Consider the following 124100-nt stretch of genomic DNA (forward strand, 5'->3'; position numbering starts at 1 on the left):
TTTAGTGACAGGCTCCATTTTAGAAAGCCAGAGATCCCAGCTTCTGTGCAAAGTTCTCCAGGCTATTTAACTTTGTGCAACATTGGAGCAACAGCTGATAAGGCAAATTGATATGAAAGTAATATAATTAATTCCAGTGTAAATAATGCAACAAATCCTCACAGATTATTTAACTAAGCATGATACTGACAGTTGGCAAGAAGCATTGCTGACCAGGATAGAAATAAACTTTTGTTTGGAAAGCGTTTTAATGATCTGTATTTTTAACAGGGAATAAATGTTCATGAGATCTACTGTGTCAATAACTTATAATTTCCTCCAGAAATGGCTGCATCTGAGGCAGGAGCTGAGCAAGCTACCCTGCTAATGAGCCCAAGCCCTGTTTTGAAAGAAAAGCAGTGACAGAAGGTCGATAAAACTCTGACGGATGGGAAAGGAGGGGGCTGCATGAGCAACCAACCGTGGTCACTTTTCAAGGCAGAGGAGCACCTGGCCTCTAGGGCAATCTCATGCGTTGGTGTAAGCAAACACCTGCCATCAAAGGGTCTCTGGTGCTCCAGGAGCCCATGGCCCAGGAGCTGCTCCACCATTTCTATACAAGGAGCACACCAGATGACACCAACATTTACACTCTCTGATGTTTGCAAGATACTAGAAGGAAAAAAATACCTAAGTTGAGTAATGTAGCTCCTCCTGTGGAGGGAGTTCAGCTGTGAGAGGTGAGGTGCAATGCAAGAAAGGTTTGGAAAGCAGGAGCCCCACAGTCCCTCAGCTGTGTGCTGTGTGGCTGCACCTTAGGGGCTGAGGGCTCCCTGGGGAAGGCCACCTGTGTGGTGACACAAGCATGGGTTCTTCAGGGCATCTAGCCCCAGCTCCATCTGGAAGCTGCACTGGGGCTTACCATACACATGGACAGTGTGCCACCCCCCTTTCCAGGTGCAACACCCAGCTGGCACACACAGACAAGCCATGCAACAAAGAGGCTTTTGGACACAGCCAATGAGAATCAGTATCACTTATCAACTTTTTCTTTTTATTTTTGTTTTACTTTGTGAAGACAAAATCAATAAGCTTGGAGAGAGAGAAAAAAAATCAATGAGTAGATGTTCTTTTCCTCCTCTTCTTCCCTGCCTAGTGAAACCTCCCATTGTTTAACAGTGGGAGCTGATGCCACATGAGGAAGAATTGCCCTGAGATGCTTTGGAGCCATGGTGGGAGATGGTCATACAGTGCCGCCGATAGCGTCCTAATCAGATTGTTCTCAAGCGGGGAAGCACGACAGTACTCAATATGAGTGATCAAGCTTCACTTTATTGTTGCACACACAGAGTTTATATATGATTCTAATACACACGTGTTCACCTACTATTGGAGCACAAGGTGGGCGTCTAGGTGGGCTGCCTAGCTTCAACCAATGCTCAGCCAGCATTCACACCTGCCACTGAGCTCATCCGCTCATCGGCCCCCCACATATCCACAGAGCACAGCTGCGGATGTAGGCCTGCTGTTTATGGTCTGCTGTTTACAGGCTGCCCAAGGATGTTGTGTCTCCTATCTTAACTCCTAATGCTTTCTCGTGAGAATGCACCCTGTGCTGCCGCACTAGTTATACTCGTACGCAGCCTCATGTCCGCCCTGCTCTCACAGCCATTCCCCAACAATACATTTATACACAGCTCTGCTTTTCCCAGAGTAGAAAAAAAAAGAGTATTATAGTTCAGGTTCAGAAGAACAAATATTTTCCATGGTGTTCTTATACAAATTTCAGTTTTCAATACAATGAGTTCTTTGGGGCTTTTTTACACTAATTAATTCTGGAAAGGTTTATTTCTTTTACCTTAACAATACTTTCAGAAGTGGCATTTTTTTCTGAGATAACCTAAGGACTTTAAAAGGAGTGTATCAAACCAATAAGCACTCCAATCACTCTTTGCAGTGTGATGAATTTTTTATACTGTAAATATTTTCGAAAGCCTTTTCTACATTTATATTACTTTCAGTAATAGTGTTTTGTTTGTTTGTTTGCTTGTTTTTTTGTGATAACCTACAAATCTGAACAGTCAATTAGGAAATTCATGCCCTCTGAAGTGATTTCTCTTTTAATTTGTTTTTATTTCATGGATAATTTATATAATGGTTCTTAGTATATACAATAAATAAAAAGACAATATTGATAATGCATTTGTTTACTGCAGGGAAACATAATTATACTGCAAACAGTAGAGCTTTACATGTAACAAAAAAACAGACTAGCCAATGAACATAAAATGACCACAAAGTTATCACAAATAAATGGTTAAAATAAACTCCCCTCAAGTGCACGTATTATAATGTTTCCTCAGGCAGTTTGGACTGAAGAAGAGCACCTGCTGGGACGTGTTAAGAATAAAAGCAATTAACACAAATAACAGCTGACTATTCTCAAGACCTGATCTCTCTCTTTTTAAAAACAACTGAAAGATTCCCCATTATGTAACAACACGGGATGAAACCTTTAATTTTTCTATCACCTTTCTGCAGTGTTATGTGGGTGTGGTGTCACTTCACCAGCATTAGAGATCATAAAGTGAAAAATTACATGGGTAAGTTCTCTTTGTGTTCACATTACCTTTTTTACAAGCTTTAAACATGATTTTGTGGATCAGGCCTAATGTTCTCATTAGTATTTCTGACTTTCTTTAATAAGCATGAGATATTAAGGCAAAATTATTGTAGAATGTTCTAAATTCATTTTCACAATCACTCTATAATTCAGCAATATTGCTTTCTGGTAAGCTTTTTTTTTTTTTTTTTTCCCAGAAATATTAGCTGAAATGCGCAACATGATTGTTCTTATACATGCATGATGAAAAAAATATTGGAGGTCATGCGCAGAGGTGGGACAGATTTATTAAAACACTTTCTGTAATGTCTCATAAAACCTTAATATCTCCAAAATTAACTTCAATTGGAATAGCAATAACATAATTGTACAGGTGGAAACTATCTGAATAGCCATAAATATACATTAATTATAAATACCAATGTTTTGATTTGTGGTCAAAAGTGTTAAAAAGACTGGGAGTAGATCAAGTTTTGTTTAAAATTTCCTTGACAGATCTGGAATGTAGAGGGAGAATATGATGGCAACATAAAGAAATTTGAGAAATAAGAATATTTAGGGAATTTAGGAATGCAATGCTGAAAAGAGGTACTGAAGGAAATACAGTCTCATACCTTGGAGTAAGACTGATGTAGATCAAAAGTTGGAAGAAGGAGAAACCAGGAAAGCTATCACATCAGAGATGGTCAGGCTGATGGCAATTTCCTGCAGCTACATGCTGGCATTGGCTCCTGCCAGGCTGCCATCACCATCATTTTCTGAACTAATCCAAGGCTGCATCTGCCCAGATATACAGAGGATGGGCGTAGTGTCCAAAGAACCTCAGAAAATGCAGTTCTCCTTGGCTATCTCAGCTTTTATCCTCTTTTCTGAAAGACATGGGTTTTGTCATTTTGGTTCCTATCAGCCTTTATCCTGTTAACTAACTCTGGTAAGAAAGAAGTCATGATGATCTCTATATACTTTGCACTTTACAGAAAGATAATAGCAACTCATTTTGATCCCCAGAAACCATCAGTAACTCTAAAAATAAAAGTAAAAGTCAATGCAAGAAAAGACAGACTTATTAATCTTATTTTTGTTATGTTTCTCCCAGATAATTTCCTTTTTATCCTTCATATTGGGATTTTGTCATTTCTGTATCACAAGCTCAAGTCTTGGCAGGTTTAGAGGCCCTAAACCATAACAAGCAGGTACAGCTTGTTAATTGAATGAATGCAAATACATTTCAAAACAAATATATATATATATGCTAAAGTGAATAAATGAGTATTCAGCACTGTCAAAGGATTGGAGGGAACAACCAGGCAACCAGTGCGTTCAGGAGGCAGTGACACTTGTGCTCTGCATGACCCCGCAAGGGCCTCCCACTGCCCTTTGTGAGCTCATTTACAGGAAGGCTAAGCCATCCCTTAGGACTACACTGTTGTGTTCTCTATGTTAAATAGTCTGATCTTGCAATTGGCATAATGCCTTTAACTTTTCAAATATCCCATGAAATAGATGAGCAAGGTTGTATAGCAAGTGTTATGCTGAACTCAATGAAGCCACACAAAGTTCACAAAGTTAAGAAGCGACAGTTGAGCTGAGTGGCTGCTACCATTATTTTCACACTATGTACAGCTCTCTTTCAGACTCCTACAACTCTGGTTAATGCCAGTCTACATCTCAGGGTATTTAGCCATCTGTCCACGTGTCCTCATTCTTTAAAGCGTTAGGCTCCCAGCAGCTGTGGGCAGCCATGTAGCTGATTGTGCTGCAGAGCCACACCCAGGGCAGAGCCGTTTGAATGATACAGCAGGCTGCAGTACAAAAGTTCCTGAGTTTCTTGTCAGTGGAGCCTGCTTTATATCTAAAGAGGTGTTTCTGCCTACTCTTCATCTATTTCCGCAAGACATCAGCAGGATGTCCACCCCAGGGCAGTGACTTACCAGGTTTTGCTCCCCTCACATCTCCTGAGAAGTGCAGTTGGACAGCTGCACCTGTATGTGATGTAGCTGCTATGTGATGAAAGTCTGCAAAAAATCTATCTCTGTATGGATTTCTGAGCCATCCTGAGGAAGAGAAAGGCCATTCATAAAAAGGAATAGCAGTACTTCCAACTTCGTGATTTTCTGAGAGGACATTTGGTTTTAAAACAGCTGTCAGGGGTTTTAATGCTGTGGTAGGAACAGGACTGAGCAAGATTTACATCACCGACCATATCCTGTAGTGCATCAAGCATGACATTGCTAGCTGGGGGAAGTGATTGCCCTGATCTACACTGCGCTAGTGGAGACTCACCTTGAGTACTGTGTGCAGTTTTGGCCACCACAGTACAAAAAAGACGTAAAGCTTTCAGAGAGTGTATAAAGGAGGGCTAGAAAGATGGTGAAGGATCTAGGGGGGGAGACATATAAGAAGCAGCTGAGGTCCCCTGGTTTGTTCTGCCCAGAGAAGAGAAAGGAGAACTCATGGTGGACTACAGCTCCTCATGAGGAGAGTAGAGCAGTGCTGGCCTCTTCTCCTCAGAGGCCACTGATAGAAACCAACGGAAGCAGTGACAGTATCAGCCTGGATATCAGGAAAAGGTTCTTCTCCAGAGGGTGATCAGGCACTGGAACAGGCTGCCAGGGCAGTGGTCATGGCACCAACCTGACGGAGTTCAAGAAGAGTCTGGAAAAAGCTCTCAGACATATGATCTGGTTTTTGGGTGGTCCTGTGTGGAGCCAGTAGTTGGACTCAATGATTCATGTGGGTCCCTTGTAACTTGGGATATTCTGTGATTCTATCCAGCTGACAACATACAGTATATGAGTATGTTTTATGCTTTTGTTTAGATGTACAGAAGCCATTAAGAAGTCTTCGTGCTACTAAACAGCCTCTGTGCTCATCTACTCTTTGTTTCAAAGCAGGCTGCTTGAATTAGAGCAAATATCTCTCGAAAGTGGCTACGGCAAAAAGGCAGGGATTTGCATCACCTGAGCTGCCACTTTTGATGGTACCAGAGCTCATCAGAACGTGCTGCTGCTTGCTTCAGGGGCGCTGGCTGCATACCCCAGCGTGGCATATCGTGCTACAGATCAGCTCCTGGAGTTGCTGTGAACAGCAGCATGAATATTAGCAGAATAATTTGCAGAGGCACTCTCAGTCCAAGAATGCCATCTTGTGGTCTGTGGTTGCTGATGGAAAATTCAAACTGGGTTTGCTTTCAGTGATGTAGATTTTGTGTTACATCTATTGCACTAAAAATAAAAATAAAAATAAAATTAAAGACTATTTTAAAATCTTTAAGAGAAAAGTAAGGATGTTGAATATTTCTGAAACAATCAGACAAACTGCAGTTTACAAAGAAATTAATATTATCTAATAATAACTATTTTACAGCTGCACTGTTTTACAGTTACAGGGAGCCGTTTTATGTGTAAGAATTATCAATTTAATTTTATGGTTTATAAATTCAGATATAGAAGTTAGATTAAATATTTTAGAGAGTATCTTGGTAAAGAAATCTGCTCTCCCAAGAGACATTAACAAGTAAAGCAGCTTTAATACAGGAGAACTGCTCTCCTCTTGAGTTACATGGTAAGTTGCCCAGGTTTCTTTGAAGATATCAGTGGGCATTAAATATTTTATTTACTCAACATTTTCCTCTAAACAATTTGAATATAGCTACATCCTAGTTAAATAATTTTGGAGAGGTGATTTGAGTATATGTATGCACAAAAATTGGTGTAGTAAGAGAAAAAATTAATCATTATCTGGATTAGAGAGTATCCAGTAGGATGCAGCATTGAATATGTAGGATGCAGCATTGAATATGTCTGATACACTTGATTTTGCCATTGCCACACTTTTTCAAACAGCCTGCTTTGTAAGCAGTCCGTCCTCCAGTTGCCTGATTGCTGGGCTTGGAAATCTGAGGCAATCAGATGCTCCCAACAGCAGGGCACATCTGGAGAATGCAAGTTCATTATGGAGAGCGATGAGCCCTGCTCCCTGCTCTGTCATCTGCTATCAAGGAGGCTATTTCATCCAAAGATAAAAGCTAAGAGCATTGTTTTATGTTTTCCAAGGCCTTGCAGAGCGTGCAGCTCCTTCTTTGTACTGTTACTGTATAACTTACTATGAGCCCTCAGAATGCTAAATGCATTTCAGAACCCAATTGAACATATGATGAAAGGGCCCCTTGGTCAGTATCAACAATAAATTGGGGACATATGATTCAGAAGGTATAACACATCATTATTAAAGGCATTACATTTTTGTCTAAATTTATAGCATTTTTTCCAGAGATGCGGTGAAAAATATTATATTTGAAATCGAATAATACAGTAAGTAAGTATCCAGTAATAATCAGTCATTAGCATCCACCTGAACTAAGTTTCTCTTTCAGGTTCATTGTCTTAAATGGTAACTTTCCTTTAATATTTTATAATGTGTTACAGTTTGTTCTGGGTTAAATTTATAACATCAGCTGGCTAACTGTAAGAGAGTTCTGATGTAAGCTTATTTGTACCATTTTATATAAGTTATTTGCTCTGAGTTAACTTTTTCTCTTATATATTACTCCGTTATTTATTTTGTTTATTAATACCTAGAGCTGATTCTAAGTTACACTCACAGAAATTGAAAAAGAAGATGAAAAATGCAAATAGATGAATTTTTAACAATGAGCATTAATTTTGGCTTTCCATGATGAAATTCTTCATATCTGATTGTCAGAAACTCTTAACTTTGTACTGTTTAAATGAAACAAAAATAAAAGTTGCACCTCTCTTAAAAAAAATAATCAGGTTTCAGTACAGAAATCACAGAGATCCGCTCAGCAGTTGTTGAACCTGTAATCAGAGAGTAATGGATATGCCATAGACAGAACTAACAGAACTAACAGGAAAGCAACATCCAATTCTAGTGTTTGCTGCTGTAAGTTTTCAGTTTTACTATTTTACCTTTTGTTCTTTGACTTTCCAACTTTTCATGTTATTCAATTTCTCATATGAAGTATGAGAGCAGAACCAGATATTTTCAGACACAACAATAACAACTATACATCCTTTCATGTGACATATTTTGACATTTACATTATCATCTTTCTGTTAGATCACTGTCACATCAGATGTCACACCAAACTTCATAAAAAGGAAAATTGTACCTATATAGACTGACTGGACTTGAGTGGCTCAAGAGTACATCTGCTCTCTAATATCCCCGAACATATCAGCTGCCAAAATCTAAAGTTCTGAAAGGAAGTTCTGACTATAATGACAACAACCACTCAGACTAATCCAGCACCAATTGCCTTTATATCAAAATGCTTTAGTCCATGAAAGAAAAAAAAAAAAAAAACAAATAACACAAACTCCTAAAATAAGGCTATCAATATGTGGTTTGTATTTTACGTTGCCTGTGAAACTGGTGGCCCTTCTATCAGGTGCTGCAAAGAGAAAAGATGTGAGGAATTCTGCTGTGGGCCTCATGTAATAATTCCTCAATTGAATTTGTAGGAAAAAGAAGGCAGAATTCTGGTTTGTACAAATGAAAAATAAACTGTAAATGTCAAAAGTTTCATCTATTACTAGAAAACAATTTATTTGGATTTTAGTCCTCTGGAAAAGATCAAACATCTATGGACATGCTTATAGATCTGTATGTCTTGGTCATCAATAGCATATACCCGTAGTGTTTTACCTTTCAAGAAAGAGCTAAACTTTTCTATGCTGAAGCCAACAAAAGTAACGCAAAGGCCATGCACATCAACAGTTACAGCTTTCCAGAGCTGGCACATTTTATTACTGAATGTTGTGTGTTATTTTTTTTGTTTGTTTTAACGTCTGATTTTAGCATGCATTAGATCCTTATGCTCCCTGGGAATCATTTTCATCGATCAAAATAGTGGGGATTTCTTGGGAATTTTTGTATGCATATGTTAATTATCTGCTGATCCATATGTTTGCTACAGACAAGTGCTGAAAATCACTTTAAAATTTCCTTTGATTAAGAAAAATCACAGCCATTGCTCAGAACTCCGTTTTTCTGGAAGAACAAGCTTGATCTTCTACATGCAATTTAACAGAGTTTCAGTATTTACAAAGACTATGAACCATCATCATGCCAACAGAGCAAAATATCTTTTAAACCATCTTTGAATTTCAGTGGGTTTAGAACAGGCTTGAAATGAATTTCTGTACAGGAATACAGGTTTTAAAGAGCCAAATGCCATGATCTATTCAGCATGCCTATAAGGGAACACATTTCAGTTTGTCTGTTGTATTGAAAACTAACCTTAGACATATTTGCATCCACATGTACCTGTGTGAGTAGATAACCTTGGTGGAATGATGGATATCGTTTAAAGCAATGCCACAAAATTAGCCTTGTCATTATTACCCACAGGTGTGCTTCGTTATGATAATTCTTTGTGACTCAAAAATACATCAATCCAGTGTAACAATATGTATTCTTTGTACTTTGTTACTATCCATTTTTATGACTCAGCTGCTGGATTCTTCTGCGTGAAAATTCTGAGCCATTCTCAGTTGCTCACTTCATGGAGAAAAGCAGCTCAGGCAGAGGGTGTTATTTTCCACCCTCCTTTTTGGGCCATTAGCGTGAGCAAGTTGACCAGTGCACTAAGGCAAGTGATTTATTTCACAGCAGTAGTATCAGTTGTGTTCCCACAATCAACCAGCATAAGAGACCTTGATCTGCTCTCACTATTTCTGGTGAAGTGAGCAGCTGAAAGATGAAGTGCTACAGTGTCTGTGAATCATAGAATCATAGAATCATAGAATCATAGAATCATAGAATCATAGAAACATAGAATGGCCTGGTTGAAAAGGACCACAATGACCATCTAGTTTCAGTGCTATGTGTAGGGTCGCCAACCACTAGACCAGGCTGTCCAGAAGCAAGGTGTGATTGCAGCACACCATCCAGCAGCAAAACATGTGAACTCCATTGGTTTGTCACTAAGTAACCCAAGTTCTGTCCTCAGAACTTTGTATTATTTTTTTCAAAGGAAGGGAAACTAATCTTGAGGTTCCAAGCAAATGATCTGTGAAAGGAGGATGGTGGCTTGGTTTGCATCCAAAGAACCCATAGTTAAATCATGTAAATATTTCAAACAAACACTTTCAAAGATCTCGGAGAAGTACTGACTACCTGTCAAGAATAAGTAGAAATCCCTCCAGACCTTGTTTTGGACAGGAGGCTGTGTTAACCACCTGTCTCTACATATGTCTGTAGAGACATGTGGGACCAGATCAATATGACCTCCATGTTCTTTTAGATTTATTTTAACAGGCAATATGTTATGCTAAAACAAAGTGGTCCCTGTGGCATCATCCATCAAAGAGAATACCTGCAGCATAAAGAATAGGTCTTCATGGGGGAAAACACATGTTTCTTTTCCAAGTTGTCAATGTTTTTGAGTTTTTGCTACAATAACATTTGGAGTTTTCTCTGGGTGAAAGTTGGGTGCAATTAGAAAGAATGTGTTCATTAAAAGGATTAAAACAGGATTTGGATGTGAAGTTTAATCAAGACTGGCATGGAAAGAAAATTAGAAATGGTTACATTGTTCTCATTTCTGGTACCAGACTTAAGAATCTTCTAGTTCTAGATTTCTTATCATACCTTATGAACAAAGAGACTTACTAAGGTTTTGGTGACATCTAAACTAGGTTTGTATGACATTTTGGGTCTCCTTTATCTGTGTCTTTCAGGGCACAATCTGTATCACGGTACCATGTTAGCATAAAAGGATTTACAGCTCAGCCAGACACAACTTGCCTCTACAGAGCACTCTAATGAGAGTTCAGATGCTAGCAAACCCATGCTAATGAACCAATTTTTTATTACAATTATAACCAAGTGCACCATACAATGTTATTGTAGAATAAATATGTTCTTAAAGGTTCAACTGCTCTACTATTTTCAAAGTTAACTCTAATACTGATAATATTATTCTAATACTACTACTGTCAAGTACTTTGTCATCCAAAGACTAAGAATGCAATAATGCTCATTGTAAATACGTGCGGTAACAGTGCTAATGTGGATAACATTAGACATATACAACAGTTGTTCAAATTAAATGTGTTAATTTTTAGCAGGTCAGTCAGAGCATATGGAGCATGAATAAGTGCAGTTTTAACATACTAATTTACTTTTGCTGTTTTCATTTTGCCAGCAGAAAAAAAAAAACTAAATCCTACAAAAAATAAGAAAATTACTTACTTGGATAACTCTCCTCTGATTACAGAAATGTTGGTGATAATTTCATCTCATAAAGATTGTTTACCTTTTTTTTTTTTGGCCAACAAAAATATTTATAAATTTGGAGTTTTAAATTTCATCCAGAACTTTTCAAAAGCTTTCAGCTGTTTTTAATATGTGCCATTTCAGTTTTCCACTTTGAAACATTTTACTTCAGGAGCTACTTAAACTTCGTTTTAGCTCTGTACATCCAGGGAAAAGTAAGTATTTTTCATATCAGATGATCTTCACAGAAGAAGAGGAGTGAAGTATTATTATACAAAAAGAAAGGAAAGCTATCTGTCCAAAATAGTTTAATTAATTCCTGAGTTAAGATAGTAACTTGTAAAAAAATCAGCTTTCACATATTCACATATGTATATATTTCAAAATTCAAATACATCTCACAGCAAAGAAAGCTCGAAGTCAGACCTACCATGGAATTCTTATGGGTGCTAGAAATCTCACAAAATCCCCCAAAAATGTAAAGTGGCAAAAGTGTAAAGATATGAAGAAAGAGTCAAATACTAGGGGGAAAAAAAAAAATAGGCTAAATTTTGACCCATTCTACAGCTGAGCAGACATATCCAACTCATCAGCTGCCAACTCTTGTGAATATTCTGTCTTTTAGGAGTTCCAATTAAAATTAAAAGGAATAATTTTGAACCTTTAGAAAAATCCAAATTTCAATTTAAAAAAAGGATCATTTCACTTTGAAAAAAAATCCTAGATTTTGTTCCTAAAAAAAAAGACTTTAAAGTTTTGCTTTCACAGAATTTCTCAGTGGAGAAATGAAGGAAAATTCACAATTATTATTTCTTTTTACTCTCACCATTTTTGAATGTTTGTGATCATTCTTCCCATTCATAACATTTTCACTCTTCTTAAATTTCCCTATAGGATTCTGACATTGCAATGGCTATATGGCTGCATTTGTTTTCTATTGCATCTTTCTTATTGAATTATAGAGTAGAAAGGACATTGAGAACTCATCTCTTCCATTTCTCCACCCCCAATTTATTACCTTGAACATAAATCCTTCATTACAAATTTTATTATGCCTGTTAAATCTCTAATAACTAAAACTCACACATTTCTTACTGTTGGGGGCCTTTTTCCCCTAAAACACCTTGACTGCAATTAAATCTTTTATTTCTTTTTCTGTATAAAGTTGTAGAAGAAAAACATTTATTTCTGGTTAGCATTTACATGCTGAAGACTCAGTCTTACCATCTTGGAACTAATCACTACTAGATAGCAATGAAACAGTCTTCACTGCCAGTTGACAAATGAAATCTGTCCTGTTGTTTGAAAAAAAATAAACACGTAAGCTCCACACTGTATGAAACCTCCAGAAAGATGAGTATGGTAGAACTCATGCTGCTTTGTCTTTCCTGATCCTTCTTTCCTGAGCAGGAAAAGAACAGGAATAAAATGACTGGATGAGTAATATCATGAGAAGAAAACAGTTCTTTTACGCTTCCAAGTCCAAGTGTTTCTCACCCACTTATTACTAAAAATGTAGGTGTTTAGCATACATGGCTTTCTTTGGTAAATCTTATTTATATGGGCCTGAATTCTGCAGTCAGATTTCTCATGTAACCATACAGGAGTATGACAATGGCCATCGTCTATACTAGCAGCATCAGAAACTTGCAAAAATTCTCAGGTTTATGCAAAACTCTTGGTAGAGTATGAAGTGCTTAAAATATTCTTTGATAGCTTTATGTGTATCTATGTTTTAATGAACACTGCAGTGTAGAAGGAAGAACAGTGTCTGTCCTCATTCAAGAGTTTTGGGACATGGCTAGAGATTGCCTGAATCACTTCTCGGCTGTGTTAAACTTAGAGGCCTGTGCAGCATAAAAGGTACTTAGAATGAACAATCCCTATGTGAACTGGATTACATTATATAAGTTCGCCTATACAGCTGTGCATACACAGAAAAGCTGAATATACAGGTGGAGTTATCAGAACATTCCTTGCTATTGATTAGATACAGCTTCCTATTCCTAAACCAAGATGAACTGCCTTAATTCTTTGCTCCAAACTCAAATCAACTTCAGGGCTGCAAATAATTTCAAAAGGTTATATGGCATAGATTTTTTTTTTGGTATACATTCTCAAGATACCTGAAATTGCATGTTCCTTTGAGGTTGGAATCATTTTTATACTATCTATTTCTATAGCCTTGAGTCTCCAGATGCTTATGCAGATACGAAAGAAAAGTTGTACTTTTTAAATCATGAAGCTAAAGTTGTCATTTTAGCCCTTGAGGCTTGTTGCCACTTTAAAGCCTGTGTTAACAGTAGAAGAACAGCTGTTTTAAAATACCCACTTCAGCATCAGCTTCCTCCCAGTTGTACTGTGTTGATTTCATATACTCTAAGCTGATGGATTTGCAACTCATTAGCCCCACAAATACCAATTCAATGGAAAGTTTCTATACATTTTGGAAGAAACTCTGACTAATGCATTTTGATATGTTGGGCATATAGAGATGAATCACCATGTAGAAACAGCAGCTTAATGAGCAGGAACCAGGGAAAGTGAAAAGTAAGTTCTACCTCAGATTTTGGGCACAGAGAAATAACAGCACTCTAGAAATGGTCTAAACAAAAGGTAATTGGTTAAAAAAAAAAAAAAAAAAGGAAAAAAATGAACAAAGAAGCAAAACAGAAGAAAAAAGAAACATGTCAATAAATGTTATCTCCAAACTATGGTATTTCTGCAAGTGGAGTGATCCAGCAGGCATGAAAAGTCTATCATAGCACAACGTGAAGCTAATTGCCTATACATTAAAGGTGTAACATCACAGGGAACTGGACTGCTTTTATAGGTATATAACTGAATATAACTTGTATTGCAGAAATAATGACGTTTGGGAAGTAAACAAGATTTTGAAATAAATAAATCCAGTTATTTCAGAAGCAAGAAGATTCAAATCTTTAATGTGAGATAAAATGCCTTTTAGTTATTTACTCCAAGACTCTGAAAAACATGAGAGAGATGAAAACAGTGTCAAAATCTGCATTGCATGTTTGATTTTGCTTTTCACTTGATGTCCCTAAAAATCTATGAAGTTAATTGCTTTCCTGAGGCCAATTTCACTCTGGGAGTCCTCACAAGGCATGTAGAAAGACCTGTCCATTCTTGGTATGCATTATGCCTTCTGGTGCACAGTAGATCACACAAGAATAAAGTCAGAAAGACAGCAGTGAACATCCCTTGCCAGCTGAGCAGAAGGTCCTTCTGGGTCAGAACTGATGCCTCATTTCAAAGCAAAGTCACACAGATAAGCTTAAATCATCACGGTTAATTAATTTGCCTATAGTAATGAAATTTTTTCTCACTGCTGATGAAGTTATTCCACTTTAACTAAGCAGCTAGATCTCAGTGAAGGAGTCAGTGAAGGAGTTTCAATCCACGTATCTTATTTCTCATGTTTGTTCCATGACCCATGGAGAGGATATTTGCAGAAATAGCTTAAAATTTGCCACCAGAAAAATAAAAAACAAAACCATTTGATTGTGCTGTAAACATGAAGACAGCAGTAAAGACAGCGGTGTTAGATGCAGCGTAACCAGGTTCACATTCCTTAGCAAACTCAAGCAAGGCACAGCACTGATCCCACCTGTCCATACACACAGTTACTGCCAATCCAGAAGGCACTGATAGGTGCTTCCTTGATGGGCTGACTGAAACATAATCTTGGGACACAAAACACTCATTTACAAAACTGAAATTTCTCTATTTAGTGGAAGTTTGGAGTTCAGCAAACTGATATTTTTGATAAAATAAACTTTTAAATGGAAATGTTGCTTAACGGTTATGACATAGAGATCCATCCTTTTCCAGCATATCTTCCCTGGAGAAAAAGTCAGGATTTAATACTGCCACATTCTAGGGTGTCCCGTGATTTTCTAAACAGTTCACTTCCATAATTCATCCTTAGAAAATTATCAGCTCTATCTGCCAAAGGTATGTTACCGTTGGTATTTTCTATATGATCCTTTGACATCATTAGCAGCAAATCCACGCTGTGACTTCTGTTAAAGCTGCAGGACATTGCAAACTATCGCTAATTTCTAGACTGCATAAATTAAACCATTCTAATTAGTTATAAATTGTGTGAAAAGCAATTGACATTATATATCATAATGTATTCCATGCAAGTGTTACATAATCCAAACAGAGATGTTAATCTGAAATGCATTAATTTACAAGTACAAATTGAACACAAATCTATCCTACTTAGTAGAATGCAGGAGTATTTACTGAGTGATAAATATTGTAATTACCTTCACATTACTATATATACTGTTTTTTGTTTGAGCTTTTAATTGTGGCATATTTTCTGGTAATGAGTATCTTTCCAGACTCATATTTGTCTATAATATATAATATTTTTTTTAGAAGTGCATAGAAGTTCAATCAAAATGCTACTTTAAAACTTTGTATTTGACCTATATGTTCCTGCAGTTGTAAATCTCCTAGTGCTAGTTTTAAATAGCAAGAGCATTTACTTCAGCAGACAAGTTACGGTGAACAGAGCATGGTCTAAATAAACTGTGTTTGATGTACCTTCTTGATCTTTGTTTTACTGTAAGCTGGTGTTAATGGCAAAGCTATCCCACAAGAAAAATCATGTTATCATCATTCTCCTAAATCTCTGTAAAATATCTGTACTACGTGAATGCTCCGTCCATTGGGATGAAGGACTCAAATCCCTTAAAGATCATTGTGCAAATTTAGTGTTATGATTTGCTTAATATCCCATGTGTTCACTTTTCCAAAATAAGGGAACATAGTCTTTTTTAAAAAAATTTCTTTCATTTTACTATTTTAAAATACATTTTTGGAACTGGAGTTAACAATTGTCACCACTTTGCTTCGAGTCCCAGCAATATGAAGTGTACTGATATATAGAAATTTAAAACATTCATATTTTAATTAGCAGATCTGGAAATGGAAATATGGTTCCTAAAGGAACAAGCAGAAAGAGATTGGTAAAAACTTAAACACATTAGAGCTGAATTTAAAACTCCTAAACTATATGTAGGAATTATTTGCTTTGGTAGCCCTCAAATGCTCTCCCAAGAAACATAGTAGAATTTCTACTTATTTCAATCTCATCATAATATACCTGTGTAGGCTGTACAATGGCAATAGCTAAAAACAGCAGTCAGCATAGCAATTAATAGAAATTACCTAACATTTGCTTTATTAAGAATATTTCACATTATGCCTTGCATCTTCAGCAGAGAGAAGAGACTAGGCAGAGTCAAGAGGTAATATGAACTGCAGTCTGTCCCCAGAACTATTTTTAGAAAGACAGGTAGTAAAACAGATCTGTTTAGTTCATTAACTACACCTAACTCTAGAACTGATTGAATACATCACTGTCAGCTTTAGTAACCTTGGACACAGAAGATACTGTCACACTAACTAAGATTAATGAAAATACTGAACGTTAAATGTGAAACAAACCAGAGTTTTCAAAACCAAAACTTTTTATTGCTGAGGTGTTAAAATGCTAATAGTTTATTTTTATGCAAATAGCTTTTAAGAAGCATGCAAGATTTGATAGACACTTTGAGCAATTGAAATAATAAGACAGCAGCATGAGCAGGATCTCTGGCACCATGGCATATGCAGCTGTGAGGAAATGTTACGCTATTATCCACTGCTGCAATTGTCTTTGACCTTATTTATTTTTTATTCTGACTTTAAATTGAGAACTCTCTGCCCTCATTTTCCAGACAACTGCATATTTCTTGCGTGGAAATTAGAACTTTAAAAATAAATAAATTAATTAACCACTTGTTTCAGTGTTGTCAAATTACATTTTATTTGGCTGTTTTAAAGTGTTAAAACACATTTCTAAACTCTGCACAATGAAGAATGAGATGATCTTTGCTTTCAAGAAGAAGGTACGCTGGGCTGTACTGGGCAGTTGCCAGCGGATGAATGGAGCTGATCCTTCCCCTCTACTTAGCTTAATAATAAGCCCACAAGTGGAATGCTGTATCCAGTTGTGACCTCCCCCACCAAGTACCCAGTACAAGGAGACATGGGCAATAATGTAAAGAGTCCAAAAAAGGGCCACAACCGTGGGTAAGGGACTGGAGCAGCTTTCCCATGAAGAAAGGCTGAAGGAGCTGGGGATGTTCTGCCTGGAGATGGCTGAGGGGGAATCTCATCAGTGCATATAAAATACCTGAAGGGAGAGTGCAAAGAGGATGGAGCCAGGCTCTTTTCAGTGATGACCAGTTATGGGACAAGAGGCAACAGATACAAATAGGAGGACAGGAGTTTGCCTCTGAACATGAGGAAGAACTCCTGTGCTGTGTGGGTGGCAGTACACTGGCACAGACTGCCCAGAGATTGTGGATCTCCTCTTTGGAGACCTTCAGACCCAGACATGAGCCTGGACGCCCTGCTCTGGGTGTCCTATCTTGGGCAAGGGTTGGGTGAAGCGAACCTTCTCTTGGCCATTCTGTGACCCTGTGACACCACCATCATGTTCTAAGTTTTCAGCAGTTCAATATGATCCTCCATTCGCCATACCTAAAGCTCTCAGAATCAAGAAAAAACACAGCTCAGTGTCCAAGAAACAGGGCTAATCTCATGCAGAGAAAAATGTAATACCCAAAATAAACATATTCAAGAAAACAATACTTAAAATGTATATGTACTTTTCTTCCTCCAGTCAGTTGTTATAAAAAAACACTGTCTATTTACACTGCTGAAACCCCCATTCAGAGATTAACATTTCCATTAAAAGTTAGGATCATTTTCTAACTCAACCAACAATGCAACCAAAACCCGTATTTTTTTTCACTAGGGAACACCTGCTGACAAATGCTGTTTGCCAATATTTTTGGAAGAAATAAGTATTTGTAGGAAGACATAAACAACATGAAGCAAATTAGGTTATCTGATAAAGTTGATCTGAAAAGTTCATCTTTAAGCTTCATCAGCATCCTAACTGCATCCAATATACTCACTCCATAATCATCACGCAAAAGAAGTGCCGTGGAGTAACTTTAATTTCACTTTCTTCTGGAATGTGTACATTATGGACTACGCGGTTTCATCACTGCAAATATGGAAGTCATAGAGAAAGCTGAAAATTTAGATTGCTAGTGATGTTCTTGTGCAATCCATCTGTAGTTTTACCTTTTTTTCTGCATAAATTTACTCATTACTGTAATGGTTGTTTTTTTGTTGGTGATTTCTTTTGGCTGGGGGCAAAGGTAACAGCTTTCACTGAGAAAGAAAAAAAAAAGTACCAGAAGCAACAGAAAAAAACACCTCTCTCTTAACACAGGTCTTAATTTTACTTTCTAAATGAACTGCTGCCACAATGCATCATCTTCTCTTGGTTTGGACGCACAGAATCTCTTTAATTCCAATTCCTCCTGTGCAGGTATTTAAACATCAGATTTTAAGGCTTCATGGAAGTCTACATGCCAGTCTGTGGACAAACTAATCCTAGGGCATCCACAGCATAGATAGAAAAGCCACACCAATTATGAAGTGAAGTATTAGTCTAAGAACTACTACTGCAAAATAAAAAAATAAAAAAAGTTCAGAAAAAAAGAGATGCAGATACACACACACTGATCTGGACTAGTATTTAAGACTTTTTTTTCCAGAAAATGGGAAAATGTTTTGCCCTCTCCCTGCCCATTTCAGATGTTTGTTTTCTATCTAAGCATTACCCGTTGCAATTTATTTCACCATACCCTTGCAGAGGCTTTACCTGTTCTTCACAGCAGAAACATCAGAACATAAAAATGAGCTCTAGCTTATACAGACTGCAAAATGAACAAGCTGAGCCAATAGAAAAGCAGTCTGGCCAAAGTCTGGTTTTTAGAGGTGTGATCACACCTCTTTCGTTTTTAAATATATCTATAAGTATCTAACCCCTTCTGTCGATGTAGAAAGTAGAATGGGATGACCAAAGTCAATGCATCACTGGATTTTTAATTATATAGAAACAAACCATGAGAAAAAATCTTGAATAACCCTGAAGAACAGCTTGCATTTTCCTCCATTATCAACAGAGATTCTAATGAAAGAAAATCAGGGCTCTCCAGCCTGCCCAGGTCTTGCTACTAGGCAGCACAGTCTTCTGCTGTGTGAGCCACTCCTTTATATCGTCAGCAAACTTGCTGAGGGTGGACTCTTAACCCTTCATCCGTGTCACTGATGAAGATGCTGAACAAGCCCAGACCCAGTACTGACACCTGGCGAACACTGGTTCTTACAGGCCTCCAACCAGGCTGTGCCACGGTTGACAGCACTCTGCCAGTCAGACAGTTCTCAATCCACCTCTCTGCTCAACTTCCTAAGCTTATGCTCAAAGATGTTAGGGAAGGCACTGTCAAAAGCCATGCTGAAGTCAAGGCACACAGCACCCACTGCTGTCTCCTCATCTACCCAGCCAGCCATAGCATCATAGAAGGCTACCAGGCCGGTCAAGCACGATTTCCTCTTGGTGAATCCATACTGAATGTTCCTGATAACCTTGTTCTCTACCAGTTTCTTGGAGATGACATCCAGAACAATCTGTTCCATCAATTTTCCAGGTAAAGACATGAGGCTGACTGGCGTGCAGTTTCCAGACTCCTTATGTCCCTTTTTGAAGACTGGAATGACACTGGCTTTTCTCTTGTTCTCAGGCACCTCTCCCGTTCTCCATGACCTGTCAAAGATGATAGTGTGTGGTTTGGCAGTCACTTCTGCCAGCTCCTTTGAGATGGCTCACCTTCTAGCTCAACGTTATGGGAGATAGATAAGCAACATTTGTCACTATGCTGGTCGGCTGGCTTATTCCCATCAGTCACAATGGCATAAGCATGGTCATTTTGGACCCCATCCCCTTCAGTTTAAAGCACACCTCACTAGGTTGGACAGCCTGCTGCCAGAGATTGCCCTGCCTCTCCTAGACAGGGGGGATCCCATCCCTCCCTAACAGGTTATAATCTTTATAGAAAGTCCCATTGTCATAAAATCCAAAACCCTTGAGCCAGCACCAGCCATGAAGTCAGGAATTGATGAGCTTTATGTACCTATTCCTGGTTTCCCTCCTTTCTTATACTGCCAAAATTGAAGAGAAGAAAAGTTGGGCACCAGTGTTCTTCACTTGTGCTCCTGGGGCTCTATAGTCTTTTTTGATTCTGCCCTTATTCCACCTTCCATTGTCAGTCCTGTCCACATTAATTTTATTATTTATTATAAATGATTGTTATACAAAAATGTACACAAGGAAACTGAAAAATGTTAAGCACAATGTGGACAGTAAATACTTCCTGCATTTCACTTCTGTATGTATTACACACATAATTATTTTACTGTTAAAAAACAACCACCTTCACCAATGCAATCACACATAAGAGCTTTCATTTAACCCAATCCCCTGTGAATATCCACAATACAGCCTTCCTTTATCAGCCTACAGGGCAGAATAAGTGCATAATCTTTCACCTCCAAACTTGAATATTTTTGTTGGTAACTGCTGCGTGCTCAGCTTCCACGATGTCACCAGCACAGCAAGCAGCTCCAGGTAATGGTCTGTTTATAATGCTCGAGAATGAACCCGGAGCAGAACCCTCTGAGCAGGAATTAACAGCTAAGTAAACTGTGAAAAGGGAACGAGGTAACATGCCTGTCACATAAGATAGAAAGCCAGAGTCGGGAGTTGATGCTCTACATATCAGCTCTTTGGTGAAAAATAAACATTCCCAAACTTGCAGCAAGACCTGAGAAATCTATTTGTAATGGATTACAAAAAGTAGAAGCAGAAAAACTGTTTAACAGCAAGAAGTTTTAATAGCAGCATTTTAAAAAGAAAATATTAAATATTTTTGTGAATGTTGATGGTCTGTGTGTATTGCTCCCTCTAGTGTAAAAATACAAAAATCACAACAAACATTGGAAAATCCACTGCATTTGGTAACAAATACAAACTTTTTTTTTTTTTTTTTAAAAGAAAGTCATTACACCCCTTTTTTCCCTAAATATTTATAACATGATTTCTCACATTTTAATACAAGAGAGGACAAATTAACTTTGTTTCAGCTTCTGATCCGGGATTCTCACTCTTTATTAGCTGGGGATGATCACACCAGAATTGACAAGTGAATATGCAAATCCACACCCTGCTTTTACTGCTGTGATGCTCCATGAGAAAACAGTAGGATACTGTTCTATACAAACTTTATGATGTTCCCTTCTTTTTCCTCCACTAGAATACTAATTTCTACTCTATGATTACTTCAGTTACTAATGGTCAAGAGCAAGGTCTGAAACATAGCAAAACACATCCTCAGATACATATGTATTTATCTGACTATTGGGATAGGCCATAAAATTAGGAAATAAAGCAAATTTGGGGATCAATCTTCCTTTACTAAGTAAGCATGCATTTCCTTAAAACACATCACTGACGAGCAACAAGTCTGAGAAATCATTTTACATTTGAAACCAACCTGAAGAACCACTGGATAATAGTTTACTTTGGCATAGTGTAGGAAAAGCTGTAGCCACTGCTGCAACCTGAGTTCTGGGACAGTTTCCACCACATGCACAGAAGGAAAAAAAAAAAAAAAAAAAAAAAAATCACAGCCTTCCATGCCCATTTACTCCATTCACAGAGTAGTTTGTATAGGTATTCTCTCAAAATCAATAAAAAGTTACCTCCTCCAAGAACTGTCAGGAGATGCCTGCGTGTATAACTTATTAAGTGGGAATTTATACTTCAGAGGTATCAAAGTTCTACCCATATGAAATTATCATCTTCCTACTCTGAACTTCAATTTATTTTCCAAGGTCTGAAAGACCCTCAGAACACATCTTCTCTTCCTGCCAATCATTATTCAGTTTCACACACACTGATTTGGTGGCCCACATCTGAAGCACGACCTGGCACAGGCTATCTTTGAAGGTTCCCTTAATAAGCAACCCTAGAAGATCACAAGAGGTCTACTGTCTCAATATTGTGCAAGTTAAGTTCAATTCCCATCAAAAATAAATGACAGCTCCTCAAAATCATTACACAAAAGTACTAATTAAAGCAAATGAGCAAATTTTCATTTTAGTTTTCTACCTGATGTGTCAATCGTTTCTGTCACAGCAGAACACCTGCCATCACTATTTCCCCTAAAGCAAAGTTCACTGTCAAGACTGGGAGAACTGTTTGCTCGATCATTTGTGAAAGTTATCCAACTTTGCAATTACCGTAGTCCATTACAGGCAATTGCTCTCAGCCAGTAGGGCATAACTAGAACACCTAGCAAACGGAGCGCTCAGTAAGGAGGCACTGCATGCTGCAGCAAGAAAACAAGGTTCTGGAACTAGCACCTCTTTAACAACTCAGTCATGGATTAAGAGAATGGGCGCTACAGCAAAATTTCAGGGGCCAAATTCAGGACAAAATTAACAGTTGAGAAAGAAATTTTATTTCAAGCTTCTAAGGGGGTATTACAAACAATAGAGAATAAAAACATTAAAAACTATTTATAAAGTAACTGTCCCTTTAAAATAAAGACTCAAGCAGGTTTAACAATGAAGTATGCTATCCATGAAGTTTTAAAAAAAGGTTTAAAAAGTATTGGTTTTGCTGTATTTGCTAATCCTTTATAAAAAAAAAGCTGGGCATAAATACTTCGTGCATTCATATGCATTATTTGGTGTTTCATATTATATAACTTGGTACAGTATTTAAGATATCACTGCAAAAGAGTTCAAACAGTGCATTTATAAATAATGGAGTCATTATAAATCACATTGCAAACATACCTTGCCATTTTCATTGTTACAAATTCTGTATTCTCAGTGAAGGTAGGAATAAAGTAGCTACAACAATCAATATCTTGACTTTATTATTTTTTTTTTAATATAAAAATGCAATTCTGGAAACCCCCCTCCTTCTTCCCCCTGCCCAAACATAATGCTTTACTTCTTAAAAATAAAAATAAAGTACTAATTCTATATACATCACATGTACCATACAAAAATGTATCCAAAGTTTCTATTGCTACCAAAGTGTTCTAAATTAAAAGTTACATAAATCCCCTCCGTGGAAACAGAAGATTACAAGTTACAAAAAAATCAAATTACACACAAACCATCAAGTTATTTTATACAATTTCCAATACATTTTTTCTCCCAAAGCAAGTTGTCTTCTCATGTGCCTGTATAAAAATGCATATCAATATATTTGTCAATTTTATTTTTCATTATAAAGCAAATTAATACATTTTCTACAATAAATAAAACACAGGGAGGCACATATATCAATAAAATAAAATCAATGGGAGATAAATGGGATATGGTTTTGAAAGAAATAATGTGCTTGCAGGCTTTAAGCCAGATTTGTTTAAAACAAAAACAATCTTAAGCTATTTGGGGCAACTATGGAGTGTTTTTGGTGATTTGCAAGTGATGTACATAGTAAATTTTTTTTCCTTGATGCCTTTCTCACAAAGTACCCTCCAAAATAATGCAACTTCCTTTCTTAAAATACATATTTGTAATTGTAAATTTACATCAATCTTAAAATATGTGGTACTTTGTGCAAAGAGCAATGATTTACACAAACATTCAGAAGTCTTTTTCAGAAGCTACAGACCAAGGAAGAAATGATACAAGCAGCACCATATCGTATATGATTTAGGCAAACATATATTTGATGTAATTTTGATATTAGGCTTTACAATTCACTAAACACCTTAAGCTGGAAGATGGTGCTTAGGTAACTTAAAACTTAGAAAGAAAGAAGAAAAATGGAAACAAAAATCAACTCCCTCCCCAGCAAAATTATAAAAGAAATTAAGGAGCTATCTAAAATCAGAATAAGTTAAGTGTTGAATATACAGTTATGTACAATTATGCACACTATGAACAAGATGTTTTAACATGTTTAGTGGAAAATCCTCCAAACTATAATACGATAAAATCGTTTATCAATATGGCAATGGTGATTTAGAAGAACTGCTCAACAATTTCAAGTTTGCAGAATTGAGCCACTGAATCAACAATTAAGGGGTTGTATCTTCAATACATTCTTTCAGACAAAGAGGTTTGTAAGTAGAGTTCAAGTCTGTGTGGTACGTTTCATGCCTTGGTAGAATCTGTTAGTCAATATCACTGAAGTCACTGACTGGTTCTCCATGTACTCTACTCAGGTGGTTCATAGCACGATCAAAAGCAATCCTTACTGCTTTTCGAATGCTTGAGTTGCGACCTTCCATCATTTTTAACTTGTCTATGGTCTCATCTATCCCAAGGGGAACCATTTTGGATTTGGGAAGCCACTGCCTGTAAGAAAGGGAAAAACAAATAAGTTAAATATAAAATAACATCATAAAGTTTGTATAGAACTGTAAAGCCTGCCATATCATGTTTCCCATTTAGTGGGTCAGATTTGCCATCTTAAATAAAGTAATAAAATTCCTTTTATGTTATTACTTGCTTTAAATATTTTTTAAAATACAAAATATTAAGAAATCTCCCATGAAACAAAGAATACATTCTAATTTAACAGATAACGTATTATTTAGTGACAAGTATCAACTGACTGAAATTAGCATGAAATATTTATGCAATTTAATTTAGAATCATACAATCACAGTATATCCCGAGCTGAAAGGGAACAACAAGGATCATGGAGTCCAGCTCCTGGCTCTACACAGGACCACCCGAAAATAAAACGTTACGTCTGAAATTATTGTCCAAATGCTTCTTGAACTCTCACAGCCTGGGACGATGAGCACCGCCCTAGGGAGCCTGTTGCAGCGCCCAATCACACTCTTGTGAAGAGCCTTTTCTTAATATCTAACCTGACCCTCCCCTGTTGCAGCTCCATGCTCAGGTCCTGCTGCTGTCACCAGAAATCAGAGATGAGTGCTGTCTTTTCGCTCTCCTTGTGACGAAGCTGTAGGCCACCATGAGGCCTCCTCTCAGTCTCCTTTTTTCTCTGGGTTGAAAAAACCAAGGGAGTGCAACTGCTCCTCCTACGTTCTGCCCTCTAGATCCTTCATCTTCACAGCTCTCCTTTGAATGCTCCCTAATAGTTGTGACCTTACATCGTGGAGCCCAAAATTGCAAAGACTGCACAAGCATAGTGCAGAGCAGGACAATCCCCAAGCCCTGCTGACTTGGTACATTCCTGGGTTCAATATCAGCACCAGCTTGTAGATCAAACCAAAAGACTATTTAACAGTTTATATTATTACCTTTCAAATAGACACAAAAAAGTACCCTTCAGTACAATATGTCTTAGTCCAAGAACAGACTTAAACATGAAATTTCAACATTACAGTTGTTATAATCATGGGGAAAAATATCTTTAAGACAGCATCTTAATCATTTCTTAGATTTAAGCTATAGAGTTAAAATTTTAAGTCACTGCATCAAGAAAAACATTTCAATAACATACCAACTTCTTTTATTGTCAAAAAACAGTACTAAGAATAGTTTCTCATCTGATTTGGTCTGCATTTGTTCTCCAATCTTCAGTACATCCAAAGGTGGCACTGGTATAGTAACACCATTGTGATGACCAGCAACACGAGGCATTTTAGGGTCAATAATCTGTAAAAGAGAAGAAAAGAGATTTCCTAATTTTTATATGCACAAAAGAAAAAATAAACCCAACCTGTATAACGCATTCCAGTATGAATATTTGTTTCTGCAAAGAACAAGTTAGACACTCAAAATCCGAACCAAGAACAGCTTTAAACAAGGGGGAAAAAAAAAACAACAAAAAACAAAACAGAAAAAAAGCAGGAAAAAAAATGTAACTTTCAAATACTTTGCATAAGCTGTTTGATTATCAGAAAAGGCAACTCATTTTTCAGTGAACTGTATCGTGAAAATCACAAATGAAACTCCTTTGTAAGTAATGTACAGCATTATCAATTGCTCAGCTGCCACCAAAAATTGTCTGTTCCATCCACCTCCTGTCCAACAACTCCTATTATTTTTCCAGCTTCTGCATTAGTATCTACCTTAATTTACAATAAGCTGGTAATGAAAGTCAACAGAAAACTAATACTGTAGAGAATTCATGGAAATCACAAGAACCTTCTTCTCTTGACTGAGGTTAAAACATCAATCAACTAATCACACAGAGAACTATCAGTGTTTACAAAAAGGAGGGAAGAGAAAAGGAGCCTTTTGGCACCTCCTACTTATGATCAGTTTAAATCTAACAACAAAGTGCACCATTCAAGAGGCAATCAATCACAATATAAACATCTGATCCAGATGTGCTTGGGCCACTCACTGATGGGTGAATGGAAATTCATGCTCAGAACCTCCTCTCCACTAGCTTTAACATGACTGCATAACTACAGTACCTCATCTCTCCAGTACATATATGTCATAGCAACCATATGATCATCTAATTTATTATATCAATAAGAACAGGTTGGACTGCTGGCCTGAGGCCAATGGGATGAAGCTCAACAAGACCAAGTGCTGGGTCCCAAACTTTGGCCACAACAACTCCAGGAAACACTACAGGCTTGGGGTAGAGTGGCATTAAGACTGCGTGGAAGAAATGGACCTGGGAGGTGTTGGTCGACTCTCAGCTAAACGTGAGCCAGCCAAGGCATCCTTGCTTGTATCAGAAATAGTGTAGCCAGCAGCAGCAGGGTAGTAATTATGCCTCTGTACTCAGCTCGAGTACCACACCTCGAATACTGGGGAGTGTCTAAAGAAACTGTGACTCTTCAATCTGAAAAAGAGAAAGCTCAGGAAAGACCTTATGGCTTTCTACAACTACCTGAAAGGAGGCTGGAGAAAGGTTCTCCCATTTAACTAGCGATAGGAGTAGATGGAATGGCCTTAAGTTGTGCCTGCAGAGGTTCAGGTTGGATATTAGGAAAAATTTATTCTCTGAAAGAGTGGTCAGGTGCTGGAACAGGCTGCCTGGGGAGGTGGTTGAATCACCATCCCTGGAGATGTTCAAGATACCTTTAGATGTTGTAATAAGGGACATGTTTTAGAGGGGAAATATTGGTGGTAGGATGGTCTAGGTGATCTTGGAGGTCCTTTCCAACCTTGGCGATGCTATGAAAGTAATGAAAACACAGACTATTTCTTTAGCACCAAATGCCCAAAGCCATTCAGATACTTCATAAACAATATTTTCTCTACAAGCTGTTGATTTAAGCAGAAGTGCATGTATTTCTCCTAAAAACACAGACAACAGCTTTAAGTGTATGCATACAATTCACTGAATAAAATCATTCAATTTAAACTATCAAATATTTTGTTTCTTTAATAAGCTTCAGAAACAAACAGAATATTTTATACTCATTTTGCAGCAGAAAATATCTCTAATTCTAACACTACCAAGATGCCTGTCAAATGTTTATTCAGCTGATCCTTTAAACAATAATGTATATTCCAGTAACAAAAGCCTAGTGAAATCCATACAGTAATAGATACCAGTGGCTCAATATCTGCCTGGTATTGTAATAATTTTACAAATAGAATTCATGGAAAAGCTATAAAGAGGGGCAAATTGATCCACTTTTATTCATGGTAATTCATAACTTCCCTTTCAGGCTGAGCTTATGGATCAAGATTTTCAAACCATAAACAGTTCTGCTATTCGTATCAGTATGCACTGATGGAAACCTGTGCACTCACCAGAGCTGGGTAAGAAGGATATCCACTGCATTTGGCCCATACTACTTTCAGAGGCTCAAGAACAGATGTTGCAGCATCAGTTGAAATCCACATACTGCTATGACCAACTTCTGAAAACAAAAAATAATTACATGTAAGATTAATATTTTAAAGAATGAAGCCTCAGACAAATCTTCTGCAGTTGTTTTCTAATCACGATAATTAGAAAACAAATGTATGCCAATGACACTTTCTATATAAAAAACAGCATTTCTACCAGCTCTTTATATCTCAGTTGCACAGTATTTAGAAGGAAGACATTGCTTGACGGAAATAGCTTTCCAAGTGCCAGAATAAAATTTATTCCTAAATTCTTTCTAATCTGCTCCTATTTAAAATAAGCAGTGCTTATTATGACATCTGACGTGCAAATATACATTTTAACATTGAGAAAAGCCCTAAAAGAAAATGGCTTCAAAACCTGCAGAAGAAGCAGTAGTGGGGGAAAGATTCTTGAGCTGATCACTAAACAAAGAGGTCAGACATTCTCCACAGCACATTCTAGGTCAATTCTCAAACACAGGCTTTCCATTCAATTACAGTTTATTTCAAATAATAATAGTATCAGCATCCCAAGAAAATACTGTACTGGGAAGTTTAACCTTAGAGATTCACTGTCCAGTAACAAAAGTTATCAAAATGCAATAATTCATAGTAACCTGCCACCACAACTTAAACAAGATGTTAGATATTTCGGAAGCTAAAAATTGTTACAGGTTATATTGCAGACAAATACAAGAACCAAACACAATTTTCTACAGCATTTAAGACCTCAAACAAGTATTCAAAAGAACACGGGGACGTTTGTTATCAATTCCAGCAGGCATGCTCCACTGATGAAACTTTTAATCAGTAGATGCCATTATATACAACCATGGAAATGACTTATTTCTACTGTTTTTTGTGCTTTTATTTTTATTTTTTATTTTTTATTTTAGTTTACTGAACTACGTAGCCTTGGAAGAAATGATACTAGATCTATTTACTGGCTTGTTTACTTGTTCCTTTCTACATATTTTTATAGAGATTTTTTCAGGATTTTCTTTATTTTCTCAGTAAAAGCCACAATATTCTCAGATATATAAAAACATAAAATAAAGTGAATACATAAGAATACATAAAGACATTCTTATCCTCCTACAGCTGAATATATTAAATATATGGAAACACACATCACTACCAGAACGGTTTAGCAGGATTTATCTTAAAACAATTGATCAAAGTAATTTCTAATACCATGAAGAAAGTTATTTAAGCAATTTTGTATCTGTGCTTTATTAATATTGTTAAGCATTCACATGGAAGCTAGACACAGTTCTGTTTAAATTCATATCTGTATCTGTTACTTAAAAACAGTGCAGGCCCTCTTTTCTGGGACAGCTAATAGAAGAAACCAAAGAAACCTACATTATTCTTAGCTGCAAAATTGATATAAAATGAAGAAATGATATTTTAATGCAGTGTAGAAGGTGATACATAATCTAAATGCATGCAGCAAAGCTCCTTCAGAGACTTCTCAGGTGTAAGAATAGGGAATAATCTCAGAATATTTTCCTAGTAAGAATTTATTTCAAACGATTTTAGGGGTTAAGTTTAGTATGCTAGCATATATGGTTAGTACTTTTCTTTTATGCCATACAAATCATTTATTTCCTCAATCTATAAGAGAGAATGCATTTAAATTTGCAGTCATGACAATTTAAATAACAGTACTCCCAGTGTGAAAACTGACAGTAACGAAATACCAAACACCAGACTTCAGAAACAATATAAACCAGTTCAAAGACAAGAATGTCTCATTAAACATTTCCTCCCCTTACATACTTTCTACTTCTTACAACATTTCAAAAACAACTGATAAGTTGGGTTTTTTCCATGAACATTCTCACAAAGAAGTTCACAGGTTGAACTTTTTAAGGGTAGGTTGAGCGAAACACCCATTAGGTGTCAGCATCACAAGCTTCAAAAACATACTTTTTCCTCCAAAAACTGAGCTAAGAATTTCAAAACTCAGTATCTGTGCAGCTTTCAGAAAGGACAGAGTTTTTTTCTGTATGGCAGTAACTAATGAATTTTGTTTTAAACCAGAAACTCCAACCTCAAATAAGAAAGCCTTTTTTGACTGAAATACAACAGTAGTAGTTAAGAGTGCACAGTGCTGTAAGGTTGTTTTTTTTTTCCTCCCAAATTACTTAGAGGCAAGTTTGATGTTAACATTTAAATCTGCAGATGAATCCACAGACACAGAGCATATTTAAGCTCCAAAATGCTGCTAAGACAGTTGTGATTGCTCCAGAGCAGACAGATCACTCTTAAGCACAAATGATATATTGGGGAGCTTCCCTTTTATTGTCTTTTAGCTGAGCAAAGTGTTCTCTGCTGTCAATGACTTACCAACTGAAAAGAAGACCACGCAAAAGATAAAGTGATTTGAATAAAATGCCATGAAATGTTCCCCTACAATATGTTTCTCTACAACCTGCTCCCTTCCCCACTCCTGCTCACCAGAATGAAATGACTGAAGGGAGAAACAGCATCTAGACAATGATGAAAAAATAGTTACCAAGTAAAGAAAAAAAGTCTGACAAGGTGGAGAGACTGACTGGTAAACTGTGAGACAAAGAATTTACAAGCTGAGACAACAAGACAGAGAGAGACAGAAGCTAAGAACAAGAGAGGTAGATGAGAAGCTTGGATAAGTGAACAAGAAACACCTAGACAAAAGGGCCAGGCAAGATTCAGAAGACAGGCAGAAGAATGCTCTGCCACTTTGGCCCCACAAATTCCCAATCCTGCAAAGGCAACCAGAACATAGAAATCTCAGCACAGCCCTGTATACTGCAACTGTTTATTAAAACCTCTCATGGCACACATCTCTAGTGCGCATGTATTACAGCGACTGCATCCATCAATCAGTACAAAACTTCATCTTGTCATAATTGTACTATTACAGCATACCATACCAGTGGTTGAGAGACAGCATCTTGTAAATAAAACCAAAATACGCTTTGGACCTTGGAACAGTGCAACTGAAAGCACTGTGTTTGGTCCTAAAGCATGGACACTCCTGTCAAGCAGAATTCTTCGAGATAGTTTGCAAAGAACAGGCAACCCTTATTTTAGTTGTTTTGTAAAATCTAGGAGTTTACTAATCTAAGAAAGTCATGGCAAAGTTCTAGTTATGCACAGAACAGAAGCAGTACATTTCACTTCACTCCTGCTTGTTTATTCCTCTTTATCTGCCAGTGCAGACAGCGAAGGACTCAAATTAGACAGAATATCTATTAATATACAAAATAATGCTATTTCTCCTCCTTTTAAGCAGATGTATGGTATATCTGAGAACAGAGAAAGAACTAAGATCAAGGAGAGTTCTGAAAAAGCATGTACAAAAAGCAGAAAGCAATAAATGCAAGGCTCCCCAGGACAGAATAAGAAAAGCAAATGGAAAAAAACAAGGCTTGTATAATAGGTTACCATACAAATAATAAAGATACTAAACCTGAGAGTAATGGATCAGTTAGCTGAAAACAGATCAGCTGCAAGAAGGACAACAAAATACATCATATTGGAAGGAAAGAACACAGTAAGACAAACAAAGAGACAGATACAAGCACTGGAAAGACCTGAAAAAGTCCTGGTTAAGTGGAAAAGAGCTGCAAGGACAGAAACTAAGGACAGGCTTGCTAGACACAGCAAGCCTGATCCCCAGCATCAGTGTAGGAACACTGTATTCTACAAACACAGCTCTACTTACAGATGAGACAACTTATATCTTGCAGTGCAATAAAAAATACACACACAAAAAAGGAAGATATATTATCAAAACAACACATTCTCTAAGATCTGGTTATTATACAGTACACTCCTAAAAATTTCCACTTTTTTCCAACTTTTTTTTTTCCTGAATCAAAGCAAACCATGTCTTACTCATCTGTCAATACAGAATAGCATGGAGGAGTAAGCTCTAAAACAAAAAAGTTTAGGAAAAATGCTAACAGACCCACAAACAGTACTGCAGTTCAAGTTTTGTTTGTACTACTGGAGTAACCTAAATCACTTCAAATATCACTTACTGATCAAAAGCAACATCTCTTTTAAGTTCTTAAAAAGTTGAAAGTAAAGTCTAGTATTTTCTGCTGTGCTATCAATATCACTTTCAGAACTCTTAGATGTTTTTCTGCAGAGAAAATCATATTAGAATCAGTTAAACTAACAGACAAAATGTGGTTATAGAGCATGATAAAAAATACAATCTTTTATAGTTACCAGCTGCAATTCTTGCTGCTTTGGCATAGTTTCCATTTTCAATGCAAGATATCAATTCACTTCGATCCTCCAATGTGTGTCTTCGTATAAGTGCTGGTTTACCTTTACCACACTTTGGTAGGCTGAAACTGTAAAAGTATTAATACTATTACTCAATGAATTAACATAGCTCACTACAAATGAAGATAATGAACAAGAACTTAAAATTCTACAAGGGAAAAAAAATATCCTACCAGCAAGCTAGTGAATTTCATGCGATAAAAATTAAACAACATAAAAACTAAAATTGAAAAATACTTTTACACGCATAACCTACTAGTTATCAGCAAAAGATAAACAGTATTCAATTGCATCTTAACTTTTGAGCATGTATGGCCTGCGCCATGTAGGAGCAGCTGCTTCGCCTCCAGAGTTACAAAGGATACTGGCCAAATGGAAACCTCTACTCCAACAGTCCCACTAAACCAAAATTACTATTTTCTTACTCTTTTCATTACATTGTGAGAGCAATGTCTATGCACAAAGTGAGGAAGCTATGCTGAAGAGTTTTTATTGCACATCTGAGTTTTCTAGAGGAGATTGAAGAATGTGAAGAGCAACCAGAAACAAGTTGTATCCTCAATATATCACTCACAAGAGATGCAATACTAAATTCTCTTTGTTTCTGAAAAACCTGTTTGACACAAATGCATTAAAACCACTCCCTTGAGCAATTTAATACAAAACATGAACAGATCTGTCTTTTAAAAACAAAAAAAGACAACACATGAGAAACTCCAAAAAACAGTTTTATCCTATACAACTCTACATCCTGTCCTACTGTAACAAATTCATTTCTTCTATTACATACTTTCAAACTTGTTCACTTCTCTCATCATTGACAACTTAAATAAGTTTACTGACAACTGAAAAAGGTTTACTATCACCTACCACATTCCTAGGCTAAGGGAGCACATATTAGCTACTGTTATCCCATGGATTCTAACAAACCCACCCAGTTCCACTACCAACACTCCACTGCCACGTTACTTCCTTCCTACTCTCATAAGCCCCAAACTAGAGACATTTAAAAGGGCTGCTCTGAAAGAAATGCCTCCTATTTTATTACACTGATCCACAACATCAGAGGTAGATGTTGTGGTATGGCAGTAGAGATTGAACCTTCCTGACAATATTCCATTACATTTTATTGCTGTGTGACATATGGCAGAAGAGGGGCAGTCTGACATGGAAGCGTACATGAAGTTGTCATCAAATTCTTCCATGTGAAAAAAAAAATAGATGCTTTCTTAATATTTATGGAAACCAAACAGTGGATGTGAGCTCAGTGAGGTGGTAGATGGCGCATTTCAGCAGTGGTGATACTGGGACACTTCTGCTGGTGCAGGTTTTTATGAGAGTGGCATGCAGGCTCATCACTGGTAAAAATGCATAGCTAATAGTGGTGACTTTGTTGAAATAGGAGGTGTTATATTTGTGCATTTTTGGAAGATGGTGCACCATAAGTGATGGAGAAGTACACATCACTGGTGACAGTGGTGACCATCCTGACAGCCTTATATTTTGCAAAAGACTGCACAAGGAGACAACGAATGCTTGGTATATAGGTACTATAATCACTGCAGAAACTAACCAGTGACCTGAGTCACAGATCAATAGTCTACAGTTTCACAACTGTTTAATTTGCCTTCCCTGTGCAGAAACTCAGCTATGTAGATTGCTCCTTCTCATCATCCCTACAAACTAAATATTTGCATTTTTGAGTTCAGGACTGTGAAGATAATTAAAACAAAATTCTACACATGTAAACTTGTGCATGCATCTATCTGTATGTATTTATACTGAGCTGAAAAACAAGATCTTAGATCTTGTTCTTAGATCTGCAATAACCCAAGTAGAATAATGGAATACCAATAATCCTAGAAAGCACATCAGGTTTGACACACAACTGAGAAAACTGAAACTTTTCTTTTGTAAAATGTATGCAATTCTTCAACGTGGACCACAAGCAGCAGAAAAAAATTGACAAATTCAACCTCAAATTTATAGTTGAGATTTAGTTTTACCTGGTGTTACACAAAAGACTGTTACTAGATGAAATACTAGATTCTGATGCACAGCGGCGACGAGGTTCAACTTTTCTCCCTGCAGAATCATCTAATGCTCTCTCTTTACTGCTGTCTCCAAAACCATTCGAGAGACCTACAGAACAACACAAAAATAAACTGCATCAAGCTGAAAACCACATTGTTTTCATGAACGATTTTATATACACAAACATTGTGTCATTACTGTTCTTAATTAACTCTTTCGTATTTTGATGTGATGAAAAAGAAAGAACAAAATAAAACAAAATACTCAAAAGACAAAAGTATTATAAATAGTAGGATCTTGTCATCCGGTTTTAAAAGTTAGGATGGAAATTCAGATAACACAAAAACGGTGAAGATCACAATATGAAAAATGTCAAATGGAATATCAAAATTAGTCTCTGTTTGCAGTGTTTCCAACATATAGTTTACTAAAACAGCCTGCAGAAGCTGGATAGAAAAGCCAAGGAAAAAAAAATATTACACATCAGTCAGATTTACCAACAAAAGACTCATTTGAATACAGAGTTACAAACAGCAATCAAGAACTACTGAAAATTATTTTCAAATACATCAAGAGCAGTAGGGATTCTCTCCTGAAGTTATCTAGTTCTTCCTGAAAGCCTTCTAGTAAATTCAAACTGACATCATAACGTCCATTTTCTGAGATCGAAACTTATTATGCATATGATTTTATTTTTACTATCTTTCCCCAACACAAGTTTAGATACAGCATTTTTACTTCACAATTTTAATGAAATTTTAACAATGAAAATTTAATGAAAATTTAACAAAGAACTCTTGATTTGATGGATTGTCATTAATCCTACTCTGGCTTGCCAATTCAGAAAACGCTTAGAGCTCTTTAAGCTATTCGATTAAACAGATCACTGAAAAGGTTTGAAGTAGCTTTCATAAGAATTTTGTTTTCTTTTTTATCATAGAATCCAACATCAATTCCAAAATATCAACAGAAAAAAAAAATGGCTGAAGACAACAGAACTAGTTTGCAAACAGCTACTGCAAGCTGCAGATCTCAAAGAGAACAGAGTTTTAACATGAACTCAATTCTGACTACAGTTATTTTTTGACAATAATTAAAGCTTTCACTTAATATTTATGACCAGCATACTTCTCATAATGCAAGAACGAACCCTTTATCGCAGCCATCCTATTATTGGTCTTAAAAGTTATCATGATTTTTGTTCATGGTTAATTATCTGATGCATCTTCACATGCATCTGTCTAAGGCATTGAACTAAAAGAAAATTAAGACAAAATTCCTTTTGTTTTTCTTCAGTTTTTTTCTACTACAAAGGCTTCTGTAAAGAAGGATGACAACTAATAAGCTGAGCAAGTTACTTCATATTATACAGTTATTTCAGTGTGTTCCCATTTAGTAAACTCAATCCCCCAAAGACAAATAGATTTAGATTAACAATAGTTTTAATATTTAAGAGTTTATTCAGTAGTCTGTAATATTTAAATATGAGCATTCTTTTTCATTGCTATTTAGTTTACATTACAGAATATTTAAGACTATTTCTGAACTCCTATATTTGCCTTAACTCCCTATATGAGAAAAAAAAAAAAGTAGGACTTTAGTCCTAGACTATGTGAAAAGACCTGTTGAAACAGAGCATGCTTTATGAGATAGACTAAACACCCCTGTAAAACTATCATTGTACGCTTTATATACTGTCCAAAATGAAAAACTGAACAACTATTCTATGAAGATTAAAAAAAAAAAAAATCTCTCAGGTCTTTTACAAATAGCTTTTCTATTCCCCAGTACATCAGGCCTATTTTTCAAGTGAGTTGCAAAAACTCACTCTTTGTTTTCACCCTGCCACAAGCCAGGCACACAATACTTATCATGCAGGCATCTAGTTAATGTACATCAGCTATCAGAAGAAACAAGTTAGATCACAGATTACATTTTAACTCCATGACAGATCAAGTAAACATTGCTATCAGAGCCAGAGCAGCGTTCAGGTTCTCAATGGGTAAGAAAGTTAAAGGAAATATATTCAACGTTTTAAGAGTACTTAAGTGTTAAACTACACGTATTCCAAATACAACTTACACCAGTGCTATATATGTACATAAGTAGGACAAAAAAGTGTCAGAGGTGGCTTCCCATTTTGATTGCTTCAGTAAGTTTATGATCATGCTGCTACTTCCATGGACAGTTCATCACCCTCCGTTCCTTGCAACAGTTTCTTCTCATCTGCACCTCCTCAAGAGCAAGAAATCTAACTCTGTGATTAACTACTTCGCAGGCACACAGTGGAAAAAGTAACCATGTGATTTCAGGACTGCTGATGTTGAGAAACAAGGAAAGCAACAGAACACACAACTACAGCAACAGAGACAGCTCTCTGCAGACACAGTCCAGTTTAAACAGACTGCATCAGGAATATAAAAACTGATTTTACAGTCAAGTTCTTCTAATCTACAGAATGCTTGGCAACACTGGGGGGGAAGCCTGTTTTTTCTGACAGTCTTTCTCCCCTCCCCAGACACATTTCTCTCTTGCATAGGGAAGTATGAAAAGCAAAGAACATGAGGCCATCTGAAGGAACAGTTTTCCTCAACATCAAGCCTTTAATGACATCAGCTTACACTGACCATGAGGCTCAGTCTGTGTAATGTGCTCTTAAAATATTGCCTACTTCTTACAATTTCTTTAGAATGGAACACCTCAACACTTCATTCAAGCAAAACACTCCTATCTTCTCACAGATGCAGAAGTTCCCAAGTGACCACAGAGAAATCCAGACAGCAACATTTTTGTACTTTATGATATAACCAATGTGCAAAAAATGAACAAATATACTATGTAGGTCACTCCAAAAGTAATGCCTCCTATTTATTGCCATGGATACAACACCACATACAAAGAGCACAATAACACTGATAGAACAAATTCTACACTACAAAACTCTTCTTTGATACAGTCACCACCATTAGCTATGCATTTTTGACAGCAACAAACAAGAGCCTGGAAAAAATCTACACCCACTGTTGCTGTCACCACTGCTGAAACGCACCACCACCACCTCACTGTGCTCGCATCTGCTGAGCAGTCTCCACTGTTGTTCAGCAAATGTCAATAAATGCCAGTGGGTGCCATTCTTTTGTATGGAGGAATTCAACAACATACCTTTGCTTCATATGAACTTCCATTCATGTCAGACGCCATTTCGACAAACTGCTGCCATCTGTTACATGGCAACAAAATGCAACAGAATACTGGGGGATGGCTCAACCTCTACTGCCGTACCACCAACATCCACCTCTGACATGCTGGGCCAACACAATAAAATAGGAGAAGCTACTGTCAGAGAAGATCATTCTCTATGTATTCTGTAACCAGGAATTCGTCAAAGGCCTTGAAGGTAGTCCAGGTAGATGACATCCATTGCCCTTCCCCCGTCCACTGAAGCCGTCACTCCATCACAGAAGTCACCAGATTGGTCAGGCAAGATCTGTCCTTGGTGAAGCCATGCTAGCTGTCTCAAATCACCCCTTTATCGTGTATGTGCCTTAACATAGCTTCTAAGAGGATCTGCTCCATGATCTTCCCAGGCACTGAGGTGAGGTTCACTGGCCTGTAGTTTCCCAGGTCATCCTTTCTCCTTTTCTGGAAAATGAGAGTAATGTTTCCCTTTTTCCAGCCACTGGGGACTTCACTGTAAAGCCATGATTTTTCAAATATGATAGAGAGCGGCTCGGCAACCACATCAGTCAACTCTTTCAGAACCCTAGGATGGATATCATCTGGCCCCATGGACTTAGATACGTTCAGTTTCACGAGGAGGACTTGGACTTGTTTCACTAGTACAGTGGGACAAGAAACCACTACTCACACTCTCACGTAGAGACTCACGGTCCTGGCAGACATGGGAAGCCTGATCACACATGAAGACTGAGGCAAAGCACATACTGAGTACCTCAGTTCTTTCTATGTTTGAGGAACCAGCTCCCCATTACCTTTCATCAGAGGGGGAACACTCTCCTTGGCCTGTCTCCTCCTGCCTATGTACCTGTAGAACTCCTTGTTATCTTTCACATCCCTTGCCAAGTTCAGCTCCATCTGCACCCTGGCTTTCCTAATCCTATCTCTACACACACGGACAACAACCCCGTATTCCTCCCAGGCTATACCACCCTGCTTCCACTTTCTGTATATTTTCCTCTTTTCTCTCAGTTTAAGCTACAGGTCCTTGCACAGACACAATGGTTGCTTGCCTCCCTGCTCGACTTCTTCTGCTGGGGGATGGAGAGCCATTGTGCTCAGAAGGGTGTCCTTAAAGAGCTGCCAGCTTTGTTCTGTTCCCGTAAGGACAGTTTCCCAAGGGATCCCACTCAGCAGTTCCTTGAGCAACCAGAAGTTTGCTCTCCAAAGCACAGGGTCCTAGCTCTGCTTTTTGTCAGGCCCGCATTCTTCAACATCACAAACTCCAAAGGCATGGTCACTACAGCCCAGGCTGCCTCCAATCTTAAACCTCTCTAATACTCTCCTCTGCATTAGTGAGCAACAGGTCCAGTATGGCTTCGCTTCACCTCGGGTTGGTCCATTTATTACCTGGACCAGGAAGTTGTCCTTGACAGACACCAGGAATCTCCTGGATTGTCTGCTACCTGCCATGCTGCTATCCCAGCAGATATCCGAGTGGTTGAAGTCCCGCATCAGGACAAGAGCCTGCGGGCGTGTCACCTCCTGCAGTTGAAGCAAGAAGGCCTCCTCCTGATCAGGTGGCCTGTAACAGACCCCAACCACCAGATGCCCTTTACTGGACTGATCCTTGATTTTTACCCACAAGCTCTCGACCTTATCATGGCTGTTCCTCAGACACAGCTCTTCGCAATTTATTCACTGCCTAACACAGAGGCCAACTCCACCACCCCTCCTACCCTATCTCTTCTGAAAAGCCTGTAGTCCTCAGTCAGGGTATACTAATCGTGGGACTCATCCCACCATGTTTCCATGATAGCAATAAGTTCATACTTCCCCAATTGTGCCATGATTTCTAGCTCCTCCTGTTTATTTCCCATGCTGCACACAATGATACAGAGGCACTTGTTGCCTTCCTGGACAAGCCCTCCCTAGCTCCTTACCACCTCCCAAAGTTCCCACGAGCTTCTCTGTCACTCAGAACACCCCCTTCCCACATATCTAGTTTAAAGCCCTGCTAACCAGCCCCGTTATTCACACACCCTGACTCCTCTCCATCCCTAAGGCTTTTTCTAGGCAGGGGACGTGGATGCAGAGCTTGCTAGGCAACTAGCAGGTTGTCCTTAAAGTGAAGTTAAGACAGACAGACTGCTTACATCAAGCAACTTAGAATCTTCTTATCTTTCCACATTAATTGAAGCAGGAAAAGGTAACTCCACAAAGATGGTATAAATTCGGAAAAATGAAAAGAGGAACAAAACCCAAGATAATCCAAGGAGCAGCATGATGAACAAACATACAAAATGCTACCACAGAATACATAACTATGCATTTTAGATTGCAACCTCAGTTTATAGTTCTGCTGCAACAAATTAAATAAGTAGAACTTGTATAAAATTATTATAAAGCAATTAGAACTTCATTATGTTTGTCTTTACATCAGGCTATATGTATCAAAAAAATGACATAGTGTGCTATACAGCTGAAGAGCCGAGAACTGAAAAAACAGTTACATAATTTCAACCACCCCCAAAAAGCGGGAACATTCAAAAATGCACTTACATAACACTATTTTGATTTTACCAAGCCAGGACTAATCAAGTCCTGACTTGTACACTTACCCAGAATGACCAACAGTCTTCAGTGATATATATATATATCTATATCTATATATATAGATATATATATATATATAAAGAAAAAGATGCATAAACACACAAAATAAGTAGAACATTCTACTGCACAATTTAGCTCTCCTTAGGAAGATTTGACTGGGTTTTTGGGCAGGAAAAAAGATAAAGATGGAATATTCTTAACTAATCCGCTCTCACTGAGCATGTTCAGGGAAAAAGAACACTGGGACTGGTAAAAATCTGCGACTAATTTGAGTCACATATACTACAACATGTACAACTTTATAACTTACGGAAATGGGGCAATATATTGAATGAAGAGCATAGTTTCATATATGTCAAAGACTTCCTCCAACAGTGTTTTTTTGTTTTGTTTTGTTTTAAGGATGGCTGGTGTCTCCAACATGATCCAAAATAATTATTTCAAATGTAATAGCCTTTCTGCGTTCCAAAATGATCATTTAATTGAATTCCATTCCATGTTGAGGATAACAGAAAATAATTAGGATCCAAAGAGATAAATACTCAGCATATTAGTTAATATGAGAACCTGGAAGACAGTGAAAAAGCCATTAAGTCTCTCTGAAAGGTAACAGACCTCTTAAATAAATAAGCCATCCTTACAGCAGTATCCAGAGACAGTGAGAATGATGTAAGTGTTCCACGTATTCTAATATTCTAATACTCAGTTTTAGTTTCCAAAGGAGGAAACTAGATTGAAAGGCTTCACTTATTTTCTTTTTCAACAAAAAGGACTGAATCAAAGTCAGTGAATGCATACAATACAATCTCCAAGTGTATGATATGCATCAAGAGCAACTTTGAAATGGATCTAAAAATCCCCATAACAAGAATTAGAAGGAGGAGATGATCCTATTTTAAGTGTATGTAGGTATGCAGAGACAGGGGATAAAGGGATACTTTAAGTCAATAAATAATCAGAAGATATTGTACTCAGTAAGATCCTGAAGACAAGTATTGTAGCAACAGGAAGACATCCAGAAAGTTTGTAAAAGTGAACTTCATAGATGACAAAGTTTGGGGTGAAGTGTCCCCCTTGGAAATGAAGGTTTTAAAACTGAAGTTATTTAAAATTAGGATATGGCCAACCACTCCAAGACATAAAAAATCCTGAATGTGAGCCCGATGTGGCACCTATATGATGTACAGCAGATTTCAAGATCCAAAACAGGAAAAAAAATCACTTTTGTTGGTTTAGGTAATGAATACAGTTTGGTAGCTCATAGAGGACTCAGTTTGATATGTTTCAAAAGAATGCTTAAGAATTCATCCTCTCTCTACTGTTTTGGTTTCAAAACTGGGAGTAAGAACTACATATCTGATAGAACAGCTGAATAAGAACTGCACAACAGAAAGGAAAACTAATCAATATTTAATAATTGCAACTTCCACAATACAAGAATTGTCTGTTGCACGTCTAACTGCAATAATGAGATTACTGTATTGCAGGATGATTAAGACAATTTAAAATACACAGTTGAGAGGCAACACTAGTGGAAGAGTTTTTAAACATTCCAGCAAGAAATAAATAAATAAATAAATAAATAAATAAATAAATAATTAGCTGAGAGTACACAAGTGAAAATCTCTCTTTAAAAATGTTATAAAACTTTTTCCAGAGAGTATCAGCTCCTTTGATGGCACAGGAAAAGACTGATCAGTGGTAGTAGTAGTAGTCAGTATCAGCAAATGCAAGCACAAACCTAAGGAATTTAAGACTAAGATTTCAAATTTAAAACTTGAATTTTTTAGTCAGCTTTTGTTGATATGCTTTATGATATGCAAAATACAGAAACAACTGCAAAATACAAGACCTAAGTGTGTATTTATAAACAGATAAATGACAAGTCATCCAGGACACAAGAAATGTAATGACCACAGAAAGTCATTAATACTTAGGACAATTTATCTTTGCAAACTTTATGAAGTCTTAAGATCAGATTTCTATGTTCACAGTCATAAAATCCTGATATAAATAAAACAAAAAAAGAAAGAAAAATCGAAAGGTCACTGTTAAAGCTTAAGTTTAAAAATATTATTTTTGTTCTCAATATATAATGTGAAACAACATGAGAATTACCTGTCAACTGATCTTACATAAAAAACCCAGTGCCCAGCAGTCTTTCACGGCTGTCCAGCAGGACCTACAAATGCAGACTAAGAACTTACTTTTCTTAAATTATCATCTTAAGGGTTTTATGTGGAGATCTCATCCTTTTTTTTTAATTCTTTGAAGGTTAATGGTTCCCTTTAATTGAGGGAACACAATTAGTGGTCATGATATCCAAAAGAAAAAAAACAACACATGGACAAGTGAACTTCAGTGCTATCTTATATAAGCACTTCCAACAATTGTGACTTATTAAAAAAAGCATGCCATTTACAATTTATTTGCCTCTCACAGGTGTTTAAAAAGTGAATTCTTAATTTCTTTTTCATTCCAGAAGTGTGAATAGAAAGTGCAGTTTGCCCTATGCACACTTAAGAAACTACGTCTGATTACTGCACAGGAAACACGAAACAGTTATCACTTAAAAATTTCCCGAAACATTTTTACCTCCAAGACTAAGGGCTCCTCGACCATATGTGCTCCTTAATTTCATTTTCATTTGTGAAGCCTTAGAAACGCTATCAGAAAAATCAATGAAAAATCAAATAAGAATCAAGTCCCTGAATTAGCATGATGTTCCTGCAGTTGTTGTTTTTACAGAGTAACAAAAAGATAACAAGAAGAAAGTACAGCTGACTTTCTGCAAAAAGAATATTGGTCTCCATCAACAGTTTTGTTGACATTAAAAACCTACCTGTATTCTTAAAATTACAGGACTGCACATACATACAAGATAATGACTGGAACTTAGATTTTATGTACAGTACGCTGATGTACTGAGTCTGGGTAGCATGCAGTTAACTTCCCCAGCAGAAGTCCATACACTGCTGTGCTCTGCAGCTGTGGCTAGAAGAGCGGCAAAAACACTCAAACGTTTTGGCTACTGCTGAGCAGTGACAGCAAGGCAACAAAGCTGGCTCTCAGGACAAGCAGGCAAGAGTGGGCAAGATGTGGAGAGGGAACAAGGTGACTCCAAGTGATCAAAGGAATATTCCATACCCTATGATGTCACGCTTAACAATATAACCTAGGAAAAATGAAAAAGTGGCAGGAACATTTGCTACAAAGGCATTTGTCTTCTGAAGCAACCACTTTATGTACCAAGGCCCTGCTTCCCACGAAGTGGGTCGACACTACCTGCTGATAAGGAGTAATTTATTTTTTCTTTTTCTTCTATGTATGGCCTATGTTGTTGTTGTTTTTTTTTCCTTTGTCATTTAAGTGCACTTAACATGAGTTTTTTTCTCATTATATTTTCTCTCTATCCTTTTGAGGAGGCAGAGTGAGAGAGCGGCAGCACAGGTGACTGTCAACCCACCGCAACTGACTGCATTACACTGACAGAATATTATTTTCTCAGCAGTCAACCTTAGTTTCAAAGAAGTTCACTAGGCTTGTTTTTGTCAACAATCAGAGTTCAGTGAGTCTTCAAATTAGCATTCGTACTTGAAGCACATATACTGCGTGCCTTGATAAAGAAATCTGTGAATTTTACCATCTCTAATGGGGTCTTAGTGAAATAAAAAGCTGAAAACCAGTTACCAAAGAAATGTAACTCAACAATACTGGGTACTGATATGCTGCTCAAGTTCTGAAAGATAAAGTAGTTATTATTTCTACCTCCTTATGCTGCCTGACAAGTAGGTCAAGCTAACACTGATTAATATTGGAGATGTTTTTATGGTCTTCAGCAACTACCAAGAATAAAGCAAACAGAAAAAAAAAACAACAACCAAGTATTTACAGTATAAGGTGTCTTTTCAGAGAAATCACTGCTTTTACTCCTTTTCCCTGAAAGATTAAGTAATTTATAGCAACAGTTCCTACTGTGATCTAGCCACAAGAAAAACTTCAAAGAAAAAACTGAAGAATTGCTACATGTAGGGAAGACAGGGAGCTAATCAGCCAAGAATATCTTCTGCGTATTTTCCCCAGATTTACAGTATTAACTTAGCTGTCTTTTGCTAAATCAGCTGGAGATACTGCTGCTACTTAGAAGATAATACTATAATTTCATGAACGTGATGATTTCAGAGGGGACTGTGAGCATCAGAGAAAAAAATATAAAGGTAATTTTAGTTTAAGATTAACATCATATTTTCCCATAGCATGGAGCATCAGTGCCAGTTGCCAATCACTGTATCTGTAGAAATGTTTACACATTTTTTTCCATTTTAAAAGTATACACAAACATAAATTCACAATTCAAGTACTGTATCATTTCTTCAATTTCGTTCTATTTTATTTCTACTTGGCTCAAAGAATCCCTATTTCCTAGTTGGCATTTCGAAGTGAAAAGAAAAAAATCTTGCCTGAGGTCTGACTTGAAAGGCTGAAGTCAAACTCTTTTTAGGAGCTTTTGATGAATTCACTTAACAACTCTGAGAGGATATCATGTAACTGCCACTAACAATTTCCTAAACAAATTTTTCTTCACAGAAAGAGCCTTCAAACACGAGTTTCCTTTTACTTCCAATTCTTATTTCTGCTTACGGTACTGCCACAGCAGAAACTAATCACTCATCTTCCCTTTGCACCTCTATTTTGTAGAGTATTTAAGTCAGCACTCCACAGTGACAGGGTGCCATCCAAGTCATTGTAGAGGACTGTTAGTTTAGAAAAACATATGGGCACAGAAAAACTGTGTAATAAAGGGAATGACTGAAGGCTGATAAAACACTAAGATGCTCCTGAACACTGAAGTTTGCTCTATCAGAACAGAAAAGGCTAGAAATGTATCAAGATGGAGAATTCATAATTTATGAGTTCAGTATTTATTTTTTTTGTTTTCTACTTCAGGTGAATATAAACCATTGTGCTGGAAAAAGAAAAAAAAAAGAGCAGTAACACATAACCAACTGATTTAAAAACCAAACTAGACATAAAAGTACATCTCAGCAGGGACAGATTCAGAGGGCATATATGATACAGTAAGAGAGTACATAATGCCAAATTCCATAATCCCTCTTTATGGAAAGCATCTCTTTATGCACATAACCATACAATTTTGTCATCCCCAAAGGACATGAAGGAAGCAAAAAACAATACAGGTGTGTGTGGGGGAAGAGAGGGACAGGGAACGAGAGAGAGATTTTCATATTACAGTCAAACATTTTATGTCATATTATGGGAACCTTCTCTCCAGTCATACTAGAACAAGCCTTAAGGCACACGTATTTCTCCCTTACATGTTCACTGTCTGAAGTTAGTGTTGGAGGCACTGTATTCATTTTTATGATTGTTCATTTCATCTCTTAATCCAGACCTGCAGGCAAGTATGTCCAAAAAGGGTCAAAGATAAGGCTCATCTCTGAGATGCTAATTTGATGAACTCCAGTACCGCACATTCCCAGTACAAAGATCTTCATAATATCAAAGTCTGAAATTTTAAGGAAGGTCATTTACACAGAGCACCACCACCAAGGCAAGTGTTATGCTTAATTTATAAGCATAAAATGGATCTCCACTTTTTATTATTATTATTATTATTTTACTTTTTTTTTTTTAATATATTCAACAGACTTCACAGTTCTTATCTCATTGTTTGCAACACACAGAAAAAAAAATGAATTAGTGTTATATGCCACAGATGAAGCACACAGGGGGCTCTTACATTTCATCTTTTAAAAGGCAAAGCCTAGGAGAAGAAATGAGCTAAGCAGTCCAAAAAAAGTGAAACACAGAAAAACTCTCCCATAATTTCAACAGCATCAAGAAAAAACAGAAGAGCATTTAGAATTTATTTTTTTTTTTACTACTATTACAGAAAATTCAGTTATACTAATCTTAGAAAACAATTGTGAGTTGGGTGCTAATAATTAGTATATTTAAAATAATCCAAAAGATAGTGCTTTCAAGGAGAATGATGAGTCTTAAACCCAAATAAATCTTCTTAACTGCACACTTTAACTCACTTCACCGATACAGAACGTTTATCCAGTTGTTCATCAAGTCTCACTGCTCTTGACTACAATGCTCATAAACTATTCGAAGAGGAAGTTTAATCAACACATAAGCAAACAGTTTTTCATTGTGAGGAATTTAATAAGGATCTTAAAGTGCCATCAGTCAAAAGGAGAATTTATTCTTTTAAATGTTCATGCAATTCTTAACAGGTTTAAGTAGTCTGCATTCCTTCTCTCCTGACTTACAAACTTTCTTCGTCGTATGTGTATTAAAAATACTATCCTATTTCTTAAAAATTTTCAAGAAATTAAATTAACAAAAGATTCAGTAGGACTGTCAGAATTCTTCTCTAACGCTTTAGTGGATGTAAGACATGTTAAGACATAAACACTCTTCACCCTCCCCCAAAGCCCCCTTTAAGAAATACACATTTTCCCCAATAATTTTGGTAGTATTTTAGTCCAATTTAGCTTTCTCAGCCTGCTTGGTACTTACACGTTGCTGTGCATAATTCTATCCTGACATCTAAGCAGTTGAGCTCCTGTAGTTTGTACACTGATAAACTTAACAGGAAAGGGGATAATTCCTTCCAAGCTTACACAGTCCTCGAACTGGAATATGTTTCTTCGAACATATACCTTAAAAAGCCTGACACTTTCAGCAGGCAGTTGAAGATTTTGGACATCACTAAATGTTTAAATATCTAAGTTTCAGATTTTACAGGAAGCAATCTGTATGCATTTAAAGAAAAAAAAAGTAGGCATAATTCAATGCATAAGAGGATTAAAATTACTCACATCTAGACAAGTTACTGACTTTTACTCTTCAAGACAAGAATGACAGTGTGTATGTTAACTAGACTTCAACAGTTCTGTTATCTGATCTATTTTTTTTTTTTTTTTTCCACCAAGCCATCTCTAGCTTAGAATGTTGTTTAAAGTTTCAGTTAAGTTCTTAGATATGCATTAGTTTTATTATTTTCTCCCATTTACAGAATGGTGATAGAATTCTACACAGAAGAAGACTGACTCGTAACCCAGTTGACTTGTGTTCCAGAGTCAAAGATATAACAGAAATATGTTGAAGAATCCAAGAAATAACCTGCGTTCTGATTTACTCCAAACATAATCTGTCCTTATTACATAAAAAAAAATTGAGTAACAATGCTCATCGCTACAATTAAAAAAAAAATGTATCAAGTACAAGTGGAATTCAAATACAGGTTACTTCAAGACAATTCTTATCTGCTAAAGAGCATTTTTTAATGACCAGGCAGAAACGAAGGTCAACACTTGCTAGCAGATTTAATAGGCGTAATCATGTTTGCTGTATACTGACAACTACATGCAAAGTACATACTGCAAAATGACAGTTTCCCCATTCAATTTCGAATCTGTGCTTTTTGCTGCATTCATACTTGAATTCATGCTTGTGTTTGTTTCAATGTCCTGAGAAAATCTGTGTAGTGGCGAGTGTGAAGAATACTGAGTAACTGAACTTACACTAAAATACCGTATTACTGTTATCTAGTTAAGAAATACCAGAAAATTACTGTACTGAACTATAATAGTCATTATTTGCAACCTTAAATCTGTGATAACTTCAAGTGATGGTTTTACAATGGTAAATTTTGCATAGTCTGCTTCTGCTTAAAAAAAAAAAAAAAAAGAGGGTGAAAACAGTAAGTATAAATTAGTATAAATTATTACCCTACATTTATGAAAGTTGACTGATTAAACCAAGACCAACTTGAAAATTTAATCTGAACTTGATTTACCATTTTATAATTAAAACGTATCTTGGAACAGTTAATGTTTCAGTTTATCAGAATTACATTCATTAATTGATAACTGATAAAAGCAAACTTTCAAGTGGTTAATAAAGCTATTATTTTCCAATCAATTTTCGGATGCTAACCCAACCTGTTGAAAAGGATTCAGCTTTACAACAAAATATATGGCACGTATGATGTAAGTACTTCATAAAGGTCATTTAATTTGCAGTTAAGATTTGACATGTCTGAACTTCAAGAATTACAGTGATCTCCAGTGTGACCAAAATTTCCTAAGTAAAACTTCTCTTTTTGACATTGTTAGATACTATACAAAGCAATAAGAAGATGCCTCAAGCATATATCAAACATTTTAAAATACATTTCCTTGTTACGTAATTTTCAATTTCCACATAGCAGCTATGAAAAAAGATGCATTACATATCCATGGGATAATGCCCTAGAAGAAAACTACTGTTTAATGTTTTTTTTTTAAAATGATTCATATAAAAAAGAAGGTCAGAATATTAAAGACAGCCTTTGGTCCTTCTAGAAGGATTAAGTAATGCTGTGCAATAACCAGTTATTTCTGACAAATGCTAGAAATAAAGCTAGAGTAGAAACAGATCCGTATTTTTCTTTCTTTAAACTAACCAGCAAGTAGACCAGCCTCAACTGTACTTCTGGAGAGAACAGTAAATGGCAGTTTATGAGAATATGGCCGTATCAGACAAAGTAGGCATGGTTTCACCTATCTAGGCAAGCTTTGGAGGCTTGTTCTGAACCTCATGCAAGAAAACTTAAGAGTGACATAAAAGGAGGGCTCCTGAATACAAGGAGAGTGACAAAAAAAGGCATCCCTAAATAATGTGCAGGGAGTAGGGAAGAGAGCAAAACAATCCACCATATCAGAAACGAAGGACAGAGAAAGTAAATCTGATATGCACCCAGCAGCTTGGGTGCAGCATTTGGTCAGTTATTGTTTCTAGAGATCAGTGTTTCAAAGCCTTGTATATTCAGTTCTTATGGATATTTAACATTCATACCAGTAAACTACACAGTGCAATAATAACTGAAGTTACAGTGATTGCTCATGAAGGTACCAACTGCAAGAATGTGCATAAGGAGCCTGAAGTAAGCCTTATCTGTTATGCCATGTCCTTGAAAGGAAAAGAGTCATTTCATGCTGAATTCTTTCAAAGAATAACATTCTTTACAGTAGTAATAAATTAGAATTCAGTGAAAAAAAATAAATAAAAAAAGAGAGGTTGTATTACTGTATACTTCATCTTATTTCTTTTGAATCTTACCAGAACACAGACATCTGCATAAATCTACAACAGCTTGCATACGCAAAAATAAAATAATTAACTAATATTATATCTTAAAAAGCAGATAAGATTTATGCTGATTTTTTGCTAAACTGTAGCTCAAAATAATTGTCAATTGCAAATTGCACAACTTACTATGAAGGTATGTTTGAAAATAATGCAAGGAGAAAAATCTATGATGGAAAAGCAAAATTTTTGGTTCCAAATGAAAAAAGCAGCACATGAACAAGATTTAACAAGTTGGCACATTTGAAGGAACAGCGTATACTTCAAAGAAAACATGTACTTTTAAAGAAAACTAAAATACTTTCAGGTGAAAATAACTTCCATGCATATTTGCATTACTTTCAGGAAGATTCTACAGATTTTTTTTTTAAATAGTAAAATAAAAAAAACCCACCTTTTTGGATTTTATTCCTATCACTGATCTATATATTACAATTAAAAAAAAAAAAAAAAATCAAGAAAACTGAAAAACAGACAACCAAACAACAGCCTGGAAATTCTGAAATGGAAAGTGTAATAAAATTAGGAGGATATACCAAAAAAAACGACGACAACAACAACAAAATTTTTGGATTTTTTTTTTTAAAACATAATTAAAAGCATATTTGTCCTACATATATGTACTCCACAGAGAGAAAAAGAACATGATAGATTTTAAATGCAGTCAAGCAGACTGATTTACTTATTTAAAGAATGAAGTCAGTCTTCCTTAAAAAAACTCACTTAAAAATGCTTAAAATAAAAGTTTCAAGCTTAGGACTAGCTCCTTGCATGATCTAACATAAAATGATTCACTGTGCAGGTGATAAAATACAATCCGTAGAAAGATATATAATATTAGTGTCTCAGATCAAAGAGTAGCAAATTTGAATATTTGGAAATCAAAGCTTTTTGCATCATTAACAATGTTTTATACACTTATCTTATTGCCCTGCCTACACGCAATTCCTTCTTCAGAACTGAAGTCTGGATCAGACCTATAGGCTCTTTCCAAGCTTTCAAAGAAAGGAATGCAAGCAAAGATTTTCCAATGAGGGAAAATAAACAAAAATATAAGCTTAACACCACTGTATCACATCTTATTATTTTCACATTCTATTTTTCTAGCATTTGAATATTTTCCCTTCTTGTTTGATCATTAAGAACAAAAACTTGCATCTTCACAACAGAAGTTCTTAGTACATTCCTATGTCTTTCATTCAAAGCCAGAAAAATTGCATGCTCTTCTCATATCTACATATGGCCTTTTCAATCTAACAATAGAACACAGTGCTCATTTCAGAACATAGTATAAAAGCCATCAGAAGTGCCATGTATAGCATTAAGGAAATACACTTATGTAATTTCCTTATGTTGCTGTTCCTCCTCGAATAAGGCTTTATTCAAGTACCTACAACATACAGGCTAGGTTTTCTGAGTCACAATTAATTGCACTGCACAACCAAAATAGCTTTGTTATACAAAGGTTGTTTAGATAAGTCTTGTTAGGAGTACAATGTTGCATTTATTCTTTATCTATTTGAAGTGCACAGACTTCAAAAGTGAAGCACAGGAAAAATCATTATCATTTGGGATTTTAACACTTCCATAAAATACATGGTTGTACAAAGCACTTCATACTCTATCATCAGTTTCCCACTGTGAAAATGTGCTCAGAGTAACACAGCAAAATGAAGTCATATATGGAACACACATCTTCCATGTTCCTTGTAAAAACCCTAGTTTTGACATCACATGAAATTTCCTTTTAAGAGGGAATTAAAAAAATAAAAACAAAAACAAACAAAAACAACAGCTGATTCATATTTCCCATTGGATGCAACAAAAGGGAATCAGAATAAAAGTAAAAAACATCACCCACACAGACATGTAAACTTAAAAGATACCATTGCCAAAATGAAAACTGTGAAAAAGGAAAACTTGGTTCACTAAGTCCAAATGCTAACATAAAAATTATTCATTAATTTTCTGAACTACAGCTACATCTGATTACTCAACTGTGAGGGAAATACTTGTGCTAGAATCTGAAGATTAACAATTACAGGTATGTTAACTTTTGAGATGCATCCATTCAAAGAAGTTTTGTAACATTTACCTGTATCCAAGCGCTTTACAGGGGACTCATCATCAACCTCAGAATCTCCACAAGCACTCCTTGATCTTTTCCTTGGGTGCAGAAGTGTCTCCAACCTTGGAAGGACTACAGACAAAAAGGTTTTGGTCCCTAGCTGTGGAGAAGTTGGCTGGGTTTCAGTGTTCTTTGCAGACTTTTGGGGGCTTATACTTTTCGATTTGCAGAAGAGAATGGATGTACGTCTGTTTACATCAGTTGATGACTCAGCTACAGCAGAAACAGTCGACTCATTGAGATTACTGTCAAGTAAGTGTTCTGGAGTGTGTCCATTTATTTCTTTCTGAATGCAAGTGCTATATAATTCATTATCAAATTTTACTCTTTTGTAAAGCTTACTCTGCTCTGGATTGAGTTCTACTGGTTTGAGGGTTGGTGGTTCTGAATTAGTCTCCAAGTTTGAAGGAAGAGGTAATGCATCTGATGGTTCAAGTTTAGGGGGAGATTTATCTCCTGAAAAAATTATAAATAGAGTGTGATTTTTGAAAACTTGTAGTTATAAAGTCTATTATAAAACTCACTATAAATGTGCAGCCCACCAAATAAATTGTTGTTTGGAAACAAAGCATAACATTTTAAAAACAATTCTTGACTAACAACAATCTGTCCTAGTTAGTAGTTCCTACTTTTATACTGGGTATGTAACACGGATAGAAAAGTAGGTATTTATAGTTGGTGTTAACAATTTACGCTTGGTACTTCTTACTTCTCATGCAGTTATGTTAGTTTCATTAACTAAGAAAACTTGTTTTTTTTTTTTTTAATAGAAAGTTGGGGTGGTGGATGATTATGTTAAAATGCACTTACACTGCCATTCAAGTAAAATATTTGATAAAATACATTATACAATTTTTTTTATATACACCTTACCTGCCTATGACAAATTTTAATCAGCTAATTGTTTAAAAAATTGTACCTGTAACCTGATCTACCAGAGTGGCAATACAAGGGCAATACAAAATTTACGAAAGGCAATTTCTGCAAAGCTGCTTTACAGTTTTGACTAATAGTTTTATTTACAAAAAAAAAAAAAGCCCCAAAAAACCAAAACCCTCAAAAAAAAAAAAAAAAGCCCCCAAACAAAGAAAATGCCCCACTCCCAAAGTCTTGCAGCTTTACTAGACACTAGCTGGCAAATACAGACGTTACAGTGTAGACCTGATGCAAAACAGAAAAGACATCCTCTACTAATTTTCTTTCATCCCTTCCCCTTTTTTCCCATTATCCTTTCCCAGTTTATTTAAATAATTTTACACTGAGAGAAAACAATGGAGAGACATAAATGTGAGCATATAGAACAAGTTTCAATTTCTCATCTCAAATGATGGGAAAGAAAATAAGCATTCTATTGTTGTTGTAACATTCCTAAATAAAAGCAAGAGGACTACCCAACCTGCTGAAACAGAGACCTTAAAATCTTTATAGTTCCCACAATGATCTTTTAAGAACTGAAATAAGACAAAAGATGATGCTTATTCTGTAAGAACAACTATGTGACACCAATGTAATGTTTACACTGTCAAATGAAATTTTAAAATTTAATTAATTTTGTGTCACCTGATGAAAGATGACATAGCAAGATGTAACAACAAGGGTTTAAATCCTCTATATGTAGAGGATTAAATATTACTTTTTTGTGCTTTGGTTTAGCAATGCTTACTCTAAACAACTCTAGGGGTGGAAGTGCCACATCATTTAAGGTACATCTGTACAATAGCACAGTTCATATTAAAAATATAGTGCTTAACAAATAGTGCGACTACACTCTCATCCTTTGAAAGTGTACAAGTATTACAACTGGTAAAAAACATTCAGAATTAAATTTAGTGTTGAATTATGTTACTTAATGAAGTGCTAATTTAAAAAAGCCCATGGTTTAGAATATTCAATGTCACTGTCATTTTTGAACAAATTCTAATTTTCTCACAATTATAGTTAAGAGAAGATTCTCAGAAAGATTTACGCACTGAAGAAAAAAAAAAGACTATTCAGACATGAAAAAATAAATTTCACTGGATTATTCTGCTACCAGGTTTCTCACATAATCAGAAACTGAAAACAGAATTGTAAAATGACAGATAATTCACAGCATTTCTAAAGTCAGCTCCCATAAAGATCCTGGGCAGAGGATTCTAATGGTCCCTCTCTCTTTTTTTTAGAAATTTGTTCTCTTTCCTCTTTCCACTTCAAAACTGCAGCTTGAACTGATAGCTAACTACTCTTCACTGTAACTGTAAAAGCAATGTCAATCAACTCTGGATCATGCCTTTTTATATACATATATATATATATATATATATCCATTATAAAATACAAAAACAGTTACTGCTCACTTTTAGGACTAGTATTTGCACATTAGCTGCAGAAGTTAAGGGCTGTGTAATGAAAATGTTAAGCTAGAAGTTAGCGTACTTCTATGACAAAGTACATTAAATTCCTAAATCACTATATTCAGAGGCAACATTGCTTGAAAGAGGCTAAAATAAATAAAATACCACAGAACATCCTAAGAATTTCTAACAGCTTCAGAACAGGATAAGTCATATGTTGATTCAGCTACAATTAATTTTTTTTTTTTAATTGCTGTCACTCAAATCTCAAGCGAATGATATATCTGAAAATCATTCTTAACCACAGCAAGAAACAAACACTAAGTTATTGTTTGAATGGCAGTTAAGGACAGTCTTTTTATTCGCTTTACCTCTCAAATATGCTGACAGCATTAATCTGCACCAGACTGTTTTGTTTGTTTTTTTTTTTTACTAAACACACTTGCACTTTCCCTTTCGCTCTTTCCTCCCCCCACTCAATACTGTTATTCAAAATGAAATACATCTATAATGATCCTAAATAAAAATAGGTTAGCTTTTCAAAGAAGAGCTGACCAAGAAACAAAAACTCAAAACTTCAATTTATTTTGCAAACTGGATTTGATTGCATCCTTTTAACTCTGTAACTTAGGTTAAAATAGAAGAATCGAATACAACAGTGAATTGTAATACATGGTTAGGTGTTTCTAGCAAGCTGTTCTTAATGAAATCAGTGGGGCCTAGCAAAGAGCTGATATAGTTCTGAAACCATTGTTTTGAGGAGGAAGAAAGGCACAAGGGAAAGGGCTGGTTAGATTTAGGTGCCTTAATTCAACAACATCAAGTTTGATGACCCCAATCAATAGGTAGCTACTATTATTAAAAGGGAAACAAACAAACATACAAACAAATCTACTCTCCAAACTCCGCCCTTCCAGAGTCTTAGCAGAGGAGAGGATAGAAAAGCTAGAAAATGCAGTACAACAGCCAGCATACTCAGCACTGTTGACTTAGGCTCACATGATCCCCAGTATATATTTTTGGCATTTAAGTGGATTTGTAAAGTATGAAGATGCTTTCCACTCAGACATTCTCAATTCCTTTTTTTGATCAGATTGTTTGTATTTTACCTTCTTTAATATCCAGATTTTTAAAAAGCCTTGCTATTGTGAAAGGAGGTTTTCATTAAAGGGATCATTCTCATATTCTTAAAAATTTATTGTACATAAGTAGTTATCTGTCCATTTAAAAATGAAATATTCAAGTATTCTGTTTAATTCACATGATTAGAGCACCTTACTGAAGAACTACTAGTACTAATTAAAACACGGTTTAAAAATCTTACCTTCTTCTTCTCCATCTTGTTCTAGTGCTGCACTTTCTTCTTCAAAACTTCCAATACCTGATTCTATTTGAGGAGCTTGGTTGTGTTGCTGACTTAACTTGTTGCGAATACTGCTGATTTCTTTCTTTAACAGCTTTGCTCTTTTGCTCCTTGACCCACTGGATTTCATTGCACAGGTAAGATCAAGTTTTTCTAGCAATTCCCTCAGCTGTTCTTCCAAGGACATATGCACTCGGTTTGCAGGATTCAGTAACCTATCAACTTAAGTCAAAACACGTATAATTCAAAATGTGTTTAATGTTTCCACATAAAATTCCAACAGGAAAAATGAGTAAGTAAACAAACAAACAAAAAATCATATGCTGGCATTAAAAAATGTTATCAAAAGCTACTTAGATTACAGTATTAGTTAGCTTCACTATCTTCAGTGTAAAACCTACACTGGTGTAAGTTCCTACTGTGCAATATTGCTACAGTTCTTGAGTGGTATTTTTCTCAAGAAAGACAAGTAATAGAGCAAGGTTAGAAAAAAGACAATTAACCTTTTCTACCCCATTATGTGATCTCCTTCTTGTCAAGGAACAGACCAAGATTAAACTAATGTAAAAAGAATGTCAACTATTCTCCTTCAATTTCAAAAACTCAGAAAACCAGCACGTATGTCTAAGAGATGTCATTTTAATTCCCAGCATTGCAAGTGTCCTTGACTGTTAGAACTGAATAGGTTATTTAAGAATGCACTGAAATTTATGCATGCTGGTAGTCATCTTCCATGTCCTATGACCATATATAACATGTAAAATAAGGCATTCAACTTAAAAACCTTTTTCATGTAACTTGTCAAATTAGGCTTTAACACTGTCAAAGTAAGAATCTGGAAGACAGTGCTTTCCAATGATAGATCTAGTTGAAAATAATCAACTTTATCTTTAAAGAAATGTTTGCAGTGGAGAAAAAGAATCATGGTGAATAATCTGAAGAGCTATAATTACAAACATTTGCATGGAATGTGATGAGCCAAAAATGCAGGTTTTAAAAATAATTCAAAAAACTTCTTACCATCTTCCCAAGAGAAAGGCTGTGGTGACTCAAGTTTAGGCCGTTCAGGTAAGTGCATTCCAGTTTCATTATCATAACCAATTCCTTCAGCATCTCTCCTAGCTTGCCTGAGAACTACACCTCCTTGATCTCTTAACCGCACTGCAGCTCTATAGAATATTGTGTCTTTTGCATTGTACTTCATACAGTTATCTATGATAAGATTGAAGTCTTCTTCAAATTCACTGAGGTTTTTATAGCCTTGAGCATCTAACCGTTTTCGCATGGTAGAGAAATCCATAGGATGTTTAATATGATCCAAATAGTCTGGAACCTTTGAATAAATATTTAAAACAGTGGGTAAAAGCACAATAAAATTTTCTTGATAAAGTAATATCAGCTATTAACTGTTCTGCGTGTTTTAAGAAAATAACAGCCCAAATAAATAAATGCAAAATATAGCTGGGAACACTGTATCTTGAGACTGTAAACATTTACATACCAACATATTACATGACTTTGTATCCTATATAACAAATCACAGCTCTACTACCAAATGCTGAAACGACTCATTTTTAGAATTCATGTATGCATATGCATATATGTAGGTATATAAATGCATTTATACATGTATAAATGTATAATATATAAATGTCATGTGCATATGCAAATATAAATGCAAATATATGTATATATAGAGAGACTATATATAACATATTCTATACATATATATATATAATATCTATATCTATTTTCAAGGTAAATGAAAAGGAATTTTACCTCCAAGTAAGAACACAGCATCCACATTTCAATTTCTAAGACACTGTTCAAATTTGCTACATCAAATAATCACTTAGCAGGAATTAAGTATTATTAGTATAGAATACTGCCACTTCATTCTGCACAAGTATTCACCAGAAATTACACTGGTATATGAACATAATTTCATAGTAGGGAGTTACAAAACAAAAGGCATCAGAATGGAGGTTAGAAGGTAACAGTGCTACCAATTACATGATGCAATAATTTGCTTCTTCTACTCGTGGTGCCACCAAGTCATAGCTAAACATAAGAAAACACTAAAAAAAATTAAGCTTAAAACATACCTCTTTAAGGTTCACTGGCTGAGCAAATATACGAGCAGAATCCTTTTCCTGCAGCTGATCCAGGACTGATCGAAGAAGGACAGTGAATGGAGTAAGCTGAAGTTCCATAGCAACCTGCTCAATTTTGACCTAAAAAAGTAACGAAAAATAAATAATTGCATACTTATTAAAATACTGTTCTAACGTAAGTTGTCTTGAAGCAGTAAAATATTAGATGTGGAACACTATATAAACAGTGCTTCAGCTGAAATATAAAAGAAAATAAGTTTTCAAAACTAATATTTCTACATCTTAATATTACTTCCAGCATCATCACTTTGAATTGGTATGACATGTTTTCAGCTAATGAGAAATTATTCTTACTCCTCTGTTGCAGACTCAGTTTTAACTTAGCTTCCTAGCTCAAGTTTTTATTTTATTTACAATGAGTTTGGCAGCATTTTTAATGTCAATTCTTTATTTGAAACGCTGTTAAATAAGAATAGATTCATATTTGGCAAGCCAAAAAAATTAAGAATTTAAAAGTAACATGTTTAAAATTAAGCTTCAGTTGTCAACACTGAAATACTTTTAATATGGCAAAACGAAATTCTTATCACACATCAATGGTATGAATATATAAATAATAGAAACACACAAAATGAATTTCAAAAAAAGAACAATTAAAGATTCTACCGGCGAACTTGTTACTTTCACAGTTTCTATATAAAAAGGTTATCTTTCTGCAGAATCACTTCCTCACATCTTAACCCCAGCTATGTTAACTCTGTAATGTCCTATGAATTAGATGCAGTGTTCACTCATTTGTCTGAAAAATGAAAAAGTGCTACTCAGTAAAGGCTTTCTGGGAAAACGTGATGATTAATTTTGCTACAGCTCTTCAGAAATCAAACAACTTTGAAAATACAGCTGAATGGCTTGTTAAGTAGTTGTATACATTTTAATCAGCTTGTGTGTGAGTACATACACAAACAGCATAACCTTTGTATTGCAAAAACTGCATGAGAATACTTTCTGAAGAAAAGATGACTAAGTTTTCACCAAATTAAAATTACTCCATTTACCTGTTCTCTTTTTAATTTTTCACGCTTACGTATTAGTTCAATCAATAAGCGTGCCCTTTCAAGATCATGACGCAGCCTTTGCCAGTACTTCAGTTTTTCTTTTAAGGCTTGCATTTCTTCATCATCTTCTCTCTAAGAAAAGAATCAAAAGATCTTCAGGAATTGAAAACAACCATTCACTTTCTATAAGCTAGTTTTATACAATTCCAGAAATGTAGTCACAGCAAAGATGAATTTTATTTATTTTTTTTAATAGAGCACTTGGCAATAATGTTCATAATACAGTTCTATTTTTCAACTGTCTAGCTGAAAGGAAAATTTATATAACTGAAAAGCAGCCCTATAATGAAGATTATTTACATAAGAAAAGCAATATAGCAAATAACAACCCAACAGTATAAGAAGCTGCAAAATCAGATATGGTATTGTTACATCAAAACCCAAACCAGGAGAACTAGTCCTGAAGTAGTCAGGCACCTGATGGTCTTTGCAGGTTCCTTCCAACCGATCTATTCCATTCTAATATCACCAGCTTCTCCAGAAATATCACATAAACCTGGGAAAACAAAGTTCTCCCTGTGCTCAACACAGTCCACCTCTGCCACTTCTAGCAATGTTAGAGCACGTTTCTAACAGCAACAAGACCATTATGACTCCTGAATACAGGAAATGAAAAGCAGTTTCTCAAATAACTTCAAATAGTACTACAAATAGGCAGTGTAACAATATATCAGTACTGAACTGGACAACCTGTCCATAAATACCTGTAGCACTGTAGTACTTAGTTTGTTCTGCACACGCAGAAAACAGCCTTTCTTGTTTGTTTTTACTATTTTTCATAAGAAAAGATAGAACATTGGAATAATAATTACAATGTTAAATAGTTATAATTCACCAGAAACAAGGCTGTGAAGAAGTACAAGTCCTGATACTAGTACCAAATACAGAAAATAAGCATGCTTTAGAGAATTATTATATTTTAAGTGAATATCCTAACTAAGAATCCCAGGAAGAAATGGATAGCTTTGTCTGCTTGTATAGCATAATGGAATATATATGTAGTATCTTTCTTCTGATGGTTTTAAAAAAAAAAAAAAAGTTATAAAAAAAACTTCAGTTATAACTTCAGTTATAAAAAAACTAGAAGACAGAAGACTAAGGAAAACTGGCTGAACAGGTGAACAATAGCCACGCATTACAAACTGTGACACTCATAGCAAAAGCATCCCTAATAGAATGAAATTATAGTCCTGTAAAGGAACTTTATGCAATTTTTCAGACAGAAGGTTCTAAAAATAAAACTGCAAAAAAAATGGCAGCTTAAAAATAGTTAATAGACATGTGAGTGCTGCCCAATCTTTATACATCTTGGAAAATGAAAAACAAGTAGCTATGGAAGCTACGAAGTCAGTTTTATCCAAATCTCTGACTTCATTCAGACTGAAAATCTTTTACCTGCCAACTAGCTCTGTATACTAGTACAGTGACCTAGTAACAAAAGCTCATTTCTCTTTTCAAAAAACATAATTGAAAAGTTGTAACTACAACTTTCTACATCCCAATGTCTATTACAACTCACAGTCTTAGACAAGTAATAATTTAACTGCTGAAGGTCGTAACATTTCCAATTTTGACAGCAGTACAAATATTATTATTCACGTTTTCAGTTCCTTAAAATTTCAAGAGACTCAATGAATCAGGATGTTTGCACTGCCACAATGCCACTTTTGCATAACCCTTAATCTGTGAGTGCAGATCCTGTATATGTGGGAAAACAAACAAACAAACAAAAAAACCCAACAACTGTTAATTGACATATTTATACTTTCTTTTTTTCCCCATAGTTTTTAACTGTTTTTAAAAACTGAAATTTAGCTCTGGTTCCTGCTAAAAGTAGAAGGCTTGTTGTCTGTTTTCTTGCAGCCATATAATAGTCTGCTCTTTTGCCCTGTGTAATTGCATAATTCATCAGATTAGGGAGCTGATCCCACTGAAAGTCAACAAAAACACACTAGTTTTTAGGTGGGTCAGGAAACCTAAATACAGCAAGAGAAGAACACAGCTCTGTTAGAGCAAGTCTGACATAGTTCATTTGAAACTTAAATACTTAGCTAAATATGAAGGTGCAGTCACAATTAAATATATTTTAAGATTTTTTTTTTAATTGAATCAGTTGTTTCATCTGGTACAGACAAACATAAGCAAATAAATTATTTGCTAAGGTACATTTATATCTGCTCATGTGACCCAAAACATCAACAGCACCTTGCTTGTTTTTTTTGTTAAGCTTACAAACCCTCCCTTCCTCCAATTTTGCATCACTGCTATGCAGAGTAATGTTTACAGTTACACTAGCTGACACCAATCCCCTTTACACTTCATTACCTGATATATAACACATGCCTCAATTAAAACGAATTCAGGAAAGCTGAAAAGAGTTGTTGGAGTATTAGTTTCCACTGTCTAGTGAAAATTCTGAATAAATGTTTATTTTAAAAATTTTACTTCACAAAAGCTTTCTGACAAGCAGATCTTTATATGACTTTCTCATTAAATAAGTTTTCCTCCAAGTCTTTCTATACCAAACCCAGAAAAGACAGAAGTTAAATTCAGAAACTGTGACGTTTCATCAACTGAACGCAAAGCACTGTATTGTCTAGAAAAGCTAAAACCAACACTTGTTAATGCTAAGAGGGACACATTTCTAAGACATACAGATCATGTATCAATTGAGATCTCATCTTCAGCATCATCTCCCACCACAAAGGAATGTTACCAATATGTATCAGTAGGAACACTGTCACTGTACCAACAAATCACTCATGCTGAATGTGAATATATGGGGACAGCCTCACTCCTTACAGAGACTGTAACTTAACAAGAGCCAAACTTAACAAGAATTAATGTGACAGCGTTGCATCTTGATCAACAGTTTTATTAACGTTTCTGCTATTATTCATAAGCCAGCCAACACCATTTTGTGACTGCAACCATTGTTCTTACTAAAATCTTCACTGCAGATATGACTTTAATCAGCAGCACTTTTAACTTCTACTTTCCAAAGAGCAGCTTCAAACAACCTTACAATAGCAGCAACAGCTCAACTTTCACACTTTATTTTTACTGAAAAATTATTTAAGTACTGAAAAAAAAAAAAAAATGGGGTTGCAAGTTATTTAAACTCCAATACCTGTCATGATATTCTAAGCAGAGAAAGAAGTGACAGTATAAATGATTCTTTCAGAGGTTTCCTTGTTCCTCCAGCAGGTGAGGTGTTACATAAGCCAAGATCTTTGGAGTTTAGCGCTGCTCACTGATATATCATCACCCTCAAAAGCATATCATTACTGAGCTCTTATGCACAGTCATTAAGAAGTAATTTGAAACTATGGAATGCTTCTTCTCCCATCAAATTTGTTCTAGTAAACAAGCATTACACTGGGATCACAAATACCTTCCACTTGACATCTTGAAATCGCTTTCAGAAATTTTGACTGGTAAATGCACGCAGCTTTAAGAATTTTTTTTTTTTTTTTTAGATAGAATGCATTTTATTAGAATAAAGCTTCAGTATGAACTTATGCTTGTCTGTAACTCCACTGAACTGTGCCAAAAGTGAATCTAGAAGTTGAACCAACAGATCCTTGAACTTCATATCTTGTTCTTAGTTCTGTTATTACCAAACAATACAGACACTAAGGTTCAAACTTGAACACCATAAATTTATGTTTAACCCTTACTCCATAAAATAACTGGTTTTCTTAATGTCGAAGAAGAAATTTGCTTTGAATCTTTTAATGTATTTCAGAAATACAGTTTCTTTTATTTAATCTTTCAAACTCACAGGACACTGAAAAATTATTTCCAAAAAGCATAAATCTAGTCAAGGAACAAAATCTGACCAGTGTAATTAGGATAGTTTTAGTGAACATTTTTGTAAAACCTTTAGTAAAACATAAGGCTATCTTATAGAAATATATATGTATAATATAATTGTGATATATACATATCACAATTTAAAAGATTTAAATAAATACTGTGACCTCAATTTGTAACTAGACATTAAACATAAGGTAAAGCTTTTAGTCAGTGTTGAATAAGACTAAGTTTTTACTTGGTGCTATGTTTCCTGTTAAATTTTTTTCTTCCCACGTCACGTACCTGTTGTGTGTTTCGTTGTGACTGCAAACTGGACTGTAGCCTTCTCAAAAGAGGAACACCATTCCTAGACAGTCTTTTAAGCAACCAGTAACTGTGCACTCGTTCAACAAACTGCTTCTTCCGCTGAATGGCCACCTGATTCATAATCTTATTTAATCTAAAATATAGAAAAATTGATATTGTATTTTTTCCAGCAAAAACATATTTATCTATGGAAGTTAAATATCAGGCATACATATACAAATGAATCATGAAGCAACAGCAACAATCGTCACTAATTTCAATCAATTACATCACTTCCAGTACAATTATCTCGTAGCAGTAGACTATAATCAAATAGGTTGGCTTGATACCATACTTCTATCAAATATATTAAGGTACTTTAATGCTAACCGATCCTAAAGGATGGAAGTTTTTTCATGACCATCTATTTTCTCAAGAACAATCCCAGTTTAAGGCAGAGAATAAATTCTAATGTGCATTTTAGAATAATTTTCTTATTGAAAATAAAAAATAAAGCTTGACAATATCTTCACACAAAATTAGTAGTTTATTTCAGAGACAATACATCTTTAAAAAGTACAGAAAACCCTTGGTGGCTGTAGAAGTTTGTCTTTGTATGATACTAATGCCTTTGCAAAATTAACACGAGATGTCCCAAGGCACCAACTACCTGTACTATTAGGAGGGTTGTTCATTCCCTTGGGGGCAAAGGGTGAGCCAGAGACAGAAAAGGATCTCCCCTGAGCTGGATGTAAAACAGTTACAGAAAGGATAATATGAATAAACATAAATCTGATAATTCTTCCGTCAGTATTTCCTGTAAGAAAATTATACAATGCATAACCATAGTTATCGAAGATTGTCCAGTTGAATGTAACACCAAACCAAACAAAATTAAGTTCAAGGGAGGTGTCTGATTTGTAGAACACTACCACTAGACATTTAAATAAAAATTTTAAGCATGCACATATGACTATTTTTCAGTTTTTCCCTTTAAGTATCGAGAATGAAGCAGTATCTCAGCTAAGAGTCAGAAGAAATGTTTTCAAATACCTAAACAAACTGTAAAGTCGTGAGAAGCCTAGAATAAAATGATAATTTTAAGAATACTTTGGAAGCTTGCATGGTATTTCTCCAACAAACATGCATGCAAGTCTACCCTGATTTAACCAAAGGGCATCTGTCCCTAGCTAGTTTTTGCTATGTACAAGGTAAGGTGCAGTAGGTCTTCTCAAGGCTATCCTAAATGTAGCTACAGAACTTCCAGTCATCACAGGGTACAGCCAGTGCCAACACAGATCTTCAAAATACAATGTCACTGTGTCCTTTGTTTCTTCAGTATTCTTGATAAATTCTAACTTAACTTAAAGGAAGCTTAGAAAGCCTGTTGAAGTCTTTTGCTGACTTAAGAGAATGTACTACACACACAAAAAAAAGACCTTGCTGTGACCATAATAAACATTATACACAACAGAAACAGTTAATTATACAATGTATTAAAAAAAATATATACTTAAAAACAAACAACAGCCAATCAACCACCACACACACAGAAAAATTACCGCCATGTCACTCTCTTGGAAACAGCAAAACATACTGAAACAAGACAAAACATCAGCCAAGTATATACTTGGAGAGATCTCAGAATCATAACTCTATATGAAGCAAAGCGCATTGGCAAGATGCCCATCAGATGTGGCAAGACTAACCAAACATCTTTAATTACAGCTTCGCGTACATTTTCCCATTCACATAATGAGCCATTCTTTTCTAAGATAATTATGATAGTGAAGTGTTAGAATAAGCTCAGGAGAGATGCCTGCAGAAGATATTCAGCTCTCGAAATACAAACAAATAGAAGGTAATTCACTGCAAAAACTACCTAGCAAGCTGTAGCAATCTACTATTCTCTTCCTACGCTCCAAATAAAACCGAACACTGGCTGCTTGTATTTCATTTAGACACCAGGCTTCAGCAGTAGCAAACACTGCAAATCACCTGTTCATTTCTCAAAATACAGAGGTCAGATGTTTTCCACATGAAGAGCCTCCACAAAGCAGATTATCTGAATGACACAACAAGACATTATATCTGCTGCTATACCCTAAAACCCCACTAACTATAGCATAGCCCTGTGATCAGCTTTTTGCTTAGTCAGATGCTTCCATGAAGACTTGTACTGTCCAAAACACTTTAGATGACAGACGATACAACCATTTGGAAAAAATAAGACAGGATACACCTTCTGCTGCAGAACCCTAGAAGTAGCACAGGCAATTAATGCTTTTTGAGGCTCCCATTCTTGACACAGCTTCCCCACCAGGAAAGAATCTGCCTCGTGCTCACTAAGATACATTCAGCTACGCTGAACTTGAACGCTCACATGAAATTAAGCACGTGTTATGTACCAAACTTTAACTAGCCTCTTTCTACTACATGAGCTAGAATCGAAGTCTGAATGTTTGAAACTAGTTTCTCAAACAATTTTTTAAATCCTTCGAGGTCTTTAAGGAGTTTGCTGTACATTCCACTCACACCGCACCGCCCCAAGAGATGTTAAATTATTGAAGAGTGTCGAAAACAAAACAAAACAAAAAAAAAACCATAACATACACAAAAACCTTATTTATTCAGGGTAAGTAAGAGAGATCTGTTAGAAGAGTTAGTAGTTTTGCAGGATCTGACTTGCACAAGACAGGACTAACTGGTAGCACTGTCAGATTCCCCAGAAAGAAGTGAGACTTGTAGAGAAAGGTACACCTCCCAGAACTACACAAAATCCCATAGTGATTTATCTTTAGAAATAACTGAGAAGGCTCATTACACTGAACAGGCTTTTTTTTCCTCTACTGTATACATCTCTTTTGGGACTGCCAAAGAAACTAAGATTATTATTTCAGAGATCTCACAGTGATGGGAATGTAGGAACACATATTTGGAAGATAATACCAGAAGTGTCACCTCCTCAATCGTAACTGACCTTATGTGTCTCAGAAAAAAAGTCACAGCTACAGTGATCACAGAAAGAAAGCAAAAGAGATCAGAACTGTCCTTGCTGTCCGTGTTTCCTAAATAAAAGGGAATTTGTTAACACGAAATGCCCAAGAAGCTTTGTGAAGTGGATCATGTTAAATACTAAACATTTTCCTTTCTAAATATTTAAACAATTAACACAACTATGCTGAACTCAGAGCAGACCCAGTGGTGTTTCCTGGCATGTTAGGTACTGGTCTTACAACAGAGGTACTCAGTTTCAAGCTGATAAAACTGACAGTAACAATACATGAACTGACACCCCAGACCAGCCATTTTCTCAAGCAACTCTGACCACTGCAGCCTTTTGGATGCTCTACACCACCAGACATACTCTTTATACTCCTCACATTCCAAAACTAGGTATAAGAACATTTTTCAGAACTGCTGTATTGGTGCCACAGACAAATGGGAAAGCTGATACAGTACCCTTCTCCAGTCCCATTTGTATCCAACTATAAAGCACTGCCACGTGCAGTACAAACACAATGGAAAAGCAGCCTACAATCCCCTGCTTATCTTTAAAAAGAGAGAGGTACTTTTTCAATGGAAGCTTTCCAACACCAGCTTTCGAAGCCTGAAACTATAGTCTATCTGAAGGTAAATTACAGCATTAATTACAACACGCTTACAAAAACAACAAAAGGATTTAAAGGATCAGAAAAAACTGTTTCATTTTGAAAACGTCAGACAGACTAAATTAATGTAAGTTAAAGTGAAAGTTAATATGCAGTGTCTTCAGTGAGATCTTTCTTTTTAATCTATTGCTCCATGCTAATCTGCCAACAGTGGTGCTCAATGCACTGGTCAAAGAGAAATAGGTTGTGAACTGTAAAATTTAGTCCTGTGTTTCTTCTTCCTTTTTTTTTTTTTTTTTTTCCTTAAGCTAAGTACCTAATATATTTTTCCCAACCCAAGAAATTTGCTGCTGTCATACTAGCAAAGTCACAGCTTCCTCCTTCCTACTCACAACTGCCTTCCTCTCCCAGTTTCAGCTACATGTCACAGTGGCAGCTATGACAGTTACAAGAAAGAGTGAAAACAGCATCTCTGGTGACTAACCATGCAGCAGTTTCACACAGGAAAACTGCCACTTTTCTATTAATCACCTCCAACAGCTCCGCAGACCACACTTGCTTTCTAACCTCACAGAGTTTTAAGTACTCTAATGTCTTAAGACTTCTACAGAATCTCTCTGTCCTCAAGTTTTAAAAATATAAATCAGAGAGAAAATTTCCATACTAAAGCTAAGCACATTATTTTTCCAGTATTACTATAGTAACTCTAGCCGAAGTCTTCACACAAGAATCAGTAAGACCAAACACCCACTAAAACCAATCATTTTTAATAATACATTAAATGTAGTATTTTACTATATCGCCCATGAGCCTCCAGTTTCATCAACCTGTAATTTTGTATCTTCCTTTACCAATCACGGCTGTATTAAAGCCACATACAAAAGACCAGCATAAAACTGTACTTAGGATCACTAAAATGCCAATCAGTATACCCACGGACAATAAAATGAAGTCTCAGTTTGCTGTGCACATAAAATATCCCTATATTCAAATACAAATATTGCAGATATGTTTTTAAAAGCTGTCAAAACAAAACACAAGAACTCTAAATTGAATAAATTGTTACTGAGGAGACTCAATATCGAGAGCAGTTTAACTTTTAAATCTTGCTCAGTGAAGTTCCGCAGAACACAGTGAGACTCACTGGAAGCAGGGGGCAAAAATAGACAGCTACAGATGGTAATAGTGATTCCACTGACACTAATTGGAAGAGAATTAACAGAAAAACAAAGTAAAAAAAGCTACAGAAGTTTCTATTTTGGGAGTTGGAATGAATTCTTGGGGGGACTTCTTGGGGACTTGCCATCTATTCCTCCTAGCTCTGTGCATGAAATCTTCAGCTTCTAGAGATGCATCAAAGTTTTACGTTTTAAAAATCTATCTAATAGATTTGTCCTGTACAATCTCTTTTTCAGATTCTCAGAAGATCTAATAATACAGATTTTATTCACAGGTACACTTTCTGAAGTCTCAAAGTGTCTTCAGGTTACTTGACTGAACATTTAGGAAACACTTTTCCATGCTTCAAAAGATTATGAAACTGAGCATCTGTATCTCTACTTGCACAAGCAGCTGAGAAAAGTTTCTCTGGACATTAGTGCTAAACTTAAGCGTTAAGAAAAACTACATTAATTCTGGCCAATTCCTGATTAGTTATAACCAGGTAATTAGTTCCTAGCATAACAATTAACTTTGTGACCTTTCAAACTTTTGGATAACAAAACGAACAAAATTAACTAACTAAAACAAAACCCAGCAGTAACAGCAGCAACAAAACGCTGCTACTAAGGAAAACTTCCTTAGTACTCTCACTAAATCACATATACTTTCACCACTTCCTATACAAATAACTTATGTAGTCATAACTTTTCAAGTGTTAAAAGTATTTTTCTGTACTTTTTTTTTTTTGTATCTGTCACAACCATACTACCTATGATTTTTAACTATTTTCTCAAAAGCTAAATTCGCATCAAAGTACCAACCTAAAGAAACAAGTAAAACTACCTTTTCTCTGTAATAGGAGAAAACTTAATTTACTAATTCTTGTGCATTCAGTAACTTGGACTACTGAATAAAAAAAATTACAGGAAATCATTCTTCAAACAGTTCCTACTGAAATTCTTATATTTGTACAGTACTTGAAAGATGCACCACTTCTGTAACTGTCACAAAAACAAAGTTCACACAGTTGGTGAAACATAGAAGAATTGAAGGGGGAAAAAACAAAAAACAACCAAACACCACCACTTAAAATGTTTTGAAGTTTTATTACTGTTAAATTCAGGTAATGAATTCGGAATCCTCCTAACCATAAATCAAACACTCAGAGGATCACAGGATGCTAACCATGCACCTGAACAAAATATCTAGCGTTCTAATTTCTATTTTAATCGTCATTGTTCTGCATATGTGAAATAAAGACAAAAAAGAAGGAAATTATATCTATTGTTTTTTCCTCTATTCCTCTTGCAAAAAGAAAGTGTTTAAATATGAGACATCCTTTCCACCATAAGGACGAGGAGGGAGGGCTGACTCTCAGAAATCAGTCACATCTGACTTTTATTGTCAGATACACAAGTTACCTTTTTTTTTTTTTTAATGAAAACTTACTTCTACAACCAATTAAAAAGTAGTATTTACTTATATACATGTACTTATTATTAGTAAGGCAACCAAAGTCAAAATTAACGGGCTTGAACACAAGCTCTAAAGCCACTGTACCTTTTATTATCATTACTGTTGGTTTTAAATAGCATTGAGGCAAAGCTAGCAATCACTCTTGTACTCTTTTTCTGGTTTGGGTAAAATTATGCTTTTAGTGAAGAAAAAAACTAGGCTGACTTCAAAAGATGATTCCTACATGTATCAGAAAAAGTTCTGAAGTTAATCAGTCCTACAAAAATCATCAGCGAAGTGAATGACGACTGCTTATATCCTCTTCTGCTTTACATCTAGGTGGTTCCACCATCTAATTATTAGGTACAACCATAAGGCAACATCGGGTTCTCCTGTAATTAAAGTATTTCCACATCGTTGTGTGAAAATACACATGCACGTATATTCAAGTATAAATAGCTAACAGATATCTGGATTTACATGGCTTCAATTCTGTTGTAACACTGAGCCTCAAAGTATTACTCAATGCTTTTTCTAATGTTGAACTTTAAGTAATATTTCTTATTCTTGTCCCCGTGCTTAGAAACTTTAGAAGGCAGAGAAAAATCAACGCACTAAAACCCAGAAACTCTCACACCACATACATGATTAAGCAGCAACATCCATGAATACAAACTGACACTGTCTCAAACTCTTCCCTAAATGTTCCCTTCTGGTTACACTGTGTTTCACCACTCCCTCTTCAGTTATTCTTCTGGTCCATATTTCATTTTAGAGGCCACGAATATTCCTGTGACTAGTATACCATGACAGCATTACATTATCTTTATGAAGTTCTAGTGGATAAATTATGAAACAATAACTATATGTATTGTTTCTGCACTGATATAGCATTTCAAATGCTTTCTTAATTTCAGGCACTACATATACATAATGTAGAAACAGAAACTAAAAATGAAAGTATCTACATACTTCAAACTATTTGCTTCCACTTAACAAAATACCTGCATAAATGTTATGCTAATTTACAAAGGGTCTCAGTGTGTGTTTCCAAAATACTGAAGATTAAGTATTTTATTTACTTTTCCCTTAAGTATATACCTCCAAAATCCTAGTTATTCAATATTTTTTCAAGGACACAAATACTAAAACTGACTTTGTTCTGCATAAAACAATCACATCTTGGACACCTCTTTAACAACACAAGATCAAGAGATTACACCAAAATGATGGTATTTGTACTACAGAATCAAGCAATAATGAATAGGAGAAACACTGTAATGTTTGCTGTGAAAAACTGTAACTTATTCACAGGGTTAGGCAGCTATTATAAAGGACAATGATGGCCAGCAACAGGGGGAACAATTCAAGAAAAGGAGTACAGAGCCAGTATAGGGTAACTCAAACAGGAAGCAAGACTTAGATTGTCAACCCAACTGTGAAAGTAAGTATTTCCTACTTTGGAAGTTTTAGACCTGAAATGTAATGTCACCTGAAATATCACCCACTTTTCATACTTAATTAGAAGAGGGGGAAAAAAAAAAAAAAAAAAAAAAAAAAAAAAAAAAAAACCTCAAATATTTATATAACTATGTGCAATTCAACCACCACACACCATTCAGTGAAGTATGAGCCCCGCACACATTCGGGGCAAAACCGATCTGCCACTGCCTCCAGATAGATGAGCTGGTGGCCGCAGGAGGCCTGCACTCTTGACTACTGTGTCAGTGCACCAAGTACTGTCCGTACAGCATAACTGACAATTCTTCATATTTAAAGAAGAACTGAATAGAATCTCTGACTGAAGAAGAACACTTACACAGCCAAGAAAGCTAGATGCAAATCATATCCACCCAGGAAATTTCCCTGTGGTCTACTCCAAGTGATAAGCAACTTACTGAGAAGAAAGCAATGAATTCACCTCAACACTCTAACATGACACACTGCATCTTTGGAAGTAGACACTGAAGTACAGACATCCTGAAAAACTGAGGCACAAGATAATAAATGGATTTTCAGAAATAAAAAAGAGAGTGGAAGCAAGCATTCATCTCCTATTATTAATTATATAATTTGACAGTGAACAGTTTCAAGCACGATATTTGCTAAGAAACAAGGGTAACTGGAAAGAATACAGGTCTCAAAGCCACTCACAGCAGAATCTAAGGAACAGAGAAGTAGACACAGAAATTCACGAGTTACAAAAAAATTGTGTAGAAACGATGATACTGTTTTACAACATTATTTTTAACGTATCTTAAAATGAACACAGGTATTTCAGAGAACAGAATTACTAAAATGGTGTTAGTAAAATGTTCAGTTTTTGACATACATTCCTTAAACATAGAAGGAAACAAAATATATTCCTACCACCTTCAACTACACATAAATGGCAAAAGGAGTTTCTCCAAGCAGGTATGTTCAAATTAGCATTTATGTAGTACTGCAACTACCATCTCTAAAGAACCAGCCATGGACACACGTAGTCTAGGCATTAATGATGAAGAAAGTAAACCAAACCAAACACCTCCCTGGGCATTCCTCAGTCTTCACAGACGTAAAGAACAAAGTTCTTTTCAATTTTTTTTAGGAAAAAGAAAAAGCACCAGTGTTTAAATTGGAGCATATGCGTTTCTGCTCTAAATGTGAATAGTCCAGTTGCTCTTCTTAAAGTTTTCTGGAAAGGCAAATCACATTCCAACTCCAAGGAAAGAGAAAAAAAAATCCACATATTTAAGAACAGATTAAAGGTACAATTTAAATGAAGACAGACGCAAAATGTTCCACATAATTCGTTATTAGTATATAGGTGTGTAATTAACTATTCCACATCAAAAACACAGCTTTTCTAGACAACAACAAAAAAAAAAGAACAAAAAATTGGACAACTGACAGTTGGGAAAGGAAAAGTAATTTTACCTTTTCATGTGCCCATTTCTATTTTGCTTTTAATTCAGATATTAGTTTTCCAGGACTAAGTGTATTCTTAGCAAAAAGAATATTTAAGAAAGAGTCTTCTTGCATGACAAAAAAAATATATAACAACGTTAAAAACTAAAGCAGTTTTAAACTATGGGTGGGTTTTTTTGATTTACATTTCTGATATAAAGTATAATTAAAATGTATTATCTCAGCAAATATCCATGTATGCAGTAACATGAATCTGAACATACATGGAATCTCTCAGCAGAAAGAAATTTAGAAGTCAACAGTCTTTATACTTCTGTTCCTGGCAACTAAAAACACTTAAAAAAAAAATTCTGATGATGGCATCCCTTCAGTGTCAAGGTCCGACTTTAACAAAAGTTATCTGTGGGAAGAATTGCCAAAGCTACAACTAAGAATACACATTCCAATTCTCAACTCTCATTTAGTCCATGTTCTTTCTACTTGCAAGAAGACATAAAAAATAAAAATCAATCAGGATGGTCTTCATTCAGTTAAAGGCAAATCCTTTTTATAAACTTTCTCCCATGGACAGCAGTATTAGTTCCAATAACAATATCTGTTGCTAATTGTCAACTTAAGCCCTTCACTGGCACATCACTTAACAAAAACAATTCAATTTTACCAAGTAAGCCACGACGTGGAACAGTGCAATCATCTGATGATGTGATCACACGGGAGCTAAAGGCTGACAAAATTAGTCAGTAAGTACCTACATACATTCGTAACTCTTATTACAGGAAAGGACTACCATCTCAAAACACTGTTTAGATTAATTTAACTAGTTTTTAAATGTTCACTACCTGACACTTGGCAGCCAGCTTTCAAAAAGCATGGTTTATTTATAGTATCTTAAGAGCCTCGTACACGATTAACCCACACATGGAACTGGTGCCTCTACCGAGAAACTTTTTATGTACTGTTATTAAATTCAGTAAGAATTTAATTCAGGGGGTAAACAAATATAATGCTGTAGTAGATGCTGAAAACAAAACAAATAATAAAGACAAACTTGGTTTTAGTCCCAATAGTCCAATTTAATGCTTCTCAGCACATTATGTTTGAAATGCTCAGCAGAGCCAAAACCTTGTTTTCCTAACCCAGAGCTTTATTCCATTGCTCAAATCCCATAAACATATATTTCCACTGCTGAAATGCATTATAACTCAGTTTAAGTGACAGAAATCTGAAGTGAGATGACACTGCTCTTTCGAACTACAATGTAGCTAATTTAACCAAAATTCATTCCAAAAATCTTTAACTCCTGAAATAAAAAGCATTCAAAAACCATCATTCTGTTCCAGTTCTGTTAATTACATATGAAAACAGACTTGAAAACATCCCTGCTTTTTCATTCAAGTATCACTTCACTAGCCTCACCAGATCTAGAGCCATCTGCCAGCCCCCTGATCATCACTGCTAAAATATAAAAATATGGCATGTTAAATGCAAAGGGCATCCTTCAGCTCCGATGTTTACATTTTGCACTTAAGTAACACCTTCTGTGAAAACTGCGATACACTAATAAAGGAATCAGCAGAAGTTCTTACAAAGGATAAATTCATAAGCAAACACATGGTGTTAAGATTAAAACTCTTTTGCACACACATTAGTTTACATTAGTTTTTGTTCAACGAGAGAAACTGTACTAATGTTATGGGACTACAGATCTGCTAGCGTAATTGTGTGGGAGAGAACATTCATGTTGGGTTACACAACTGAGATTGCATTAGCTAAAATATGATGGGTACCAAATTTATCCAACTCTTCATAAACGCTACTGCATTTGCAAAAAGTAAATGAAGATGTAGGGAAAAACCTCCTGAGAAATTATATTGTACCATAAGGAAAATTAAGACTTTTGTACCTGCATAAATCATACAATACATACTTATATTTAAGTTAGATGAACTAAAAACAGTATAAAAATCCTATACACGCAAACCTATTTTTCATTTTGGAACTCTTTAGTTAGGAAAAGAAGTTCAGATTACCAGCTTATAAAACACAGTTAACTTTGAGCTTGGCTTTTTAAAATAAAGGTCAAGTACATACGCTGTTTTGAATTCTGTGGTTAATTTTCAAAAGTACAGCAGACAACAACAGAACAAACGACATGATTTGGTGTGACAAAAAAAAAAAACAACAAAAAAAAACACAGGGTTCTTACTAACTTCTCTAAAGAAGTTACGACATTTTTAACATACTATCGCTGAAGTGCAACATACATAGTTTACATTAATCTTCTGAGCATGATCTTTAAGAAAGACATAAAAGAAACGGACAAAAACTTTTAAGCCTCCATCTAAAAGCATCAGCTTAAAATTAAACAGATAAATTAAGTAAAGCTTTCTCTCACTTGGATGATTTGCTTACCTCTGGGGGGGAATATAAGGAGCAGATACGGTTGGCATAACTGTACAGGGTTCAACAACTGTTTTCTTGGCTTTTTTTGTCTTTTTTCTGACTTTTGATGTAGACCTAGCAGTTCTGACTGATCCCTCCTTTCTACAAACACCGTTTTTGATTTCAGCTTCTCCATAAATATTTAGAGGTCTCCGTATGCAACCTGGCGGAGTATGTACATCACAATAGGCAGTCTTTTTTACAGAGAACGTTGTCCCACTACCGGTCAATTCTTTCACAGGTTCCATTTTCATATACAGACCAGCCTTTTGAGCACATGTCACATGGAATGCAGTATAGCAGTTTGCTTTGTGGCACTGGATGCAGGCACCAACACCTTTCTGTTTACAGAGGTAGCATGTTAACTTCCATCTGGCTGGGGGAATGTTCCTGACACCGTCAATTGGCTCAATAAAAACTGTATTGGCAAATCCAACCTCTGGAATCCACAAAGCACACACAACATGTCCCCAACGATCATCATCAGTCTTTTTAAAGGCACCTCCCTTGTTTGGGCACAGCACACAGTCTACAGGCCGAGAACGGGACTGCAGACAGTGTCTGCAGAGCCACTGGCCCTCGGGTATATATGGCACCCCATAGCATTCCTGATGTACTGCTAAATTACACATATCACAAAACAGGATTACATTGCTGTTCTGACATTCACCATCCATGCATATACAACAAACCGCGTCTTCATCAATTAAAGACTGATGATCACCCTGTTTTTGGTTCTCACAATAAGACTCTTTCTCAAACCTATCCATAAGGAATTCAAACATGTTTTGGGAAACAACCGACACTCCATCACTTTTCCGCTTTTCATTAATTATTTCTAACCACGCATAATCTTCCTCATCCATGTCATACTCGACTTCATTATCAAGTTCTTCTGCTGACTTCTCAATGAACTTATAATAAACCGGAGGTCTCCGAGGAGCTGAAGGGGGACTGTACTCAACAATCCGTACTTTTGGTTCTGGAAGAGGAGCTGTTGTAGCAGGTATGCCATGTGAGCTAGGAAGAGCTTCATTTTTCTTTTTCACTTTGTTGTTTTTATGCCGTTTGCTTCTTAGACAAACTGGTGGTCTTTCACTATTTTCTTTATTGCTGTTGCATTCACTCATTTCCTGGGCTGTAAGATCATCTTCTAATATAATCTCTAAAGGATCAAAGATACTGATCCTATGTAGGCGACCTTCAATTTCTATTTCAACCATTCTTTGAGCTTGAGCGTACGTCAAGGTTTCTCGTGTGGGGGAGTGCTTAATACTGCATGGGGAAGAGGAATGCCTTGTTGCCGATACTCGATGACATCTTCCTTTCCTCCTCATTTGGTAATGTTTCCCTAAAATGAGAGTAACAATTAAAATTATAAACTCTGAAAATTTATGTAAGAAGATTAGCTTTATTATAGTAAGAAGGAACTTCAGTTCTATGGCCCCCAAACTACCTGTCCAACCTTTTGGAAAAAGAAACAAAATAAAATAAAAAAGACCTAGCTTATCTGAGTAAGCACAGCTATACACAGTACATAATATAAAAACGCTTCAGAAGAGCTAACTGTAACATCTCTTAATAAGACAATAAGAAATGCTTAGACAAAAATGATAACTGTTACACTGTAGGAAAAATTTTAATACAGTATTTCCATTTGCTGAGTATGTGCAGTTTTCTTCAACAGCCTGAAATTTTTTACTCCATATCTCACCTCAAAAAGAACTGACATAATCCTGGAACAAAAGTTTTCCTCACAACTTTATCCCATGCAATTTGAAAATCATAATAACAATTCCTTGATTACCCCCATTCTTAGAGATACCTGTGCATACCTCCACAGTTGACAAAGCTTTTTTAAACTAAAATTCTTTTGAGTCTACAGTTCTTTACCTAACTACATATCCACAAAAACAATTTCTGTATTTAAGAATTACAACATCTCCATATCCAGAAAGTTATAATCAATGTACATTTTATTCTTTTATCTAATTCCCACGTTAGTAGGCTGAATCCCATTCAGTGTCAAAACTTTCAAATATAGTGATATGCACAGAATGACAAGAACAGAACCTTCAGCTCATATTGAAAACAGGGTGAAACACGGACTGCGGTTAGGAAATACTCAGCTTGTAAAGTAAATTTAGTTTATACTGAAAACATACAAAATGTGCCGCTGTGTGTGCATGTACACAGATACGCACCCTCATCCCTCAACCCATTCTCATAGTTTTCCTCATAGCAAAAAAAGTAGGTAATTAACCTCCAGTCTTTCAATCCAAATCCAATCTCTTTATACAATTAGATTGACATAACTTTCAAGTTTCAAGACACCTATTGGAGTAAGGTCAGCCTGTATTACACACACCATACCAAAAAACCTAGCTTGTTTCCTCCCTATGAAACACCGTAACTAGGACAGGAACTCAATTTGATTACAAAAATCCTGAGAGCTTCCACGCTTACACACTTTAAGACATTTCTTTTTTCTATGAAGTTTGAAAAAGTATTATAGAACTATTAATCTCAAGCCTACAAGGCTCTTCTATTTTCTCCTTTTCTCTCCCTGATAAATCACTAATTTAAAAAAAACATTGATTTTTAATGAACTGCTTAAACTATTATTACAGCCTCAGCATTTTAATTCTCGTCAATCAGAAATTCTGCACTTCATGCCTTCAATTAGTTAAAATAATTCTACTCACATTAACATGTCAAAAGAGCAAGAGCTCAAAGCATGATTATTGTCAGAGCAGTATAATTACTTCACGAAGAAAACAGCAGAGCAGAATGGTTGACACGCAAAACACTTTCTTTTTTGTCAGTCTGTGATGCCACTTTCAACAAGTCTACTCTCATAGTCCTGAAGGAACTTCTTTTAATGGAGGGCAAGATAATGCAGGCAGCTAGCATTAAAAGTAGCCCTTTAGAGAGTTTATCTGCTCTCAAACCAATCTTCTTTTCCCAAGAACAAATTAAAAATATGAATCTATGCTATCTCTGTTATTCACGTGTGAGTTAAGTACCTTACTCACAGATCTGACTTCTGTATAGGTATCTCCTAATTCTTAGTACTTATTTTTACAGCACAAGCTCAAAAGCCAGTGCTTAATCATCACATTTCTTCTGATAGTCTTTATAAACAAGAGACGAATAAAAAAAGATTCTACCACCTCTTCAAACAAGCATGAAAGAAATACTTAGTAGCTTATTTCTGTTCAAAAACATAGGATTTAGATCTTTTTTTTTAACCGCAGAAAAAGTTTAATCCACTAATACTACTATAAAAGGTTCAAAAACCAGAAACAAGAACAATTTAACTGAAATTAGAAGTTAGTTTCCACAGTTTCACAACAGATGTTGTAATGCAGAGGTGAACGATAACAGAGTGATTCACATTTGTTTATCAGCATGAATGAAGATGTTTCAGATCAAACACAGTGATGTGTAAATGTACAGCAACCCACTCATGTCAGTGTGGTTGCATTTCATGGCATATTTTGGTACCTGTCTCGCATTTAGTCAACAAAAACAAACAAACAAAATACCCAGATCATTTAAATTGTGTTTACCTCACATTTAACTTCAATTTTGTCCAGATGTAAAGGTCTGTGTTTTCTTTTAGAATATCTCACCCTACAACCATGAACAGACACACAACCAGCCAAGATGTCCATGAGGGCAGTTTTGAACTAATTACTGAGAGAGATGGAAAGCAGCCTTCAGAAATGAAAAACTGTGCTTATTTGCCCACATTTAATTATCAAGCCTAGCCCAGAATAAATGGGGGGAGGGGAGGAGTGGAAAGCTAGATTTCCATGCTCTCTGCCTCTCCTTGAAATTCTTAAGTATGGCTGCAAGAAGGCAAAAAGAACAGGAAGAAAATATTTTAAAGCACATTCTTGCTTAGGATTACTGTCATAAATGTCAAACTGTATGAATCAGAATGCTAAAAAAATGATTGAGCCATCATCTAAGCATCTTCCTTTAACACTCATCTATAAATAAAGCTAAATCACAAAGCAAATGATAATTTCCTGGGAAAATGGATACCACACAAACTGCAACAGAGCAAACATAGAATTGGAACTGGTACTAATCTAGCCTGATTTCATAAAAACTTAAGCATGAATAACTTCAATGTCCCAGAAGCCAAAGAAGTGGCAGCTTTTTATCTTTCATCCTCCCCCGAAGAAAAGTACCAGCAAGTGTCCTATGAATATTCTGAAGGATGACTGCATTTCTGCATATAGAATTCATGATCACCAATTCCTTTGCTTTTCCTTGTTAATTAGCAGACACCTTTCTTCCCTCTCCAACATCCTGCAGGCCCGCAGGAATGAAGACCATGCATAGAAGTTTGAAGAACGCTGGACTATGACATCAGCTCCATTCTATACTGATGATACCACACCTTCAGCAAAAGGAGGCGATCCTTGTTAGCACTTTTCAGCCTTTCAGAACAACAGAGATCAAACAGAGAAGTTTGCAGCTCCCTTCTCAGCGCTCCATCAGCTGCTTGGGCAGAGAGGCACAGCCGGCACTGCCCCTCGCCAACAAGAGTGCAACGCAGACAGCTGTTCGCGCAGAATGCATACTAGGAGGCCAACATATTTTTTATTCAGATGCAGGAGAGCTAAAGACAACAGGAAAAGTACAACAGCGCACAGTTCTGATCACAAATTCCTGTCACAATTTCTGTCTCAGTTACCTTCCCCCTCTTCAAACCAATTGCCTCGGGTCCCCGCATCCCCTGCTCAAAGGAAAAGGGAATGCCGTTCTCAATGGACACTTTCATGCAGACCATTATAAAGAGAAAGACACAGGAATGTTCTTTCGCCCAGACAATGAGGCCGGATAGGCAAACACCGCTTACTGCTTACGGGGAAGACACCACCCAGAGTAGCGCGGCGGGGCAGGAGCACTGCCCTCAGGGGAACACAAAGAATTGGCGTCCGCGGCGACTCGGCTCAGCCCAGCCCGAGGAAGGCAGCGCGGGCCGCGCGCCGCCCGCCGTCCCGCCACAGCCGCTGCCCGGCCTGCCCGCCCCACAGCTGCCCCGCGCGGGGCCGCCCACGCCCACGGTCCGCCCCCGCCGGCTTCTGCGCGAGCACTTCCTGCCCACGCCCAGGGAGCCAACAGCGCGCACACACCCCTCCGCCCGATGGTTCCTGCCCGGCCTCGGCGTTCCCCCCTCCCGGCCCCCGGGAGGATGGTTCCTGCCCGGGCCCATCATCTCAGCCCTTCCCAACAGTCGCCTCCCTCCCCTCCGCGAAAATACTCGGCCCACAATATGGCGGCTGACAAAACAGCTCCAGCGGCGCCTCCCCCAGAGCGCCGCGCTCCGCTTCCCCCCGCGCCGCCTCGCCCACGGCCGCTCGTCCCCCGCGCCGTCCCCCTGCGCCGAGCCCGGCCTCGCCGCCCTTCCTCCCTTTTCCCTCCCGCCTCCGGACCGACCGGCCGGCTCGGCCGCCACGCTGCCCGCCCGGCTTCACTCACGTTGTGGGAGCCGCGGAGCGCGGCTGACAGACCTCCCGCTCCGCCTCTGCGCCCGACGCTGCGGCCGGTCTAATGGCGGCAGTCCCGCCGGCGCTGCTGCCGCCTGCTCCCGCGTCCGGCGGCCGCGGGCGGGCGAGCGGGCGCTGAAGGAGCCGCGCTGCCCGCGGCGGCGGGTACCCGGCGCTGGGTACGGGGCTGCTGCCGCCGCCGGGCACAGCGCATTCGTGAGGCGCGGCGCAGGTCGCGGTCCGGCTGCGGGCTCGGCGCTCGGCTCCCCGGGCTCGGCAGCTCCCCTCCCCCCTCGGCACAAACAATGCGGCTTCACCACAGCGCTGCGCCGACGGGGGGGGAGGGAGAGGGAAGGGACGTGAGGGCGCCAGGCACCGCCCAGCCCCGCCGCTGCCGCCGCCGCCGCTGCCGCCAGGCGGGGCCTTGTGCCGCCGCTCCCCCTGTCTCCGCCCCTCCATGGCGAAGCGCGGCGCGGGGCCTGGTGGAGGCATCGGGAAGCACGGGGCGGGAAGCGGCGGCGCTGCGCCTCAGGGGACGGGTCGGCAAGGCGCGGCCCGGAGCTGCGGGCAGCACTCGCGTTGGCGGCACCAGAGCGCCACAGCGCGCGTTTAAGTACCTCAACGCAGGGGTATTTAAACGGCAGCAAACGGAGAAAGGAAGGAGAAGCAGGCAGAGGTCAGGGCTGCAAAACCAGGTCTCCGAGCTACGAGTAATCGGTATTTATTATTTCTTTGGGCAAAGTTCAAGCTGGAGCTTAGAAAATTCGCTTCAATTTGCTCTCCTGGGGTCTCTGGGTCATACTTATACTTTTGGGTAACGATAATAACCTTCCATTTTGGCCGAGCACAGTTGTGTCAGCTGTAGCTCTCCCTGCAAAGGCTGCCCTTTGTTATTATGTATCATTTTTAGGAAAGACATTATAGCCCTATTGGAGATGTGAATGATTTTGCTGTCGGCGTCCATAGGATAGCTGCACCCACACACTCAGAGAATCCCTTTTGAGCCAGCCAGGCTACGACCAGCACTTATGTTTCACAGAACGGGTCCTGTGTGCAGTAGGAAGGAAAGCAGCAAAGAATGGGTATGATGTTTGCTGCCCCTCTCTAGCAACCATCACTCAATGCCTCCTTCAGAACAACCTCCTAACTCTTTCTCACCCTACCTAGTTTCTACCACTGCTGTTTGCCCACCCCCAGCAGCAGTCACTCCAACAGTAAATCTGTGCCTAGAAGATCAGAAATAGATACACCTATCATTACTTAGTTGTGGAAAGTCAATCAAGGTCCAGAGAGCTTAAGTCACTTATTTCAGGAAATTCTGTACAACAGGAAGCATCAGTAGCTTCTAACTCATTTTCCTTATCAGGCACCATCCACTGGGCTGATCTCTAGCAAAGCAGGAGCTTACAAGAGCCAACATTTGAGTGTTGCACTCAACCTAGATAAAAATCAAGGATCAAACTGACCCAGCAATTTCAATTTCTCAATTAAAAAAAAAAAAACCAAAAAGATTGGATAAACTGTATAGGTCATATAGGTCATCTGGTTGTTGGTGTACTGCTTTTAAGGAATTGCTCTCTGGTTTTATCACTTACATGACCATGCATACCATCAGTCTCAGAAATTTTACAGCAGATCAGTTGAAATGAATGAAGTTGCACTGGAATTCAGCCTGCAATAGTAAATAGGAAGCAGCGCTCTAAATCATATATATGTTAGTGCACACTCTAGTTGTAAAAATGACTAGAAATGATAAATACTGTCAAGAAGCTAATAATAAGTATAATAAAACTCCATCTATGATAGAAAACATGTTTTTTTTCCATCTTTTAAGTGATAATCCATGTGTATCTGTCTTGCAGCTGTACAAATGCTTTACAACTGGAGACAAGCTTTCCACAGAACTTGATGGCATCCATATTCCTCCCATGTCTGATGCACAAGTCAGCCTGGCACTCTTCCAGTTTCCTTTTTCTGCCAGGTATATTACAGCATTCCATAGCTGCACATCCCTTCAATAAGACAGCATTCCATATATGTATTTGTTCCATTTAACTATCTTTTTGCTGTCTGATCTTATGCTTTATTCTCCAGTATTCTATTTATGTGACTTTCTTGAGATTCATCTTCCAGCTCTCCCTGCCCTGTATGTAGGGCATGTTTGGTAACCATAATGCGTCATGTCTGAAACTTCACGCTGATAAAACCAGGAAGCGGCACTTCCAAAATCATTTCATTATAGAGGCGGCATCATTGATTGCCATGACCTATTGAGCAAGGAGTTATACCACAGCCTGAATCGATCAGAATGATGTGTTACAGTGCCAGGACCCGATCTCCTAACAGATCTGAAATGAGAGTCTTCTAATCTACTTTAGCATAATACAGAAAGGCCTCCAGGATCCTTAGATTCTCTGCAGAGTTTCAAGACTGCTGAGCTTCATTTCCTGGTGCCTGTGCTGAAGATGTTAACCCCACTTCAAATTAATAACTTACAGGCAGGGTTCATCGCTGCTCTTGATACCCTCAATTACCTTCAGGAGTGAGTGAGGTATGAGGACTTCTCCTATAGACTAGCTAGGCTCTGACACAGAATACACATAATCTTGATACACTGCTTCACAGCAGCAGCACAGAGATCCTAACAGGCCTGACATGAACCACCTCTCACTGACATTGTAGCCTACCAGATCAGGATCCTCAATGTTAAATACCAGTAGGTTAGCGCATATTCTTTCAAAATGCAACAGTGCACTGTATTATCTGGTATATTTGACAAGACCTAAGCACACACTTCTATAATCTCAAAGATTTGTTTCTTTCCTGTTTCATCTCACTAGTGAGAGTGCCTCAAAATAGTACTCATTCCATTTTTGGAAAAGGAGGAAATGACTCTAACAGATGCCACATAATTTCAAGCAAAAAGAAAAAGTTCAGAGGGCAGCAAGACCCTCACAGTTTTGGTGGTTTTTTTGGCACTAGCTAAGTGAGTGTATGGTTTTGATCCCACTCCATCACAATCTTCACACCCCTGCTTGGCAGCATCAGGTTTTGATTCAAGTTGCCACTGCTGACTCACTGTGCGAGAAAGATCTTTATAGATGGGATATCTCCTGCTTACCAGCTTTCACCTGTGCTGGTTAACAAATTCTCCAGTGAAGTATTTCAAGATGAAAGAATCACGTAAACATAAAGGCTGTTCATCTGCTTTGGCATCCTCTTCCCTTGCAGAATGAAGTTTTGAGACGTTGCTACACAGCTCAAGTATATCACCTGCAGAGTAACATCTTTGTTCCAGATTAAAAGAGACCAACTCAAGGCTTGCTGCTGCACTTAAGTTTTGGCAGTGGTACTACTCTTCACTGGTGGAACTCAACTCTATTCTCCTCTCCCTGTATGAGCAGCAGGCTGCCAAAATGAAAAGAAAGAGCCGTATCCCACTCCACACATTCTTTAGAACCTGCAAGAATCCTGAAATATAGGTTTTGGTCTGCCATAACATATGTGTGGGTCTTCATCCTATCATGACAATTCTGCCTAACCTTTTTAAGACTTGCAACAACTCTGAATAATTCTGCAAACTAAACGATCCATATAAAGTGTCCAAAGCCTGGCTTCCCCACTATGTGGTTTACCTCTTCACACTCACCAATACATAATTAATATTCTCCCTGGAATGCTGCCTAGTAATATACAACGTTACTATGGTTCCTCACATCCAGCAGGGACATCCTTTTCCATTTCACTTACCTCATCAGTTGTGGCACTGACAAATTACTCAAGGAGCATGACTGTGCAGGGCCAGGTGTTCTCAAAAGAACGGTTGTTCCCAAACCTCAGAAGCCAGGATAGCATGCACTGTGGATAGGATCCTCAACCCTACTGTGCTCAACACATTACAGTAACAAGCTGATAACCCACATTTGCCCTCAGTCTATGAAGTGGTATAGTTTCCCTGCATCTGATCCTTGGGAACTACTTAACTGAAAGACAAATCCATGTACCCCCTAAGTATCACTGATCCATCCGCTAGATATCAACAATACTTTGGCAGAAAGACTTATTTCTGTTTTGTACAAGATTGAGTGGGATTTATGGTCAAAAGCCCTAGCTGACAATTCCAAAATAAGGATGAACCTTTTTGGCTTTGAATATGGAAGAAAAGTCTTGAGCCTTTTTGCCACTAGAGGATTAGTGAATATCTTCTTTGTTCTTTGGCCAAGAAGAAGCATGCCTTTTCCTTTTAATTCCTCTGGACATGTTTTGACAAAAGGTTAAGATGAAATAATATAGGTGTTCATCTACATTCACTAATTTCTACAGAAACAAAGTTTTTTTTGTTTGTTTGTTTCTTCTGGCCACACTAACTTATGTTCTATATGCATCATCCTTCTCTTCCTTGGAAAGAAAGTGGTTCTTTATAAAATTGATAAGGTGACCCTTTATTTCTCCAGAATAGTTCAAGGTGATCCAAAACAACAGCCTTCTCTGAAATGAGTTTCAAAACAGACTGCACTGTCAGTGCCTCTTGTGGTACTGATAAAGACTGAGCCCTTTTATCATCTGAGTTCCACCAGATGCTACATCACTGCTTGCTAATAGCTCTGTAACTTGCATCTGCTAAGCAGTCCTGTGGAATGTTATCTATAGATAATACTTAAAGACCATTTGACAGAGTGGTCTTTAGGCTGTACAGCTGCTATGCAAAGGCCCTTACCTTATTTCCATTTAAGCATCTGGATGAACTACAGCTTGAAGTCACCTACAGCAAGAAGAGGTTTGTAGCCTGTCACTTGCAACCAGAACAATATGTTTAACAGTTCTTGGAGAGGCAGAATTGACAGGGAAACCTACTTTCTTCCTTCTTTATCCTTCTGCTGTCTTGACTCCTTTAACACCACTGAGATTTTGCAGTTACACAGATCTCTGCAAAATGTGCTCATAACATTTGTATGATGGAAGGAAGATGGGGCTTGAACTCACTCCTGCAGACACTGCAAAGATGGGAAAAACAAAACAAAACAGTATTAAGATATATGTTAAAGCTTGTATATGTTACATTTCAGAAAAAAATTCATCAGAGTAATTTCTATTTTCACAAAATGCTGCACCAAAAGCACAGGGCTTACCCATTTGCTTATCTGTAGGTTGTCTAAATAGCAGAATAGCAATGTGTTTAATGAAGAGGATACAATATACACATCCTTTGTGAATCAGGACAGATAACCACAGAACTTGCATCAACCACACTGCTGAAATTTCAGGATTGCTTTGAGGTAAGACTGAGAAGCAGATCAGGGAGAAGAAAATCTGAAAGCTATGTTGCTTTTTAAACCTGATTATTTAAAAAAAAAAAAAAAAAACACAAAGAAATCCCAACCCTTTGAGCAAAATTCTTTGCACTCATGTATGTATAATGATACTGTTATTTACAAAAGAGCAGACTGAGCCGTATACAAGGAACCCCATCTCTCATCATTGTCTCTTCAGCATTAATAATTCAACTCCTGGCATTTAATGTTTGGTACCTTCAATATATTCTGTACAGTAGCTTTACCTGCAGAAGTCTTTTTGGGAAACTATCCTTGCCAAATGGTAACTGCCATCCTAATAATCCTTCACAAACAGATGAAGGATTTTCTCTCTAGCCCCCTGAACTACCTCACTCCACAACCAGATGAGCACAATTTATGTGAATGTATATCAAAAAGCAGCCACAGAGAAGGAAAGAAAAAAAAAAAAGTGCTCTGCAAACAAAGACTTTGACACAATGTATTTCTCAAACCAATCATCATTTTTTATGCTTGTTCTCCTCATCAGGTTTGGGTTTTGAAAGATTTTTCATTTAACATGAATTTGAATAAATTTAAGCAAGCACCATGTAAGCAGCATGACTACATACACATTCTTAATTTCTCTCAACCCTTTCCTACTCTCTGTTCCTTTCCTGTATCCTGGATTCAGCCTTTATTCAAAGAAAGAAAGAAATCTTGCTCGCTGCCTCCATCAAGTTTGATAACTCAGAAACTTAATTTAATAAATTTCTTGCTGTCAGTATCAAAGCTCTTACCATGTAACAAAGCACAAATTTTGAGCACTCTTCCAAGTTAGGTCACTCACAAAGGTAAACCACCAAGAAAGAATCCAGTGTTAATACTGAGTTAATACTTTAGCTCTTATATAATTAAATTAAAATTCAATCAGAAATGAGACAAATCCAGTCTTAATTAGTTTACTACCTCTTCCTCATTCATTTGGAAGACAGACCTGGTCTGCAGATGATTAAGATGATATGCAGTGGAGGAAGCCTTGCTGTGAGAATCTCTAGTCATTTACTGCTGAAGTAATCCCAAAATAGATGGGCTCATTCAGAATTAAAGCCCTGTCTTCTCACCTATGTGGGGAAAGGCTACAAAGCAAGGCAGCATCAAAATCCAGAGAAGAAAAAATGAAATGAAAAAAGTCAGTCATGACATACATGCAAACATAAACAAGAAAACCAGATGTAGCTCACTGCTTCAGGAAAAAGAAAAAAAAAAAAAAGAAAGAATCCAAAGAAAGATATGCCGTGTTCAGAGAAATCCAATACTTGTATGTATCGGATACAAGCAAGCAGTATTGAGAAGGTTTTCTTTGCCTTGTCTCAGACCTGGCTACTTTGGCCAGTGCCTGATGCATCTCTCTATTATTCATATATACCTTCCAAAATCACATACATACAAGTCAGTATACAGTATGGCTTCATATAAGAGAGAATCTTAAGATGCAAAAAAGAAAACAAAAAACAAACAAACAAACAAAAAAAAACAACAAAACCAAAAACCCATGCCACAAAAATACGATCTTCAACTGGAGTATTCCTGATGAATGCGTTCCAGCATCATCCTCACCCCACACAAAGGCCAAGCACAAATAAGTCCTCTGAATATCGTGTCATATGTACAACTCCTTGCCAAAATTACATACTTACATTGCTGATGTGCCATTAATCCAAGATGATACAGAGATTAGCCAGATGTTTATAACAAATTAGGTAACTAACAGGAAAGCACAAAGGCATCATGGTTTTGACAGTGCATATTGCTTAAAGTTACACACAACCACTGTGTAATCATTCACTTTTTCTTTTCTGATCATCCAGCTTGACAGCTTGGATATGATAAGTTTAGCCAAGTGCCCACTGAAGTTTATGGAGTACATATGCTAAATATATAAGCACTCTCATTATAACTAACTTAAGTGTTCTTAGAAACCATACCTCTGCGATACTAAATTGGACTTCTGAATTTAGTACTACTGATCTTTATCTTAAGGTTTTGATTTTGAGTCACCATTGTCTACACAGAGTCCTGGAAGAGGATGTAGTCTATACAAGCAGAAAAAATCTTAAAAAAAAAAAAGATTGTTTTATTTAATATACTATCTCAGTGCATACAAGAAGCAGCAATTATTTGTGCTCAAATGTGTGAAGAATTATGATTTAATATAGTTTTTGTCTTAATGATTTAATATGGAAAATGCATTACTGATATATAAGTTGTTTATGATAAAATCAAACGCTTGAGTGATTTGGATATTAAATAAGCTTATCAGAGCAATTTTAGAAATCAATTCTGCTGAAATGAGGTAACAGCAGCAAAATGGTTATTGCTCCCAACACTGGCATAATGTTATGCTGGCATATTGGCAAAGTGTCTCCAGTAGAAAACAAATTCAAGAAGACAGAACTACATAAATTTATCATTCCACTATCAGTGTTATCACTACTACCATGGATGAAAAACTCAAGCGTAGCTCAATGGCTGGAGAGACTCTGGGACCACAGAACACAAAGCTGTTTGCAGCAACTGAATCTCTACAACTGTCTCTAACTTCTAACAGAATATTGACAGAGAAACAAATACATTTAAGGAATATTCACGTTCTGTCACAGTAGAAGAGGACATTAAGCTGTCATGTAGTTGATATCCCTTGTATCGACAGTGACAGTTACTTATTGTTACTGCAGTGACATTTCCTTGTTTTCTGAACCTGTAACACCCCATCCTCTGGAGAATCCATGTAACTTCTTTGGGAGCATGCTCTCTCTGATTTACGACATTCCACAAAACACAACAGGGAGCCAGATATTCTGCAGTTTACTCCAGAGACTGAGAAATGAACTTCAGATATTCATTTCATATCAGATCACTTTTAATTCACGTTGGGTTAAGTTAAGAGTGCAAATAAAGGCATTTATTCACAATACATGAAACAAAAATTTATAAAATAGAGGTAGGATAATACTCTGAGGATAAATAAGAATTTTAGTTACTTACTGATCAAGATGCCTTACACAGACTTTTATAATATCCACCTTGTTAATGGATTACCCTTTTTTTTTCCCAACCCCCTGCATATTTACACCTGAATGCTTTATGGAGAATCTGCAACCTTAGACTAGCACTTCAGCACTGCTGCAACACCCACCACAAGCCGGCAGTCTGGAGCCCGCCCCAGGAACTGCAGTCACTTTCCTTCCTTGCAGTCATGTCATCAGATCACCATCACTTCTTTGTTTTATTCTTCACATTAATTTATAGCTTGTGAAGAATTTCTCCAGTCCCTGTTTGCTCACACTGTTGAGACTGACTTTTGTTAAACTTCCAGTATATTTTTGTAAAACAGAGAAAAGTTGCATCCATTTCACCCAGACAATATATGATATACATCTACACACTGACTGGTTATCAGTAACTTAGGATTTAAAGAAATTATCAACTTTCATGAATTTCAACTTTCATTAACTCTTACTGACATTTTCATAACAGGTTGTATGAAAAAATGAAGAGGTTCAGAAAAACGCTGATGGAAGCAGCGGAAAGAGCACAACAGGGGTTTCCTGTCTTTTTAAGTTTACTGTACATTTTTATTCTTCAACTATAAATTGTAAACTCTTGAAAGTTAAAGCCATTACAGAAATAAAATAAAGCTGTCACATATTCATATGCCTTCCGTGGCATGCTGAGAGTAACTACAAAATTCCAAGTATAATTCAACATTGCTACAGTTTTATTTCATTAAGAGGTGTTTTTTGAGAAGATATATTTCTACTTCTTAATATTGCATGCTAAATAATCACCATATTAACACACCAGCAACAAGAGTATTTTTAGCTAAGTTCCCATATCTTTCATTGAGTCCATCTGATCAATCTGGCCAAGACAAAATTCTGTGCTTAGACAGCTGTTGTCATATTGATGCATTGTTGTAACATGGAAAATGAGGCAAGTCAGAGTAACTTTGCCTTAAATCACCTTGGCCTCGATATTTTATATTAGCAGTTCAACTGTACTGGTAAAAACATACTGTCAGTTATGAGTGGAATGAACATGGAATGAAGGGCTGTTACTACCCACTCTTAATACTTACTTTGTTGCAAGTCTGAGCAGCATGAATGAAAAAGACTTTGCAAGAGACCTCCAAAGGAAGCATCAACTGCAACAGCTCATTTACTTTGTTTACCAGAATCATTCTTTAGATACACAAATACTATAGAAATACAGCATATACAGTGGTATAGAAAATACATTCTAGAGCTCCACTGTTCCAAATCAAAAAGGGATCAGCTAATCTGCTGGTTTTTGTTTTCCTCCAGATATTGATCTATGCCCAATAAAACATTTCAGACTACATTTGTTCAAGTAAAAAAAATAAAATAAAAAAAATCAGCTAACTGATAAAGACGCTCAGATCAAGAAACATGTACTTGCATAAACGCACTGGCTGGAGAGAAGTAGCTTCTTTCTCTAAGCACAGTCTTAATTTAGTTTTAAAGAGCAGCATCTTACCATTACTGTTGCTACTGTTTTTCTCCTGCCAGTATTGCAGACGCTGGAGTCAAAGCAGTAGCCATCTACGACTGCCACCAGGAATTCGACAACAAATGCTCAAGCTTCACCACATCACATCTTCATCCATCTCTATAGAACAACACGCGTTAGAAAACAGCACATCAGCACACATCGCTCCCATCTTGACAGAGAAGCACAGCTCACCCAATGCCCTCGCGGCCTGAGCAGTTCTCCTCGGGCAGGAGGGCAGCGGCAGGGCGTTACCCAGGAGAACGCCTAGATGGCAAGCACATAGAGTACCGCTGCTCAGCTGGAACCGACACAGCGCACAGCCCTGACCCGGAGCAGCTCTCCCTATGCTACGGAGGCGATCCCATCCAAACGCCGTGAGGCGCCCTAAAGCAGGTAGCGGGCAGGGGGCAGAGCTACACACAGCTATACAGAGCCAAATGCGTGAAGGCTATTAGACCACAAACACGCAGATCTTAAGAAACAAACATATACAACAGCCATCGAATCCTCCGACACAGGAGAGAACGCCTCTCAGCTCGGCGGCGCCCACCCGCTCGACGTGCTGCGGACCGGAGCCACCCACCCGGCCGGGCCTGCAGAGGGTCCGAGTCCCACTGCGGCCACCGCCGAGCGCGCTGCGAAGCACCGGCTGCCTCAGCCAGGAGCTGGGATGAGCCGCAGCCTCGGCAACCCCCGGCCGGCCCCGACCCCGAGCCAGCTTTACAGCTACAGCCGCCCCACGGGACCCAGAGGAGAAGGCCTCGTCCCACTGCCCGAATCCGGATGGCGCAGTCGCCCGCCGAGGCCCCGGGGGCGGCCATTTTGAGGCCCGGCGGATGACATGTTGTGCGTCGTGCGTGCCGCCGCTCGACGGTTGCGGGGCCGCCCCCCGCGCCCGGCGCCTGCGCAGCGCGCCCTGTGGCGGCCGAGCCGGGGCAGCCTGCTCAGCGCCGCGGCGGCGGCGGCGGCTGGAGACAAAGCGCCCAGCTAATGAATGGGACGGGCCCGCCCGGCCCTTCCTTTTAACTCCTTCGGGCCCGGCCGGGCGGCGGCGGCAGCGGCGACCTCCGGCTTTCCCTACGGCGGCCGCCCGGGGAGGTGAGTGGCCCCGTTCCGGCACCGGGAAGGGGCCGGGCAGGGCAGGGCGCTCCGGCTCTCTCCGCCCCGCCGCCGCCCGCTCTCTGCCTCCGCAGCGCCGGTGCCTACGGGCCGCGGCCCCGCGCACCGGGCCCAATAGCGCCCCGTCCCGCTCGGGAGCGCCAGCGGGACAGTGGCGGCAGGGCTTGCGGGGGGCGTGCGGCGGGCAGGAAGCGGGGAGTAGGCCGGCGGTGCGGGCTCCATTGTCTGCGGGGCCCTGGGAAGGGGCTCCGGCGGGCCGGGCTGCGGAGGGGGGCGCCGCTCCCCAGGGAGCCGCAGGGCCGTGCCGCCCCCCCCGTCCGACCCGGGGTCTCCACGGAGCCGTCGGGCTTTGTGCGGGCCTGCCGGGTCGGCGGCACCCCTCCCACCTGGCCCGCCCCTGCGGGAGGCCGCGGGAGCCGGGCCCCGGTGGGGATGGGAGGTGCCGGGACCATGTGGCCGCCGTCGGCCCCGTCCCAGATGGCCCCGGGGCGGGGGCAGCCCCTGCGGGAGCGTGGAGTCGGGCCCGGGCTGCGCGGAGGGGCCGGGAGGGCCGGGTGGTCATGGAAGCGTTTCTCCGGTACACGAGGGGACGGGGGAGGTGACCTCAGCCGCGGCGTAAGCAGCGCATCTCTTCCTGCGCCGTGCGGGGCTCCCAGCCCCGTCCTCCTTAGGCAGAGTCGCTGTTGGTACGCGTGGAGAAAGTGCGCGGCTCAACTTCAACACTCGCTCTTCTCATTCTCACTTCGGACGCCGTGTTTCGCTTAAAAATGTCTTCTGTAACTTCCAGGTCTGCGCCGAGGCAGTGCTGACAGCAGCCGCCGGCTGTATTGTAGTGGTCACGGAGTTTGGAGGGTGTCGTGTGCTCCCTGTGCTGCACATGCACTCTGCTGTAAGTGTCGAAGAGTTTCTTAATGCTAGGAAAGTCACAGCATTCAGAGAACGTTTTGCTTTAATGATGCTCAATACATTACTGTGAAGTTCAGTAGTGTTTGGCTCTCCCTGTTCTTCCTCAGTGCTCTGTGTAAGAGACTGTTGTGCCGTGTTTTGGAGGTGTCTCTGGGAGATGTCAGAAATTGAGCATGAGCTGTCACACTGCAACTGTCAACCCAAGCAGAGACAGGCTTCTCAGGCTGTCCTTAAGCGCTGCTTTCCATATGGCCCATCATGCACTTGTGAGTTTTGCTTTTTAAGAGAGGGAACATGGTTATTTTCTATACAAGGTTTTTCAAGAATTTGGTGTCTTCCTTAAAACAAGCCAGGTACTCTCAGGATGGTGTTTGCGTGCAGGGGGCAGCAGAGCCCCCAAGATGTCATCGACTGTCCCCAGGACACCAGGCTGCTGTTGGAAGGCTCGTACAGGTACTGGGTGGGGGCTTTCTGGTTATTATGTGCTATAAAATTTGGTTTGAGGGAAAAAAAGAATACACTGCTGGCAAAAGCAGCAGGAGTTCTTTTGTGGACTCCTGGAAATGCAGGTGTTGTCTGCTGGGGACAGGATGGACTGGGACTTGAGGTACAGCATGCTCTTGTGTGTGGTTGTTAGCTGTCTGCATCTTCCTAACAAGCGCTGAGGGATTGATAGTGTAGAAGTTCTCTGGAGTTAAAAAACAAATTGATAGAGAATAAGGAAAACAAAAGTAAATGAAATAGCTTTACTGAGCCTCTCAGAGAAGTGTGTTCCCTAAGCATTTGTGCTTTTTGACATCTGTAACTTGTTTGCTGATACGCTGTATGAAGCACAATTGTTACAGGTTCCACTGACAAGGTGGAAGTCAGCCTGCAGCAGTGGAGGGCTGAGCAGGTACTGGCTGAGCTTAGGGTCAGTGCTGTGCTTCTGGTACTCAGTGTATGCAGCCTCTACTTCTGTTTGGCTGTTTTGACTCCTCAATTAAGATCCTGCACTGATTGCAAACATTCTGAGCAAGCATTGTGTTTGCAGAAGGGCTCATGGTGTGGGATTGTGGTGGAGTGCAGAAGAGGGCTAAGTGTGTGTGGTATATCACCAAGGCTTATCATTTGGAAATAAGAAAGCAACTGAACTCTACAGGCGTTTATTTGAAATTGTCTCCATTTTAGGCTTTATTCATTACATGGAGTAAATGATACCGTCCTATCTATCAGTGATTCTTAAGAACAAGGTGTTACCAGAGGAAGTCCTGACAAAATCCTGGGTCATTAAGAATAGCTGCTGCTTTACATGGCCTTTGAGTGTGCTGTATCTCTTGTTTTCCTGTCCTTTTTCTTGGAAGCTGTTTTATTCTAATTTTCCGCAGCCCTAACCATAGTAAATTCTGTGAGATTTCTTTGTGGCTCTCAGAAAGTTTAAATCAAGAATTAACGTGGATGTTTTGGGTCATATCTCCCAACGCTTTGCTGTGTTTTCCACTCTCTGCCGTGGAGTCTCTATCAGAGCAGATTTTTCTAAGTCCTGTTTTGTGAAACTTGCTTTTAATTTGCACAAGTTCTCAACTTCCAAATGAGCATGATGGGTTTGCTGGTGTAATGTGCAATTAAAATAATCTGCTTTATGCAGATAGGTAGATTACACATGCGCATTAACTAACTTTCAGACAGAAAGCACTCTTATTCATAGTTTAGAATGGGGTTCTGCACAGTGTGGGCCATAGTGTTCATAATGTGTAATTCATCATCAAGTTTGACCTTTTTTTTTTCCTTAAATATGGACAGTTTGGGTATTTTTTATTAATATCAGCATAAATGAATGTGATTTGCATAGTATTTTCTGTTCTAGCATACACTTTTAATATAGGCTTCACAAAAAGGAGTTCTCTTGCATCTGGCAAATTGTTTTCTGTTTAGCTCTGGCTACTTGGTCTGTATTTGCTGCAGGCATCATCAATAACTGCCAACAGTTCTGAACTGTGAGATTGTTTAATTTCAACCAATTATTGAAAAAAACAGAGTCATTCCCATAACCTGAAGATAGCTTTTATGTGAAATGTGGAGTGTAAAGCACACACAAGAAGAACTAAAGCTTTTATCATTTTTTTTCAAAGCATAGAAACTGCTATCCAGAATTACATTGTGATAAATATTTTAAACATGATAGCAGAGTTTTGTTTGCTGTTTTTGTGATGAGACAGAGTGTAATGTGATAGTCTGTTAAAATAACAGTAGGGAAAGACCTTGGTTCTTAAGGGCCTTGTTTGTGTTCAAGTGTAATCATTCAGAAGAAATGACTTTTTTTTTTTTTTTTTTTATACTGAACACACAATGGATATTAGCCTTCTCTATTAGCCTTCTCTATAACTTCTGTAATATTAATTTTCAGCAGGTGTTGGCATAGGAAATATTACAGTATTACCATAATCTTTATTTAAACTCGCAAGCGGTGAGCTTTGTTTGGCCATTACTGCTCCCTACCTCTGTCCTCTTCCCCCTCCCAGTTTGCTTTGTAATGACATGTAGGACTGAACTATCATTCACTGAAGAGCTACTACCTCATTTTTATGGCTGTTTGAAAACTGTCTGGATCTCTCATTTTCCATTCCTGTTTACTAATTTGTGGTCAATTCTGCCCCACAGGTGTATTCTTCCCTCCGTGCAATGGAGTCATTTCTATTCAGTTGCTCTGATTTTCTGCTGTATGTGCCTTCCTGAATTTGTTTTTGCCTCTAAAGAAAAGAAGATTAGATGCATATAAAGTGACTTTTTTTCTTTGTTATTTTCACTAAAAGAAATGATCAGGAGAACCCAAACGTTTACTTTGAATGAAATGTTTGGCCCAGCCTGAAACTATTTTATTGTCATCATTAATGAATGAAAGAATGAGAATGGAAGTTGCTGTTTGTTTTGTTTGTTTGTTTGTTTTAGACACCAGGAAGGGTGAAGATGGTGCATTCGTACCCTTTCTTACCTATAGTCTGATGGCTCTAGAATTGCAAGGAATGTGGGAGAGCCAGGTTTGCTTCCCCTCCCTGCCCCAGGACCTGAATCCGCATCTCCCAGAGCTCCCTAAGGAGCCGGGAGCCATGGGAATGGGGTGGGTCTGCTCACCTCACTGACACCTTCTGCTTGTGCACGAAAATGTCACCTTGTAGAAGGGACAGCCGAAGGTCTCAGCAGTCAAGTTAGCAGGCACAGAGCTTGGAAGATGTTCTTACTTGCTGGACAAAGTATGGATCTATTTTTAAGTGCAGATATCAGTAAAAGACCTTTCACATAGTACATCTGCTAATGCATGGTAAGCATGCAACCAGGATTTTCCTTCTCAAAAGGAGATTCTCAAAAAATACATGTATTTATACACAATTGATTCACAGTTTAACGTGCAGTAAGCACTGATTGCTGGGAAAGATGCTTCCCTGTTGGTGCTTGGTCTGAATCTTCATAAGAGGATGACGCCTCATCCATTAAGCACTGCAGAATTCAGCTTTTTAAAATTCTTATTTAATTATTAATTTGCATTCGGATTTGGAGTAGACAATGATGTGTACTGGATTTTATGAGATTGCAGAAGATACCTTGCTGATGTTCTGGTGGCTTTTGTTTTGTTTTTTAACATATCGGGGCAATGAAACAGCCAGAGACTCTGCACTGTGAAGCTTGTGTCTGTGTGGTCAGTGGGGCTAGAGAAATATTCCCCGTGATAGACCATTATGCTGTTTTTTGGTGCCTTGCCAAAATTTTGACTTAATATACTCTGCTTGTATTCATTCCTTTCTTGTATGTGGGGAATTATAATCTTGTGCTTATCCTATGTTACCACATGTTGGTTAATAACCATGCTAGGTGCAGTGTGTAAGCAATGCATTCGGCTCAGGAAGGGAAGCACAAGCTTCCAGGTGAATCCTGTAGTGCATTAAAAGGTGCCAACAGGCTCCCTTGAGCTGTTGTAATGTAGTGCAGACTACATCAGTGAGAAGTGAGTTTGTTACATTGGCTTCGTTTTGGAGAGTAAAATGTCATATTGTCACTCCTAAGCAGAAAAAGAATCCATGGAACACCAAGACATGTACAGAAAATGTCTTTTAATATTTTTGCATATTTATTATTGGCTTTGCTGTTATTTTTTTGTTTTGGGGCCCTAGTGTTGAAAACATCTAATTTTTCCTGACACTCATATGAGTAAATAACCCCCCTACACCCCTACTCCCTCCCCTTGTTTTGTTTCTTTTTTCAAAATCCCAAGTCTTCATGAGTACAGCTCTTGGAGCTATGATCTGAAGAGAAATTTGTAATGTCCCACGACTCACTGCTATAACAGATGACGTGACTAAAAAGCTCTATTTAAAAGGAATTACTTTCTTCTTTTCCTTAGATACAATCATCTTTAAGTTTGAGTAACAAGTATTTAACCTCAAATGAAGCTTCCTGCATGCAGCGGAACAGATATGTAAGTTTCTTTGTTTTTTTGTTTTTCCCTTGTTTATCAGTTAGTGGATAGCTTGCTTGTTTGCTTAGGGTCTTATATTATTGTTGTTAGTATTAATTTAGAGTAAGCCAATAGATAAGGGGCATGAAAAATAATGTATTTGAATTGGCTTGTATGGAGCTTAGTAATTTAGCAGGAGGTTTGTGTGAGTGTCTGAGATTTAAAAATTAACATTGTAAGCCTGGATATCTTTACAGTGTTACATTAATAGTAACTGGCGTATGATTTATGGTGCACCTCCTACTCTGTGGTAACAGCTGACATGTATACATCCTCACTCTGCAGTTTACCTCCTGAAAAAGAGGGAAGTAACTTGCATGCTCTACATTCATCCCATGCCCCAAGTGCAATTGCCTCATTCAAGGGTTTTTGTTTTGTTTTGTTTTGCATTCTCACTGATCAGAGTAAACTTAGGTATTTTCTTCTAAGGTTTTTGTCAGAAATAATTTTTTTCTTTATACATTCAGTTTGAATTGTGGCTACAGATTTTTGGAAGTTAAAATTAATTTCATGCCTAAAAAAAATATGAAGATTAACAATTACGTGTAGATTAACACTGTTATTTTTGTACAATGTTTCAGATAATGCTACTCCTCCCCATGTCTCCTCCAATAAAAACAGTTCAACTTTGGCTATGTGATTTGCTAACATGCATTTTAGTGTGGACAAAAAGTTTAAAACAAAAAATGCTGAGCAAGGAAGTCTTGGTAGAGTCATTAGGACTAACCACCATAGGAAACACCATAGGAAAGTAGAATAAAAACATGATTCAGATTAATTTCTTGGAGGAAAGCTTTCCTAGGTTGTACACGCAGAATATGTGGAGGATTTTGTTACGTACTAAGACTGCTTGTGGATGTTTCTTTGTCAAGAGTGTAAGCAAAACTAATTGCTAGTGCTTTTGAAGTCCATAGCATTCCAGCCAAAGAACTGGAAAGAGCAGTCATCATTTGCAGCAGCCTGTTGAGTCAATTCTTGATCACTGTAAAGGAATCTTAGAAAAGGGATGATTGCGTTTCACAGAATATTTAGAAGTTCACTCATATTTGATGCTGAATTCTAATACACTCATCTAAGGATCACTTTGTACTGTTTCATTGTGTGATGTCAAGCACCGTAGATTTTTATAGTTCTACCTGAAGTGGCTCTCAAGGCTAAAACCATCCAGGGAAAATATCCATTCTAGTATTACTTGTCGACTAAAAATGAATATCTTGCTTTAGTATCTCCAATAACTTTTTTTTTTTTTTTTTTTTTTTTTTTTTTTTTTGGTATTACAATCTAGATGATATAAGTGTTGACTGCAATTTGGATTGTTCTGGTTGACAGCAAAATCTTTAAGTGGTTAGTGCCAACATGAGCTCCAATAGAAAAATACATATATTTTATTACTTGTGTACTGATGTTTGTGTGCTTCTTCAAAATTCATATTGTTTTTTTCTTTAACTATTTTGTTAATTTTTTATAAAACACAACCATATTTACATGTTTATTTTGGGCAGTGTGAAATATGAGTAATATATCGTATATAATCATAGAATATGCGGAATTGGAAGGGACCTGTGAGGATCATGTGAACCCAATTCCTGGCAACAGTGCAACAGTGTCTAATACTACTTCTTGCTGGGGATTGCTTTTCTGCAAAGCGCTGGGCTGCAAAGGACTATCAAATTTAGCTTGCACTTAAAAAATTTCTCCTTGCTGTATGATAGTTGAGGACTAGCTTTATTTTCCCTGTGTGTTTCAGTGTATCAGTATGCAGAATGAAATATATTCGCCACTACAGATTGCACTGTACTGTGAATGAACAAATTATTGCATGCTGGTTCATAGAGCTGAGTAGCGTGGCCTGAAGAGCTAGCATTTTGCAAATGTTCCTTCTGTTTGTCATGCTTCCTTCATTAGTGATTCATTAGGCACTCTTTTGGTAATGGATATGCATGCAGAGCTGAAAAGTTTATTGGGAACAAAGATGGAAATATTAAGCTGTCAATAGATTGGAAATACTATAGGTCAACATCCTTTAAAGTTCAGCATGAGAATTAAAGCCTTTGAACATGTATTATATGCAATTTAGATAATCAGGAAGTAGATCTTTTTAGATCTTGGGATCTGATCCACCTCTTGGTGTGTCATGAAAAGCTAGAAGGGGCAGCACTGAACTACTGCCTGTTTAGAGCTCCCACAAACTCTTGCTCCCAGCTTCTAGCAACTGTTCTTATTTAAGTTGTGGGACTACAAAGCCATGCTGAAAACCAATACAGATGATGGCAATTGTCTTCTACTTTCTGCTTTTATTCTATGATTCTCCTTCCTTCTTCTGTATTAAAGATGGGAACGTGATACGCTGATAACAGTGATCCACAGACGGAAAAAATGGGAAGATCCTCACTGCATGGGAGATTTTTGCTTGTTGAGATGTGTGTTGGTAGCCACTTCAGCAGAGTGGGCCAGATTTCAGGAAGCCACACAGAGTGCAGACCGTGCTGTTGGCAGCATGCTTGCATTTGACACTGGGCAATCGGGGGAGTTGCAGTTGCTTTCTTTTCCCTTCATAATGGTGAGGAGTTGTCCTCCGAGGCTTACTGTGTTGTGGTGGAGACTGTAATCTGTTTAGGCCAGGAAATACAGTGGTGCTCATAAAGAGCAAGTCCTCATCCTTCCTCTTTCTCTAAATGCTTCTATTAATTTCTGTTTTCTATACCTCACAAAATATTAGTTTTATTGTATAAGTATAGAAATCAAGCAAATGGGAACAGCAGGAGTAATCCTTTTCTTTACCTAATCTTGTACTCAGCTCATGCTCTGAAAAAACATCCATGCATCCTTATTCTGTAAAAACTTACTTAAAATATAAGTTGCGTTACAAAAATTAGAGCTTTGTTTTGGTTAGGATAGGTTCTCCAAAAAACTTTCTTTTAAATTAAAATTGCGTTTTTCATTAGCTCCTTGAGCAAAATCCTATTTGCTTAAATTAGAACTCATGTCTACAGCAACAGTATGGCTCTCCTATAAACCATTTATTTAGAGAGAAGAAGACTGAGCTATTTGTTTGCCAGAGACAGGAGTGTCTTTTTTGGATTTCCTGCTAATGCTCAATGCGGTGCTAGTGGAAACAATGCCGGCTTTCCTGGCTGGGATGGCTGTGTCAGCTATGCCTTTGCTGCAAAGTCTCACCTTGTCTGGAAAAGGCAGAGAGAACATGTCCCACAAAGAGGTTAACGGGGAAAAGACCCTTTGTCATGGAGACTAGGGGCAGCCTTGAGGTTATTGATTCTTAGAACAGGATATCAGCAATATGTTAGATGTTGCTGATGAACATACAGTTTACTTAAGAAATGCAAAAAAAACCCAAAAACTTAAGAATGGTATTGAAAAGTTTGCTCCATTATGGGCATGGCTGATTGTACTTGCTGGACCTTGTTCCTGTTCTTGTGTTCCTTGGCAATGTAAAAGACTATTTCAGAGCTGCTTAAAAGTATCTGGTTTAGTAGGTGGTCTTTTCTTTGCTTCAAGTGAAAAACAGAAGAAAAATTTTCACTCAGAGGGTGGTGACGCACTGGAGCAGGCTGCCCAAGGAGGTTGTGGATGCCTCATCCCTGGAGGCATTCAAGGCCAGGCTGGATGTGGCTCTGGGCTGCCTGGTCTGGTGGTTGGCGACCCTGCGCATAGCAGGGGGGTTGAAACTAGATGATCACTGTGGTCCTTTTCAACCCAGGCCATTCTGTGATACTTCAGATTTTCAGGGACTATGAATTGTGTTCTCCTTCTAAACTGCCTTGAGGTGCACAGAACTGCAGTTCCAGGGATCAACTGTTTGCTATAAACGTACAGTACTGTATCTTATTACATGCATATGAGTAGGATGGAAAATCTCAAATTAGCACAAGTGAAACTCTCTGAGGCAGTGGCAAAATGGCATTAATGTGAACACAAAGTTACGTTTAGTGGGGTGGTTATGAAGCGATTTTAAAGCAGACCTCTTCATGCCTGATCTTTGTTAACTACCAAAAGAGATATTCATGATAATCTTAGCAGTTCAAAAGATATTTTTTGTTTTTTTTTCTTTTTTTTTTTAATATAAAAAGTTCAAGCATTTTAATATTATGTGCTATATCCTATAAAAGATCCTATTTAGATTTTGTGAGGCCTTTTTCTTGCAATACTTCTGTGGATGTTTACAGTAAGAGTCCCAGGAAGTCTCACTAGGTGTGGTGTGTGTCTCCTAACACTCTTCGCATTCTCTGTCACCTAACCTGAGAAGAGCTGAAAACCTCATTTTCTCCTTTACAGATTTCTCGCTTTTAACTCTTTGAAATAGCCCTTAAAATTCTTGAGGTTTCATTCTTGCTGAGCTTAAAGATTAGCAACTTTTTTTTCTTTTTTTTTTTTTTTTCTCAATTTAAAGAAAGTTACAGCAGTATCTGTACACTGGACTCATCAAGAGAGAAAACAAAAGCTAACAACTCATAACTAACTTGTACTTGAGCTGTACTCTGCAAAGGAGGAAGAGAAGAGCCCATAGGCTAAGCAGGGGGGATTGATCACTTGGGGAAAAGAAGTGTCAGAGGAGCTTTGCTTTGAGTTTTCTGACACTTTCCTGAAACCTGATTGCTGTTCTGCAGCAGCATGGAGTAAATATTGTGTCTTTCATCTCTAATTCTTTCAGAACTTATCTCTTGTTCCTGTGTTTTTGGTTGTGTTTTGTTTCCTGTTCCATGATAATACTGATGTATGTTTCCATACTTCTGTTCTTATTTTTATCTTTGAATTTTAGCCTCCTATTTTGTTTCTAGAACTCTTCCCTTCCCTTAGCCCCGAACTGTGCAGCATGAGATACCGAAAGCAGTTTGGTCTATAGAATTATTTAGGGCAGGACATCAAAACAGTACATACTTCAGTTGTTTTAGGTTTTTTTCCTTAGTAAAACTCCTTTCTTTCTTCCAGCATTTCTGAGAATAGCCCCCATTTTATTAGCATGCAAAACATATTTGTCCAAAAAAGCTAATGGTAAAAATGTCCAAAGGTAACTAAAATCTTCCTATTTTTATTTTTTGCTTGGAGCAACATTCAACTGATGTGTATGATTTACAACAATCCCACTTAAAATTTATTCAAGTAATTGCTTAAAGCATCAGCACTTTTACAAATGAGAGGCAGATGTGCTACTTGGTAGGTGTGAACAGTAGCATAGAAACAGATCCTGAAAGTATTGCTTTGGTAGCATCGCACCAGATAATGAGGAAGAAGGTTCTTCAACTCTGAAGAGACGGTTTGTATCGTAGACAAATGTTGACAAAACTTACTTACTATGACAAATCTGTTTTTTTTTTTATGAGCGGTCTCTTAGTAAAAGCTGTGACAGAAATTATTAGCATATGTACAGCCTGCTTTTTCTCCTTTTTTTTGTAGCTTGCAGCTATGGGAAGTTAGCAAAGGACTTGTGAAGGAAGTTAGCCACTTTTGAGATGTGATGGTATTTTTAGGCTGAGGATTCAATTAGATGCATGTTTAATTAATTAATAATGTTGAAGAAAACAGTAAGTTGATGAAGACTGTCTTTTAGAAGTCACTTTGAATTTTAGCTCCCTACCCTGTATCAGATATGTGTTTTATCCTAAAACAGGATGAGCAGTAAAGACTGCATCAGTGAAGGCCAGTGAAACTTTTGGGTACTGAACCTGCTTGCATATCTGTCAGGGCAGTAAAAAGGATGCAAGAACTAAACGTTGGCTGGGTGTGAGTAATATGCATATAACACAAACATCATTATTTGTACTAGACTTTGAAAATAATTAATACCAAATGTGCAGTATTTGAACAGCAGTATCTTCACCCTTGTAAAAGTTGTGTGGTTGAGGAAATGCTGATATAAAAACTAAGTACCAGATCCAGCCAAAAATGCTGTTTTTGAGAATGAAACTTTACTTAATGTCTGCTTTGCATATTTTTGGAGTATTTTTTAAATGGGTGCTAACCTGAAAATTGTACTGTTTTAGTTTTGGATTTCATTAATTGTTTTCAATCTCTGTATAACAGCTTGAGAGGTGGTGTCATTCTTTGCAGTGGGAGCTGGTCCTCATGCTTTCTTCCTTGCACTCTTGGTTGGAGACGGGCAAGGTTGTGTAAGGTTGGGACAGGGAGAGCCACAGCAGAAGCAGGGTTTCACTTCTTGAATTTTTTGCTGAGATTTCAGGGAATATCTGGAAATAATGGATGAACAGAGTCCGATGGACTTCTTGATGTTTCCAGTAGTAAGAGGAGAAAACATATGTAAAACAACAACAAAACAACAACCTAAGCTGCTTTTGAAAGAGTTGGAGGGTAAATCAGTCTGAGCTGATGAAATCTTTCTCGCTCTGTGTCTGCTGGTTAGATTTTTAACTTGATACTGTCCCTTTAGCAAGAGCCTAGGACTAGAACTGTCATTTCTGAGCTGTGCTGCTGCTTGTTACCTTCCTGCATTGTTTTTAATTCAGCAGTGATAGGGAAAACTAAGGGGAGAGAGAGTTCAGAGACTGCTACACCAAAAAATATGACTTGACACTAACTGGTCTATCATATGACTAAATATAAAATAATCCATATTCACAATAAAATTACTTCATGTTTTGGGAGGTGGAAGCCAAGAAGAGGGAGAGTACATGTAGCTGGTAATTTCTGTAACTTTTCAGTCTCTACTTTGGCTTCATTCCTGCATTTGTAGTTAGGGTTGCACACCTAGGCTGTTATAGTTATGGCTATAACATGTGGCTCTCCACACCTTGTTTTTTCTCTGGCTGCAATGAATGACTGCCTTAAGCCTCACCAGGCACTGAGGTGTTTTTAGTAATGTGAAGGGCAGTAAAGATCTTCATGTTTTGACAAATAAGAACAAGAGCACCAGGGAGCTCATGTGCGTTTCTTGGAGGCTCTCGTTCCTTCTGCCTCATCTCTCAGGTCTCTCAGTACATACCTTTTGTCCTATGACTTTCCCCAGCACATTTTCCTTTCCCTTCTTGTGCACCACTCTGGGTATGTTTTCTCTTTATGAACTGTCCTTAGCTTCAGGTATGTGAGAGGTAAGAGCTTCAGCTGTCCTGACAGAATGTTGCCCTGCTCCTTCCAGCCTGGCACAGCTCCTGCACCTGACATCCTGCTCAGCCACACACCCATGAAATCCTCAGCCTTTGAGGAAGGAATACTATGTTGTTTTTTGTTTGTTTGTTTGTTTGTTTGTTTTTAAATTTTATTTCCACCCCCCACTAACAGTAGTCTTTTCTTGTATGTGCAGACATACTAAACTGGATGTCCTCTAGGGCATTCTAGGATTTTTCTCTACCAAAGTGTTTGTATCAGTCTAAAATAGAATCTTAAAAATAATTACAAAAGCCTTTTTTTCCTTTTTTTTTTTTTTCCTTCCTTCGTTGTAGAATCATATCAGGAGTAGTTAGGGATTCAATGGATGTAAGACATAGTAAGGATGACTCTGTAAAACTCATTTGGAATAGATTAGAAAGAAAAGAAAGATGGAAAGAAAAGCTTCCTCTTACCTGGGAGGGGGTCATATTGGGAGAAATTTAGCCTAAGAACTTGTGGCTGAACAAGAGAAACCTAGAAACTACTATTTCATAGAATCATAGAATGATTTGGGTTGGAAGGGGTTTAGTTCCAACCAGGTTGCTCACAGACCCATCCAGCCTGACCTTGAATGCTCCCAGGGAGAGGTCATCCACAACTTCTCTGGGCAACCTGTTCTAGTGTGTCATCACTCTCACAGTAAATAATTTCTTCCTGATACCTAGTCTAAATCTACCCTCTTCCAGTTTAAAACCATTTATCCTCGTCCTGTAACTACGTGCCCTTCTTAAAAGTCCCTCCCCAGCCTTTCTGTAGGCCGCATCGGGTACTGGAAGGCTGCTTTAAAATCCCCCCAAAACCTTCTCTTCTCCAGGTTGAAGAGCCCCACTTCTCTCAGCCTGTCTTCATAGGGGAGGTGCTCCAGCCCTCTGATCATCTTCGTGGCCCTCCTCTGAACCTGCTCCAAAACTCCATGTCCTTGCATTGAGGGCCCCAGAACTGGACACAGTACTCCAGGTGGGGTCTCACAAGATTAGAGTGGAGGGGCAGAATCACCTCCCTGTCCCTGCTGGCCACGCTTTTCTTGATGCAACAGAGGATACACAATTGTCCTAATTGTTATATTCTGTCCCAATATGAAGTTAGGGTGAAGAATATTCCTATCAACAAAGAGCAGTATGCAGCATTGATGGTGCTGTTTCCATAGTTCAGTCTCTTGTGTCCAGGTGGAGCCTTTGGGGTTGCAGACATAAGAGGGTATATTGCAAACTGGAGAGAATACCTTTTCAAAACCACAGAAAATTATGGGTTAATGTAACGTGGACTACAACTCATAGACATACAGGATTAAAGGAAATAGCTGTAGCTCTGGCTTTCAGGTGTCTGGAAAGGTAATGGAATAGTAAAGATGGCTTTACTCTTTTTTTCTCTCCCAACTGATCTCCACAAGTCATACTTTCCATGAGGTCCAGAACAACTTGTTTCTTTCATTAAGCCTAACTTTCTCTACTTTGATCCCAATTATATAGTTACATCCATTAGTTCATGCTTGTATGTCTGTGCAGGTTCCTGTGAACTTCAGTGAGACCTGAGCATAGGACCCACATCCTGGCAGAGTATAACATGCTAATGTCGATGTCTCTTCTAATGCCTCATTTTAATCACTCAGTATCTTGCAAACTTTTCTAGTTCTATACTGTCAAGCTGTGACTGACACCTTGTCAAAGTAAGCCTCTACAGAAAAAAATCTGTTACTGTTCTTAATTTGGCTACTTTGAGAGGTTTGTAAAATGGAGTAAAGTTTCTCTAGGCTATACTTTCATCAGGATTTGTTAATTTTTACAGTTTTTTGGCATGGTGTTGTTTTTCAAGAATATATTACTTAATTAGCATGGTACCTGCCATTGAAATGGGAGCTAATAATAATTTCTTAAAATGTATTTTTCTCATTACTTGTATAATTGTAAGCATTTTCTTTTCACTTGATGCTGTTAACGATGCCTGTAGAATTTCAAAAATAAGCAAAATTAGGACTAGTCATTCTAAACTGACATCCATTTGTGCAAATATTTGCACAATTTGTTTTTAATGTCTATTTATCTACTTCCTACTCACAAAATCTGTCACTACTTTTGATTCTGGAAACTAGTAAACAGTTTTGCTTTCACTTTACGTCCATACTGTGCATCTTTCTTTTAACCACTTACTCTTGCATTTTGCAGATGTGTGCATGGTGAATAATTTAAACTTTATAGCTCTAAACTGATTTCTCTAGTTAAATTCAGATTTGTTAGTTTTGGAGTTAGGCTCTGTAATATAGTCAAGTCCTTCGTTATCACCTGACTACCCAAGCTAAAATTTTAAATTGTTTAAAATTTGCAGGACACTCTCCATTTTACAAACAAATAATCTGCTCATGATTCAGTGTTCCTGTGTGCTTTTCATACTTCTCTGTAAGGTAATACATGTCAGCAAAACCCCAGAACACTGATATTTCTCTCCTTCAACCTTTTCCTAGTGAGTTCTTCAGGTCACAGCAGTCTGCTGTGTCACTCGTTGGATCAGTGGCGCTCTCCTGACATTTCTCGTCAACCACTGTACACTCTCAGTAATCCAATTTTGAATGGAAAATCCTATAAAAATGTTTCTGCAGGCTTCTGACCACAGCAAGCCACTGATTGTCTACTGCCATTTAGGGTCTAATAGTCCGAAAGTGGATTTGAGCAGATAATTGCTCTCTAGTTTATTTTCTTTTCTTTTTCCTTGAAGATTTTTTTTTTTAATTTGCAAGAAGTCTTAATTAATAGAATTGTAGCTACTTTAGGTGCTCATAAGCAAATTCATAATTTGTTCTAGAGTACCATAAAATTGTAAAATTGGATGGTGCATTCTATTTGTTTTTAAAACAGATTGATTCTTGCAAGGAGTTGGCCTGGAAGGCAGAGATTAAAAATATCTTTCTCTTTCTAAACCTACACGTGTTGAGGACTATATTCTAATGAAAATTTCCTTTTCACCTCAGGGGTGCTAGAGGAGAAAGAATTCAACTTAATTTTGCAGCAATAAGTAAGTTTTACATAGTAAAACTCAAAGTAATAGAGATCAGACTTGAATGTTTAAAAGAAAATTGAAAAAATGACATGCAAAGTCTTACAAGGAGTATCCAACTTTTGAAATTTCTTGGGAACTGTGGACAGCTATCAAATAGACTGAATGTGTTTTCTTGCCTTAAACTCAGATATAAATAAAACAGTGTAATTAATAATGCTGCTGGTAGCATAGCCCCCTACTAATGCTAAGCATGAGTACAGAAGTAATATGTAGTTGCAAAGGGAGATGGACGCTAATTGCACAGATAGGGGGACAGAAAAACATATGAATCAACAATTAAAGAATGAAAATCTGCAAGTTAAAACAAAGGATACTGAATAAGCAGGAAGCATTTCTGGTGGAACCAGAACAGTTTCTGGTCCTAAAGAAAATGAGATAATCATGTCAGGAGCAGATGAGATTACTTCCCACGCCTTTTTTTTTTTTTTTTTTTTTTTTTTTTTTGGGTAGAGTTGATGACGAGCATCAAAAGCACAGCAAGGAAAAATAGGGAAGAAGGTCTACAACTGTAGTCCCTTGTTCAAGGCTAACTCTCATCTGTTCACCTCAACTTGAACTGAGACCATCAAGGAACACAGTCATCAGTGTTTAACTGCCTGGCTTCTGCTCAGTGGTATCTTGTACCAAAAGGTAATTTAGGATAACTTGATTAGGGCCTATTTGAATATGTGGTGATAATGAATAGTAGTGATTAAGAACTAACCATTGCCAATGTGTATTGTTAATGAACATCGATCTGGTAAGGTCTTGTTAGGAAGTTTGCAGTTGGGTTTGTTTATCAGTCTTCTAAATCTTCCCATCTCAGCAACCTTAAGTTCAGCTGCTTTAAGAAGTGGTTACTGGGGCAAGGACGAGTGCAGCATCTGCATGGATTTTTTTTTTTTTTTTCCCTATAAAAGCCTAAAACTGTCTTTTTTTTTTGCCTTGATGTTTTTGTTTGGTTTTTGTTTGTGTGTTTGTGTGTGGTTTTTATTTTCTGTTTATTTTTTTTCTTCTTTGTGCGAAAGAAGTTAGAATTACAGGCTAGAACTGTGGTTACCTATTTTGAGATGAAGAAATTGTTTTCATCAGAAGGTGTTGCTGATGGGTATTTGCATTATATGTGAATCCAGCTAAGAATTTGTAATGCGCTTACTGTAGCTTGGCACTTAGATGCATAATTTATATTCTCTAAACTCTGTATGGAATATTTGCGAGACTTTCTGTTCCATGATCCCATGTTACAATAATTCACTAAATATTCATGCTTTTGCATGTTTGCAGTACTAATTTCACACTCAAAAATAAGATCAAAATTCACATGAAGAATTTAAAAATCCTATTTGATTGACTTCTGTTCAAAATGTTGACTGTCTTACACACTCATCCTCATCCCAGATGTATGTGCTTCCATATCATCAATATGGGTGTGATTGCTAACTTCCGTTTCATTCAGTGTTATATTGAGGGCTGTAAATTTAGTCTCTGCTGCTGGACCTGATTTCACAAACCTGTGGAAAGCACTGGGCAGTGTGTTAGTGAGTCGGCTCATGGAAATGCAAGGCTCTTTTTTTTCGTTCTGGAATTCTCTTCTGGTCTCTGGGTGTCTGAAAGTATCCTTTTTCTTTTTTTTCTTTTTTTTTTTTTTCTCTGAGAAGGAGAAAGAAAACACAAATACTAAAACTTCTACAGAAAGAAAAAGCAGAGTGGCTGCCTTCCTCTGCGAAATGTTGATGGCTCTGTCTCCCTTGTCTTTAAATAGCTGTAATAAGCTGATTGCCCTTCCTTTTATCTGCTTCTTCTGTTTCAGTGGGGGGAAGAAAAAAAAAAAGAGAAGTTATCACTACAGTATGTTTTAAAGAAGTTTTAAATCCAGGGAAAGCTAGTTGTTTGCTCTTCTGTTTAACCTCTCTTGCAAGCCAACTGTAGAGAGAGAATTAGAACCACAGAGCTACTATCTTGTTTGTCTAGATGCAGAAGAAAATGTCTGTGTGTACAACCTCAACCTATGTATGTATCTTGTAGCTGTGACTAATTTCACCTTTTGTCTGCTGAAATCCTCATTTGAGTAACATAAAAATTGTGTGATAAATTCAAATTTGTGTGTTTTATCTTGAGATAAAAGTTCCATGAAATCAGTTTTGCACAAATTGAAGTGGATAGTGTAGCATCAGCTCTCTGGTTAAAAATAGTTTTTTGATGGTAACGAAGATACTAATAACTACATTAGCGATACGAAAGAAAAGAAAGGGTTTGGCAAAATTTAGAATTCAGATAAAGATGTAGGAAAAATAAAAATTCAAAACAAAGCGTGGCTGACAGATGCAGGCATCTTCAGGTTTGTGTAGGGCTGGTGGGGATTTTTGCTTTTCTGCCGAAGGATAGCTTTACTTTTGCATGAATGTTTCTCGGCTAACATGACTAAGTGCCTGCTTGTCTTCATAAATGTCTGTAGATATAGGTAGCTGTATGCACATGTGTGTATGTATGACTATGCACTAGTTGAATTAGGATGCACAGTGAGGTGTAAATATGTAGAAACAAACACAAAAGCAGCACGTGGACTGTAGATTTTGACAGTGCTTAATCAGAGCTGAGTGCGTAGGTCTGTATTTGCCCCGTATTGCTCAATATAAATAGATGCATTGAGTAAATGTATGGTCTTGTTTTTGTTTTGTTTAAGGGGGAGAAAGGGAATAGCATTTGACTGAATTATTTTTACCTTAAAGAAAGTGGGGAAAAAATACAGAACACTTATTGCATGTTCGTAATTCACATTGTTTGCTAGTTATTCAGAATGTGTCAATCAGCATTTGTCATCTAACTGTTTCTTTTCTAGATGGTGCAAAAGAATCACAGCTGTCCAATCAAGATGAACAGAATGGCTTCCTTGACCAAGAAAATAGAACATTCGATTTTTAGGATGATATCTACAACATGAAGCATTCAACAGAAGCTGCCTTTGAGAACGTTTATCTATGACCTGAAATGTCCTGATCCTGGGGAAAAAGATGAGATTCCATTAATTAAGTCTATAATTTCTTAATGCATCCTTATGACTATTCATTTTTGCGTCCGCACAACACGGATACAGAATTCATAAACCAGAGATTATTTTAACACGTAGATTTGTGTTTGTGCATTCAGTATACAAGATACATCATTTTAATCAAATTTCACATAATCTTTTAAATTATCTGTATTTATTAATAAATGAAGACGTGGCAAGAGGAATTGGTCAGCCATGGAAAACAGTAAATCAGGTTCCCCCATCATGGATGGTAATTTCATCTTGGGAAAAATCAATAACTTGAAAGTAGAGCAAGAGGAAGATGGCATTAACTGTACTCTAGAAAGAATGGATATAAAGACAGAACAAGATGAATTCAAACATGCAGACAGCAGTGATGAGCAAGAAGACAAAGAAAAGAACTTCATTAGCAACAACCCTAGCAAATATTTATCTACAGAAAATGAAGATGATTATGGATCTCTTTTTTCTCAGTATAGTAGTACGCTGTACGATGTAGCAATGGAGGCTGTGACACAAAGCCTCCTTTCCAGCAGAAATATAAGCTCCAGAAAAAAGTCACCTGCTTGGAACCATTTTTTTATATCTCCTAGAGATAGCACTAAAGCAATATGTATGTACTGTATGAAAGAATTTAGCAGGGGTAAAAATGAGAAGGACCTAAGTACAAGTTGTCTCATGAGACATGTGAGGAGAGCCCATCCTACTGTACTAATTCAAGAAAATGGGACTATGCCAAATATATCTTCCTTTTCTTCACCTACATTATTACTGCCTCCTCAGTCTGCAGATATGGGAGATCTGAGTTCTATGTTATCCCCTATAAAACTGGTAAAGAAAATGGCTTCTAAAATACCATCTCCAGATCGAATAATTGAGGAATCTGTTTCTATAGTTTCTTCTGAAGAAATAGCAGATCTCTCAGTTTCTGAAAAGTGCAACAAAGAAGAAGTCATGGTTGGGTCATCTCCACAGCTGCCCAACAGCCAGTATGATGAAACTGTGGAGAATGTAGCAGAAAAAACTGTTGTAATTCCAAAGAACACATCAGGTTCTAGAAGGAGATCTGCTGTCTGGAAACACTTTTATTTATCACCGCTCGATAATTCTAAAGCGGTTTGCATCCACTGTATGAATGAATTCAGTAGAGGAAAAAATGGAAAAGACCTGGGAACGAGTTGTTTGATAAGACATATGTGGAGAGCACATCGTTCCATTGTCCTGCAAGAGAACGGGGGTGGTACCAGTATACCACCTCTCTACACCACACCTCCAACTCTGTTGCCTTCTTTACTACCATCAGATAGTGATCTGAATTCTATGTCATCCTCCCCTGGAAAGCTAATGAAAGAATCAGCTTCTGTGTCCTCTTCTCCAGACAGAATCTCAGAGGAAATACATACTAATCTCTCTTCCGGAGATGTTCTAGTGGAAGACTCAATGCTGTCATCTTCTGATGACATAGGTGAAGTCTCATTTGTGTCCTCCCCTGAGAAACAGTGTGAGGGATTAGGCCCACTCATATTTGAACCTACTGCGGTATTTCAACAAAATAAAAGGATTATGAAAAGGCTTAAATCAGAAGTTTGGCATCACTTTTCATTGTCACCTGCTGACAGTCTAAAAGCAGTATGTAGATACTGCAGTTGTATGATAAGTCGTGGTAAAAAAGGAGATGTAGGAACGAGCTGCTTGATGAGACATCTATATAGACGCCATCCTGATATAATTGGAAGCCAAAAAAGCTGTCTTGATGTTAGTTTGGCAAATTCTCCTTATGCTACTTTGGCTTCTGCAGAATGTTCATCTTCAAAGTTGACTGAATTACCTACAATGGTTACACACGATAATCAAATTATTTTTCCTGTCAATAGCAAGAAGACCTCAAAACTGTGGAATCACTTTTCAATTTGTTCTGCAGATTCAACAAAAGTAATATGTATGCACTGTGGACGTACGATAAGTAGGGGGAAAAAGCCAACAAATCTGGGCACGAGTTGCCTTCTAAGACATTTGCAGCGGTTTCATAACAATGTATTGAAAACTGATGTCTCAGAGACTGTATTATCCACATCTACGGATAATCACATGCCACTGAGCACAGAATTACTAGCATCTTCAACTTTTGATGAAACCAATGACAAGTTTTGTGACTCTCACCCAGTTGCCAAAAAAATCACAAGTCTTGTAGCTGAAATGATTGCACTTGACCTTCAGCCATATTCTTTTGTAGACAACATTGGCTTTAACAGGCTGCTTGAATACTTGCAACCTCAGTATTCTTTACCTTCTCCATCTTACTTTTCTAGGACAGCAATTCCAGATATGTATGATAATGTAAGACAAATAATTATTTCTCATCTTAAAGAAGCTGAAAGTGGAGTGATCCATTTTACATCAGGAATATGGATGAGCAACCAAACACGAGAATATCTAACCCTTACAGCTCACTGGGTAACATTTGAATCTTCATTTCGACCACAGTGTGAGGATTATCATTGTTCAGCACTATTAAATGTATCACAGATTGATTGCGACTACAATGGAATCAGTATTCAAAAGCAGTTAGAGTACTGGTGGGAAATGTGGATTACTTCCATTGGCCTTCAGATTGGAATTACTGTTACTGATAATCACAGTATAGAAAAAACTTTAAATGAGGGTGATCATTCAAGTGTACAGTGCTTTAGTCACACTGTTAATGTCATTGTAAATGAGGCCATTAAAAGCCAGAGAATGGTTCAGAATTTGCTAAGTATTGCAAGAAAGATCTGTGAACGTGTTCATCGGTCAGCAAAAGCAAAAGAGAAGTTAGCTGAGTTGCAAAAAGAGTATGAGTTGCCTCAGCATCAGCTTATACAAGACGTTCCATCCAAGTGGAACACATCATTTCATATGCTCGAACGTCTTATTGAACAGAAAAGAGCAATTGATGAAATGTCAATAGAGTGCAGCTTTCGGGAGCTAATAAGTTGTGATCAGTGGGAAGTTATGCAGTCAGTGTGTCATGCTCTCAAGCCTTTCGAAGCTGCAAGTAGGGAAATGAGTACACACATGTCTACATTAAGTCAAGTGATCCCAATGATCCATATACTTAACAGGAAAATAGAAATGCTTTTTGAGGAAACAATGGGCATAGATACTATGCTGAAATCTTTGAAAGAAGCTATGGTGAGCAGATTGTCCTCCACGCTTCATGATCCAAGGTACATTTTTGCAACGCTTCTGGATCCTCGCTATAAAACATCCTTATTTACTGAAGAGGAGGCTGAACAGTATAAACAAGACTTAATCAGGGAGCTGGAAATAATGAGTTCTACCTCAGAAGATGATAAACCTGTTTCCAATGGATGTGATATAGGTTCACCATCTACAAATTCATATGGAGAAGATAATCTTTGGTCACTCATGGGTGACATGAAGAAAACAAAAGACCTGAAGGAGAGAGCAAAGTTACCAGAGGAAATGGTGCTTTCTTACTTGGAGGAAGAAGTACTCGAGCATAACTGTGATCCTCTAACTTACTGGAACTTTAAGAAGTCATCTTGGCCAGTACTGTCAAAATTGGCTGTCAGGTTCTTGGGTTGTCCACCAAGTATTGTTCCTTCAGAGAGATTGTTCAATACATCCAATGAAAGCAACAACTTTAGTCAGTCGAGATTAATGATTGAACACTTTGAAAAACTTATCTTTTTGAAAGTGAATCTTCCTTTAATATACTTCCAGTATTGAAACTAACGAACAAACTGCTAGACTAAAAATTTTGTTGCTCACTGGATAATAACTATCTGTAACTTGGATTGTTAAATTGCTCCAGTAGGGGCCATGTATGACATCTAATCAGTGACTATAATTCCAAATTTTAATTTCATTTTTTCAGCTTTCAATATGTCTACATGTGCCTTATTCATAGTACTTCAGGCCAGATATTGTATATATGTTTTTTTTTAAAAAGGTTCACACTAGAGATAGACAGTCTTGTCAAGTTATACAGAATTATGTAGGTTTTAATCCGTAACTGTAAATGAACTTTAAAAAAAAAAAAAAGTCATTTGTTTTAATAGGATGGCAAAAAAAAAGGAAAAAAAAAGATGTAAACAGTTCTATTCTGTAGTTTTTTATTCAATTATTATGTAAAAACCATAAACCAGGTACTGTATTTTAGTTGAACATTGCTTTAATTGAAAACAAAACAAAACAAAAAAAAAAAACAACAAACAACGAACAGCTCTTATAGTTGTCAAAAGAAAACTGTGTATGAAAGATGGGATTCAAGCCATCTTTTTATCATATGTTTTTAGCTGCAAGCCCTAAAGTACTTAAAAGGATTAATAAGAGTCATTAAGAAAGATGTGTTTACAGGAGACTATTGATGTATCTGAAAATAAATCTTAAATTTGAGATGATATGGAATGTCAGCTATACGACTGTCTGTCGTAAAACTTCCCATCCCGGGTTCTCCTGTTCAGGTTATACATTTATTGGAACAATGGAAATATTCTGGGTATTTATAAAAGCTCTTTGGAAGTTTTATCAAAGTTTATGAATTAATGCTTGTTATTTAATGCCGTGTACAAAAAAAAAAAAAGGCAAAAAATTTACAATGAAGACTATAAAGTCATTCTAAAGCCTTTTCTTATCTTTAGTGCATCAAAACTGTAAGGTTCCCTATTGTATAAACTGAGCCCTTATTCCTAATGTAATTTCAACTCTGTAGAACAGCCTGTCTTAAAGCTCCTAGTACAAAAATAACTGATCTTCTGATTTTTCAGTAATAGCCTTATGGATACGGTGCACTGCTTAGAATTTTATGTAGTAGGGTTGATTCTTAACTGTCAGAGTCCAACAGGCAAATGGGATATAGAGCCCTCAAGACTTCAAGTAAGAAGAAAAAAACAGCCAGCATTTTAATTTGAAAGGAATGTTCTCCAATGTTTTTTTAACTTTAGAAAGATAAATCTTCTTGTTTCAGTTTTCATTAAATACTTTTTGGGAAAAAAATCATCATTTGCCTATGACCTTTTAGAAAAGTTGTAGCTTTGTTAAAATACTGTACCTATGCCTAATCTAATTTTGCATTTACTATGTTTTAGTGTATTTATAAATGGTGAACTTCTGAAATTAAACATTTTATTTGCAATTTTCTAGTGGTAGTCAACACTGCCTTTTTTTTTTTTTTTTTCTTCTTCCAGATGGATTAAAGACAACCTTTGAATAAAAATGAACTGCTATAATTGTAATCATAAATACACAACATAACATGCTGTGTGAAAAAGATTTGTGTTCCATTTCTCTCTTTGGACTTTAAAAAAAAAAAAAAAAAAATCTGCTGCTTTTAATTGCATTTAAAGAATTTAGCCAATTTGGTGAAATCTTTCCCAGGTGATTTTTGGTTTCCACATGATTTTTCTTTGAACATTCTATAGTTTCACATATTTTAATTGTTAGTCGGTCAGTTATGTTTAGATCTGTACTGTTATTAATACAGATATGTTACTATATTGTACACTCAGGAAGAACTCACACTGATTTTGTGTCCATTATTTTATATTCTAACTTTAAATACTACCAACAGTCAGCATTTCCCTATTCTTGTAGGGTTAAATGAGAATGGGTACTCAGATATTTTTTTCTGCATCAGTAAAAGAACTTGTTCTAGTTTATGTACAGTTTGAGTAAGGTGATTTTGAAGTAGCTCATTTAGAAGCATGTTTAAATAGTTACTGGTTAATTATTACCTCAGTTTTTTCCTGCACTTTAACTGTGAATATAGCCTTGACCTTTGTGAGATGCTTAATATCTCCAAACCCAGAAAGAGGCATGTAGAGAGTGAAGAAACCTTGTATTTTTTAATTTAACAAGGGATAATTTTTACTCAAGACTTGAATATGACTATGAATACAGCCTTAGTCTTAAGGCACTGTCAAACTACATTACACCTGCAGGAATATTGAATAAGTTTGCCTGAAATTCCCCTTTCTCTGAAAACAAGTATCTTGGCTCCTCTGCATTAAGGCAGTCTTAATTCCTTATAACTCTCACATAGGAAGTTGAAATGATGGCATTTTGAGGTAGCCTTCAGTTTTTTCTTGTGAAAGATACTTACATTCTTTGTAAAAACATCTTGTGAGAGCATGACAATTGTAGTGGCTATTTTAAGAGGCAAAACTTACTTATCCTACTTCATTTGCAAGTGTAATTTCCTTTTTTGAAGGGCATTAATTCTTAAAACAGCACTGTGTCAGTATCAACTTGGTTAAGAATTAATAATACACTTATTAGAGGTTGCTGGTTGTTTTTTTTTTTTTTTTACTTAATTAAAAAAAGGTCACTTAAACCAAGAGAAACTGAAAGGACAACATTGCTGTTTTGGGGATGGAAGTCTTGATCCTTTTACATGAGTTATGTGAGCATTTCCATCTCTAGCTGAGGCGGTGATGCTGAAAAAAGAGCGCCTTCAAAAGAAGTGCTGAAAGCTTTTGCTGAAGCATTGATTATGTGTGGGTTTTGTGTTGATTTTATTTTAGAAATATTATTTTTAATAGAAGCTCTTAGCAATTGCTAAAACTTTTTTTCCAAAACTTTTTTTCCTTTTCATATTTGTAATGAAAATACTCCATTAGAAACTCCCTTATTTTACCTTATAATCTTCCAGACTTCAATAAAGCACAAGCTCTGCTAGCAATAGGAGTTTTCGTCAAGCTGGACCTATCCCTGCAGCAGTATGGTTCTCTAATATATAATCTACGACAGTGATATGAATTTCATTTAAACAGTTAATTTCAGTACGTTAGTAATTTCAGAAATAAATTTAGTGTAGATGGTACTAAATTTGTCATTATAAGGATCTAATAGCTTTTATGTCTTTTAAGAGGAGGCATAGGTTTAACCACTAACCACACTGCAGCAAGAAATATTTTGTAGTACTAAAGGTAGGAAGGGGAAAAAATAGGTATCTTCAATAACCTTTTCAAAAACACATAAAGTCTTGCAGGCGTATATAATGTATTTATTGAGATATATATTACACTCTATATATTACACAATAATGCTCCTCCCATATGGCCCTTTCTTACTTGGCCTCTTTCCATACCCACCAAGTAAACCTGCCTGACTGCAGAATTCATCCAGTGACCATTTATTTAGAATGCACATAGCTTCTCCACACTCTCCAAGAATAGTTTCTTACTTTACAAAGAACAGAACTCTCAGTCTAGAATGGTTTAAGTGTAGCATAAGGATGTGATTAATAAAATTCAGATAGATACGATAAACTCAAAATAGATGGGTAAAGTGGTTGAGAGATCTGTCCCTTAAAACAGCTTTTCTTTTTTTTTTTTTTCATTGCTTTACGGAGTGGATAGTAACAAACTTTCATTTAGGGATTTCCAAACTGGGAAATATAAAACTGTAATTAGCAAATATTACTTTCTAACTACATATTAGATTTACTTTTTTAAAACCATCGAAACTAAATTTTAGTCTTCCACAAGTACGTCCATTCTTTGCCTTATTCTTAGCAACAAGAGTGATTTTTTATCTTACTGGTTTCGTTGCAAAGCTGACCCAAAGCTGCCTTGTTTCATAAAGTTGGTGAAGTCCCTAGTGACTGGAAAAAGGGAAACATTGCTCCCATTTTTAAGAAAAGGAAAAAGGAAGATCTGGGGAACTACAGACCAGTAAGCCTCAGCTCTGTGCCTGGAAAATCATGGAGCAGATCCTCCTAGAAGCTATCTTAAGGCACATACGATATAAAGAGGTGATTCAAGACAGCCAGCCTGGCTTCACCAAGGGCAGATCGTGCCTGACCAATCTGGTGGCCTTCTGTGATGGAGTGATGGCTTCAGTGGACAGGGGAAGGGTGGTGGATGTCATCTACCTGGCCTTTTTCAAGGCTTTTGACATGGTCCCTCACTACCTCTTTCTAAATTGGAAAGGTGTGGATTTGAAGGATGGATTGTTTGGTGGATTAGGAATTGGCTGGCTGGATGCAGGCAGAGGGTTGTGATCAATGGTTCTGTGTCAGGGTGAAGGCTGGTGACAAGCGGTGTCCCTCAGGGGTCGGTTTTGGTACCAGTGCTTCAACATCTTCATCAGTGACACAGACGATGGCACCCTCAGCAAGTCTGCAGATGACACCAAGCTGAGCGGTGCAGTCAATACACTGGAAGAAAAGGAAGCCATCCAGAGGGACCTGGACAGGCTGGAGAAGTGGGCCCATGAAAACCCGACGAGGTTCAATAAGGCCAAGTGCAGGGTGCTGCACTTGAGTCAGGGCAATCCTAGGTATTTATACAAACTGAGGAAAGATCTCCTTGAGAGCAGCCCTGTGGAGAAGGGCTTGGGGGTCCCAGTGGACGAGAAACTGGACATGAGCCAGCAGTGTGTGCTTGCAGCCCAGAAAGTCATGTTCTGGGCTGCATTAAAAAAGGGGTGGCCAGCAGGGAGAGGGAAGCGATTGTCCCCCTCTACTCGGCTCTTGTGAGGCCCCATCTGGAGTACTGCGTCCAGGCGTGGGGTCCCCTGTACAGGAAGGACATGAAGCTCTTGGAGTAGGTCCAAAGGAGGGCCACTAAAATGATCAGAGGGCTGGAGCACCTCTCCTCTGCACAAAGTTTGAGGGAAATGGACTTGTTTAGCTTGGAGAAGAGAAGGCTCTGGGGAGACCTCATTGTGGCCTTCCCGTACTTGAAGGGAGCATATAAACAGGAGGGGGAACGGCTGTTTACAAGGGTGGATAGTGATAGGACAAGGGGAATGGTTTTAAACCGAGACAGGGGAGGTTTAGGTTAGATATTAGGAGGAATTTTTTCACACAGAGGGTGATGACACACTGGAACAGGTTGCCCAAGGAGGCTGTGGATGCCCCATCCCTGGAGGCATTCAAGGCCAGGCTGGATGTGGTGATGGGCAGCCTGGTCTGGACCCTGCACACAGCAGAGCAGTTGAAACTAGATAATCTTTGTGGTCCTTTTCAACCCAGGTCATTCTATGATTGTATAAAATGAACATGCCAGCCAGAAATGGCAACCACAGTGATGTAACCAACTTAGGTACCAGCTTGGATTCCAAAGGCGAGATCTATGCTTATCTCCCTGTTCTTTATTATTATTTTTTTTTCTCTACATTAACCAATACCTTCTTTTGGTCTCTGGAATTAAATTGGCAGTTTTAAAGGAAAAGACAGTCACAGTTTCAGAAAGTATTTTTACCTTCACTTGACCTAACTGGACACCAGTCAAGCCTTGGTACAGAACCAACAGCAGTTTCAGCTGAAATAAAGCAGAATTTGTGTAAGACTGCCCATGACAGAAAGATGAAGTTCAGAAAAATCATTGAGTGTCCTTATTATTCTAAAAAAAGTTGCGAAACAAACGACTAAAAGTAACTGTAATTGCTCATGGTCATCTAAGGAGCTGATATAAGCTGCATATAAAATAATTTGTATACTTCAGTAGAAGAATCATATATATTTAAATAAAAAATAAAACCTTCACTAAGGCATTTTACATGTCACTTAACTGGGAATTTTTGCAAACATCACTATGATCTTTTGTGTCACACGCTAAGCATATACTGGCAAATTTCATTTAAGACAGCTGTGACTAATTGTGTAATCAGCTAACTGAGAAAGCTGTGGCTAAACAGACACTGGTGATAAACTCAGTTTGTGGTTTTGATCTTTTCTTGCAAATAGAAAGTGAGGGGGGGAATTTAAGAATGAACATAATGAGGCGAGGAAGGCAAGACTAGACTTCTGTGTATCTAGGATTATTCAATTATACTTGAAAAAGTGCTCAGATTCAAGGGAAATGCACACAGACACACTTGCATTAAAGCTGAGATACAGCAAATCAGTGCTTAAAGTTTATTAGCTGTCATCAGGCTCCTTAGCATTATGAACATAACTAGAGGTTTAGGAAGAATCTTTAGCCCAGTTAGCTACAGCACATCTCCATCTTGTTTTCCTGAATGTATAATGTTTCTCTCCAAGGGAATATGTGATCAAACTGTTTCAAACACATTACACAGTTATACTGTACTGAGGTTGTATTCTAATAGTTTGAATGAAACTGGTTAAAACCTGATACATGTTTTGACTTTTCTGAGTTAACAGAAAAATGCATTTTGTCTGATCTATGACAACAATTCTCCAGCTGTCTTCTCCCCTGCCTCTTCTTGAAACCCACAGGAAATATACAGGACACGTACAAGCTAAACTACTATATTTTTCCACAGCTCTGAATGCTATAACTCATAGAGAACCTAAACTGGACACTGTTCCTTAATCTTTCCTTTTTATTTCCTGATGGAAGAGAGTGAGCTGTTACAGTTATGTTTTGAATTTGCTTCTACTTTCATTATTGAAAGTACCACCAATCAGCAAGTCCTGCAACGTACAACTACTTTTAGTTTTACCACATAGGCTGTTCTAAATCTTGTGCTTTAAGACAGATTATCTGCCAACTCCAGGCCGTTCTTAATGAGAAAACATGGTGACACACTGTGATTGTAGGAAATTAACTCAAGATTCAAACGTGATACTGTGCAACATTTGATGACCTTTGGGGAGTTTTTCCAAGACATACTAAATTCAATCATTTACTACAGCAGAATTATACACGTTAAATGCATTTTGTTTACAACTTCGTTCTGCTTTCTGTTTGACTGTCATAGACATAATTCACGTATGGACTGTACTATCTGGGTTGTTTTTTTTTTTTGCTTTCTTTAGGTTTATTCAATCATTTAAATGTGCTTTCCTTATTTCATCTTCTATGTGTGTGGTTTTTTTTTTAAGTTATATTCTAATCCACAGCTATCTGTTACAATAAAGACAAAAGGATTTTTTTTATGAACTTGAATAATAACACGAAATTTATTATTACTTTGTAAGTTCCTACCAAATTCTCGAAGTGTGTCTCCTCCCTGCACTGCTCATGTAGTAACTTGATGCTTCCTCCAACCTTTTCCAAGCCCCTAAAGGCAGAAGAATTTGTAATGCTGCACTCCAAGATCATAAAGGGGTGGGAGACTTCCTTAATGCCCTCTTACACCAAGGGAGCTTAAACCCACACTTTCTTCTATGCAAATATCCATCCACATTAAAATAGAAAATAAGCTCTGTATCTCTTGTGGAAGCTCTTCACTGATCTAAAGACAACAGAAGACATACATATAAGAGCATTGATTCAAAAGAAAAGAGAGTTTACTTTCTATTCCAAGTACTGATCATTCGTTAAAAGCAGCCTTTTGGGAAAAAAAACTACAATACTCTTCTGTGCTACATGTTGGCAGATACTCCTTTCTGTTCAGGGTGCAGGCTACAGTAACACTTTTGATCTATGTTGTGGAGGTCTTACATGTACTGACTGCCATAGATTCATACGCCCGCCAGTGCTACACTGCTGCACAGGTCACAGAATGGCCTGGGCTGGAAGGGACCTCAAGGATCATCAATCTCCAACCCCCCTGCCACAGGCAGTGCTGCCAACCTCCACATTTAATATAGACCAGGCTGCCCAGGGCCCCATCCAATCTGGCCTTGACCATCTCCAGGGATGGGGCATCCACAACCTCTCTGGGCAGCCTGTTCTTTCTAAAGAACTTCCCCCTGACATCCCACCTGAATCTTCCCTTCCTTTACTTAAAACAATTTCCCTTTGTCCTGCAGTTATCCACCCTTTCAAAGAGTCGACTCCCCTCCTGTTTATAGGCTCCCTTTATGTACTGAAAGGCTGCAACGAGGTTATCTCACAGTCTTCTTTCCTCCAGGCTGAACAAGCCCAGCTCCCTCAGCCTGTCTTCATAGGGGAGGTACTCCAGCCCTTTGGTCATCTTTGTGGCTCTCCTCTGGACCCTCTAACAGCTGTCTTTCCTGAACTGGAGGCTCCAGACCTGGACACAGTACTCCAGATGGGGCCTCACAAGAGCAGAGAGGGACAATCACCTCCCTATCCCTACTGGCCACCCCTCTTCTGATGGAGCCCAGGATACCATTTGCTTTCCGAGCTGCGAAAGCACACTGCTGGCTCATGTTAAGCTTTTCATCCATCAAGACCCCCAGGTCCTTCTCTGCAGGGCTGCTCTCAAGGACTGCTCCTTCCAGTCTGTATAGATGCCTGGGATTCCTCCGGCCCAAGTGCAAAACCTTGCACTTTGTTGTGTCAAACCTTACTAGATTCACCCAAGCCCACCTTCCACGCCTGTTGAGGTCCCTCTGAATGACATCCCTTCCTTCCACCATGTCAACTGCACCACTCAGCTTGGTGTCATCAGCAAACTTGCTGAGGGTGCACTCGATTCCATCATCAATGTCATAGATAAAGATGTTAAAGAGCACCGGTCCAAAGACAGACCCTTGGGGGACGCTGCTCATTACTGGCCTCCACTTGGACATAGAACCATTAATTACCACCCTCTGTCTGCAGCCTTTCAACCAATTCCTTATCCATCAAGTGGTTCACCCATCAAATCCACATCTCTCCAATTTGGAGAAAAGGATGTGGTGGGGGACCATCCCAAAGGCCTTGCTCAAGTCCAGGTAAATGACATCAGTCGCCTTTCCCTTGTCCACCAATGCCATCACTCCATTACAGAAGGCCACCAGATTGGTCAAGCATGACCTTCCCCTGATGAAGCCGTGCTGGCTGTCTCGGATCACACACTCATTCTTCATATGATGAAGCATGTCATCCAGGAGGATCTGTTCCATGATCTTCCCAGGCACAGTGGTGAGACTCACCAGCCTCTAGTTCCCCAGGTCCTCCTTGCTCCCTTTCTTATGTATGGGAGTGATGTGACCCTTCCTCCAGTCATCTGGGACCTCACCTGACAGCCACAACTTTTCAAATATGATGGAGAGCGGCTCGGCAACCACCTCAGCCAGCTCCTTCAGAACCCTGGGATGCATGCCATCCGGCCCCATAAACTTTTACGCATTCAGTCTCATGAGGCGGTCTCAGACCTGCTCCGTCCTCACAGTGGGGGAGGGAGGGGGGAGATTTACCACCCCGGTCCCCACCTAGAGGTTTAGGGATGCAGGGCTCAGGGACATGAGAAATACTAGAATCCTGGCTGCCAGTGAAGACCAAGGCAAAGAACTCATTCAGTACCTCAGCCTTCTCTTTGTCTGTTGAAGCCAGTTCTCCTTTTACATTCACCAAAGGATATATATTCGCTTTGGCCTGTCTCTTCTGGCCAACGCACCTGTAGAATGTCTTCATACATACTGTTTTTCACATCCCTCGCCAAGTTCAGTTCTGCCTGTGCCTTGGCTTTCCTGATCCCACGTCTGCAAGTCCGGATAGCATCCCTGTATTTTTCCCAGGTAACATGCCCTTGTTTCCAGAGCTTATACACACCTTTCTTTGCCATCAATTTGCCCAGCAGGTCCTTGCTGAGCCATGCCAGCTTCCTGCCTCCTCTGCCTGCCTTGCCATTCAGAGGGACAGAGAGTTCTTGTGATCTCAGAAAGGCATCTCTGAAGAGTAGCCAGCTTTCCTCTTTGTCTTTAAGGACAGCATCCCAAGAGATCTTTGCTGACAATTCCTTGAACAGCTTCAAGATCACTCTCAAAGTTCAGGATCCTGACCCCCCTCTGCCAGGCCCACATTCAAGATCATGCACTCAACCAGTGCATGATCACTGCAGCCCAGGCTGTCGCCAGCCTTAATACCTTTAATCATCTCCTCCACACTGGTGAGCACCAAGTCCAGCAACGCTTCACCTCTGGTCAGTCTGCCCAATATCTGAACCAGAAAGTTATCATCAATGGATTCCAGGAGCCTCCTGGACCTCTTGCAGCTCTCTGTGTGGTCTTTCCAACAGATATCCAGATGGTTGAAGTCCCCCATGAAGACAAGAGCCTGTGAGCATGATAACCTCCCCACAGTCTTCCCTTGATCAGGTGGCCTGTAGTATACCTCTATCACCAGCTGGTCTTTATTAGTCCTATCCCTAGTTCTAACCCACAGGCTCTCAACCTGTTCCTGACTGTTTCTCAGGAGCTTCTCACATTCTATCCACTCTTTGACATGGAGGGCAACTCCCCCACCCTTCCTACCTTCCTATCCCTTCTAAAGAGACAATACCCCTCAGTGGTGGTATTCCAGTTATGGGAGTCATCCCACCATGTTTCCATGATAGGAACAAGGTCATAACTTTCCAAGTGCATCAGTTTCCAACTTCCCCTGCTTATTTCCCAGGCTGTGTGCATTGGTATAAAGGCACTTCAGCTGGGCTTCATCTCACCACATTTCTAGAGGATCTAGGATCCCCTAGAACAGCAGCATCCCACTGCCCTGCTCCATAGTTTTGTACTCCACCCTCTACTCAACCCCAGTGGCCCTCATTTTGTCCTCTTTCCCCTTCGTATCTAGTTTAAAGACCTTTCAATGAGTCCTGCCAGTTCCTCAGTTAGAATCCTTTTACCCCCTGGAGACAGACTACTTCCATCTGCAGCCATCATGCCAGGTCCCAAGTAAAGTGCCTCATGGTCAAAAAAAACAAAAACAAAACAAAACAAACAAACAAAACAACAACAACAACAACAACAAAACAGAATTCCTGTGTTTGCACTGACCTCTAAGCCATTTATTAATGAGGTGACTTTTTCTGATCCTCTCAGTATCCTTCTCCACTACTGAAGTTAAGAAGAAAAAAAACACCTGCATGCCTGTGCCATCAACTATCCACCCCAGTCCCCTTAAGACTTTTTTGATAGTCCTCAGGCTTTTCTCAGCATCACATCTACAACCCCAGCTTGGTTTCAGATGGAAAAACTAAGCACTTTTTGAGAACCACAGATGTAGAGCAAGATATAGCAGATCTAAATAAACCCTAGTCTGTCTGAAACTGCAATTCAGTATTTCATTTCTTCCTCCATGTATGTATATTTCCTTTCTCTACTTCTAAAAGACATAATAAGCAGGCCAATTTGAGCTGCTAGTATCTACTTTCATCAGCAGCAAGTCTGAGAGCAGTAGTACACTGCTACCACTGCCAGATGCTTGTCTATACTTCAGGCAGGATAAATTTCACTTCAGGCTCTTGGGTTACAGCTTACACTGTGAGGGAGTTACATAAAGTAGATCAGGCTTAACATACAAGGACTTAAATCCTTACTCAAAAATTTTCTTTCATCACGTCCCAAGTTCTCAGCTATTTGCACATATACTTCCTTCTGTATCATGTCAATTATTTGATGTTCAAACTGGCTCTGGAGGAAGCTGAGTTTTCTTCCAAAGACAAGACAAATAGATAGTACTTCACTGATTTCAATTTCAAGAGGAGCCACGGACTGGACTAACAAGTTCTGCAGGTTGCCTCTGCCAGATCTCAGTGTGAGGAAGCCTGCACAACAGCCACCCACCACGGGACAGGCTCCACCTCACTAGATCAGTTCCTCTGATATATAATCTACAGGATAAAAGGAAAACACGGTCTTAA

General features: G+C 37.9%; 3 protein-coding genes across 16 annotated transcripts; 1 reads left to right on the forward strand and 2 right to left on the reverse strand.

Annotated features, from left to right (window-relative positions):
* Positions 1 to 22285: 22285 nt before the first annotated feature.
* On the reverse strand, positions 22286 to 79237 carry BRD1 (bromodomain containing 1). Of its 4 annotated transcripts, none has more exons than XM_085217830.1 (13): positions 79104 to 79237; positions 73575 to 74955; positions 62023 to 62179; positions 57862 to 57993; positions 56798 to 56926; positions 55713 to 56025; positions 54654 to 54914; positions 50964 to 51068; positions 33886 to 34021; positions 31820 to 31947; positions 27512 to 27621; positions 25290 to 25444; positions 22286 to 24169 (listed from the first exon to the last, which is right to left on the reverse strand). In XM_085217830.1, the coding sequence occupies exons 2-13, from the start codon at positions 74939 to 74941 to the stop codon at positions 23986 to 23988; spliced, it is 3177 nt and encodes a 1058-aa protein (XP_085073956.1). In that variant the 5' UTR covers positions 74942 to 74955; positions 79104 to 79237; the 3' UTR covers positions 22286 to 23985. The 4 variants fall into 4 exon arrangements, with proteins under 4 accessions (XP_085073956.1, XP_085073948.1, XP_019467539.1 ...); XM_085217822.1 differs by having other exon boundaries at positions 50964 to 51452; XM_019611994.3 differs by lacking the exon at positions 79104 to 79237 and adding an exon at positions 78481 to 78842 and having other exon boundaries at positions 50964 to 51452.
* Positions 79238 to 79816: 579 nt separating this feature from the next.
* Positions 79817 to 90783, reverse strand: LOC104917568 (uncharacterized). 9 transcript variants are annotated; one of them, XM_085217970.1, is made up of 4 exons: positions 88942 to 90783; positions 83966 to 84105; positions 83829 to 83873; positions 79817 to 80783 (listed from the first exon to the last, which is right to left on the reverse strand). In XM_085217970.1, exon 1 carries the CDS (start codon positions 90635 to 90637, stop codon positions 89408 to 89410), a length of 1230 nt encoding a protein of 409 aa, XP_085074096.1. In that variant the 5' UTR covers positions 90638 to 90783; the 3' UTR covers positions 79817 to 80783; positions 83829 to 83873; positions 83966 to 84105; positions 88942 to 89407. The 9 variants fall into 9 exon arrangements, with proteins under 9 accessions (XP_085074096.1, XP_085074088.1, XP_085074075.1 ...); XM_085217949.1 differs by lacking the exon at positions 79817 to 80783 and adding an exon at positions 80912 to 82384; XM_085217946.1 differs by lacking the exon at positions 79817 to 80783 and adding an exon at positions 83526 to 83741.
* On the forward strand, positions 89907 to 113795 carry ZBED4 (zinc finger BED-type containing 4). Of its 3 annotated transcripts, XM_085217850.1 has the most exons (5): positions 90068 to 90284; positions 90863 to 90964; positions 95357 to 95431; positions 106091 to 106270; positions 108459 to 113795. In XM_085217850.1, the coding sequence occupies exon 5, from the start codon at positions 108864 to 108866 to the stop codon at positions 112380 to 112382; it is 3519 nt and encodes a 1172-aa protein (XP_085073976.1). In that variant the 5' UTR covers positions 90068 to 90284; positions 90863 to 90964; positions 95357 to 95431; positions 106091 to 106270; positions 108459 to 108863; the 3' UTR covers positions 112383 to 113795. The 3 variants fall into 3 exon arrangements, with proteins under 3 accessions (XP_085073987.1, XP_085073971.1, XP_085073976.1); XM_085217845.1 differs by lacking the exons at positions 90068 to 90284; positions 90863 to 90964 and adding an exon at positions 89917 to 90054; XM_085217861.1 differs by lacking the exons at positions 90068 to 90284; positions 90863 to 90964; positions 95357 to 95431; positions 106091 to 106270 and adding an exon at positions 89907 to 90054.
* The last annotated feature ends 10305 nt before the right edge of the window (positions 113796 to 124100 follow it).

The sequence above is a fragment of the Meleagris gallopavo genome, chromosome 1 (genome assembly GCF_905368555.1).
Source record: "Meleagris gallopavo chromosome 1, MGAL_WU_HG_1.1, whole genome shotgun sequence".
Lineage (NCBI taxonomy): Eukaryota > Metazoa > Chordata > Aves > Galliformes > Phasianidae > Meleagris > Meleagris gallopavo.

Bases quoted from the DNA above. Each gene is read 5' to 3' on its own strand.
- BRD1 (XM_085217822.1), bottom strand. From the start codon at position 74,941: ATGAGGAGGAAAGGAAGATGTCATCGAGTATCGGCAACAAGGCATTCC. The intron at 56,026-56,797 runs GTATGTTTTAAG...ATTTATTCAAAG, and splicing joins AGCCAGTGAACCTTAAAGAG to GTTCCAGACTATTTGGATCA. The intron at 24,170-25,289 runs GTATGTTATTGA...CCTTTCTTACAG, and splicing joins TTTGACAATAAAAGAAGTTG to GCAGTGGCTTCCCAAATCCA.
- LOC104917568 (XM_085217970.1), bottom strand. From the start codon at position 90,637: ATGACCACCCGGCCCTCCCGGCCCCTCCGCGCAGCCCGGGCCCGACTC.
- ZBED4 (XM_085217861.1), top strand. From the start codon at position 108,864: ATGGAAAACAGTAAATCAGGTTCCCCCATCATGGATGGTAATTTCATC.